The 144,179-nt window shown below is 37.0% G+C and overlaps 1 protein-coding gene and 1 non-coding gene across 3 annotated transcripts; both read right to left on the minus strand.

Annotated features, from left to right (window-relative positions):
• Positions 1-463: 463 nt before the first annotated feature.
• WASL (WASP like actin nucleation promoting factor) lies at positions 464-65,744 on the minus strand. Of its 2 annotated transcripts, XM_061198695.1 has the most exons (12): positions 65,223-65,744; positions 34,439-34,573; positions 31,965-32,051; positions 30,831-30,927; positions 27,373-27,396; positions 20,701-20,869; positions 19,623-19,665; positions 18,440-18,593; positions 12,846-13,366; positions 5,620-5,728; positions 2,988-3,076; positions 464-917 (listed from the first exon to the last, which is right to left on the minus strand). In XM_061198695.1, exons 1-11 carry the CDS (start codon positions 65,337-65,339, stop codon positions 3,015-3,017), a joined length of 1,518 nt encoding a protein of 505 aa, XP_061054678.1. In that variant the 5' UTR covers positions 65,340-65,744; the 3' UTR covers positions 464-917; positions 2,988-3,014. The 2 variants fall into 2 exon arrangements, with proteins under 2 accessions (XP_061054678.1, XP_061054677.1); XM_061198694.1 differs by having other exon boundaries at positions 464-3,076.
• A 55,059-nt stretch (positions 65,745-120,803) lies between these two features.
• Positions 120,804-121,014, minus strand: LOC133097071 (small nucleolar RNA U3). The gene has a single exon (XR_009701947.1). It is a non-coding gene; the product is annotated as a small nucleolar RNA U3 (small nucleolar RNA).
• Between the last annotated feature and the right edge of the window lie 23,165 nt (positions 121,015-144,179).

The following is a 144,179-nucleotide window of genomic DNA, read 5'->3' on the forward strand; positions in this document are numbered from 1 at the left end:
ATTTATCAAAAACTGAATTTCCTATTTAAAAGGAAGCACCATCTTTGATACCATTTATTAAAAGCTATTTAAGTCCCACATGAACTTCATATTTGGCTTCTACTGCAACTACCAGTAAACTCCACTATCACTCTGATTTAGGAAACTGCAACGTTTTCGGTGTGCGAGAGTTCTGGTTTGACCTTGCAGTGTGAATGCTCTGTGTACCACAGCAGTGGCTCCCAGGGGAACAGCTGAGCAGCCGTCACGTTTCCCAGAAGAGGGTGTAACATTCTTTTGCTCACCGTGTTTATTTAACGGCACACTCCAACTCTCAGGGCATGCAGTCGGCTAAAAATTTCAACCCTTATCGTTCACTGCTATGAACCCGTTACTATTACTCCACAGTTTAAGATATTTTACCCATTTTAATCTCTTGACAATACACAAATAAGAAACACACTATTTTATACTATTTGGGTCAAATTAATTTTATTATGCTCCATGATGAATTGCCACCAGTGCAACATCCTATTCACTATACATTTCAAAAAAATATTTCACATACTAAACAAAATTTCGGTTGATAAATGGAAGTGAATGATTGAGAGTCTTTATGAATCTCATACATACAGCATGTGGCTAGCTGAAACTGTCTATCACGTAGCATTCAGATATAAAAAGCCTCATGCTAGTCTGTTAAAGGCGAAGGCTGTCAGACAATCATTTGGCTGGAGCACACGTGGGAGGCTCTCAGGCGGTGCACAGGTGTAGTGCTGTCCACGACGCAAGGCGGTGGGGGACTGAAACATGCAACCTTTACGTCTAAAGAGGATTTAGTCTTCGTGGCTGGACGGAGCTCCAAAGCTGCTGTGTTTCAACCAATAACGACTCAGACTTTGTGCAACAACAACAAACAACAACAACAAAGTCTTTTCCTTTAAGAAGAAAGAATAAACTTGATTATCACTGGCAAATTTTATACCCACCTGACGTGTTTCAAATTGTGTTTCCAATTCAAAGAATCGATATCCTCTGCTCAGAGCAGCTCCTGATAAATCTTTATCATAACAAAGTCAGCGGGGAAACCCTGAATTCCTTGCCCCAAAGTTAACAGAGATCTTAAATTGGCATTACTTTAAAGATATTTCTAAGATATTTTAAAAATTCTGTATAACGTCTAAAACAAAAGAAAGGAACACGTTTATTATTTTTTAAAATAATTACAACGTTCTATTTACCGTTTGCACAAATTTCTAATTTTACTGGTTAGTAGTTGTCCAGCCTCATCCACACCAGACCCACAGAGCTCAAGCCACAATAAAAATGAGAGTAAGCAGAAAAAGGTTTCCAGCAGCAGAGGGCACTGTTTTTGCAAGAAACAAAAAGTCTAGAATCTTTCCCACGTTCTTAAATTATTCCTGCAAGGTAGGTAACATTCTTTGAATAACTTAACTGTTTTACTGCACCACTTACTGCTTTCAGCAACAAAACCTTTTAAATTATTTCTCATGATAACTAGATGCATGATCACTAGAGATTATGTGATAACGGGTTAAAATTCAAGCCACATCTTGCAGGTCCAGCCTGTCAAGATCATGCCAACACTAGATTTTGGTCGGTACAATTATAGACAGCTTAATTTTTAGTTGGATATTGTGACTATAGTAATGAAATACATTTGGAACTACATTCTGCGTATGACTCAATGTGAGAAAAATAGGTGTCTGTATGTAAATCAGATAATTTTTCTACCTAAAATTTAAAGTAGGTAGGTATGATAATTAATGCTATAAATATGAAACAACCACCTTTAGGCAGACTAGTGTATTGTAGAGAGGCATTGTATCATTTAGCATACATAACAAATGTGCAGGTTGTAAAGTTTGTTTTTTTTTTTTTAAATCTGTCATTCAGTTTTGTATTTCAAGTAATTTGACATTGGGACCACCAATCTTTTAAGAAAAATGTAACCCTTCACCTGACATTTGACAAAAATCTTGAGAAATTATCAAACTTTAAAAAAACAGCATAATAGTTTCATCATTACAGTGTATACCTTTGCCAAATAGGTAAGATTTTTATATTTGGTATTTCTGAATACCTCAATCCATACAGACTGCAAAATAAAAATACTTAATTCCACACCACTTTTATGATGTTCTGATTTTTACAGTATATTTAACCAAATATTGAGGTAACCACAATGTATAGCCTCCTTCAGTTCATGTAGAACGAAATTATCTCTAAGATCCCCAAACCTCAACAACTTTTGTTTCAGAATAGTACCAAAAATATTTTTAAAATTTTTGCCTAAAAGAGCCTGCCACATTTGCTATAGCACAAAAATAACCTCAGTCAAGCATAGGTATGCAAGGGCTCCTTATGATTCCAGCCTCCAAATACCACATCTGTACAGTAACAGGCAATACTGCTGTAAGAGGTGTGTTACTCATTTTCCCAACTAGCATCTCTGTAGTGATTTTACATAGCGCATATTGCTAAAATTTGAGAAACTGCATCAGTGTAGTGATGTCTAGAGAACTGTGCAATGTATCAGCTTCAACATTCATGTGGCATGTGTTCAAAATGAAGGGGCTAAATAAACTAAAGTTTGCATCACTTAAAAAAGAATGTAGTGCTACACTAGATTTTAATAAGAAAATTTAGGTACAGAAAAAGTAGGGTATGAAAATAGTGTTTTCCTTCTGGCATTATAACTAAATTACATTAAGGTTTTTGTCAGTCTCACATATAATATTTAAACTCCCTTGTTGATGGAATGGGAAATATTCACAAATTAAGTGAGCATCCTGGTGTAAACGTGCACACAGTAACAGGGAGTAGCTTTGCAGAGGATTATGACAAACCCTTACAGATTAAATGAGGTATTGCACAGATTAATAAAAAAAGCAAAAAAGGCAACAAAAATATACAGCAAATTGGTAGAACATTTACATGATAATTTTACAGAATCCATAGACAGAAAGCAGTGTTTAGTATTTCACCTTAAAAATATATATATAATATATAGATCAGTCTTCCCATTCATCATCATCCTCAAAATCTTCTTCATCATCTTCATCCTCATCTTCATCTAGAAGAGAATCATTAATACAAACAGTTAAAACATATGTATAAATAAAATGACGTTTCATAATTCTTAGGGGACTTCGCTAATTATTCAGCTTCTAAGACACAAACCTGGAGGAATCTAGTTACTAAAATGGTTTAAAATGAATCAATAAAATACATCTAAAGAGTATTTGATAGTGAGCTGAAGATTAGAACGTGACTAAGACGACTTGGGTTCTAGTCCCTAAGTATCTATGTAACCAGTTTCAACCTGTGTTTCTTTATGTGTAAAATCACATTTGAGTTGATCTCTCTGAATTTTAGGGTCACATATTGCAAATCCAACAAAGGCCCCTTCAATGACTGTCTTTAAAGAAAAGTTGTAAAAAATATAACCAGCAAGCACATTGTTTGTCTACCAATTTCAATTATAATTCCAGTGACAGGCGGGAACCGCATCAGCACTAAGCCATAAAGGAAACGGAGTAGGCAGTCCCAATACCTAACCTCCTTTTCTACCCCCTATTCTCCCTTGAACCCACTGACACTGCTTTTTCCGGGTCACCAAGGACCTACCGTTGCTAAAGCTAAAGCTCAATTCTCTGTTCTCATTCTCCTGACCCATCATACCCACCTGACCCAGATGATCACTCCATCCTCCTTCAAACATTTCTTCACCTGACTTCTAAGATACCACACCCTCCAGTGCTCCAAACTCATTAGACTTTCTCTTCTCCATTTATACCCACTTTGATGATCTCATCCAGTTCCATAACTTTAAATACCATGTATATCTTAATGACATGCAAATTTATATTAACCGTTCACATCTCTCCTCTGAATTCCAGACTCATAACCAAATGTCTACTCAATATCTACTTTTAATTTTTTAATAAGTATCTCAAATTTAATATGTACAGAACCAAATTCCTAATCTTGCCTTTCAAACTTGTCACTCCTAAATCTTTCCCACTCTGTTAATGAAAATTTCACTCTTTCAGCTGCTCAGTTCAAAAACCTCAGAGTTATCCATCACTCCTTTTTTTCCCAAACCTCACTTCCAATCCATCAGCAAACCCAATGACTTCCACATTCAAAGTATAACTGGTATCCAGCCACTTCTCAGGTGCTACCAACCTGATTGAAACCTGCATCACCTCTAGCTTGGATCACTGCCACTCCTCTGGTAAGAACCTTCCAGTGGCTTCCCATCACATTCATGGCTTCCAAAGCCTTACTCCTGGCCCCCTGCCACCTCTCATACTACATTCCTTATTCCTCTTTCTCTTGCTCTCTTGTTCCAGCCCTACCGACCCTGGTTGGCGTTGTTCCTCAACCTCAGGAACTTTGTACTGGCTGTACACACTTCCCTGTTTTCTACATGGTTTACTCCCTGAACTCCGTCTGGTCTTTTCTCAAATGACATCTTAGGTAGGCCTCATTATCCTCTTTCAAAATGAACTTCCCTCTCACGGCCTGTTAGTCCTTATATCTCCCTTTTCTGCTTAATTTCTGTCCTTAGTACGTATCACCATTTAATATACATATTTTCTAATTTGTTTTATTTATTGTCTCTCTCTTTCTCACTAGAATGCACGCTCCATGAAGGCAGGAATTTTTGTTGTTTTTTTATTTTATTATTATTCCACAATAAATATTTGTGGCCTGAATTAACCTATCCTATCTTTGTAACACGGTATGGAAATAAAAATGCCTATTTAAGAAAAACAAATCTTGCTAAAAGATCTTAGATACCCACATCCTTAAGGAGAAAGAAAGAGAAGGAAAATAACATTTATTGAACACCTACTATGTGCTAGGCAATCTGCTCGTTAGTTGCATATTAGTTTACTTACTGTTCATATCAATCATCTGATTTATGAATTCTCTCCATGTAACAAATTGGAGAATTGAGGTCCACCACAGGGAGTAAGTAATAGATTTAATAAGAACAAAGATCTGCTTCTAGTACATCATGCTCTCCAGTAAACCTCAACCATCACATCAGCAAAACCCATATTCTTTCTCTCTTTTAAAAGTGATATTCATTTACGTGGTGGTGTGCATATGTTTAATAACCTCAAATAAGTACTAGTTTATTCTAGGAAAAAACAAAAAAGAGGAAACAAAAAACTTTAGGATTCTTTACTAAACCCTAGAAACAGTATAAATTATCTCATTTCTCAGCCCCAACTCTTGCAAATCAGGGAAACCTAAATTTCTTATGTCACAAGAATGTCACAGGAATGAGATTCAGGACTCCAGCCTTGTTTACAAGTTGTTTGCCAGGCATTCTATTAGTATTTCTGGTTTAGGAAACAAAATTGTCATTTTGCTAAAGTTGTTCTTCCAATTTATGGTTATGACAGTGGTGTCTTGACATCCATTAAGCTTCAAATAGACTAGTCACAGTTGCAACAACTTAAAATATATCCTAGAACCTACATCAATAAGTTACTCAATAGCAGGGAAAAATCTAGCAAAGACTGTGTCACAGAATAAAAAGAGAAACAGAACTTCAAATATTCAAATTTATTAAATATACATATACACATGCAAATATACCTGAAGAATGAATGGCTTTGCTCCTTTTCTGCATCACTTCCATTAATGCACCTACAATTCCTGAAGTGGGTGCAGGTGTTGGTGGTGTAGACTCTTGGCCATCAGATACCTTGGAAAGGAAAATCAGCAAAATTTAGTAACACATCCTTAGCAAAAAAATCTCTGTCTCCAGAAAATCTTTCTCTCTTAGAATCACTTTATTATTTTAAAACAAAACAAAACAAAAAAAGCAAACAATCAAGCCTAGAATAGGATTAACAAAATTAAGAAGAAAAAAAACTGCTGCCTTAAAAGAATTCTCCAAGATACATTTCCCCTCCTTAATGTATAAGCCATTAATACATTTCCAAATTTAATACAACAGTCAAACTTTTTCCTAAATAATACTTGCCCTTACAGCTGGGTTATTTCTATTCATTCTAGTACACAAAGCCTTGGCTGATGAGAAACTTTAAAACGATTATCAAAGGACATCATTTTACAAAACTAAGGTAGTATTTAGATTCCTAGAGTTATTAGAGGAGAAGAACATTTTAGGATATCTAAGAGCAATTAAAGAGACTTACGGTTTCCTAGAAAAACTCAGCTTTACAACTTTAAATATTATACTTAATATGAAGTTATAATATAAATATGTATAATATATAATATATATACTAGAATTCAAAATGAACCTTCCTTCTCATATCATGTAACTTCTCGTTAAGGAGATCAGATGCGTAGCTTTCAAAATGTACCTCACAAGGCAACTAACTATCCCTAACTAAAGTACTTTACCTAATATAAACTACATTTGGGGGAAAAAAATCAATATCAAAGGGTCTCATTAAAATCTAATTTCTATATAAAATAATCCCTGATTCCAACACTCATTAAAAAAGGGACTACAGGAAGTTTGTAGAGATTCAGGAAAAAAAAATACAATTTAGAAACTATTGCTGTATGTGCACTTTGACTAAAATGAGCAGTGGTTTATACAAAACAGTCATTTTGTTAATTTTGTCCCTGGACTTATATTATCCACAGAATGGTATGATATTGGTATAATTAAAAGTGAAATAGCACAGCTATACTAAATAATTACATACACACACACAGTTGACCCTTGAACAACACGAGTTTGAACTGCATGGGTCCACTTACATGCAGATTATTTTCAACAAATATATTGGAAAACTTTTTAAAGATTTGCTACATTTGAAAAAACTTACATATGAATCACACTGCCTAGAAATATGGAAAAAATTAAGAAAAAGTTAGATATGTCATGAATGCATAAAACATATATAGATACACATCTATTTTATCACTTACTACCATAAAATATACACAAATCTATTATAAAAAGATAGAATTTATTAAAGCTTATACACAGACTGTACACGGCACCATTCCCTGTTGAGAAAAATGTAAACAAACATAAAGATGCAGTTTTAAATCATAACTGCATAAGATTAACTGTAGTGCACATTGTACTACTGTAATAACTTTGTACCCACCTCCTATTGCTATTTCAGTATGCTCAAGTGTTGTGAGTATACGCTTAAAACTCCCTGTGATGTTATTAGTGTGAGCAGTTTGTCCCTCCAATAAATTGCGTATCACAGTAAAAAGTGATCTCTCGCAGTTCTCATGTATTTTTCATCGTATTTAGTGCAATACTGCAAACCTTGACCAAAACCATGGGACCCATACGAAGTACCACTAGTAACGCTGGAAGTGCTCCCAAGAAGCAGAGAAAAGTCATGACATTACAAGAAAAAGTTGAACTGTGTGATATATATTGTAGATTGAGGTCTGCAGTTGCAGCTGCCCACCGTTTCAAGATAAATGAATCCAGCATTAAGGACCATAATAAAAAAAAGAACAAGAAATTCATGAAACCATCGCTGCAGCTACACCATCAGGTGCAAAAACCTTGCACTTTTTGTGAAATAACTTTATATCTCGTATTGAAAATGCAGCTTCCATGTGGATGCAGGATTGCTATAAGAAAGGTGTACCTATAGACTCTAATGATTTGAGAAAAAGTGAAGTCATTATATGACAACTTAAATGAAAAGGAAGGTGAAGGACCTAAAGCTGGAAAATTTAATGCCAGCAAAGGACGGTTTGATAATTTTAGAAAGACGGTTTGATAATTTTGGCTTTAAAAATGTGAAGATAACAGGAAAAGCAGCTTCTGCCGACCAAAAGGCAGCAGAGGAGTTCCCAGATGCCATTAAGAAAATAATAGAGGAGAAAGGATATCTGCCTGAATAGGTTTTAAATGTAGATGAAAGTGTCCTATAAGTGCCCTGGAAGAAAAATGCCACAAAGGACATTTATAAGTAAGGAAGAGAAGCAAGCCCCGGGATTGAGGAGCAATAGGTTAACTCTGCTGTTCTGTGCAAATGCAGTCAGGTTTATGATCAGGACTGCCCTTATCTATAAATTTGCTAACTCTTGTTGAAGGGAAAAGATAAACACCAGCTGCCAGTCTTTTGGTTAGATGACAAAAAGGCCTGGACAAGGAGAACCCTTTTTCTGAATTGGTTTCATCAATGCTTTGTCCCTGAAATTAGGAGCTGCCTTGCCAGTAAGGGGCCACCTTATAAAGTTCTTTTGATATTGGAGAGTGCCCAGGCCACCCAGAACCCCATGACTTCAACACCACAGTGGTCTACTTGCCCCCAACACAACATCTCTAATTCAGCCTCTAGATCAGGGGGTCATAAAGACCTTTAAGGCTCATTACACATGGTACTCTATGTAAAGAACTGTCAACTACAGAAGAGAACTCCGAGAGAGAGAACATCATGAAAGTCTGGAAGGCATCAATGAAGATGCCATTGTTCTTACAGAAAAAGCGGTTAAAGCCATCAAGCCCGAAACAGTAAATTCCTGCTGGAGAAACTGTGTCCAGATGTTCTATATGACTTCATAGGATTTACAACAGAGCCAAGCAAGGAAATCATGAAAGAGATCATTGATATGGCAAAAAAGGTGGCGGGGCGTGGTGGTAGTGGTGGTGAAGAGTTTCAAGATATGGATCTTGGAGAAATAAAAGAGCTAACAGACACCACACACCAGAAAAATTAACAGAAGATGACTTGATGAAGATGAGTGTTTCCAAACCAGTGCCAGACGATGATGAAGAAAATGTAGAAGAAGCAGTGCCAGGAAAACAAATTGACATTAGACAATCTGGCAGAAAGAAGGGTTCTCGGATTATTCAAGACTGCATTTGACTTCTTTTACAACATGGACCCTTCTATGATATGGGTACTAAAACTAAAACAAAGGAAATTATTGGGTTGGCCAAAAAGTTCCTTTGGTTTTCAAGTAAAAATAAAAGACACATTTTTCATTTTCACCAATCACTTTAGTGAACAATGTAGTCACCCTTTTGTTCCACTATCTTCTGCCACTTTTCAGGCAACATCATAATTCCATCTTCTAAAAACTTTTTATCTTTTTGAGCAAAGAACTGTCCCAGGTGCCTTTTATAGTCTTCCAGGGAATTGAAATTTTTTTCATTAAAAAAATTCTGTAAAGACCGAAATAAATGGAAATCCGAAGGTGCAATGTCTGGTGAATATGGAGGATGAATCAGAACTTCCCAGCCAAGCTGTAACAGTTTTTGCCTGGTCATCAAAGAAACATGCAGTCTTGCATTATCCTGATGGAAGATGATGCATTTTCTGTTGACTTAATTCCAGATGCTTTTCGTCAAGTGCTGATTTCAGTTGGTCTAATTGGGAGCAGTACTTGTTGGAATTAATTGTTTGGTTTTCCGGAAGGAGCTCATAATAGAGGACTCCCTTCCAATCCCACCATATATACAACATCACCTTCTTTGGACGGAGACTGGCCTTTGGTGTGGTTGGTGGTGGTTCACTTCGCTTGCCCCACGATCTCTTCCACTCCACATTATTGTACAGTATCCACTTTTCATTGCCCATCACAATTTGTTTTAAAAACGGAATGTCTTCGTTATGTTTCAGTAGAGAATTGCATGTGGAAATACGGTCAAGAAGGTTTTTTTTTGCTTATGTTGAACCCAAACATCAAAGCGATGAACATAAACCAAGCTGGTACAAATGATTTTCAACGCTTGATTTGGATATTTTGAGTATGTTGGCTATCTCAAGCATGGTATAACAGTGATTGTCCTCAATTAATGTCTTGATTTGATCGCTATCAACTTCAATTGGTCTCCCTGACCGTGGAGCATCATCCAGCGTGAAATCTCCAGCACGAAACTTCGCAAACCACTTTTGACACGTTCGATCAGTCACAGCACCTTCTCCATATGCTGCACAAATCCTTTTTTACGTCTCGGCTGCGTTTTTACCTTTCTTGAAATAATAAAGCATAATATGCTGAAAATGTTGTTTTTCTTCCATTTTCAATATTAAAATGGCTACACAAAAATTCACCAATTTTTGGTAAGTTTTTTTTTTTAATGCACGCTGATATGACAGCTGTCACAATACAATCTAATAAAATTGTTTCGAATGAAGTTAAAGACAACTAAAGCACGACTAGAGCCACCTTACGGGAAAAACCGAACAAACTCTTTGGCCAACCCAATATGATATAGTTCTATAAAATTAGTGTGCCTGCCTCTCCTGCCTCCCCTTACCCCTCCCTCCACCTCTTCCATTGAGGCCACTCCTGAGACAGCAAGAAGGACCAACACCTCCTTTTCCTCCTCCTCCTCTTCAGCCTATTCAACGTGACAGCAAGGATTAAGCCCTTTATGATGATCTACTTCCACTTAATGAATAGTAATCATCATGCTGTACAGTTAATAAATTTATCTGTTGTGTATGTGTGTCTCTGTGTGAAAATCTAATAACTATACAGCAAGAACTGTATGAAATATTTTTGTGTCATCATCATCATCACCTAAGTATTCATCATGTAGGACACTGTGTGCAAGAGTTGAAGTGGATAGCCACTCCTTACATAGGCATAAGGTGAGGGATATTTAATATAAAATTAATACTGTGTTAGTTTTCTTACTGTTTTACAACTTTGCTTTCGAAGAATTACATTACCATACAGTATGCCCCTCTCTCTCATAACTGGAGAAACTGCATATCTGCCTACCTTCACAGGCAAGTGGTTTTTGAAAAAAAATATAACAATGTTCCCAATACAGTATTATGAATATGACTGTACTAACGTATGCCATAAAAATTTTATAACGATTCATTCACTAGTATATAGGCTAGCTACTGTGAAGCAATCATATTGAATATGCTAGGCTACCATAAAGCAATCATATGGCTGTCTCTCCATTATCGCTGCATGAATTGTTATACCTGTAAATAAATTTCTCACATTCTTTTCATTTTTGATGTCTACTGTTAGTATTACATGTAACATCTACAGTGTTTGTATTATATTAATGAGACAATATTGACCAAATTGATGTAGGTACTAACAGATAGATCATTCATCTTGTAAACAGATGATGTAAACTTACAGTATCGATACATACAGTTCAGTACTGTAAATGTATTTTCTCTTCCTTATGATTTTCTTAATAACATTTCCCTTCTCTAGCTTACTTTGTTGTAAGAATACAGTATATATAATACATATACAAAATATGTGTTAAATTAACTGTTTATGTTATTGCTAAGGCTTCCAGTCAACAGTAGGCCATTAGTAATTAAGTTCCGGGGAGTCAAAAGTTATACACAGATTTGACTGCTGAGGGGGCTGGCACCCCTAACTCCCATTGCTGTCCAAGGGTCAACTTACGTATTTGAAGTTCTAAAGTATATGACCCCATTAAAATCTGCTATTCACCTGGGCTGTGGTCATTTTGACAATAATTCTCCCCACCAACAACTATTCAAAGTTCTTCAACTGCTCCTGAGAAACCTGTAGTCTGAACTAAATGGGGGGAGGGAGCAGAGGTGATTGTTCACAGGCTGATCTAAGTATCATCCTGAATACATATTAAGAAAAGATGTAGACACATTTTAAAGAAGTTTCTTAAATCTTCGCTAGGTTAACGTTTAAATGCTTTCATTCGATTAGTTGTGTTCCCTAGCCATCATTCTCTTCCTAGCTAAAGCTTCTGAGATTTAGAAAGTTATCATAATTCTCTACACATTGCAAAATAATTTTCAATTAAAATCTCCTTTCAGCTCCATTTACTGCATAGAAAAATCTACCATCCATAACCTGCCTGAAGCCCTGCAGAGCAAATGTTCCTCCTGGAACTGAGAGACCACACATAAAGTCCCAGAGGAAGCATGTGAATGTTAGGCAGGTTAGGCTCTAGGTCAGGGGTCAGGAAACTACTGCCATGGACCAAATCTAGCCTGTCCCCTGTTTTTGTATAACTTTCTTAAAGCTAAGAATGATTTTTACACATTTTTAAATGGCTGAAAGAAAACAAAAGAAGAATATCTGTGGTTTGTGCAAATTATATGAAATTCAAATTTCAGTGTCCATAAATAAAGCTTTCTAGAACACAATCATGCGCATTCACTCATGTGCTGTCTACGGCTGCTGCTTTTGTGGTATAATAGCAGAGCTGAGCAGCTGTAACAGATACCATATGGCCTGCAAGCCTAAAATGTTTACTATCTGGTCCTTTAAAGAAAAAAGTTTGCCAACCTCTGCTCTAGAGATTAAACGATGACCTCAACCAATTCAGAGAATCCAAAATTATCTGTCACTATACAAATTCTAATTAGAACTCTTTGAATTTTCTGTGGAGTCTGATTCTCTACTAATCTAAATTTCAGACACAGAAACTTTAAAATATGGTTTAGTTTTCATAAAGTTAATGGTTTGACTTTGCCAAAATGATTACAGTTGGTTTCAACAGGGCTATGTTTACTTCTGTATAGTTTAATAAAGATTTTTCTTTAAATTAAAATTTATTTAAAAGTCTAGAACGACGGATTGCAAACATAGTGCAATATTCTTTATATGAAGTTCTAGAATAGGCAAACTAAACCTATGGTGATAGAAATCAAGTCAGTGATTCTTTTTGAGAAGGGAGAGGCATGAGGGAACTTTCTGGGGTGATATTTTGATACAGAAGTATGGATCACACAGGTAAAGGCATAAGCATGCATTTTAGGGTATGTAAGGGTTAAAAAAACACACACCAAGAGAAAAAGTAAAAACAAAATTTTTTTCAAAGATGTCTTATAATTGCTTTAAAATTTCATTAAGACAGGCAGTCTAACCGAAACGAACAGATTACTTACAGATTTCAGCTGAATGCCCTGCCGTATCTGGTCTAAAAGCGCATCCCTTCCAGAGCAGGACACCGGTCGACTGTTCTGTTCCACTTTTTTTAGCTGAGCACCCTCTCTGATTTGATCTAAAAGAGCTGCTTTGCTTCCTGCAGAAGTTGGAACCTGATGGTCACCATCGGAAGGGAGGCCCGGGGGAGGTGGCGGCCCCGGTGGCGGGGGAGGTGGAGGCGGTGGGGGCGGTGCCACCGACCCCGCCACTGACAGAGGTGGAGGAGGTGGCGGTGGCCCTGAAGGTGCCGAGGAGGGAAGGGCTGGAGGAGGAGGAGGGTACATCCTGTTTGGCGGTGGTGGAGGGACTCCGACACCTGGCCTGGACGGAGGCGGCGGTGGCGGCGCAGCCGTGGGAGCTCTTGAAGGGGGCGGAGGAGGAGCCCCTCTTCCCCGGGCAGGAGGGGGAGGAGGGCCTGAGCTATGTGGAGGCGGCGGGGGAGGAGGCGGCCCTCCCCGTGACGGTGGTGGAGGTGGTGGTGCTGAAATGAAAACAGAAAAAAAGAAAAACATGCTTTTTCCCCCACAAACATTATACTGAAAAAGCGGCTCATTTCAACAAGTATTAAAAAAAACCAACATGAGGGGAAAAAAAGAGGCCTCATCTTCGTATTTTACTTTACAAAGATATCTGAGCACAGATGATATCCTACAACTCTGTTTGGGACTACTCGGCCCTGGTCTATCTTGAAAAAATATTAGCTAAAATAGTAGAATTTAGTTTTTAGGAATCAGCACCACTTCTCAAGGTAAGGGAATAAACACATTTTTATGTAATAATAATAAAACTATAACAATGATATTAAACATTTTGGGCAATAAGCAACATTTTACATTTTAATAAAAATTAATGGATACCTTCCCTCTTTAAAGAATCAAGTATATTTAGTTGTTTTATAAAATTAATTTACATTCAGAATTAAACAGCTAATGTAGTGTAATCTATTAGAATTTATTCAAGTTAATCTGAGCTAAACTCAAATACTTTTTCTTTGACAATGTAAATCTTTGTCACCTAACTTACATTTGTAATTTATAATGTCCTACATTTTTACATGTATAGAACATATAATAATATATAATATAAGTTATGTAATAAATATATATTATAGTGATATATAATACAATATATCATGTATATATTGTATATATTGTACTATATTAATAAAAGATGGTCAGCAATTCTAGTGATGGCATTAAGGGAGGCTGGTTGTTCAGCTGAAATGTTCAACTACTTATTCAGGAGACATTAACAAATTAACTGAGAATTTCTAAACACTGTAAAATTAAAGTTATTAATAAAATATTAACATGATCCTGGTACTAATGACATATACATTCTTATTTTACTTAAGGGAAAATGTAAGCTAAAACAGAGAAACAAATTCAAAGTATAAAATTTATTACATTTCTAGAGACATGATTTTACCAACAGCATACACAAACTTACATAATAATGAACTTCATTATTTCTCCATTCATTTAAAGAGTGACTAGAAAAAATAACTATTTTTAGGAATAAAGAAATCCTAAAATCCATAACAGCTATTTGTATTTACTGGTACAAACTAATATATTATTGATGGATATTTCTACAATCCATATAATAAAAATACCTACCTTAATTTCAAATAATAATAGGCTCAGATGCTCAATAATGCAATGATACCAGAGAAGAAAAAGCCCCCCTCAGTTCAAAGGAAATCAAACATTATCTTCTGATTTTATTTGGGACAATCATGGGAAATACACTCTAAAATATGCTATCAAATATAGTCATAAACATTAGATGAAATATACGGAAAGGCCAAAACTCACGAGGGTACTGTCTCCTGGCACAGAAACTTTTAAAACTGTAAATAATATATAGCTGCAAACAGGAGAGTCATCCTACTTGGATACAGGCCATCACTGAGGGAAGTTCCTATGATTTACACTCAAGGCATACTGGAGATCTGGGTGTTGCAGCTAAGGTTCACCCAATTTTCTCACCAGATCCAAGGCAAGGAGATTTAAACTTGCTAAAACCAAATTCTTTTCCGAACATAATTCGTAGTAACAGGGTAAAACCAAGAGGATATGGCATATGTATATTACGTACACTCCCTGAATAAGATAGTAACATCAAATCCTTCAAGCAGATACAAAGATTTCATTTTAATCAGTTAAGGTTTACATTTCAAAAAACAATGTTGTCTGAACTAGCATTTTTATGATTTAGTTGTTTGTTAATCAAGAGGAAAAGGACCCACTCTGTTCTACTACAAAAGGTATTATTAGTCCATCATTTCCTGTGGTTTCACCAAGGACTCTGGAACCATAATCTTTTCTACGTACAATGATGTATCTCTTCAATAGAGAGATTTAAAGTTCTTCTGAACTGGGAATAAGCACATTTATTGGAATAATTTGGGATTCAGCTAATACCCATTCAAAGAGACAGTAAATTATTGTTCAGGCAAAGGGAGAGCCTTAATTGATAGTGAATAAATTATCAGCTGCACCAAGTTTGGGTACAGCACAAGTTCAGCATTTCTATTATCTGAAAAGTGAGTGGAAACATCTCTATATTTTCATGAGGAAAACATCTATTACCAAGTTTTCTGTTTTTACAATCTGTACTATGCCTACATAAAAAAAGGAAAGTATGCAAAAGATATGCCATATCCCAAGGTAAAAATGTGAAAGAATTAAGACAGGAGGAGAGGAGAGATGGCATGTTAGTTAGGTTCATATGCACAAAAATGTCTGCTGAGCAGATCACACCCCACTGTGAGAAAGTCTGGCGGCCTACAGATTTTCAAAACTGAGTCACACAAACACCAGAATCAGAATGACAATGATAGTTCTTAGATATTTAATAAATACATAAAGTAAAAAGCATGACACAAAAGTTACAACAAATAAAACTGTTCTTACTATCAAAGCTTAGAAAAGAAGACAGACTGAGGCTTATGGAAAAAACCTCGTCTTGATGCTGCATGATAAAGAAAAGTTGATATACTTAACTTTAAGATATTATTTCAGATCAAATTAATATTAAGAGTAATTGGTAGATAACTCTAGATATTTATTTAAGGGAATTATAAGCAGAAATTGTAAAATAATATAAATATAACTAATATTGAAAAGAAATGTAGTTTTATAGAATTCAGGAAACTGCTCTCATGCACTCTCATCAAGATTAAAGCAAACCAGGCAAGTATTATTCAACACAAATTTAAATTTATGGGAATACTAACAACTCTCTGAGTAGTCATTTATAACTGTGTGTTTGCTTATGTTTAGTCCTCCCCACTGCCCCAAATTAATGTAAAAATGTAAGTATATTTTATATAGGTTATTGAAATAATGCCAAGTGTGAAAAGCAATCACTAAAAATAAGTATATTAAGTAATAATAAAAACAGTGGTGCTGTTAAGAGGTAATCCACAGAATTTCAAAAAAATTATCTAAATTACAGATGAAATATGAGCTCTGACTCATATAGAAATAAACTTCCTTTTTTACTTTAGCATCTATGTAACATTAGTTACATAGCCCCAAACATTAGTTTGAAGAGAAGGCAGAAAACCTTACTGGATGTTAGATTTGGAGGCAGGATAAATGAGTTCTAGCTTCTTTGAAAATAAACACATGCATAATTTAGTACACTGGGCCAAATAACATCCCCCATACATACCACTCCATTGTGGTGGACCTAAGAACAGATTATTAGAAATTAATGGACTTCAAACAATTGCAAAGACAGACACACAAAAAGATACATTGGAAATCACAAGGTCTCCTACTTTTTACAAATTTGATTACATGATTTTACAAAATAAGTTTCAAGAGATTTGATTCAAGTTTTACAAAATATAGTTTTATGACAACTTCATAAACTTCTCCATCTCTAATTTTTTTTCATACTTCTGAACACACTATATGTTTTGCCTAGAAAACATTTCCTTAATAAAAATCATTAATCTGTCTTTTTATTCTTCCTCTAAAAAAATGTATCTTCTATAAAATCAATCTTGGTTGTCTAAAAGGTTCCACACTGGGAGTTAGATTCTTGAGTATATGAATCTTGAGTATAAGTTCCCAAAGCATGTTTTTTGTAATGCCTGTGAATTTTTTTTGTTTTAGGTAATTTAATTGAGGAAAGACCTTGCCTAATTTGATGTTTTAAAAGCAATTAGAATAAAAAGCAGTAATAATAAAGTTTAAAAAACAAACTCAATCAAGTTAATACAGACAACTCTCAGTTACAGATATTCAGGTGAGAGGGCAGCAGTATGGACTAACAAATGTCAAGAGTATTTATAAACTTATAAATTCAGAGAACTCAGAGAGACCCTGAGAATATTTTGGTATGAGGTGAAGGTGAGTGGTAACAGTGGAGAAAAAGAGAGTCAAGGAACAAACTAGGGGTCCTCAAGACCTTCCATCATCTGTATACTAACTGTAACTACAACTCATTCTGGCAGCATTAAAAAACGACAATGTTGCTGTGCCCCAGATGTTTTTATTAAAAATCCATAGAATTTGGAAATGTAATCTTTTCATGAAATAAGATAAATCAGCATCATACTAGTTTCAGTGGAACTAGCATTGTGTTTCCACAACAGTAATTATGACTGTATACTTGTTTACATACCTGTTGTCACACCAGACTGTAAGATTTCTGAGGGCAGAAACCATACCTTTATATCTAAATATCCTGAGCAGAGACCAGTGCTGACATAACAATGTTTACTGAATATATGAATGAGTGAATGAATGAACATCAGCAGTGAAAAAGATACAGGTAAGTCAAATACCTAATTGAAAATGAGTTAAATTCTTCAGAAGAATGCTACGATTAACTGGGGCTTTTGTTTTGCTACACTATCATGAGTATGCAAAAACTAGGAAGAAGAAAAGTAACCCCAAATGAATAAGGTGGCAAAGAGATAACTGTCATATTAGAAAACTCAGAATTAACTGTATTTGCATTTTATTGTGATAATTATTAAGATATGACCAAAAAACAAGGTGATTTAAATAAAATATCAGATCTTAAAACGTTGCAAGTCGTTTGTGCTCTCAGGTACCGAATGACAAATTTTATACTTTAGCCAAGAAAGAAAATGTATTTCAAAATAAATAGATTTTTCATTATGTATATTCTGAAAATGCTTATTATACATTACAGAATTCATGATTATATTTAAATTACTACTTCTGAATTGTAATAAAAACAACATTGATAGTGGTCTCTAAGATTCAGTAAGTGAAATATTATGCAACTATTATTTTTTATTCTAAAACAAATAGCCAGAAGATTTTGTATGAATTTTCATTAATTTAATATAAGACTTTTTAATAATAAGAAAAGCCTTGACAAGTTTTTCAATTATACTGAAATAATGTAAAACACAGTACACTGGGCCAAACTAGTTCTCCATAAATTTGAACATTCTGCTTAAGGAAGGTTCACATGAATGTATGTAGTTGTCGTCCATGAAACTGACCTCAAAAGATTCAAAAGAAAAAATAGATCACAATGCCTGAATAGAAATAAAAGTTACCTTGCCTTCGTAGTTCATTTTTAACAGCTTCAACACCTCCTGTTTTTTCAATGAAGTCATATATAACTTTTGATGTTTCTCTGTCTTTAAGTTGTGCCTCTGAGATTCCACACAGATCAAAAAGATTCTTCAATTCTGGATCCAAATTATTCAGCTACAACAGACAAAATAACTGCTAACTATAAAACCTATGTCAAATTTTTTACAATAGCAAGTTGAAATATTATTCTCATATCTATGCCCTTTATGAAATTATTTTTTGTTTATAAATTTTTAATATAGTTAGATTATTTATATGCTAACTAAACTGTCTTACAAAAAACAGAAAAGATAAGAACAAAGAATACGTTTTATATTTTATCTCATCTCTTTGTTCCCTACCTTTAAAAGGAAGGCATCGCATTTAAATTTTTACTAATCCTTTCATGACTCAGACATCTCTAATGCTCACCTACTATTCCACCTTGTCCGAAATAAGATTTAGATATAATCACAAATAACCACAAAAAAAGTAAATCATTTGAAAATTTGAGGTCAAGGACCTCTTTATGACCCAAGCACCCTGGTACAGTGCCCAACACAAAAAGGCACTCAAAAACATTGTGGTGTTAACATTGTAGTTCTAACAAAAATAACCAAAATAATTTTTGACCCCAATCACAAATAATATTTCTTTTCAAAATAATTTTTCCAAACCCTGATTATCTGCCAAATGTTCAATATGTAACTTAGGTAACCAAGTTTCGACTATTTTGCTCACAATGCTATAAATTAATGAATGATGAAATTGCCAAAAAGAATAGTAGAATAAAAAGATCTAGATAATTTTAACAACTGGATATTCAGAATTTGATTATAGTACTTTCCAGTAATTTGGCATATATTCCCCTCGAATGATCATTTTGCAGAAATAATTTTCTTCTCTTGGCTTTCAAAACATAGAGTTTTTACATTATAGTAGATAAAGCCAAGGAGTTAAAAAAAACTTTCTCTTTAGAGACTTAGCCATCAATGATAGAACAATCTATGATTTAAAACCTCAGTGGAATATGAACATAAATACAAGCACATTCCAATAAACACTAGAGTTACCAAAAATGAATAAGAATAAAAGTCTAAAGATAGGCCATGACATTCCCACATATTTAGAATAATAATGTTTATGGCTTGAAAAGACACTTACATCAAAGCCAGTATTCGGATCCCAACCAACATGTCCAATGTGCCTAAAGCAGTAGATAGAAAAATATAGAAAAATAAAATGCATAAATGGCATTAAAAATCTAATATATATGAAATCCAATCCACTCAGTGAATTTTTGGCCTGAACTAATAGTTCTCATAGACATAACCATATTGAGGGAAAAACTGTACAAGCAGTCAAGGAACCAGGATTCTAGCCCAGGCTCTGCTACTAATTGAGCCTTAACATTTTTGCACAATCTTTCTGAGTATCCATTTCCTTAACTGACAAACTAGCATAAGAACACAAGCATTATATGTATGAGAGTACAGGAGTTTTGTAATGAAGTAATGAAATAATGGATAAGAGAATGCTTGAAATATGTCAAATAAATACCAAAGGTTTGATGCCTACTATAGACTGAGTGTGTCTTCCGAAAATTCCTATCTTGAGACCTAATCCCCAATGTGATAGTTCTTGGAGATGAGGATTTGGGGAGGTCTTGAGAGTGGATTCCTCAGGAATGGGATTGGTGCCCTTAAGAAAGAGGCCCTGGAGAGCTCTCTCGCCCTCTTCCAACATGTGAGGACACAGTGAGAAGATGGCTGTCTATGAACCAAGAAGTGGAACCTCACAAGACACCGAATCTTGCCTGCCTCTTCCTTTCCCACAGCCTCCAGAACTGTGAGAAATAAATTTCTGTTGTTTATAAGCTACCCAGTCTATAGTATTCTGTTAGCAGCCCAAACAGATTAGGACAATGCTTTTAGGCAATTTCCAAATATAATTTATAGGGAAAAGTGAGATTTCATTTTCATGTCCAACAATTAGTTGAAAAAACAACTCTAATTTTTCTTTTCTCATGGGTGGAAAAGTAAATAAACTAAGATTAATAAAACGTCTATTGAGCAATAGCCTTTAAAAAACTCCAACAAAATTTATAGCTAAAAAGGTATGCAAGTGATAAATATAAGGGTTCTCCCAAAAAGCAAACCAAACTTTCTAACAATTTAAAAAATCAAGAGCAGAAATGAGCAAATCAAAAGTAAAGATAAGAATAATAAAAGAACTGTCTTACTGGAAATTGCTTGGTGTTCCAATATCTGCCTTAGTTAATCTCTTCTTTTTAGCTTTTCCTTTTTTCTTTTCTTTGGTATGGGAGATGTTGTTGACTTGTGGCCCATAAAATCTATTTGTTGTAATTTCTGGATTTTTTATGTCAACTGTTGCCATGGGTAGATTAGGACCTGCAAATAAAGTCAAAATAATATAAAAGGGATATAATTTAAGATAACAATTATTACAATCATAATTTATAATTTAAATATTTTTTTTCTGCAGTAGGACCACTTCATTACTATAAATTATTTAAATTTTAAACGTGCATGTTAATTTTTTATAAATAATTTCAAAAATTCCTAAATTTCCAAAGTCTATAATAAATTCTTAAACAAATTAGCATAGATACATTATTTCAAAGCAAACTCTTTTTATAACATTAAATCTCATGAAGAATATAAATTTTCAACAAGAATTTAAATTTAATTGATCTGATCCATCAAATTTTGACTATAACAGCCTCACATCCAACACATTACTCATTGGTAAAGTGGCATATATTACATAGGAAGAGTAAAAGAAGCATCTACTTTGTTTTAAATCTAGTAAAGAAGTCTAGTCTTCTTTATTCCAACTTTATTAGTCTATGACGAAAAAAAACTTATACAAATATTACTACCATTTTTTTCCAAAACTGTCATACTTAAGTCTAGAAGTATTCTCCCCATTATTATACATACACTTTGGCTATCAGAAGTACAGAGCTCAAAAATTTTAAATAGAAAAATTCTCAAAACATTCCATCTTCCACAAGGATCAACAGTAAAAAGATCTCAGGCATCTTCAGGTATTATTAATAGCATCTTCAGGAATGACACTAAACGTAGCACACAAAAATTTGTTTTATAATTCACAAAAGTATTTTGGTCTTAAAAGTATGAGAGTCTGAACGAAATATATTCATCTTAAAAATTCCTTAAAAAATTTAACCAAAGGGCAACACACGTTCCTTAGAGATCCCATTTTAACATATGATTCTCTGACATAACTTCCTATTAGACCAAATTCCTCTGAGATGATTATATTAATGACGACTTTTAAAATACTGTATAAAATATAATCACTACTGTGCAGAGAAACAGTCAGCATAGCAGGCCTGAGACTGCTATCTTTAGAAAGGCCTGCTTTGCAAGGTTGGCCCTTAGCTGGCATCTAGGATCTAGGATTTCAAGAGGGTTCCCATTATCCCGATAAGATGGGCTCATTGTGTCTCAACTATTTGTGCTAACAGTGTGGTTTATGCTGAATACTTGCTTTCCCTCTGGGAGTCTAGAATCTTGGTATGTCCTAGACAGAAGATGCCCACGTGACTAGCCCTCAATAAACCCTAGGCACTGAGCTTCTCCTTTAGACAACATTTCATGTGTGTTGCAACAATTCATTGCTGGAGACATTAAGCATATCCCCTGTGACCAATGAGAGAATACTCTTGGAAGCTTGTGTGTAGTTTCCCCCAGACTTAACCCCATGTGTCTTTCCCTTTTGTTAATTTTTGTTTTATATCCTTTCACTGTAATAAATCTTTGCCATGAGTACCACTATGTGCTCAGTCCTGTGAGCCCTAATGAATCACCAGCTGGAGGGGTGGTCTGTGGAATCCCCAACACAAGCATAGAATGGCAGACAGAAATCCCAAGACATTACAGGCTAATGTATATTGAGTGATCACTAAATGCCAACTTGACTATAATTCTTCAATTATGCTGAAAACCTCAAATGCATCCTATTCATAAAAGTTGTCTGAAATAAAATATTTACCTATATGGGAAATTATATATAACTAATTTTCTCTCCCTCAACTCTACTATTAAAGACGAAATAGAGTTAAAATAAAATTATAAATGCCATCTGCCACTTTATCAGACAAACAATTTTGAAAGAGGTGCAAAATTCAGCTATTTTCCCTTAATATTCAAAGTCTAATTACATAAGTATAATATGTAAATGTCTAAAGTTCTATTTATAATTTCACACAAAATTCCATGGGAAGTTGCTCATATTGGCAAGAAATAAAAATTCTTCTTGGAAAAAATGGAAGCTAGTGAACAATACGGATAAAACCTTTAAAAGTTGATTCAGTGTCAAGGAATAATCTGAAAATAACTGGATCAAAAGTTAAAGGTTAGTTAAGCAATATAGAAGGCTTATTAAATAGTAGATAAAGAACTGGATTTTCAAATTGGTTCAGATTCAAGATTTCAGAATTCACTGTAGTTTCACAAAATAAGGGACTTATTAAAAATATCCAGAATTTGAGCGTTAGAGGGTTGAATTGGGGTGATACTAATATCTTCATAGACTTAATCTAGTGTTATGTTTTCACTTCTCATTCTTCCCTTTCTGCTTTCTCTCTTCTTATAGTTCACCATTACCAATCATCACCAGCAACACCGTCCAAATTAAGATGCTGCAAATTATTACTCTCTTATCTTTACACTTAATAACATTTAAGAACTTCCTTAAGAGAGATTTAGGTAAGTCAGAGTTAGGCACTCTCTTTATACATGTCATCCTTCCTGAAATAGGTGTCCAAATAGTAATAATGAAGGAACAACCAGATTCACCAATAAAAAATAACAAAAAATTTGGGAATTCCCTGGCGGTGCAGTGGTTAGGACTCTACGCTTCCACTGCAGGGGGCCCGGGTTCGATCCCTGGTCAGGGAACTAAGATCCCTCGAGCCATGTGGAATGCCAAAAAAATGAAAACAAAAATTTAAAAATTATAATTAGTTTTTAGGAAAAAAACAAAAATAAAAACCTTTTGATGCTACTTTAGTTTACATAAAAGTAACCAATTATACTATGGATATCCTAAATGGTATAGAGTTGGTAAGGTTAATAGTTTAATAGTTTAAATTATCCAAACCAGTAAATTCTTTTCTGGGAAACAATAAAGTTAAGGTTCTTATAAGCCTGATTTATAACTCACTAGAGAAAATAACTCAGCCATCTCTGAAGAAAGCTCAAGGATGAAGAGGACAGGAATAAAATATAAGTGATACACAGAATGAATACCAAAGCTTCCCCTCCTCTCTCTACCCAAAAATCAGGTGTGGATATATTGTTATGCATCCACCAAGCAGTTCATAAAGCTGTGGCATTAGCTCCTTAGTGTCATTACACATGAACTTCATTAGTACTGGTTAAAACATTATTTAATTAAGTCTACATAGAAAAATCCAGATTATAGAGATGTACAGAAAATTGATATTAGCTGGGAAATTAGAGAGCTTTTCTAAATCTTTCATTTTACAGATAAAAACTAAGGACAAGAAGAGTCAGGTGACCTGTCTGAAGTCACACAACTAGTGACAAAGGGAAAGGTGGACTCTGATATCTCGGTTCCTACTCCACTACTCTTTCTATTAACTATTATAACTTTGTTCACAAAAGTTAAACGACACGGTGATTGATAATGCTAACTTTACAAATGTTATATTTTATTTCTTTACCAATTTATCAGTTCTCTTAGTTTGCAGTCCAACAGTTCATCATTCAAGAAATACTTATGAATAACTTTCAAAATTTAGAAAAAAGGCTTTTTACACACTTAAGAGATTAGGTATTTGGATATTTCTGTTGACAAGAGTCATTTACTTTACAGTTTGAAGATGTTAGGAAATAACTTTAAAATAATGTTCTAAAGCCCAATTAAATATTTGTTTCAAAAGTGACAGACCAAAAAAGTGATAAGTTGTATAAGGCACAGAGTCATTTTTTAATAAAGTTTATGAAAGATATGGTAACGGAAATACTCAAATCATTTCTAGTAAAGTTTAATTATTCCATTTCTGAAATTACGCTCATCCTAAGAACATGTACTAAGTAAATAGATAATAAAGGGGACTGTTTCTCTTCTTTTTCAAAAAGCAGTCAAATGACAAATTACCTTCTTCTTAAGGACAACTGTCAGAGAAAAGATTTTTTAATATTCTCACTGAACAGCATTTCTAGTTAATTTTAAAACTAAAAGAACAAACTGAAGTCTTCCCCTTAATTACATAAAAAGCAGAGAGCTCTCACCAAGGTAAAATAGTTGAGAAATAGCGGGCCTAGAGGCCTCTAATGTCAAGCAGTCATGAAGCTGAGAACAAATCACTGGAAAGCATCTAAGCTAAAAGGTAAGACTGACCAATAAAGAAAAAAAAGAAAAATATATGGATTAGGAGTTAATGAGGAAGACACTGAATTGTATTTCAGGAATATATGTTACTTCTACATAAAGTGTCTTTTTAATAGTTACAATTTGAAAAGGTTTGCTAAACTGATCTTCTAAATGAGGATCTGGGACAAAGCTCCTGCATGGACACTGCTAGGCAGTTAAGGTGTCCACTGCCACCTAGTGGCAGTGCAGCAAACGCAAAAAAGTAACATGGCACCTGCAAAATAGTGGTCTCCACACCATGAGGAGAGCAAGGCAACCGACTGCACAGCAGGAGAAAATATTAAAACTTCTATTAATAATTATTTTATGTATATTTTAAAAATAAATAAGTATGCAAATATTGTCAAGACATGCTGTATAATTTCGCATTTTAACAACGCCATTTTTTTAAACTCTCCTTTTATTTAACGAAAAAAAGTTTGGGACCACTGTATCAAAGGGTTAAAACTTTAGATCTAAAGATTTGAAACCAAGAACAAACTCAGAGAAAGAAACTGCATTTAATTATGAGTATCTCTCTTACTATGGTAATAAAATCGTAAGACACCATTGTCACAAAAAGAATATCCAAATTCTATCTATTATGGATTAGGTGCCTTTTCAAAAATATATGTTATATGTATTGAAAAGATTAAATTTAAAAAAAATCATGAAGTATTTACATCCTTAACTTTAATTATATTATTTGTACAACATCTACACTTTAAAATCTCAGGTTACTTTCCCCAAAGATGCTACCGCTAGGAAGCCTTCTGCACTGGTATTTAATATATGCTCACAGAATGCCAAATAGTTTAACAAATTGAAAAAGACATTAAAATATTGAGCACACAACAAGGGGAAAAAATTCTAACGCCACGTTAAAGGTTCACAGATGAAGGACTTCTGGCTCAGCTGCTTCTGCTTTCTTTGTTTCTGTGACATACTAGCTGCACACCTCAAGGCATGTTACTTACTCTCTCCAGGTCTCAGTTTTTCCTTCAAAAGCATCTTGACACACCACAGTGGTTAAGGGGGCGGGCTCTTGAGTTAGAACACTGGAGACTGAATCTTGCTCCACTTTCCTAGTTTTGTGACCCTGAGCAAGTTACCTATTTGTGCCTGTTTACTCATCTGAAGTAGGGATAATAGCAGCTACTTCATATGGTTTCTGGACAGTGCCTGGCAGGTAGTAAATGATCATTAAACACTAGCTGCTATTGTTATCACTGTCACTGTCTTCATCATGATAACTGTACTGATTAAGCACCATGCTAAACACTTGGATTACTTCATTTATCTCCAAGCAGCCTTATAACGTAAGTATTAAAAATTTCCATTTAAAAGAGAAAGTCAAAGTATACAACACTTGGCACATGGTAAGCACTACTGAAGGTAGAGTCAGATTTTTTTAAATTATACTAAAGTAAATAAACCAAAATTTAATACAGCAATATTTGGTTCATGTTTTTGTATCAGGAAAACAAATTTAAGGACAAAATCAGAAGGCAATATATTGGTTTAAAAGAAAAAATACCCAACAACCACTAACAGTTGTCATATATTAAGGACTCTGTACTATATTAAGTGTTTCCCTGAATAATCATTCTAAATTCTGATGAGAGAATTTGAGATGCCTTTAAAAAGCAGCAGCTATATTCCCGATTATAACAATGGCTCCTGAGCAATAGATAATAGATAATAGCAATAGATAATAACTAATAACTTTACCATCATAGGGTCAGGGGTCCCATTTCAATCTGATGAAATCCACAGATCCTCTCTCCCCAGAGAAAAGAACATATATACTTATAATATTGGGCACAAAGTTTCAGCGAGGGTTTATGGGGCCCAGGATGAGACTCTATGCCCTAGAGATCTGGGACCTTGGTATTCTGCTTTTATTCTCTGGTATAAATATTTATATTTTAAATAAATGAATCCACATTACTTCAAGTATTCATTAGCAAATTAAGGAGAATTATGTACAGCTACTATGTGTTCTAAACACACCAGCACAGTAAGCACAGCTACTATTTGTTTAAACACACCAGAATAGTTAAGTGTTCATTCTGAAAGGGGCTAGTTTTATATTCCCCGTGTGAAATAATCTTTTGAAATAAGAAAAAAAAAGACTAACATGAAAGTAGGAAATGAACAAATATGTTAAATAAAATTTACCACTTTTAAGGAAGACATTAAGACCAGGTTGTACAATTTCTAAACTTAAACAACTGTGAATAAGGAATTAAGATATAAGTAATAGTGATATTCACCCTATATAGTCCTCCCTCATCCTAGAAAAAAGCCAAAGAATAGTACATTTCTAAGTCCCATCTGTTATTTATTTTAAAATAAGAACACAATAAACTACAGTATTTAATCATAGATATTAAATACTAGGTATTAATGTATGATACATGTTTCCACAAGGATTAAATTATAATCTAAAATCTTTTTGATCAATAATTATCGAAGAGCTTACCGTTTGGGGGGTCTCGTCTTTTCTCTGTTAGGAAATAAATTAAAGGAATATTATTAGACATATGCAATACAAAAATCAACATAAAAAAAATCAACTCATCTAAACTGTCTTATTCCTACGTCCATATATAGGTGGTTAACAAGTTTCTCTGAAGAACTGACATCTGAGCAGACATTTGAATAAAGCAAGAAAGGGAACAACATATTGAAAGGCCCTCAGGAGGGAATAGCATGAAGGAACACCATAATACCGGACTGCAGTGAGCCAAAAGAAGAGTGGAAGGAGAGAAGTCAGAAGGAGAACCAGGGAACTGGAGTGCATAGGGTCCCACAGGTCATGGGTTAAGGAATATAGATTGTGTTCTATATATGATAGGAAGCTCTTATAGGTTTTTGAATAGGGGAAGTGACATGATCCAATCTATGTTTTTAAAAGTTTTGCCTGGTTACTATGCGGAAAAGAGCTACTAGGGGGCATACAGTGACAGCAGGGAGACGAGTGAGAGTTAGGATAGTCCAGATGACAGACAATGGTAGCTTGGATTAGGGTGGTAGCAACAGAGGTAGTGAGAAACAGATCCAGGACTTGTTTTTGAAGATAGAGAAAATGGGACTCACTGATAGGGTTTATGAAGAACCACTGTGAGCCAGACTGACAAGGCGGAGCCAATGCCTTTTACTGGGATGGGGAAGGCTAGAAGAGGAGTAGGAGCAGGTCTAACTGGGGCTTGGGGAACATGGATCAAGTGTTCTGCTCACACATACTAGGTTTGAAGGCTATTCTGACACCCAACTGGAGCACACAAGTCTGAAAGTCAGGGGCGAGGTCAACAGGATAGATAAAACTTTGGGAGTCAGCAGTATATAGACAGTGTTCAAAGCTATGGGACTGAATGAAAGCATAAAGATAATGAAAATACCTAGAGATGCCTGAGCTATGGGGCAGACCAAAATAATACTTAGAAGCTGTAGCCAATTAAGTAGGAGTAATACCAGGAGAACTTCTATTAACCCTTTGCATTCATGCTCTTACATACCAGGTTTGACACAATTTTGGTTTCAAGAAAGCTCAGAACTGGTTGAAGAATTTTCAACAAATATAATTTCCACAGATTTTTCTAATACAAAATTTTCCAAAATTATAAGACAAATACCCATAAATAATAATATAATAAAATATTTAGTTTCTAAACAGCCACAATCCTAAAATTAATAGGATTTAATTGAGGGACAAGTTGAAAATCCTGGCAATGGGAAATATAAATGTATTACTCCATCTGGTGGTCTGATGAAGTAATTTTCTGAAACATTTGATGTAAGCACGCCCTATCTAATGTCAATGAATGTCAAATCTCCAATTTCCAAGGTGATGTTACCTCTGCATCCACAGAGGAAATACTTCTTAAATTGGCAGTGAAACAAATATGGAAATATGTAAAGTTCAGAGTATAAGTTCTAAAAAGCAATTACTTAGAAACATGACACTATCCTGGCTTGAGAGCCATTCTTATGAAAAAAAGAGAAGGTTTGGTTGAACTAAGAAGAATGGGAGTTAATGGTGTGATGTATTTGCTAGAAACATTAGCAGAACAGTGTTTAATCATATTAGGGGACGTTTTTAGTATCACAGTACTAGTCATACTACTGTTGGATTACTGTGTTCAAATCTGGACATCATATTTGGGCTGGACCATTTTCTCAAATCTGGATCATTTGAAGAAGACATAAAAATGTACAGGGCATTCAGAGCACAGTATATAGTGCTCTGCGTACAGTATGATGAGTCTGTAAGTTATACGGTATGATGAGTCTATAAATCATATCATGTGAGGAATAAGAAACTGGAACTGGTTAAGCTAAAGAAGTGTAGGCCTAAGGAGGGCACGGTAGATGGCTTCCAACATTAAATGGCTAATGGAAGGAAAAGAAAACACTAATTCTTTGTTGCTCCAAAAGTTGGACCCCATGCATCTAAGTTAAAGAGAGGCAAGGTTGCAGGTTGACTAGCATGAAGGGGCTACCCAACAATGAATCAGCTGTCTCCCGTATGTTGTGATCTTTCTGCTTCTGAAAACACTATGCCTAAAAGCTTAGGAACTGTATAAAACAGAATTCCCATACCAGTTAAAAGACACCTTCAAGTGACCTACCTATTTCAAAAGTCAATTATTCTATATTTTAAGAAGTATTTTTTACTCTTTTTTTTTTATTGAAAACGTCACACAGTTTGACTAAAAGAAGTCCCAGGGAGCCCCTGGCCTGGCACCACAACATGTCATTGAAATAAGAACTGAACCGTGAATTATTCCACAGAATTAAATTCTTCCACAGCATGGAATCAAGTGGTAAACACCCTTGGCCCCAAAAAGAAGTAACAAAAAACAATAGGCTCCTAATAATTCTCCTATTCACTCATTACAAGGGGGATATATAAGATGGCAGTAAATGAGGCAACAACTTAGTTCATTTTATTTTCATTTTTACATTACCTTCCTCTCGGAAACCCATTAAAATAACAATAAACATATATAATATGTAACACATATGTTTACATTTCTGTTTTCAGGATCCAGTGCCTTCCTTTTTCATGACTTATTCCCTCCTATTGGTAAAGCACATCCTTGAATACAGTCATTTTCAGACTGGGGTAACATGTATACCTGGATGTACAGACTTTTCAAGCAATATATGGGCATGGTTAGTTTTAAGGGGATTTATTTGCTTATCTCAACTCCCATATGTTATTTCTCCTAAAAGTGATCTGCTTAAGAAGAAGATTTTGGAGAGGTTCACCTTTCCTAATCACCCTTCTCCCACGTTACAACAGAAAGGCCTGGTATGTGACAGCTGTCAAATAGTTCTACATCAATGAATTTAAAGCTTTACACTATCCTGCATCATTCTCTAATTGTCTTATATGTATTAAAGTCTCATGCATTAAACTAAGTTCCTTATGATTTTACAATATACAACATTAGGGACAAAATAGAGACAAGGCAATGTTTACAGATCTTGTTTGCAACTTCGCTTATTTGCTTGTAGGCTTGCCTAAAGTATTTGTTCACAAACTATAAAATATTTTTGTAAATGTAAGTTACAAATAATGTCATAAAAATGCAAATTTAAGAGTCAGTATATGTAAAATGTTATCAACAGAAAAGGTTATTGGAATGAGTTCTTTAACAAATCTGAAAAAAATCAGCTCTCAATAAATAGTACTTCTTGTAAGGTAAGGATGAGCAACCTGTTTTTTGTAAAGGGCCAGATATGCGTCACATAGTCTTTGTCATAACTAGACAACTGTGTTGTAGAAAAAAAGCAGCCAAAGACAATATGTAAACCAACAAGCATAGCTGTTTTTCAATAAAACTTTATTTACAAAAACGGATGGCAGGCCAGATCTGCCCCATGAGCCATAGCCAGCTCCTGTTTAAAGGAATTATTTTTTAAAAAGTTTACCAGATTTCCTTTGTCGCCGACCCAACAAGTCCGTAACTGCTTTTCGAAATTTTTTTGCTTCTTCTTCATTGGCAAAATTAAGGGCAACTTGACAGGTCTGAAAGGCAAAAAGCATAGAGAAGGTAGAGTAAAAGAGTACTATTAGAGAGGTTACCTATCACAGTAGATACTCAAATGTTAAACTGAATACTTCATCTTCAATTAAAAAAAACGAAATAGTAAATAGAATTTGATCCTTCAAAAGAGCTCTATAAACATTTGGATTTGAAAAGGCAAACATTGGAAACACTGACCAAACGCAGATCAACTCTTATCTATGTTTTTCAGGTATTATTTAAATTATAACCTTAATTCATGTAAATTATTAAAAGTGTGGAAACACACTGACATTATTATGGCATTTAGTCCACACTTTTATATATGTACATATATTCATATACAATCCAGAAAAATGTGAAAAATAACAAATAAGGAAGAAAATGCTTTTTGAAAAGATGGACATATCATCTAATCCAACCTTTTATTGCAGAAAATTTAGGAAATACAAATATGAAAACAAAAAAAATTAAAGTCACCCATAATCCAGTCACTCAGACAAGTCCTGTGAGTATATGGTATAAAAATCCTTCTAACATTGTCCCTAAGTATAGGCAATCAATTTTTAAAATTCTGTTTTTTCCCCTACTTATTGTATTTTAGTACTCTTCTAGATCATAAACTATTCTTTCACAAAATAGTGTGAACAGCAATATAATCTTCAATTTTTAAAAGTTACCATGGATTAGTGGTTTCACTTTTATAGATAAGAAAACTAAAACTCAAGAGGGGTTAAACTATTTGTCCAAAGTCACACAGAGGTAAAACTATCTGACTAAAGACAGAGAAGATGAAAAAACAAACCTCTTTTCTACATACCAAATTACATTTACAGTACTCTTTGAAACCTTTTTTTTTTTCCCTTAAAATCTTAGCCATTGGTTCCTACTAAGCCATAATATCTGTGAAGAGGCTTTTAAAAGTAAAATAATTCTTTATATTTTATACAGTGTTTACACAAAAAGCTCATAAATACTTTCCATAGACAAATGTAACAGTAATTACATTAAACAGGGCAATAAAGAAAATATGACTTACATCTCCAGCAAAGGTATGAAAATATCCTCTAGGACTATTATATACAAAGTTATTGTATAGCTCTTGTTCCCACAATAGTTTCCCATCCTAGAAAAAAGTAAAAGTTAAAGTAAGAACTACCAATAAGAAAACCTCTAGGAAAAAAATAAAAGCCACAAATAAAAACAAAGCAGATGGGACTTCCCTGGTGCCACAGTGGTTAACAATCCACCTGCCAATGCAGGGAACGTGGGTTCAGTCCCTGGTCCGGGAAGATCCCACATACCATGGAACAACTAAGCCCGTGCACCACAACTACTGAGCCTGCGCTCTAGCGCCCGCGAGCCACAACTACTGAGCCCACGCGCCACAACTACTGAAGGCCGTGCGCTCTAAGGCCTGCGTGCTGCAACCACTGAACCTGCATGCTGCAACTACTGAAGCCCGCGTGCCTAGAGCCCGTGCTCCGCAACAAGAGAAGCCAGGGCAATGAGAAGCCCACGGCCACAATGAAGAGTAGCCCCCACTCGCCACAACTAGAGAAAGCCCGCGTGCAGCAACGAAGACCCAATGCAGCCAAAAAAAAAAAAAAAAAAAAAAAGCAGATGACTCATGTTAAAGAAACTGTTTATATTAATACTAGCTTTTACATACACACAGACCACATATATGTATAATACATAAGTAATATATCACATAATTTAGTTAGTAACAGTAAATACTAGATGTTTCTTTCATAAAAATTACATATCAAGTGAGTTGAATTCAGTATGCTAAGATATAATCTCACTAGCCAAGCATTTCCAAATATAGTTACTTGGTCAAATACACAACCAAACACTTACTAGATCATCAACGTTAGACAGAAGGGGTAGGATACTTTTATACATGCACTGATTATCAATGCATAGTTCCATCAGCAGTACTTAGACTGTATGCTATCAAATATTACAGAAGGACTTCATTCTTTTCCTCAATTTTGTAGACGCTGGGAGGGTCAAATAAGCCTTCTCTGTACTGCTCATTAACAATCTTTGAATTCCTAAGTTTTGCAGAGTGGTCTCCTAATTAAACATTGGTATAAACAGTATCAATCAGGTGCAGAAGGAGACTGAGGATTAAAGTGCACCAAGGTTAAACTATGGTGAAGGGATCCATGGTGATTGTCGTATTGATAGCTGTAGTACAAGAAATATAATTAACCTTAATACCAAAGGTGGCTAATTGCAAGTATTTAGCAATGGCTATCTATAATTGGAGATGAATGGTTAGAGAAATATAATCATTGCCTTATTCTGAAATGCAAGGTTCTACATAGACCACAATTTTAAAATATTTTTAAATGTTGTACACACATTATGACCATTATAATGGAATCCCTTTCTTCTCAGTGGAGTTATATGTACATTTGATTTCTAAACAGTGCTTTTCCTTGGTGGTGAGAAATAAATATATCAAAGGACTTAGGAGTGTCTTTCAAACTATGTATGCGTTCCCCATCCCCCAGAATCACTGCCATAGTAAGTAAGCTACTGTTAGTAACAGGAGTATGCCACATCTCTCAGCTGTCTTGGGGTATGGAGAAGGGGATGTTACAAATTTCTAATGTACAAAGTGCAGTAACTTCAATCTCATTTAATCTCAGGGAAATACTCTGCAACAGATCCAGATGGTTATCCCATTTTACAAATAAGTAAGCCGGAGCCCAGAGAAGTAAAACAGTTTGAATACAATCTATCTAACCATAAGTATCGTCCAGGAGTTCAAACTCAGTTTTATTTTTCTGTAACTACAATCCCATTATACTTAGAGCCACATATGAATATTAAGCAAGGAGGCTTACCCACGGAAAAGATTTTAAAAGATAAAGGGAGACTTCATCTCAGCAAAAAAATTATTTTTACGGTGACTATCAGAGATGAATTCCTGACAAAGGGCATCCAATCTAAGACAAGGTGGATTTATGTTTAAGAGTGAGGGATACAAAGCTGTGAAAATCGGAACACACTTATGTTGAGAAACAAGATAAAATGGGTAGCAAATACATTATTATAGATATTGTATAATGCTTTAAACCCAGGCCAAAGTAAGTAAGTAAGTACACACCAGGCTAAATATACTTTTGTAGTTCTCTGAAAGAACTATATACACTAGTCTGTAATGGAGAGGATGGGATAAAAAGAGTATCATTAGAAAAGGAGAGAATGTGGGAAAAGCCCAAGACCCAAAGGAATAAAAACAGACAAACCAACAAGACCTTTAATGTGCAGACAGATAACATGGGGAACGATTCATGTTCTCGTTTAGGATGTATTCCCAATTTGGTCACAGTGCCCACGGTTCAATATCTAAAACCAAGCTTCACTCTTCTAGTATTAATTTAAGTAGAATATAAATATTATAAACAGGATAAACAAATCTATACTATTATAAATTACAATTGAGGTAGAAAACCCAATCACCTACAGTTTAAGTGGAAGCAAAATAAAACTCACCTTGATATCAAATATTCTTAAAAAATAAGATCTCTGTGGATTGTCCTTAACAAGACAAGCAACACCACTGCACTTCTTTGACCACATACAGTTCCGATCTGCTGCATATAACTGTACCACTGCTGAAGACATAGTCTGCAAAATAGAAAATTTATAGCCATTAGGTTCAAAATAACACTAGGATAACCATAGCTTCTGCTAACACCTTGACTGCAATCTCGTGAGAGACACTGAACCAGGACCCCCTGCCAACCTGTTCCTAAATTCTGGACCTGAAGAAATAAACATTTATTGTTATTTTAAACTACTTTTTGAAGTAATTTCTTATGTAGTAATAACTAATATAATAACTATACTAAAAATAATTATTGAAAGCTAACATTCGTTGAGGCTTAAAATGTGTAAGGGATGTGCTAATAAGCACTTTTAAATATTGGGCTGGCCAAAAAGTGCCTTCAGTTTTTAAGTAAAAATAAAAGACACATTTTTCATTTTCACCAAGAACTTTATTGAACAACGTATTCACCCTTTTATTCCATCTTCCCAAAACTTATCATCCTTTTAAGCAGAGAACTGTTCCAGGTGCCTTTTACAGTCTTCCAGGGAAGTGAAATTTTTTCCATTAAAAGAATTTTGTAAAGACAAAAATAAATGGAAATCTGAAGATGCAATGTCTGGTGAATATGGTGGATGAATCAGAACTTCCCAGCCAAGCTGTAACAGTTTTTGCCTGGTCATCAAAGAAACATGCGGTCTTGTGTTATGCTGATGAAAAGATTATGCATTTTCTGTTGACTAATTTTGGACGCTTTTCGTCTAGTGCTGCTTTCAGTTGGTCTAACTGGGGGCAGTACTTGTTGGAATTAATTGTTTGGTTTTCCGGAAGGAGCTCATGATAGAGGACTCCCTTCCAATCCCACCATATACACATCACCTTCCTCGGATGAAGACTGGCCTTTGGTGTGGCTGGTGGTGGTTCATTTCGCTTGCCCCACGATCTCTTCCGTTCCATGTTATTGTACAGTATCCACTTTTCATCACCCATCACAATTTGTTTTAAAAACGGAATGTTTTCATTACGTTTAAATAGAGAATCACATGTGGAAATATGGTCAAGTAGGTTTTTTTCCGCTTAACTTACGTGGAACCCAAACATCAAAGCGATGAACATAAACCAAGCTGGTGCAAATGATTTTCAATGCTTGATTTGGATATTTTGAGTATGTCGGCTATCTCCCGCGTGGTATAACATTCATTGTTCTCAATTAATGTCTCGATTTGATCGCTATCAACTTCAACTGGTCTACCTGACCATGGAGCATCATCCTGTGTGAAATCTAGAGCACGAAACTTTGCAAACCACTTTTGACACGTTCGATCAGTCACAGCACCTTCTCCATATGCTGCACAAATTTTTTTTGCATTTCGGTTGCGTTTTTACCTTTCTTGAAATAATAAAGCATAATATGGTGAAAATGTTGCTTTTTTTCTTCCATCTTCAACATTAAAATGGCTACACAAAAATTCACCAATTTTGATGTCTTTTTTTAAATGCACACTGATATGACAGCTGTCACATACAATCTAACAAAATTGTTTGCAATGAAGTTAAAGACAACTAAGTGCTACTAGAGCCATCTTATGGAAAAAACCAAACGAACCTTTTGGCCAACCCAATATAACTCAATTGTTATTACTATTATAACCTCACTTTATGCTTGAGAAACCCAAGGTTAAAGAGGATAAATAATTTGCCCAATATCACACAGCTGAGTGGCAGAGTTGAAATTCTAATCCACGCAATTTGTGACTTTAGATCCTGTATTCTTACTCCCTGTACTATATACTGTTTTCCAATAAAATGAACATTTGATCAACAAAGTAGTAGTATCAGTAAAGTCTGACTTCCATAAAGCAGTTAACCTCTTAAGTAAAGGTACTAAGTCAAACCTGAAAGCAAGATTTATGTTTACTAATTACAGCGCTGGACACTTTTAACATATTATCATATTGGAAGATAAATTCTAACATCTCCTTTTTTAAAAGAAATTAATTAATTAATTAATTTTTGGCTGTGCTGCGTCTTCGTTGCTGCACGCAGGCTTTCTCTAGTTGCAGTGAGCGGGGGCTACTCTTCGTTGTGGTGCACTGGCTTCTCACTGCGGTGGCTTCTCTTGCTGCGGAGCACAGGCTCTGGGCGCGCGGCCTTCAGTAGTTGTGGCTCGTGGGCTCTAGAGCGCGGGCTCAGTAGTTCTGTTTCGTGGGCTCTAGAGCGCAGGCTCAGTAGTTGTGGCGCACGGGCTTAGCTGCTCCGTGGCATGTGGGATCTTTCCGGACCAGGGCTCGAACCTGTGTCCCCTGCATTGGCAGGTGGATTCTTAACCACTGCGCCACCAGGGAAGCCCAAACATCTCCTTTTTTAAAGATGATAAAACTGAGGGGAAAAAAAGATTTAAAGTGAACTGCACCTGGCCATACAGCTTGCAAGCTATACTGAAGATATGGAAAGTGATTTGAGTGACGACTGTCCCAATTTTCCCAAGGATATACCTAACTAGTACTCTTTTAGATGCACAGTAAAGAAGCTAATTCATTACATACAACGGACACCTTAGAACGTGCATTAGGGTTTTCCAGTACACCACATTGCCACCTCCCTCATGATTACATCACGAACCAGTGGAAACTTTCATTTAACTCTAATTTAAGTTTCCCGTATATTATAATCTAGAATGTTAACTATTCAATCCCAGTTTCTGTAAGAGTAATACACCCATTACTGGTACAGCACTTACAAATCTTCTAAAAATGATACTTTTTTCTGATTCAGCAATCTCACTCCTAAATTAGAAATCATGGAAATAATTTAAAATAAAACCAAAAATTGTATTTTTAATATAAATATAAAAACCAAAATAGTTATATGAATATATATTAATTATGGTTTTTTTAAATAACCAGAAATAGGAGACAAGTGATTTGGTACATCAGTTCAATGAATACTGGGCACTGTAATAAAAAACAGACTACATTAAGATTTGGAGATGACACTGCTTTGGGTTACTTAACTATGCCTGCGGAATGCCCTCCTTTGACAAGAGAATTGCAAAGACCTATTCTACATGCGAGTCTTTTCTAATAATAATAAAGTCAGAAATGTAAGATCAGTGTACTGCTGGAGATCAGAATTTCAGAAGAACTTTCTTTCCCAGATAACAGTGATCGATGCTGTTTTTAACTTTGGCAGACCAAACTCATCTTTGAATTTCATAGACGGTCATGAACGGGACACAAAGCAGCAGGAAAAGTTCCACAAGAGCCATTTTAAAAATTATGAAGATAGCTTAGAAACTAGGATATTGGGTTTTAAAAAAGTCGATTGAAGAATGTGGGTGTGCCTCTGGCCTGCTCAGAACATACCAGTGTGCTGCAAGTGCACAGTCTCAGCATGACACCTCCACAGGCTCCCTGACCCTAAACCCCTAGCACTGAAACCATCAGAAAAATGGATTTTACATACATTATACAAAGATGTTAAAGACCAAGCTGAAACATTAAAAAATCAGATGAGAAAATTTGTTTTCCAAGGAAAATTCATATAAATTACAGCCCTTTTTAGTATGGTGCTGTCAAACTGCAGTCATTTCTTAAAAAAGCAATTGTAAACTAGATACCAAGAAAAAGTTCTAAGAATCTTACTTTACTTTTTAACTAGAAAATAAGAAGTTACAGCTTGCAAAAGAAAAAAATGTGCTATTAAATAGAGTGTGAAATTCCATTATGGAAATCCCCTTGCCAAAAGAACCAAATATTAACAATGTAAAACTGTCTGGATGTATACGTGAACTTAATAACAACAACAACAAAACCCCCCAATTCCCATTTAAACATTTACCTAAATTTAAAACAAAATCTAAAACATCTGCTTTTAAGAAATAAAGACCCTGGAAACAATGTTATAATTTTCCACACAAACGTGTTTGGCATTATAAACAATTCATAAACTTTTAATAATAAAGAACTCAACTAACCGGCAATTTTCAGTAATGGGATTTTCAAAATTTTGCTACAATGTTATTGTCAGTCTAAGTGTGCCTATTTCATTCCTTCTTATCTTGTCAAAGTCTGAAAATTATATACTATAACACCTTATAAAAGCCTTTTCTGACTAATTCAGAATAATTATAGTAAATGCAAGAATAGCATAACATTTAATATACAAATGCCAGAAATAATAACAACAGTGACTATCCCTAAAACTCTAGATTGACAGTGGCTTAATTAAGTTTTTAAAAACATTCCTTCCATTCCTTTAAAGTAATTACAGCTAATCAACTCTATTACTTTTTGTCTTTCATAATCAAGAAGGTATTCTTGAAAAACAACCTAAGGACAAGTGCTTAGGAAAGGAAATCTATTTCTTATTAGCTCAATAATGTTAGGGTTAAAATTTGTTAATTAAAAGGGGAAAAAAGTACTCTATCAACTTTTGTAGAAACAGAACCTGCCCTATCTCACACATTCCTGATATTTCAGTACTGAGTTACTGCAATAAATAGCACATCCGTCCTCAGAACTTTCATTGTCAAGGGCAGAAACAAAATGGAGGATGAATTCTGGGATGTGAATCCCTCCCACTGTCCTTCAGCAGGGCATGTCCACCTCTCTGGGGCTGACTGCACCAGTCAAGAAGTATTTGGCTGATTCTCCAGGTTGAAATGACTGCTTTTTCTTCGTGTTTCTAGGGTACCTTTTTGTGTTTCTTGTATAAAATCTTGTCACGTGACAGATCTTATTCTAAAATAGAATAATTTTCTGTATTGATTTACTATCCGTTAAGTAGACTGTAATTCCCTTAAGCACCTAAAATAGTTTTGTAAGCCTATATTTCTACGTCACCTATACTTTGCCCCAAGTAAGCAGACACGTGTTAAATTAAATTAAAAATTGCATACTATGATTTTGATAATGATACTATGATAATGAAAAAGAGATTGACCTTTATTTTAGGGTACACACTCTGAAGTATATGGGGCATCATATCAGCAACTTATTCTCAAGTGATTCAGAAAATAATAATATGAACGTATATATACACATAGAGAGTAAAATGTTATAAATGGTAAAATGGTAACCCATGGTAAAATGTTATAAATGTTTGACAAATATGTTCGAAGGATATACAGGAATTCTTTGTACTGTATTTGCAACTTTTCTGTAAGTTATGAAATTATTTTGAAATAGAAAAATTTTTAAAGCACAAATGATTCAAAACAATGCAAGACTCTTAACCCCCTTCCACGGTCGTGACAGGCTTGTGAAGGTGGCTCTCTTCTCAGAGTCAATGCTACCTCTACACATGTTAGCCACTGCCACTCTGACCCAAAACTAAGAAAACTGCCACTTCTTCCAAGTCCCTCTATACTAATACTAACTTTGTTAAAAGGAGTTTCATCTTGAATAAGACTCAAATCATATTATCAGAACAACCACACTATATAACAGGTCAGAATAAGAATTTTAGGTCAAGAAAATAGATGTTTATTATAGAATCAGCTAATGACAGGGAAAAAACCGAAAAACACCAGGAGTTATAGATCCCTCCTTGACAACCAACTGTCTACAACAAGTACTATGACTTAATACTGAATAATTGTCTACAATGATTATTGTTTTAATAATCAAAAAATATACAATGGTGTTAAAGAAAAAAATTTTAATATATTTTCAATGAATATTAAAAATAAACTGAGTGTGGAAAAGGAAATCATATGATTGAATAAATAAAAGTCTTTTCTGCAATCACAATGGCCTAGATTAATAGTCAAAACATTTCAGCTTTTTTTACGTGCATGTGTGGCCCCAAGTTCCTAAAAACGAATCTGGGAAAATCCATCCTAAGTTTTCGTAATACATAAAAACTAAGCTTTAAGTATGTTCCTAGATACTCTGATGACACATTCACATGAAATGTCCCATTATTATCCTGAACATGAAATTTTAATATGAAACATAAATGAAATTTTAAAAGTAAAGAAAGATAAGGAGTTTGGTTATTCCTCAATTAAAAAAAAATTTAACTATAAAAAATTTGAATTCTTATAATTACTTAATTATACAGTGATCTCAAAGAGCAATTCCCTAAATAATTAAATTATAACACCACCTCAGTTACATGGCAACCTAAAAACCCAATACAGAAACCACCCATTTAAAAAACAGAAACAAGATTCATTAAGTGGTGAGTACCAGTAAAAATTATCCAGAAAAAGAAAACAAATAATTCACTTTGGAAAGAAGAGATTTTTATTACCTGGTAATTTCCACAATGAGAAATAACCAGAAAAAGAAAGAAAAAAAAAAACAATAGAAAAGGTAGAGACTGAAAAAGAATACATCAAAGACAGAAGGCTCCACAAGGAGTAGTAATTTTAAAAAAGCAAAGCTGGGGGACTGGAAGAGGAGGAGCACAAAAGCACTAAGTAAAAAGCAGAATCCCAACAGTGAGGAAAAATGGAGCCATATAAAAGCAGCTACTGCCTTAGGACCAAGCACAAGTAGTCTCTCAGGTCTTATTAGCTATTTAAGAAAACTGGTGCTGGATGTATTCATTCATCAAATGTTTACTGAGCACCTACTATGAACACAGGACTGATCAATGGGGGTGGGGAGGAAGAAAAGTGGGGTCAAACACAAAAATGAATTAGACAGACACGGTCCTCGTGAAACATGAGTTCTAATGGGCAGACAGACATTAATAACTACTACAAATGCTATAAAGGAAAAATCCAGTATGCAAGGAGTGTGTACAGCCTACCGAGCATGGAAAGGCTTCCCTAAAGTGACACTATACCTGAAGGATGAAAAGGGATGAGTCAGGTGAGCAAAGAGTTGGGGGGAAGTGGAGAGGAAACAGCATTCTAGGTAGACACATCAACAAAGACCCTACCATGGGAAAGTGCTAGGGGAGTTTTAGAAGCTGTTTGGGGTGGGAGATAAGAAAGAAAAGAGTGGTATGGAATGAAGTTACAGCCAATATTAAAGCAACATCAAACAGTTCAACTCCGGTTGAACAGCCAATATTAAAGCAACATCAAACAGTTCAACTCCGGTTGAGAGAGATAAACAGAGATATACAGTTTGGAGATGTGGTACAGCGGGTTAATCGTTCCTGTATTGGCCCTTGATTCCTCTCAGAATCCAAGTTCTTTTATAAACTCTCCTCCCCCACTGACCCTGGGTATGTCTATATGACTTGCTTTAACCAATAAGATTTCAGCAAAGTAGAGCTTGAAAAGTACTTGCACATTGTGGCTTGCCTTCTTAGAACTGCTGCCCTAACACCTGGGGTAAAAGACCACATGGAGAACATGGGCCCAATCACGTTACCTGCCCTTGCTGAGCCCAGTTCCCATCAGACCTGCCAGGAGAACGCCACTGCATGAGTGAGCCCAGATGACAGGAGCAGACTAAACACCCAGCCAGTCCACAGAATTGTGAAAAATAAATTGATACTGCTTTAAATCACAAAAATTTTAGACGCTTTGTTTGCGGCAATACATAACAGATGTTGGGGATTGTTTTAAGATACTAAAAAGCACAGTAACTTATAATAGGTAACTGTAGCTCCTTCCTCCATTCCATTTATACTGGACCTGTGTTTAAAATTACCAGTAAAATTATCAAAAAGTATTATCTACAAATCATAAAAATTCTAGAGCTCACTCTCATTACCAGTACACTCCCTTTTTTGAAACCATTTTAAAAATCACTTTATAAATGAAAGCCTTACTAAAAGATATACGCTGTGCAACAGACGAAGCTCACTCACTAAACTACTCACAGCCACACATCATCTCATATGGTGCCTGTGATTTAAATTCATACATCTAGAACACTGTAAATTATATGGCACAGATCTTCAGCATTACCTGCAAATGCTGGTATTTACAGATGCTAAAACTACAAATGGCAAGGCTTACTGTATTCTTAATTTTCTACTTCAAAGATAATCACATACAGATTAAGGCTCTGAGAGGGGTACTGATCTCATTACAGACTGGGTCATGTTTGCAAGCAGGTGAGGACACTGCTAAAAGTGTGAGCACACAGGTACGGCTTGCTCTCTTCTGCTTCTCCCTTCCCTGCAGCTTAAGTGGACCTGCTTAAAAGGAGTTTTTCTTCTCTTCTGTCGCCTCTTCCCTTTGTCTGCTTCTCTCTTGCAAGGTCAGTTGGCTTATGGTAAAACCTGAAGTTTAGGATTGGGTTTTCAGGGAACGAAGGTGGGAAGGGGTCCCCTAGGATGCTCACCTCAGCTAACCAAAGTTTAACGTTACCAGCTGAGACCCAAGCTCTCTGATGACAAACAATCCCCTCATTTTATAGATGAGGTCACTTTATTTGCCAAAGGTCACGTATTGGTCAGCTCTGGATGCATTTTCCAATTAGCTGCTCATTTTCTATTCACTGTACACCATACTCATTGATTCGTCTAGTTCCTATATTGTCATATTTTTGCCCTATCCCATCTAAATGATTCTCTAAGAAAAATATACCCTTAATATAATTTTACTTCTCTACTGATCCCATTTGGTTTAAGATTCTTACCTTATTTTGGGGGAGGGAAGGGAGAGGCTGGCGGTGGTGAAGGTGGTGGGAAATAGAAGACTGCTAGTGCCTGAGAGAAAAGGATCTTTGTGAAAAGAAAAACTTCAAACAGATATACATTCTATGCCCTGAGGACATAGGTAGATTTACCATGAAGTAAGTTAAGTTTAAGTTATAGGTAGATTTACCATGAAGTCAGTTAAGTTTAAGTTTCAGGTCCTTTACTTGGAAAAGTCCCTTATAAGGCTTGGCTTATTCTCCTTTGAGGACACATGAAGTAGCAGCAACCCCACTCTCATTCCCAGGGGATCCTCTCCAGCTATCCCTGGGGGTGATCTTGGTATTTCCACCAAGGATGCCTTATCCCAACATTTGCCCAACCCCAGAAATAACCTGTCCCTCTTGGACCACATGATCCACGCAGACCCAACCTTTAACCCTAAGCAGAAGGATCTGAATAAGTGCTGTCCAGCTCCCTGCTGGGGGTGGAATACTATGACCAAACTTCATGGACATTTCTGGGGGAGGGGGCAGCGGTCCAGCCAACTGAGATCAAAGAGGTGGAGTTTTCCCAAGGCAAGAAGCACCCTCTAAGCAAAGTGAAGGAAATTAGAGATGTGCCATTACCTGTAACTGCTTTCAAAAAATTTCTTTCAGCTTTACAACTATCAATAAATAATAACAAACAATAAATTCTGATCAAACGTACTAAGCAGGAATCTTTTTCTGCAAAGTGCCAGACAGTTAATATTTTAGGCTTTGTGGGCCATTTGGTCTCTTTCCACTCTACACTGTAGTGTGCAAACCCAGCCACAGATAATTTGGAGATGCTTGTATTCCAATAAAATTTTATTTACAAACTCAAGCAGGCTGGATTTGATATAGAGGCCATAGTTTGCCAAGCCTTGCAAAAGAGGAAAGATTCTCTCTATAGAAAATATAAGATTGTTGTCATGTAAAGAGGTGATTGATAAATATGTGGCCAAAAACAGTAGATAAAAATTATTACGGAGGAGTATCAGTCAGTAGTAGCAGAAATAAGTTATAATAGTAAGAAGCTATTTTTCTGAATTTTGTAATGTTTATGGTATTTTTTATTTGTTGTGATCCTTTCTCATACTAAATAACCATTCATTTTTGTATTTAGTTTTTGGATTCTTTTTCTTAAAGACAGCCTCTCCAAATTGAATAAGCTTCAGACCACAAAACCTGGATCAGCCTTACCTGGAGTGAGAAAATGATGCATCAATTAGAGCAAAAAAATTCTGAATCTAAAGAAAATGAACTATCTAAGCCAATATATTCCTTTTGACAAACCAAATTTAACATAGTTATTTTTTAACATACAATGACCTTACCCACTAAGAAAATGGGCTGAGCAACTTCATAAAAACCACTGAATAAAACAGGCTGGAAAGGCCAATGGTTATGTGTTTTGGCAGGGGCAGGAGGGCGGGGATGCTTTTATAGTCAAATCCTTCATATAACATTCTTAATAGATGATTAAACAGCATTTGCTTGAACGCCTGCTGTAATGAGGAGCTTACAACTTGAGGGAAAAAACTATCTCATCATTGAGCAGCTCAGTTAGAAAATTATTAACACGTAACCTAAACCTGTTTTCCTAGCAATTACCACTCATAGGTATTTTAATCTTTAATTATCCATTTAAACACCTGTTGAGCGTTTGCTATGTGATAGGCACAGCGCTAGGTACTGTAGCTACAGCAATATAAAAGTGGAGGTGTGTACTGTCCTCACTAATTACAGCGTACTGACTCCTGTGTAGCGGCAAGAACATTCACTTCCCTAGAGATGTGTCCCCACAACCCTATTTCTCAGGTCATCTCCTTTCCAGCTAAAATTTATTTTGATCATTCATCATCTGACCTGATTTATGGATTCCTTATCAGTCTGGTAAAATGAAGTAGATGATATTTGGATGTGGTCTCATCAATGCAGGATATTAGCTAAATGATGGGGGTAATAATTTATTCCCAATCACAAAAAGGAATGCATGTACAGCCTCATTCTCATCTATCACACTGCATATTGGAGACACACGGGTTTGTCTTTGTCTAACTCATTATCCTTTCTCATATCCTGATCTTCCATTTCAATTCCATGCTCCCAAAGGCAAAACACCCTGTATCTCACCCTCCTTTTACCTGGCTAACTCTATTCATCTTTCAAATCTCAGTTCAGAGGTCATCTATGGGACGCCTTAAGTGTTAACACTTAACCTACTATTATAGCCTACTACTTATGAGGATACGCAACGTGAGCTTGCCTAACAAAATACTTTGGTCAGCTTCAGCCATCAAAAATTAGAGGGAGAAAGCAGTGCCTCTTTTCACTAGGCCTTAACAAAGAAGACTTTTCAAAAATGTCAATGGACTGGTTAGGTAATTAGGTCCTTTCAAACTACACAAATGAGTGGGTTAAATATTTTTTAGTGGGCTGGAAATACTAAAGAATAAAATGAAATACAGAATTAAAAAGTCAACAAGAAGCAAACATGCTGAGAAACTTAAAGTTCATTTGGAAAAAAAAAAAAAAGTCTGGAACAGGAAAAATTACAGTCTCTGATGTAGCTAGTACAGGGGTTTCCCCATTAGTACTCACAGATACTAAGAACAACTCTCCTAGAAGGAAGCCTAATGGAATGTTTCCTTGACAGCAGAGTTGCCATAAATCCTCTGCAGTTTAGCCCATGTACTCAAAAAATATAGGCAAGCATTACTCAAACAATCTTGCTTATGTGGAACAGTAATAAATTTATAAAACACTGAGAGAAAAGTTTTTAGTAATTAAGAGTGATGAGAAATATTACATAATCAAAGATAATATAACATACAGTATAAAAGAAGAGCTATAACTGATTGGCAATAACCCTAAAAAGTATTACCATGGTCAAGATGAATAAATGCATAAGATGATTAGATAATTTGCATCCTACAGTAACAACAGACTTTGGGGCAAGGAAATACAACACAGTAAAATATATGGTACCCAAAATGTTCACATAGATGACCTACCTTATCATATAGGCGTTAAAATAAATTCAGTTTGGTCTATTTAAACCAGGGTAAAGGAGTAACTCATTTTAGAAAGACTTCCAACAAAACTATTAAAATAATTCAAATCTTACATTTATTAATTCAAACCTTCAGAACCTTAAAATTATCCAAAATTACTCAGGCAACTGGAATTTTCTAGATCAAGAAAAATACCCACTCAATTTATTAAATAAGCCACAATTCAGCTATACAATGGGATACTATACAGCTGCTTAAAAAAAAAAAAGGGGTTTCCCTGGTGGTACAGTGGTTAGGAATCCGCCTGCCAGTGCAGGGGACACGGGTTCGAGCCCTCGTCTGCGAAGATCCCACATGTCGCCAAGCAACTAAGCCCATGCACCACAGCTGCTGAGCCTGTGCTCTAGAGCCCGCAAGCCACAACTACTGAGCCCGCATGCCAGAACTACTGAAGCCCATGAGCCTAGAGCCCGTGCTCTGCAACAAGAGAAGCCACCGCAATGAGAAGCACACGCACCGCAACGCGGAGTGGCCCCCGCTCACTGCAACTAGAGAAAGCCCGCGTGCAGCAACAAAGACCCAATGCAGCTAAAAATAAGTAAATTAAATAAATAAATTAAAAAAAAAAAAGAGGCTCTTTAACTCATGATAAAGAAAGACCTTCAAGTTACATTGTTATGTGAGAAAAAAGCAAGATATAAAATGAAGGGTATAGTATGCTAACATTTGTGTGCAATAGCAGAAGCAAGAATAAATAATTTGCATTGCCTAAATATGCATAAAACCATCTGGAAAAAGACACAGAAAGCTAGTAACAGTTGCCAGCTGTTTAGGGGTTTTCAGTGTGTACATGGGTTTTGTCAGGCAAATAAATGTAGGATAGGATGAAAGAGAAACTTTTCACTTACTTTTCATACATTTAATTTTAAACCATGTAAATATTTTAGCTTTTCAAAAAATTAAATATTGATTTGAAAAATACACACACAAAAGAAAAACAAAAGACCTATTCATGTCATATCGTGGTATTAGTCTTGAGAAAAATAAAAACACCATCTTTCTGATTTAGAAAACTATAACCGAGGAAGCATCTCTAGTAGCTTTGAAAAGCCTTCCCCTTAAAAAAAATTAGAAGTGAACACTGCTGAAAATAACATACTACAGTGTCTAAAGCTATAAAGTAAGAGAAAAGCAAACTTTGGCTAGTACGGGGAGATAGCCTATGTCTGTAATGAAGGTCAAAGTCTATGATTTCTTTCACAAACTTTCCCTTTGAGTCTTTTGAACTCTTAAACATGACTAATCAAGATAAGCAAGTTTAAAATACAATTGGCTCTACCTCCATATTTGTTATTATATATGCAGCAATTCATAATTATCCAAGCTTTTAAAGACAATCACAGGAATGTGCATACATGTTATATATATAAGCACATTTAATTTGCTTGACTTTCATATGTACAATCAAGCTGGGGAAGGACATGCAAAGAGAAGGTTAATCTAAGAGTAAGTAACAGTTTAAATTCAACTGAAATTCAAATTCAAGTCCTAACTTAAGGACTTTAAGTACAACATCTGAGACTCTCCCATACATTATGCATAAGAATTAGATAGGCAAAAAGGGGGGTGGGGATTGCAGATAAGCAAGAATGGTTCTGAAGTTGTTTTTAAGATTTACACTTTATAGGGCTTCCCTGGTGGCGCAGTGGTTAAGAACCCGCCTGCCAATGCAGGGGACACGGGAAGATCCCACATGTCGTGGAGCAACTAAACCCATGAGCCACAACTACTGAGCCTGCACTCTAGAGCCCGTGAGCCACAACTACTCAAGCCTGCATGCCTAGAGCCTGTACTCCACAACAAGAGAAGCCACCACAATGAGAAGCCCGCGCACCGCAACAAAGAGTAGCCCCCGCTTGCCACAACTAGAGAAAGCCCGTGCAGAAACAAAGACCCAACACAGCCAAAAATAAATAAATAAATAAAAATTTAAAAAAGATATGTACAAGCTTCCATGCACCTACTAAAAAAAAAAAAAAAGATTTACACTTTATTACTATTTCAGAGACTTAAAATTGTAGTGTAAAACATTAATAATAATCTAGTCAGTAATTTGAAAAATAAATTTACTCAGTAAAACAAGCTTTATATACTTCCTCAGAAAGCTCAATGTTGCTAGTTTCAAAAGGCAATTTTTATTCTAAATGCATGAGCCAACATTTCCTAACTCTGATTATTACTGAAATCGAATGACCATGCATAACTAGATGTTGGACTGCAACCCCTACAAAGGAGTAGGAAACTGACTGTATTTAAAAGGTATACCATATTAGTTTTTCTTTTAAAAGAACTTTACCATTTAATAGATCAAGAACTTGTGGGTAGCAGGGGCAGGGGAGTGGGGAAGATGTGAGGATTTTATATAATAAGAACAACTCTACCACCAGCTTATAAAAACTAGTAACTGGAGTTCCAGCATTCCTTAGTTTTCAGCAAGTTGGTCAATGAAAATAAAGAGAACCAGGAAAAACCCCAAGCTTCCAAAAACATGAAAGACACTCTTACCCCTTTACTATCTGCAAATCTAGGATCAAAGTTGTGACTAAAAAAGTACGCCAGTATAGTAAAGAGTAAACATTTTTAATAATGGCACCTAAAGAAGGTTTAGGTCAGTGAGAGACCAAATAAATAATCATGTACTGTATCTGGGTAGGATTTTCACTAGCTTTTATATATATGATAAACTTACCTTGCAGGTCCTGCCTGTCCCCCACCCCCAATATACTTCTAATTGTTAGAGACCTGCTGCCTCTCCCCAGGGGCAAGCACAGGTGCTACAGCTCAGTCAGTTTAGATTCTCTCCCGGGAATTTAGAATTCCAAACTGAGTCATAGGACTGAGGGGTTCAGGGAAGAGATGAATGGAGTTGAGAGAAGTTCCACTGACTCCTGTCGTTCTCAGAGCTTCCCAGCCTCCTACTGTTCCGGAAACTTTATTGTTCAATTCTGTTTTGGATTCCATGGGATCCTCTGGTAGCCAATATATTCCTTTTTCCTTAAGCCATAACATTTCATTTACACATCCAATGAAGCACTTATCATTGAATGACTTGTTATAGATTCCTATGTGAGGTATGCTTCACCAATAAACTGTTCATCCTCTAAAGACAAGGGCCACGTATGTACCCTCAGCCCTAGCACAGTACTTAAAATGCAGTGTGAACTCATTCACTGGATGAAATAAAGTGAGAAGGGTGAAAAGTGAAAGGATTCTTTCTTAGAATCATATTAATTATTGCTACATTATCAAAATTATTTTAAATACTTTTTCAAAAAGGTAGAAATTGCTAATCTGTGCTATTTAAATCATTTTTAGATGACAACAGTTCTCTTCTTGGCACTTCATTGACCGAAAAAAAATCTACATGACATAGTGAAAAACTTCAGTCAATGCAACCCCATTCCTAATATTTTAAATGCCACAGAACACAGGAATTTGCTTCCACCACAACCTCCACCCACAGAAAAGGGGAGTGAGCAAGGGTTTGGGGACAAAAATAAGCATACGAAAGTCAAAACATATTTTTAAAAATAAGAATGTACTTTCCCCACTAATTTTCAAAGCATGTCAAGGCCAGTAAGATGAGCACAGAAGCAGGAAATAATTTCCAGTACATTCAGTTAAATAAACAAACAATGTTGTGGTTTTCAAGTGAACCTAAAAAATAGACAGTGCTCGTCTTTTAGAGAATACTCAATCCCATCCATCTGGATCTGGTTCACATTTATAGAATACTTCAACAGTAGAACACACATTCTTCTCAAACTTGCGTGGAATAATCACCAAGACAGACCACATTCTGGGCCATAAAACACAACAACAACAACAAGGAATTCATACATTGTTGTCTGTTCTCAGACAACAATGTAGGAAACAATATAAGAAAGACAGCTGGAAATTTTCAAAACATTTGGGGATTAAATATACTTCTAAATAACACATGGATCAGCGAAGTCTCCAGAGAAACTTTAAAACATTTTGAACTAAACGAAAATGAAAACATGGCTTACCAAATTCTGTGGGATGCAGCAAAAGCAGTGCTTAGAGGGAAATTTATAGCACTGAATGCATGTATGAGAAAAGAAAAAAAGATCTAAAATCGATAACCTAAGCATCTACCTTGGGAAACTAGAAAATGAAGAGCAAATTAAATCCAAAGTAAGCAAAAGAAAAGAAGAAAAATAAAATTTATAGCAGAAATCAATGCAATTGAAAACAGGAGGAAAGAAATCAAAAGATAAAAAAGAGATAAGACACAAATTAATAACATCAGAGCCCAGAAGTAGACCCACACAAACACATCCAACTGATCTTTGACGAAGGAGCAAAAACAATTCCGTGGAGAAAGGATAATCTTTCTGAAATATGGACATCCACTTACAAAAACAACAAAAAAACAATCTAGATAATGATCTTACACATTTCACAAAAATTAGTTCTAAGTTGTTCACAGATTTAATTGTCAAGTGTGAATCTAAATAACTTCTAAAAGATAACATAGGAGAAAATGTACATGACCTTGGGTTTCATGATGACTTTTTAGGAACAAGAGCAAAAGCACAACCTGTCAAAGAGAAAATTGATAAATTGGGCTTCATTAAAATTAAAACTTCTGCTCTGCAAAAGAAACTGATAAATGAATGAAAAGCCACAGACTAAGTAAAAATATATACAAAATGTATATATGATAAAGGATGTACATCCAAAATAGGCAAAGAACTCTTAAAACTCAATAATAAGAAATGAACAATCCAACTAAAACTTGGGCAAAAAGACTGAACAGACACCTCACCAAAGAAGATATAAGATGGCAAATAAGCATACAAAAAGATACTCAACATCATATGGCATTAGGACTTGCTAATTGAAACGATGAGCTATGATGATAAACCTATTAGAATAACTAAAATCCAAAATACTGCTAACACCAAATGCTGATGAGAATGTGTAACAACAGGAACTCTCATTTATCCCTGGTAGGAATACAAAATGCAACAGCCAGTTTGGAAGACAGTTTGTCAGTTTCTTACAAAGTTAAACACAGGTTTCCCATATGATGCAGCAATCATGCTCCTAGATATTTACCAAAATCAACTGTAAACTTACGTCCATGCACAAACAAACACATGAATGTTTATAGCAGCTTTATTCAAAACTGCCAAACACTGAAGCAACTGCGATTTCTTTTAATAGGTGAATGGATAAATAAACTGTGGTATATCCACACTAAAATGAAATATTTTTCATCAATAAAAAGTAACAAGATATCAAGCCACATAAAGGCATGGAAGAATCTTAAATGCATATTGCTGAGTGAAAGAAACCAGTCTGTTAATACCACCTACTGCATGGTTCCAACTATGACATTCTGGAAAAGGCAAAACTATAAAGAAGGTAAAATATCAACGGACCCTAGGGTTTCAGCAGGAGAGAGGAGGGATAAATAGGTGGAGCAGAGGGTATTTTTAGGGCAGTGAAACTATTCTGTGTGATACTGCAATGGTGGGTATATGACATGCATTTGTGAAAACCAAAACCTATAGATCTGTACAGACTTAAATCTAGTGTAAACTATGGACTTTAGCTAGTAACAATGTATCAATATTGGTTCATCAATTTTAACAAATGTATCATACTAACTCAAGGTATTCATAATAGGGGAAAGTGGGGGTGGGGAGAGGGAGACAGGGTAATGTAAACCCTCTATACTTTCCACACGATTTTTCTGTAAATCTAAACCAGCTGAAAAAATAAAGTCTACTAATAAAAAAAAAAAATACAAGCTAACTATCTATATTAGAAATCAGTCCTTCAAACATAAATTTGGACCACAGCCAAGAATAATCAGATAATTGAGGAAACGGGAGCAAAGAAGAGAGCAACTACATGAATATTAATTGAAAATTTTTTTCAATGATGAGAACTTAAAAAAAAATTAGTATCTTCAGATATATTTAATTAGTTATTATTGCAAAAGGAGGGGGGAGGTTGCTCTTAAAATACAGCAACTAGCAAATGCAGAATACTTTGATGGAAAATAAAAAATAACACCTTACCATTAAAAATTCAAAGATAAATGTCACAATATCTGGTATCCAATAAAAAAGTTACCAAGCATGTGAAAAAGCTCTTACCATGCTAGAGCAAAGATAGAACATGTCAAGTAGAAACACAGAATATACTTTTTAAAATCCAAATTAAACCCCAGAGATGAAAACTATAACATCTGAGATGAAAAAACTAACATCTAAATGGTATTAATGGCAGATTAGACATTGTAGACAAAAGATTAGTGACTTTAAAGACATAGCACTAGCTACTATCTAAAAGAAACAGCGAGAGAATAAGATGGAAAGAAAAAAAAAGAGCTGTACAGTAGTGAAGTCTAAGACAACTTCAAGCAGTCTATATGTGTCTAGCTTTTTAGAAGTCAAGCTTTTTTTTGGGGGGGGTGAATATTTGGGGAAAAAATAGACTGAACAATTTCCAAACTTGACATAAACTTACTATAAACTCACATATCCAAGAAGTTTAAGAAATCCCAACATAAGAAACAATAAGAAAACTAGAGCAAAGCACATCATAATCAGAGTCCTTAAAACCAGTAATAAAGAGAAAAATTTTAGAAGTAATCAGAGAAAAAAGACATGTTGTATACAGAAGATTAAAGAAAAGGACAACAGCAAATTTCCTGTCAGCAGTAACTGCAAACCAGAAGATACTGGAGCAACATCTTTACAGAAAGAAAAAAAAAAACAAAAAACAAAAAAACTATCAATCTAGAATTATATATCCAGAGAAAATATCTTTCAAGATTCAGGGTAAAATATAGACTTTTTCAGAGATACAAAGCTGAAAGAATTTACAAGCAGCAGACCTGTACTACAAGAGATATTTAAGGGGGGGGAAAAAAGAAAGAAAGAAAGAAAGAAAAGAAAGAAAAGAAAGAAAAGGAAGGAAGGAAGGGAGGGAGAGGAAAAAATACTCTGAAGAAAACTGACAGCAGAGAGAAGTCTGGATCTAGACAAAGGAATTAAAGGCAACAGAAATGATAACAAGTGGATAAATATAAGACTTTTTTTCCCTTACCATCAAATCTCCTTAAAAGATACTTGAATCATTATGGCAAAATAACAGTGTATCATGGAATTTAAAGGTAAAATGTATGGCAACAATACAGCATAATGGCTTGAAAGGAAGAAATGGAACTGTGCTATTGTAAAGTTCTTATACTAAATGTGAAGTGATATAATAGCCTTTGAAAGTAGACTGTAATAAGTTATATACTGTAAGCCCTAAAGCAACTACAGAAACAAAATAAAGAGTTACAACCAATAAACCAGAAAAGGAGGTTAAAAGAAAATTTAAAAATACTAATGCAATCTAAAGAAAGCCAGAAAGAGGAGGAGGAAAGGAACAAAGAAAATGTGAGACAAACAGAAAACAAGTAGCAAGATGGTAGATTTAAACCCAATCATATCAATAATCAGCTAATTAAATGTAAATGGTCTAAACATCCAAAGTAAATACTACCAGACTGGGCTTAAAAAGCAAGACCTAACTATGTGCCGCCTATATGAAACCCATTTTAAGTATAAAGACTCAAAGAGATTAAAAAAAAAAGAATGCAAAAAAACACTATAACACCAATCAAAAGAAAGCTTCAGTAGCTTTATTAATAACAAAGTTGATTTCAAAGCAAAGTATATCAGGGACTAAGGGGGTCATTTCATGATGGTCAACTCTTCAACAGGACATAACTGTTGTAAATGTTTATGCACATGATAAACAGGTTCAAAACAAGTGAAGAGAAACTGATAGAACTGCAAAGTGAAACAAATTCGTAATAACAGTGGAAGAATTCAATGCCTTTCTCTCAAAAAATTGATAGAGCAAGTAGACAGAAAATCAGTAAGGAGAGAGAAGACTTAAACTACACTACGGACCACCTTGATATAATTAACATTTGCTGAACACTCCACACAACAGTGGAGTACACATTATTTTCAAAGGCATGTGCAACGCCCATTTAGACCATATTCTTATCAATAAAAAGGATCCATGTATTTTCTAACATAATAGAATTAAGTTAGAAATCAGTTAACAGAAAGACATCTGGAAAATCCCTAAATCTTTGGACACTAAATTGCATACTTCTAGGAAACCTGTGGGTCAAAGAAATGAAAAGGAAAATTAGAAAGTAATTTAAATTAAATGAAAAATAAAATACAACATGCCCAATATGTGGGATGCCAATAAAGCAGTATTTACAAGAAAATGTATAGCACTAAATCTCTACATTAGAAAAAGAAAAAGGTCTCAAATCAATTACCTGAGTAGTTACCACCTTAAAAAAGAAAAGCAATTTAAACCCAATGTAAGCAAAAGGAAATAATAAATATCAGAACAGAAATCAATAAAATAGAAAACAAGAAAAACAACGGAAATCAGTTAAACTTAAGTCTGTTAAGAAAATCAATAAAATTAACAAACCTCTAGCCAGACTGATTAGGACCAAAAAAACCTTATATAATGCCTGCTATTTACTTCCAAATAATACAGGAAAGGCAAAAGTGGGTAGTGATATAAAGCAAACAAGACTGGCCATGAGTTGATACCCACTAAAGCTCAGTGATAGGTCCACGTAGATTCATTATCCTATTTTACTTTGTATATGTTTAAAAGTTTCCATAATAAAAATGTTAAAAAAAAAAAAAGCATGAGGTAAATCTATATGTACCTAATATAATCTGCCCAGAATATGACCCCTTTCAGGTAAAATGCAGAGATACGTATTCATATACATACATACAAATAAAAAGGAAGGGAAAGAGACACATCAAAACCTTAAGAGCTTTCTATGGAGCCTAATTGTATTAGGGGATGAGAGGTGTAAAGGGCTGTTTTACCTTTTAACTCCATATAGTGCAGACTGTGTGTGTGTGTGTGTGTGTGTGTGTGTGTGTGTGTCTAAACAATGAGTATAAATGGGTATCACTTTTGTACCTAAAAAAAAAAAAAATTTAATGGCTAGTATGGATGATATGAAAACTATATAACTACAGAAGGAAATAAGACAAGTGGCAAATAAAACAGACTTGCTTGCCAATGGAAATCCCCACTATGTCAATTTTTCTTAAATTAATCTACAAATCCAATGCTATTTTAAAGCAAATATTCTTTTGGTGGGAGATGGGGTGGGAGGTAAAGTCTTGAAAAAATACTAAGTATAGGCACATAAAAATAGCTAGAAAATATTGAAAAGGAGAGTAATGAGGGACTTTAATCAAACTATGTAATAATTATAAAGCTACACTAATTAAAAATTCGGTATACTGGCAAAGAAATAAACAAAAAAATAAGAGAATGTAGAAATGGATCTAAGTACATCTGGTAAGACAGCGTTTCAAATAGATGGGAGAAAATCAATTGCTCAATAAATGACGTCGTTTGTAAAAAGGTAGCACTGGCTTTCTACTACCCTTGTTTTCCAAAGTCACTTCCAGAAAGATCAAAGATAATGTACAAAATAAGACCATAGAAGTACTAGGAAAATGTGAGTAAATATTTTTGCAGTTCTCAACTAGGACAGTATTAAATAAGAACTTGATATACTAGAAAGATTATCATATTTAACTACACAAAATTTAAAACTTATGCAATGACCAAAAATACCTGTCAAAAAATAAAATGAACTGCCAAAAAATACTGTAAAATTACTATCCCTAAAGAGTTCTTTAAGTCACTAAGAAAAAACAACCCAATAGAAAAATGGTCTAAAGACAAGAATAGGCATTTCACAGAAGAAATATAAATGACCAACAGACATGAAAAAATATTTAACTTCACTAAAAACTACAAATCAAACAATGAGATTTTTTTGACCAGTGAAACTGTCAGAAGCAAAAAAAGATTTTTAAATTCTAGTGTTGATGTGACTATACAGAGTTTGGTAACACCTGTTCTGTAAGACAATTCAGCAGTATCTATTACTATTTTTTTAATACTCATGCTCTCTGACTTCACTGCTTTGAATTTACTCTATAGAAATACTGGGAAAGGATACATAGAAATAGGTATTTGAATGTTCATTACAGCACTGTTTCTAAAAATACACTGTTTATAAAAATATCCATTGTTATGGGTTGAATTGTGTCTCCCTAAAAAATACACTTAAGTCCTAACCCCTGTATCTGTGAATGTGACCATATATGGAAAAAGATTCTTTGCAGATGTAACCAAGTTAAGATGAGGTCATTAGGGTTGACACTAGTCCAATGACTGGTGTCCTTATACAAAAAGAAGACAGAGAAACAGACAAGTAGAGAACATCCTGTGATGATTACATAGGTAGAGACTGGAGTGATGAATCTATAAGCAGAAGAATATCAAGGATGGTCAGCAGATGCCAGAAGCTAGGAGATGCATGGGACAGATTCTCTTTCAGTGCTGCCAAAAGGAACCAACCCTACCAACACCTTGATTTTGGACTTCCAGCCTCTAGAAATGAGAGAGATTAAATTTGTTTTTTAAGCCACACAGTTTGTGGTACCTTGTTACACTAGCCCTAGGAAACTATTAGAGGTTAATAAGCTATAAGAAATACATAAAATATAGGATGTAGTAATGAAAAGGATGCAACAGATATAAATGAACATGGAAATGTTTGAAGGATATACAATATAAGTGAAAAAGTTAAGTTGCAGAATACCACTTTTCTGGTAATTTAAAGAGAACATCTTTCTCCCCCTTCAACTCCTCACTGAAATCCACCCTTTTCAAATGTTGGTCAAGTCAAATATGGACTAGACTGCCTCCCTCTGTAATCTTCACATGCACTGACACCTTCATGGATCTAACTCCACTCTGAAAGGCCTCGATAACCAACACTGTACAAAGGATTCCAACAGCTCTAATCCTACAATTTCTACTATTTAGCCATTTCCACAAGGAGGTTCTGTTGTCATCTTGAATTCACAGAGCCAACCAAATAGTGGCATTTTTTTCTTCACAATGTTTCTAGAATAGAGTCTTGGAATGGCAACTAGATTTCATCGACTGTGAACTTGGATTGGTAGTGGCTGTGTGTAGGACAAAGTAGGAAAAAATGCTGTGAGTGATAAATGGTGTCTGCCATGAGAGCAAAGGCCAAGGATTTACTATCCTTCATAATCCTTTTTCTGTACCAGATGCTGCTACAATTCAGGTTCCGTAGCCAGGCCAGGTCTGGTCTGCTAAGATAATGAATAAGAAACTGTTTAGTAAACTTTAAAGTGTTAATTATTCTTATTATGAATAGTAATTTCCAGTTTTCCCCATTCCTAGATCCTTCCTATCTTGACATTTTTTGAATCAAAATCTTTGTGACTTCTCCCTACTTAAGGACTAAAGCTCAATCCCTAGGTTTGACGTTCAAGGTCTTCTAAAATCTGGCCTCGATTTATCTTTCAAACTTATCATTCACTATCTCAAGCAAATACCATTCTCAATTCTAGCCAAGTCAGTCTATTCAGTATTTCCGAACACTCCATGAAAATTCTCTACTCCTAAGTTGCTCACACATTTCCCTACACTTGAACTGGGCTGCTTCCTTGTTCTGACATAAATTCTGTAGGCCATTTAAGGTTCTCATGCTCAAACCCCACAATGATGTATTAAAACCCACAGTGATACACCTATCTCTCCTCTCTATTATTCAGAACTTTATTATATGCTGGCTTGTAAAACTATCTTTACATGCATAATTTTTGTCTTCCCTGGCTACTTAGTGAACAACTGAGGGGTAAGGACTAAATCTTCCCTACCCTTTCCATGTAGTCCAAGATACCGGGAAGGTGTTATGTACTCAGCAAATCCTCAATTCTTGATCATGACTATATTTTATTAGTAAGAATAGAGGAAATCATTTGATTAGCTTCATGCACTGCATACAAATCAATAAGCTCCTTTACTACTATGAATATTTCTTAGGTATTTAGGTATCCTCTGATATTTTAATGGCAACAAAAGTATTCACCTTACTGGAGGGAGAATTTCACTTAAAATTGTTTATTTTGGAACCAAAAAAAATGATAAACAACTTCACCTCTATTTTAATACTTAAAAACACTCGATAGTTTTAGCTTCTCCAAGTTTAATATGAAAGTTTAACTTTAAAATCAAACTTTAAAATATTTCATTGTCCTAAAGTTACTGTGTATTTGTCTGATGATAATTTCGATCTCCTCATATTTTTAACAGCATTTTATATTCCCAGATGTCTTTCGCATTTCCCTTTTGTTTCAATTTATCTGGTCTTTAATGAGTTCTCCTTTTATAGAGACAGATTTCTATAGTAATCTTCAGGTCAAGTAAAAAATAAGTTAAAAAGCAAAATCATCATGGCAGAGGAACCGAGGAGCCAAGGACATAGAGAACAATTAAACTAACAGATAGTCACAGTAACTGAAATATGAAGTTAGTACAAATCTTTCATTTGATTTTATTTTCTAAAGGGAGTTTTTCTAGAGTCACCTCTTCAACATTACACCAGTTATTTGGTTTCTTTAAAAAAAAAAGGGTAATAGGGACTTCCCTGGTGGTCCAGTGGTTAAGACGCCATGCTCCGTAAAGGGGGCCCGGGTTCCATCCTGGTCAGGGAACTAGATTCCGCATGCCGCAACTAAAAATCCCGCATGCCACAACTGAGCCCCGGCGCAGCCAAATAAATAAATAAATAAATAATTTTTTTTTTTTAAAGATGCTTTTCTAAATAAATAAAGGGTCATAAAGTCCACATTAACTCCAAAGGGAAACTGATGTTTTCTAATAATTCCACTCTCTTATATTAACACTATAGTGATGTAATCCTCTATTTCCAAGAATACTGATAGATACAATAAAGAAAAACAGAATACATTTTTGTTACACTACATTTATGAATATAGTTAAATATGCCAAATGTCTTCTAATTAGTAAACAATACTTAAAAAAATACTAGATTGTTCAGTTATACACCAATAAGAATTTTATTTACAGTTAACAATCTATATTACATTGTTCTGGAGAGGAGTGTATAAACTTGTTTTGCTTCCAGAAGCTTTACAATGAACGTGAACTCTATTGATAATGCTGAGCTCTTATCTGTTGGATCAAGTCTGTGACTCTCAGACAGAATAATTTAGAATGAAGCTGAACTCCATCTGCTCTTCTAGGCCTCAACTTTTAATCATTCTAAAACAACCAAGTCAGTTCACTGTAGCTGTTGAGTCTAACACCTAAAACTAAAAACTTAAAAAAAAAACAACAACCTTATTTTTAACCTTAGATAATAAGCAGTAAAAGGTAACACCAAACTATCATATCACTAATAAAGTTTCACGTAAGAAATGAGGTTCTAGACGGAACTGGTTAACAAAAGAGGAACTCTTTAAAATAACTCCATCTTAATTAAAAGGCATACTTATAATAAGCCAAAAATTCCTTGTAATTAGAATAAATAATTAATAATAATAATTCAAAGTTAGTTGAGAGCTGATTATTCTATTACTAATGCTTTTTAATTCTGTTTACCCTGGTCTTTCTACGGTAAAATATCTATCAAATTATGATGCTAAGAAAAAGGTGAGTTAGAAATGGGAATCTGCAGTGAAATGAGTGTAGATTATCTACATTGCACTTAGATATATACTGTCTTTGTCTCCACTGAGCAAAACACACATATGCCAAGGTTAACAGAAGCTCTGTTGTTTCCCTGCTAGAGTCCCTGGCAACTAGAACATTCAGAGTGGTAGAACATTAAAGGTGGAAAGACTGTGGTGTTATCTGTCCAACCACTCCTTTTCAGACCAGGAAAGTGAGGTTCAGGAAGGTAGAGATACTTATTCACATTCACAATTAATTGGCGGCAGAGCATGCACTAAAACCCAGGAACTCCTAACTCTTATACCAGTATCCCTTTTTTCCTTTCCGGGCAGCAGCCAGAGGGGCTTAGGCTGCCCAGAAATTCCCCAAAGAGATTTGTTCCAGCTGCTGCTTAACTCTTAATTTACATACTCTATAATGTACTGACTTTAAGCCAAAATGTTAGAATAAATTTACCTAAATCAAAACAAATACAATATACAGTTCAAGATTTTACTTTAAAACCTCCCTGCCAGTAACAAGAAATCTAAACCAAGTAGTGAATAGTATTAACGACAACATTCTTTCACATGCTTCTCCAACTCCCAGAACACTTTGTAAGTGGCAGGCGTTCTAACTGCTTTACACACATTATTGCATTATTCTCTGAAATCCTTGACGAAGTCCATTTTACAAATCTAGACACTAAGGCTCATACTTGTTAAGAAATATGACTATACTATAGAGCTAAGAATAATAAAAAAAAGGATATATAAACCCAGATCTGCTGGATTCTTCTAAATCTCCTGCGCTTATAGTTCACCCGTATGACACTCACTTTTGTACTCACCTTTTTCCTCTTTACTAGCCTAGGTTGCCTTCATGTCTTTGTCTATTGCAAATCCTGTGAATTTTTACCTTTTTCTCTCCTTACATATCACTCAAGGTGAAATACATTCCCAGCAATAACTTCCCTCCGGGACTGCCTCAATTTAGGGCTTCATCACGACAATGATCCCTCTTAGGCACCTCTCTCCCTAAACCTATTTAAGAATTTAGAACAGAAACAAATGTTGGACAGCTACTGCTACCAACTACATTAGTTCAGCAGAAGAATTAAACCACTTCATTCTCCTAATAAACGAAGACTGAAGTCCAGATACCATCTGTATTAGAAACTGAAGGTTTTAACAACCTGATCAAGCAATGAGAAATGCTGAATGAACTCCTAAGGAGTAAACAAGTTAGCTATTATAATTATGCAATCAGTAAGTAGTCAGTGATCTGTATGCTGGTTATTATAAAAATTATAGAAGACTATGTAGGCATAAGGTCTAATCTCCCAGAATTATATATAGGGTGAGAAAACAAACAAAAAACTAAAGACTTTAAGCAAGTTAAAACAAGTGCTGAGGAACTAAAGAAAATAAAAATTAAACTTAGTTAATAAAAATGCCTTCTTAAATATCACTAAATCCTGAAACAAACCAAGTGAGTATGCAGGGAATGGTAATAGTCAACATTTCTAACCCCAATCCATCTGGACCAGAGGGACAGTATAAGGTTTTTTTTTTCTCCCAATCCTTAATTTCTTACTTATTCAGGAATGTATATATTTAACTTTTCTTGGCAAGATGGATATACTCTTTACAGAAAATAAGTTAAATCACACACATGAAAGGCAACAGAACTAACTACAAAACTAGACCTAGTAATCTTGTTTCTAACCCTTCTTAATTGTTCTAAGAAAATACCACCAGCTAATAAATTGAAACAGAACTATTAACTTTATGTAAAATTACATAACATATATTTATACATAACTTTAAATGAACCCTCAACTTTTTCAAAATCTATTTTTAAAAACTGTGGTAAAACTATAGCTTTACTGAAAATTCACCTCCTCCATGAAAACAATCAGCAACCTAGAGTTTCATTAACATCTATGCATATTTACATCTAGTGACACATGCATGTTTCTGCATACTTTTTCTGCTGGTGGTTTTATACCTGCCTTTTCCCCAGTTCCCTTCCTTCATGCCCTCTACCTAAGGGGGATGAAATCCTACTGGAGTCTTTTGCTCCTTTATCCCACTAGCACTGCTTTAATTCACACCCTCATCACATTTCATGCAGATGATTGTAAACACATATCTGATCTCCTTTGCCTCCAATCTCACAACCCTCAATCCACCTTCTATAATAGAGTGCCTCCACCTTTCTCCCCAAACTTTCTAAAAGTCAAATCTGATCTTGTGGTACCCCACTAACTAGTGCAATACTTCCTCAACTGCATCTCTCACACCTATGAAATACACACTGTTATCTGACGGGGTTAGAGAAATGCTGTCCTGAAACAGTTTACGGACCAAAGATTGAGGGAAAACCTATTAACATTTCCAACGTGCTTCAGGATTACCCTATCAGAAAACAGTGAATTTTAGCAGTGGTTCTCAAACTGTGATATAAGTTAGAGACTTCTATTAAGCTTGTTAAAAATAGAAATGTCCAAGTTCTGCCTCAGACCCAATGAATTTGAATATTATCTAGGAATTTGGCCTAGCCATATGCATTTGTAATAATCTCCCCAATAATTCCAATGCATACCTAAACTTGAGACCCCTTCTTGCTCCATAACATACTACTAGGAGGTCCCCTGACTTCCCAAGCTGTTTCATACCTCTCATCAACCTGGGGGGTAGTCGGCCCTCCAAATCTCTGGACATGGAGGGCTGACTGCAAGGGACTTGAGCACCCGATGACGACTATACCTACTAATCTTAAGTGTTCAGGTATTGACCATTCTAAAAAGCGTTTACTCATCCTCTCTGCTGATCTCCTAAACCTTTATAAAAATAATAGCATCCACACATATAGTCCTTCTAATCTACACAACCACCCCAAGAGATAGTATCCCTATTTCAGAAAAGAGAAAACCAATTCTAGGACAGGGGGCTTAAGAAACTTGTCCAAAGTGACCATATGAGTTTAAACCCTGGTCTGCTGATTACAAAGCCAGGATACAGGATTTTCCATTGTGACGTGCAGCCTCTCGCACATCGCTCTTAAGTACTGACGTACTCATCAGTTTACACATTTGTTTCTCTGTTTAGATATAGTAAGCTCTCTTAGCGTAAGCATCAACCCTGATTTTGACCTCAACATTTAGCTACTCAATACATATTTGTTGAGTGAAAGAAGGAATGAAACTCCTTGAGAGCTGGGACTACAACTACTCCCGCTTCAGTTCCTGAATTCTTAGACAGAGCTCTGAATACATCTTGCTAAACAAATCTGGTCTGACCTATAAATCTCATTGCTTCATTTTTTTTTTTTAATGAGACAATGTATTTCAGTATTGTACGAAAACTGCATAGTCAGCAAAGAAAAAAAAAGGATTGTTCCAGAAAATTAACATATCATTCTTTACTCTGTAATAATTGGAGACTTCAAATATTAAAGTTAATCTCCGCAACCATTTCACACCACAAGAGAAGGTAACTACAACAGTGTGGTTTTAAATGACAGAAATTCATTCTCTATCGCTGTATTCTTCCACATCAGTCATTTTTTTGAAACCAGTGAACATTACAGGTAAGCACAGAGCAATTAGTCAGTATACTTGGGTATAAATGTAATGTCCTTCCTGCTTGAAGTTAATGTGTCTGGTAGGTAACACACGGTACAACTACTTGCTTTCTGATACAGATTACACAACAAAAGTAGTAAACCCGCAAACTTTAAAATAATGTCACTTTTAAAGTACTGAAGATTTTCCTAAGTTGAAAATATTCAAAAATTAGTGCTGCTGTAAGAGTCTTACACTTTAATTATATCAGTTTCTGATGAAAAATAGAAGTTATTATTCCTTTCATACCACTTTTAAATAAGTCAATAACAAGTAAGAAAAAAACTCTTCTAAAACAACATGCTGTAGTGGAAAGTACAACAGAGTAGGCATCAGGAGTCCTAGTTTTCTAGTTCTGGTTACATTACTAAATTGCTGTGTGACTTCGGGCTCACTGGCTCAGTTTTCTCATTGGTTTAAAAAGTGTGTGTGGGAAGTAAAGGGCCTGACTGTCCTTACAGTTGTTTCCCCCAGTTCTCATTTTAAGCCACCCCCCTCATTTTATTCTTCTAATCAGGTCTAACTTCTGAAATCTGAAACACATCTGAACTGAATGTAATGATTCAATCTCCTACTGGATGGCACAGGATACAAAGGGTAAACTCCTAGAAAGTTAACAATTAATCTGGTAACTTCCCAGAACCTGTCTAATCCTAACTTCTCAAACAGACAGGTATAGTCTGGTTTGACACATTTAGCAGTACTAAGAAAAGCTGTAAAAGGTACAGCCCTGTTGGCATTTCCCTCGATGCTTCCCGGGTTCCAGTGGCACATACTCCGCAGGTGTTAAGCAGTAAAGGGGGGAGAAGGGGACCCAAACAGCGTTCCAACAAACTCAACCACAGTTCAACTCAGCCAGCGCAGTAAGATGCAGCCTAACGAGGCCTACCCCGCAGAGCAGAATCTCCCCACCCGCATAAGTGCCAGCAGCCAATGTAATGAACGCTTCCGTCAACAACACACATTCCCCTTCCCACAGCAGAGCAGCTCGCTCCCAACCGGCCATCGGGGCTTGGACCAGGCCGCGCTGCACCAACCTAAGAACCATTCTCAGACCCCCAAAGGCCAAGAACTGCTGGAGACTGCGGTTCCTCTGCGCTTGGTGTGGAAGAGTAACATCTCCCACCAATGGAAAGAAAGAAAGAAAGAAAAAACAACAAAAAAAACCCCAAAAAACAAAAAAACCAAGAAACAGTAGAGAGGAGAGAAAAACCAGGCCTGGGCGAGACTGCTGGAGAAATAAACCTCGCTTCTCTGCAATGGGAAGCAGTAGCATTTCCTGCCCTCGTTCTGAACAGACGCACTCGACTTCATTCCCTCCTGAGATCCTCAAAGGAGATTAAAAAAACACCTTATGGTCCGATTCATTCATATTTGGGCCTCGGTCCCCGACCGACCCACTCCTGAAACCTCTGGCATTGTGAAGGAAGGCGCCCCCAGATCGGCTGTAGGAGGAGAAGCGAGGGCCAGTCCAGGGGCCCAGTTACTAAGATCAAGCAGCTCGTGCAAGAAGAAAATCCCCGTGAGGCCTGACAGTAAAGTCTGAGTCAGCAGCAAGGGCACGGACCCGGGTCCGGCCGAGCAGGGCTCCAGGGCAGGCCTGCGGAGGTGACACTTCCCTGCTTGCTCCCCGAGCAGGTCCGGGAGGCGGCGTCCGGCCGCGCCGGCCCGCACCCAGGAAGCCGGGCCGGAGGGCCGACGCGGGGCCGGGGCCGGCGGGAGGCCTGGCCGGCAGCACCACCGCCCCCCCGCGCCGCTCCCGCCTCCTTCCCCACTCCCACTTCCCGGCCCTCCAGCCCGGGCCCGTGAGGTAAGGTCGGGGGCGGCGACGCGGGTCTCGGCCACTGACCACACATTTCTTGCCCAGGAAGGTGAAGAGGGACTCGTTCTCCTGCGGGGTGAGCAGCAGGGACCCCACGTTGGTGACCCTCCGCGGCGGCGGCGGCTGCTGCTGGCCGGAGCTCATGGTTTCGCCGGCGGGGTAGGGAGGCCAGGGCCGTCTCCTCCAGCGAGTGGGCGAGCGCTCGTCCCCTTTCTCGGTGACAGGGGCGGGAGGAGGGTAATCAGAGGCGCAGCATCTCGCAGCTCCGCCGGCGCGGGGAGGAGGCCACGGGAAGGAGGAGTCGACGGCGGGCCGCGCTGAGAAAGGGAAGCTCCCAGCTCCGGCCGGGCCAGTCTCTGGCCGGAGGCTCGTTGTCTTCGCACTCCGGCGACTGCGCTAAACTCCCAACTCCTCCTCCAATCCTCCTTCCGCGGCAGCGGCGGCGGCGGCGGCCGCACAATCCAACATGGCAGCGGGGACGGGCGAGACCACAGAACGCAAGACGCGGGGGAGCGCGCCGGAAACGCGCGTCTGCGGCCCCGGGAGGACCCCCCCCCCCACCAACGCCGCGCCGGACGGAGGCCACGCCCCCTTCCGGCAGAGGGGCGGCCGGATGCGGGGCTGCGGCTCAGGCGCGGGGTCTCGTGTCTAGGCTCTTTTCTTGGGTGTTTTCCGGCGGCAGAGGCCTGGACGGAGGAGGCGTCTGGTCTCCGTGGCCGAGCTGCCCGTCTCTCTTCTGCGGACGCACACCTTTGCGGAGCTTCAGTGCATACCCAGGTCATCCTCCACGGACGAGGTCGCATTTCTGGGGCGCGACAGCCGGACGTTCACACCGCTTGTCAGAAAGGTCTGGAATCTGGAGACGGAAAATGGGAGAAGGGACGCGCTCCCCCGTGCTCCTCGCTGGTTCCGTGAGAGCCGCAGGTGCCTACGGTTTCTCAGAGTTTGTCCAGACTTCAGCAGTGGGAGTGGGAGTGGAGGACCAGGTCTCTCCCAGGATTCTGAAACAGAGATCTTGCTGATGGATGTTCCGAGAAAGCACACGCACTTAGAAAAGATTTCTACTGCCCGCTGGTGTGTCTCGTAGGACAAATATATTTGTAACATTTCAGTTCAGCCTCTTTTCTCGAAGGGTCCTCCACACATTTTTTACCCCCTGTTTTGTGAATTGAAAAATATTTCTTTTCTCCCCCATCTCGTCTTTTTCTTTCTCTCAAACCCCAAAGACCTTGTGTTCTTTTTATCCAAAATGAATGTGCCCATTTTGGGGTGTCACCCAGGGAAATACATATTGTGATTTAATCCTTAGAACTAATAAATCTCAGGAGTTTTGTTTTTTTTTTTGTATACCTCAGAATACTGAAAGCCACCTAGGATAACCCCCTTTGTTCAGTAAATTAAATACTAGACAGCTGTATTAAAACGAAGTTTTGGAATATGTAAATGATAAATAATACCCACTGCTGTGAATTATAAATAAGCATCTCCACTTCAAACAAATTAGCATTTATTGCATAAACTTTACCATCATGTTTGCTTGCTATTCAGTTAAAATAAATGAGTTACCTATATTAAACTCAGGACATCTATCCTTTACCAAATGAAATTTGGTAAAACTATTTGATTTTAATATTTCTGAAAGCTCCCAGTACAAATCTTGGATGTACTAAACAGATTGCTAAACCATTATCAATGCACTTTAAAAATGTAAAAAATTTAAATGAAAGCTCCTTTAATGAAATTAGTTAAGTAGTAATAAATCTAAAAGGAAAATGAGATGATATAGTCCTAGGAGTCCTCACTTAAAATACGGACATTTCAAGGTTAACCTTGATTAACAATGTTAGGGAAAAAAGTGATTTTCAAAAAGGCAGACTTTTTGTAAAATAATTAGGTTTAGAAAGGCAGTAGTAAAAATATAAACCAGGAGTTGCCCCTGAATTTCAGAGCTAACAAAATAAACTTAGCAGCTGAATCAGTTTGTCTCTTGTATCAAAAGTGAGATTCCTATATATCAAAGCCACAGTGATAGTGGAAAGCATTACCAACTCTTGAGAAGTAGAGATTAGATCCGTAATATTTTCAAATCTGTGAACCAGGATAGTAACAGAAGTATAGGCTTCAGATAGGCCTAAGTTGGAGTTCTTGTTCTGTCATTCTAACCTTATGGACTTTGGCCAAGTTGCTATTCTGAGTTTGTTTCCTCATCCATAAAGTGAAAATAATTTCTGTTTAATAAAGGTGTAGCATAAACAGATAATTAAACATACTTCAAAGTTACAAAATTTACCAAGATAACGTGTAAAATACCTGATACAGAGTGGTTACTCAAATACTATTTGTCCTGTCATTGACCATCCTTGCCTGTGGTCTGCTCTGCCTTCCCTTAGCTAAGGGAACAAGCGTTGAGCTGAAATGTGTATTTTTACCTTGGTCGTATCTAAGCATGCTACTTTGAAAATTGTCCTTCGTAGTTGGGACTCTATGTAGTTCTTCAGATAGATAGTGGTGAATTTGGGGCATAATTTCTTTGTTAGCAGAATTTCTAGTTAGGCTATATGTGATGTCACATAGGTTTATGTGTCCCAGTATGCTGAAATTACAAAACTTTTTGAAACTATCAATCTAGAGACAGAATCATATTAATTTCTAATTAATAAAAACTGAAAGATAGCAATTTTTATGCCAGAATGCCAGCTTTTAAACGTTGCAGACTACCAAACTATTTTGAAGATGGGAGAGAGAGATGTGGAAAAGGACTGTGAAAAAAGAAGCTATAGGAAGACAGTTGAATGGACGGTAGCTATGAGTTGAAGAATCTGTCCCGTGCTGACAACTATTGGGTTCCAATCCTTTCACAACCTGTTGTTAGTCTAGACTATTTATGTTTTAATTGATTTTTTTTCTTTCAGGAGATTTTCAACAACTTATCTATTTCTAAATGCAATTTTCTGACTCTTTTGCCCTTGTTCTTTTTTCTTTAGAAATGAGGATGGAAAGTTATAATGACCATAGGCTTTTGTCTCAAGCCCAAAACATGTCTTTAACTTTTCCTCAAAAAAATTTTTTTTTAACTTTTCCTCAAAATTTTAAGTATGGTTTTGTCCACAAAATTGCAATTTAAGTTCTTATTTTCTACCCCTTCATTGTCGTTTTTGCTTTTCTCTAGGCATTTTCCAACTTTTTGTTCTTAAAATGTGGGAAATGTAAGCGTGGACATTGCATTGGCAATAGGACTTCCTTACTCTCATGAACATGTGAACAAGCAGTATTTGGATTTTCTGCCTTACCATGCATATAAGGATTCTATTTTTCCACGTTCATCCTGAGACCAAGCAGTACCAGCTGTATTTGTTTGAAAAGTTTTAGCAAGTCCCCTTCTTCCTTTGATTCTTGAGAGCATATCCTTTATTTGGCAGAACACAAGACATCTTTCTCTCTGTTTTCTTTGGCAAGTTATTTTCTTATCTCAAATTCTTTTTACCCAGTTTGAGAGACTGGATTTGATCCAGGAAATAAGAAGGATTCTGTTTCCCTTCAACTAAGTATCTTGAAGTGTGTAAGCTAGGTGAAGAAGACTGTAGGGATTCTATCTTGCTGTAGGTATAAAATGCATAAGCTGTCTTAAAATGTCTATGGATATCACTAAGAATAAGGCAATTCATGTTTAATTTTTCCAATTTGACTTTCCTTGACTCACTTAGAATCTATTTTAGGTCTTTTATTTTCTTCTTTCTTTGCTATAATCCTTTAAGGTAAAGTCCTCATTTTAACAGAAAACATTAGGGTAGCTTATTTATGGAAACGAAGGCATTTTTTTTCAGATGCGTTCCCTGCCATTATTGTTATACTTTGCCAATTTCTCCTGTCCTGGTGCTCTGTTAATCCAGTTTTCTCCTTTACAAATATCATTGTTTATGTACTGTTACAAGTCCTCTGAAACACCCTGTTCCCCTTGCTAATGTTAATCATTTAAAAATGGAATGGCACCCTTCCTTGTAGGGGAATGTAGAGGTAGCTGCACACAGGGATCTGTGACATTCAGCAGCCACTGTAGTCATAATTACCAATCCTGACGTGCTGGTTTCCCATGGCAGAGCTGAGTTGTAGAGACAGAACAACAGCAAACCTGGCTGCTGCAGGAGTGGTGAATGTCGCTTCCCGCACGCAACCTCCAAATGCCATGGGTTTAGAATATTCACCTTGTAAAATATTTCTGCACGTTTATGTGAATGTTGCATATAGAAGTGTTTAAGAGAATTTGTCCTTGTCCTCCCAAGTTAAATGTTTTATTTTTCATCAACTAAAATCTTGAAAAGTAAGCTAGCAAACGATATTCCACTCCCTCTCCCTTTTAAATTCATTTTGAGTACAAGCCTCTCTGGGGCTTACTTTTTTAGAAATAGACAACTTATTTACAACCCATTCTGATTTTTTATTGTTATTAGTGGAAAACTGAATTCTTAATTGTGCTAGTGAATTACCAGTGATAGTTACTACCACTATATGGCCACTACCACTAGTCTCCACATACCTAATACATACCTTTATTCAAGAAATTATTTGAAGTATGTATGTTATAGTTCCCAGGATGCTGCTTACTGGTTTTTTTTTTTCTTTTCCACTGCTCTTTAACTTTAATGAATACTCAATGGTTCTCAGTTGGATTATTCCAGATGAGAGAGGGAAAACGTTGGCTTCTTTATTATAGTGTGCTCAAGGTCAATCTACCTTATGGATGAGTAGGCAGTTTGGATACTTATGATGATCTGACGATGTCATGAGTCTCCATGGATTACCTCACTGAAAGTATTGAGGTGAAGGATGTGGACTCTTCTACCATATAACTTTTCTGTTGTAATTTTGATCAAGTTTGTTATTTCTATTTCAGTAATTTTTGTGTTCATTTTTATTACTCTTCTTCAGGTTTATTAGTAGTTCATTTTCCATTTCAGAGTTGAAATCTAGGCTTATGTATTTTTTTTTAATTGAGATATAATTAACATATAACATTATGTTAGTTTCAGGTGTACAACATAATTCAATATTTGTACATATTGCAAAATACATAGAAGTTTTTAAAAATCAATTTTTAGCTTTATTAAAAATGATGCAGTCACATGATTTAAAAAATAAAATGATACTACAAAGCTTATAACAACAGCATAACCCAGAAGCTCCATGCTTCCTTCTCTACCCCCATTTACTCCCCCCCCAGAGTCATCCTCCACTCTGAACTGTTTCTTTTGGTATTTACATTACAATATTTACATTCCTGTAGGGCTTTAACTTTGTTGGGTTTATTTTCCCCTCGATGATTTCTTCAAATTTTCTTTTGTTTAATTGGTTCATTTCTCCAGTATTCTTTAACTGTAAAATCCCTCCCCATACTCTTTTCCAGATAATCAAATGTATCAGGAATCTATTAGATGTACTTATGTTGTGTTTGTTTGTTTGTTTTAATCAGAGACCTGTCTCCCAGGGCCCTCCACTTAATCTAGACTGTTGCTCTCTTGACTGCATGACTGTTGTCTGGGATTTCCTTTCACCTCTTTTGTGTTGGGCTCTCTGATTCTTGGATCCTATGTTAACTCTCTTGGTTTTTCCCTTGTTTGGGTAGCATGTATTCATTAGTGACTTCCCTAGACAAATATATGTAAAAAGTAAAATTTTTGAGACCTGCACATCAGATGTCTTATTCTAATCTCACAAGTGGCTGATAGTTTAACAGGGTCTAGAATTTCAGATTGAAAATCACTATCCTTCAGAATTTGAAGGTGTTATTCCATTGATTTCTAATTTTAACATTGCTGTTCGAATATGATGTTATTCTGATGCTGGTCGTTTGTGTGTGGCTATTGTCTCTAGAAGTTTTTAGGATCTTCTGTTTGCTCATGGAATTTTGAAATTTGATGATATACCAACAGTGGGATCTTTTAACATTTATTGTATTAAATGGGTATTTCAAATGCCCTTTCTATCTAAAAACTCATGTCCTTCAGTACTGGAAAGTTTTCTTGTGTCACTGTCTCATCATTTTCTCCACTCAGTTTTTTTCTTCTCTTTCTGAAATACCTGTTGGTCATATGTTAGGCCTCCTGATTCATTCTCTATGCAACTAGGAACTACACCCAAGTTTCACTCTGGAACTGCTGCAGTGAACTGTGATCTGTTGTCCTCTCTGGAGAGACACCGTAAATCCAATGCCAAAGTTGAGAACTCGAAACTGGAACTCTTCTGGGTTTCTAAAAGCCGTATATTTCTGCTGCCACCTTTACCAGAATGGATTCCTTGTGCCACCTGCTTCTTTATGTGCTTTGAAGTCACAGTTGCCCATGAGTTGTCTGTTTAGAGAAAAGTCACAAAGCTGTGCCCTAGCTGGAAGAGAGCCTGAGATTTCAGGTTCAGCTTTAGGGATCTGCAGATTCATAAGGTCAGAAACTCCCTGAACATAGGAGGAGTATTTATAGGTACTCAGCAACTAGTTAATTTAGTTGGGGAGAAGTTAGCAAGAGACAGTAGGAACTTTAGGACACTGGATGACTGGAGAGGAGGTATTTTTAGACAAAGCAATAATATAAAATATCAAACATAAATAGGACTTGCTTTCCGATTTTATGAAAGTGATGCGATAGCATTTTGTGTACTGCATTACATGCATATAACATACATACCTGAAAGAATTATAAAACTTTGTCTCTTCGAAGTAAGCAGTCCTTTTTATTCCATTTTTTTGTCTTTAATATGAACTAAGAATTTTTTTTCCCTCCACATTAATTAGGTTATTTGCCCTTGGAAAGCTAGTAATGGTTGAATGGATTGGTACCATAAGATAATACATTTTGATGTCATTTATCTATGAATAGCTACCTAGCTAATCCATTAAAGAAAATCATAGTATATCATTTTAATATATCATATGTCAGAGCCAGTGATATACAGATTTTCCATTTGGAAATTATCATTACTTTTTAAATGTCTGTCTCCATTGTTAGTCTTAAGGCTGTCTGAGAGCTGGGAGCATGTCTTATTCATCTTGATATCTTCTTAATGTTGAACCTATACAATATTAAATGTATACTTATAAATCAAGTGATCACATCTGATCCAAGGCACGATATATGAATATTTTTCATGACGTACAAAGATAGCTATACATGGTCTGAAATCAAGTCAAGAAACTTAGAGTCTTGTCCAAACTCTGCCACACAGTACTAAGCATGTGATATTCTGCGAGCCCTGGGAGAGAAAATGCAGTCTGCAGAAATCGGCACACAACCTAAGGGGAGCAGGGAGAGGGGCCGTGGCTTACGGCAGTAGACAGGAATGGCCTCCACCTTGGATGACCAGCAAACTAATGCAAGTCCCGAGCATGAAATGATTTTTTTTTTTTTTCCTGAGCAGGCATAGATATCCAGGGTCCCAGTCTGAGAGGAGAAATATAGGGTATGTTTTATGGGTTTCTGGGAATAATAGTTTTTAGCTTGGTGCAATTGCCAGAACAGTAAATCAAGGTTGACTTGGTTTGGGAAAGCAACTCGAAGCAAATACTGGAGTAAGAACAGGAACCAGAACAAGATACAGTAGACTGGCCATCCCTAGGGTCTTGGGGGGATAGACCAGTAGTTCTGAAAATGTGGTTCCCCTGACCAGTAGCATCACTTGGGAACTCGTCAGCAATGCAAAATCTCAGGCACCACGTTGAATCAGAAACTGAATTAGAAATGTTGGGGGTAGGCCTCATCAGTTCATGTTTAAAAGAGCCTTCCGGGTGATTACGATGGCCGGGCCTCCATGAGGGCGTCCAGGGGATTCAAGTTACCTCCACCAACAAGCACCTTCCCTCTCCTCCCCCAACATATGACACTCAGTAGTGTATGTCAGGCTGTATCTGAATCCCATTGCTTTTTTGGGAGGGAACTATAAAACCCCCTGGGATATATTCTTGTCAGTTTGAGGCCTAGATAGTGTAGACGCTGTAGGGACAATGTCTTCATTGTTCACATCTGGCAAAACAGCTGCTAGGGCAAACAGGGATTAGCTGTTCTAATCTGAGTTCTGATATTAACTAGCCATGTAATCTTAGTAAAGTTACTCAGCTTCTGTATGCTTCCATTTACTGCTTTGTGAAATGAAAGGAATGAATTACTGATTGCTAAGGTCCTTTACAGCTTAAAATTATATAATCAATCCCATGGGAAAAGACATCCAGCTTTTTAAAAAGTAATGGATAAAAAAACAGTGCAAAAGAGAATATAAACAATATTATTTTTTTCATTATTACAAACAACCTTTTGGTGGTGTAAAAATTGAATATGTAAGCCTTATTATAAGCCTACCTCTAAGAGGGGGTGATAAGAATTACAATCCCGTGAGCATAAATATCCTACTTTTAATTACCTCAGTAGAAAGGAATGGGTGATTTGTGATGGTGGTTTCATGGAATTATCGCTCTAATATGTATCATTTATATTCAAAACTAGATTGCATAATACTTGATCATTGTTAAATCAGTCATGCCTCTCAATTCCCCATGGCTGGAAGTTAATATTATTGGGTTGTTTTTTTTTTTAAGTAGTTGAGGAAAAACACTGAACACTCAAATAATTTAGCCAAGTTCAGTGGTCATGTTAGAATAAGTTCCTTATTCCTTGTTTGGGAATCAAGGGACCTTAGCAATTATTAGTTCAAACTCCTCGTTCACCCATGTCTAAAAATGGAAAAGGCAGAAAAGTATAAGAGAATATGTGGATGTATATGGTTTGTTATTTAGCAACAGCTGTCAATTAAATGTGTCTAAAAATTTCACTGAGAGGCAGCATAATATAATGAAAATAATGCAGTCCTTATAGTCAGACAGACCTAGGGTGAAGACCAGCTCTACAGTGGTCAGATTACCTCACTGTAGCTCAGTTTTCTCATCTGTAAAATAGAGATAATACCTATCTCATGGTTGTAGGGAATAAAATTGGAATAATGTATATAACAGCACCTGCTACAAAACCTGGCACTTAATGGTTGCTCACTAAATGGTAGCTATTGCTACTAAATAGAACTAAAGTTAAAGGATCTCCCACAAAAAAAAAGATTTTCAAGAATCCTTTTTTTTACTCAGCCATAAACTTGTAACCTGAACACCCTATAGAGTGTAGAACAAGTTTTAAAACTTATTTCCCTCTGTTTTCTCAGTTCTTAAGTTTCCAATACCAAACAAAATATTTTGCCATCTCATCAATAATTACAACTTTGCATATTATTTAAGGATCAAATCCCTAAATCTTAGTATTAGAGTACCCATTTTATCTTATTGCTTAAATGATTCCTGTGTTTCTCCAGAATCTATTTGTCCTCTAGAGATTTTTTTAAAAAAATCATCATTAGTGCTTGTATTAGAGCAGGTTCCCTAGAAGCAAAGCCTGAGACAGGGGTTCAGGCACACATGCTTTATTGAAGGAACGTTCTTCAGGAAACACTTATAAGGGAATGAAGGAAGCTGCATAGGGAAGGGGAAATCACTGCACAATTGACATGTCAGATGAAGTCTAGCCTTAGCCTGATCCAAGACAATGAAGCACTGGATCATAAATGAAATTTCACTTAACAGAAATGTCACTTTGAGGCAAGAGGATCAGCCTTTTGTGTGTCACTTATTACACACTCAGCCATTGGCTTTGGGAAGAGGGAGCTTTGGGATTTGGGTGCTGACTCCCATTAGCCAAAAGCAATGCCAAATCTCTGGAGAAGGGAGCAACTGTGAGCTGTTAGCAGGCGACACTCCCAGCAGCTGGGAGCTGGGTGCATGGACTGGTCAAGGGAAACTGTCAACAGTGTAGTTCCTTTAAGTGGAAGGTTTCTAAATCCATGATTTTCCATTGCACTCGCAGGATGCCAAACGATAATTTCTCTATCTGTATGAGCTGAAATCTGGCTCACACTCTGTTAGCCAAGTCGTGTGCCCTGGCACCCAGAGGAGACATCTTTTGCTAATTCCTACAAAAGCATTGAATAGACTAGTGACAACTCCAAAGCATAAGCTGCAAGTGAAGGGCCTCAATAAGTAGTCCTAAGCAGGGCAAGGAAAGCAATACTGACAAATGTTTAAAGTAAAATAGTACTTGGATATAAGTTATCTTTTCATCAAAGTCCAATAATTGTTTTTCTCTGCTTGGTCAGCACTCTCACTGAGTGAACCCAGCTGGAAATCAGCTGATTTGGAAGCTGGGAATTGTATCTTGTAAGGGTGACCCCCCTACAATACAGAACCGAGCAGAGAAAGGGTGGGAAATTGGTTCGATAGCAATTTCTCAAGGACAAGTACAGTTATTTGCTAAAATAACCTTAGAAGGTTGTATTTGGCCGTCTAAGTTCCCAGTCCCTGAATCTCCTTTGGGCATAGCAGCATATATATATATGTTTTCAGATCATTTCCTTTTGGCTGTACTTTTCCCATTCAGTTTCTTCTCATTGCTAGCTTTCAAATCACTTACTGATCACCGGAATCCATATGTCATCTTTACTCTTCTGTATTTTCCTGTAATAGATACCTATTCTTTTTCAAAAGCTGATGTTCATGATCCTGAGTAATGGTAGCCAAATTTATATTTTGTGACCTTGCCCTTAGAAGGTCACATCTAAGGTTTAAGGCCCTTCTGGCCATAGAAGATTGGACCAGGGCTAAATAATCTCTGGGCCAACAAATTTGTTTCCTGAGATCTGGGGATCATGTATTCCAGATGTTAGTATATGCTAATTGCATAAACTAAGGACATATAAATTAAAGGAATGTGGGGTGGCCATTTTCTGCTGTGTTCATGAAAGAAGAACAAAGCAATTTACAGAGAGAAATTGGAATGAAGCAGACTTAAAGAAAGAAGCAAAGATGTGAGATCACGTGATCTCTAGAGAGGGAGATAAAAGGAAGAGAAGTCTCCAGCCCTGCTAGCTTTCCATTTCCTAGTTGAGACCCAGTATCAATTCTTGTTCCTGGATTCTCCATTGTCCTATGTAAGTTCCTCTTTTTTGGTTTATTCCAGAGCTCTCTGAAAGTGCACCTCAGATGGAACTTGAACCCACAATCTTCCAACTGAAAACCACAACTCATCTCAGGACTTAATGAAGCTCAGGTTCTTTATGTCTCAGCACAGAAGGAATTCAGTGAGAGGCAAAGTGATAGGTAAGAAGTAGATTTATTAGAATAGGACGCTTGTGAAGGATTCAAGTGGGCAGGCAAGAGGGCTCTCCCCCAAGAACTAAGTGGGCTACATTTTTATAATCAAAGGAAAAGTGGGGAGGGGGAGAAGACCACCTTCCTCAAAAGATGTTGCAAGAAAATGGGGCACGAGAGGATGGTCATATCCCAGGTCTCAGCTGAGTCCCTGGGACAGGCCGCCAAATGAGGGTCCTTGGCTTCGTGCAGGAAAGAATTCAAGAATGAGCCAGAATAAAGTGAAAGCAGGTTTACTTAGATACTCATTCCATAGGCAGAATGGGGTCCGTCTCAGAAAGTGAGACGGCCCTGGGAGATACACACTCCATAGATAAGAGTGTGGACCATCCCAGAAGGTGAGAGAGCCCCCAGGCTGCAGGAGTGGTTAGTTTTTATGGGCTGGGTAATTTCATAGGCTAAGGAGTAGGAAGATAATTCCAACTCTTTTGAGGGTGTGGGTGGGGATTCCCAGGAACTGGGCTACTGTCCACGTTTTGGCCTTTGATGGTTGGCCTCGGAACTGTCATAACATCTGTGAGTGTGTCATTTAGCATGGTAGTGTATTACAATGAGTGTATAATGAGGCTCAAGGTCTACTGGAAGTCTAATCTTCCACCATCTTGGGCTTAGTTGGTTCCAACCAGTTTATGTCTTATCCTCAATGGCTATGTCATTCTTTTAATGGTTGTGCCCTGCCCCCTTCTCTCCTGTCTCATTTCTATTACCTGCACCTAAAAGATCCTTGACCAAGATAACATTTTAAACTAATTTGAACAAGTTGTTTAAAAATTAAGTTTCGTATTTTCTTTCTCACATTTCCATTTTCCTCCTTTAAGATTTGTAGGAAGATAAAGACAGTGGAATACTGGTACTTCTTTTTTACCTGGATACTCTTCATACTGAAATTCTTGTATGTTTGCGTTATGTTCAGTTAGACTAGGACTCTGAATTGATGAAAGAGGGAAGTTCTAATAGGCATCAAAACTGACTTGGTATGATGACTCAGCTCCTACATAATGATGGTGTCTATGTGCATGCACATTATAGTGTTCTGACACACGTAAGGAGAATGTGTCATCCTGTCACAATTTCCTGTTTTCATGCAGGTTCATACAAATCCCAATCTTATCTTCCTCAGGCTCTCCAAGCACCATTGGATTTAATCTAGATCTATAGCTCCAACTGATAAGCTCCTTAAAGTCATGGTGCACAAATTCGAACTCAGTGATCTGTGTTGCAAATCTTTCTTCTTCACGTGTTTTCTTGTCTTAGTAAATAACACAGCTGTGTACCCTTACACAGTCAGACACCTCAGAATCATCCTGTCCTCCTGTCCCTCCCACTGTCCCTGTCCTCCCATCTCCAGTCGCCATAGCCTGTCAGTTTTACCTCCTGTTCACTCTCTATCATCACCTCTTTTTCATCTCTTCTGCCCATGCCCCAAGTCAGACCATCATTGACTGCCTTCTCGGTCTCCCTGTTTTAAGTCTCACTGCTGTGCCCCCAGTTCATCCTGTACATTTTTGCCAGCAAGCAAGTGAGAAGCCGATCATGTTAGCCTCCCTAAAAAATTCTTCAGAGATTCCTCATTACTTAACAGGGTAAGATTTAAGCTCCTCACTCAGATATGTAAGGCCCTTCAATATCTATCCCTCCCAGCTTATTCAGCCTCATGCTCTGGTAACTCTTCCCCCTGCGCCCAACCCCTCACGCTTCACACTCCGTCTGTGCTTGGAGTTGCTTCAACAGGCCACGTTTCTCACACCTTATTCCCTCTGCTTGGAGTGTCCTGTCTCCTGTTTCCCTAAGGTTGTCTGTGTGGCAAGCCCTCCTTCAACAACCAGGTCAAGTATTTACCACTTTTGTGAAGGCTTTTCTGAATTTCCCAGGTAAGGTGCCCTTTTCTCCTTGGTTCCCACATCGAAACTTGCATGCAATTCCGCTACAGCTTAAAATGAATTAAACTGATGTGTGTTTATTTGTTTCCTCATTTGACTCTAAGGTGATGGATCCTGTATTTTTATGTGCATACGACCCCATGTATGTGTATTTTTCAGTTACATGATCCCCCACTGCCTAGCACAGATTCTCAATAAATATTTGTTAACTAAGAATTAGAGAAACATGAAAGGGAAGGGAGGAAAGAAAGGAAGGGAGGGAAAAACTAAAGGAAGACTGTGCAGAGTTCTAAGAAACTACTTCAGATCCGTGTGGTTCTCAATATCCTTTTCTTCTAAATAATCCTGGCTCTCCCAATGCAAAATTTTTGAATCACGGCCGAGACTTCTGTTCTCACCCATCAGGATATAAATGCTGAAGCTACCCTCTGCAGCCAGGTAAGCCTTCAAAATTCTCCGATTTTCACTGGGAGATCTTTTGCCAGGTACCAGCTTCCTCTCTAATCTTACTTGCTTTTCTTTGACACTCTTGATACATAACACTCTCATAAGCAAAGAAAACAAAAATTTATTTTGAAGGTGACAATGACTCTGAATAATAGAAATACATTCAATAGTAGTACTGGATTGCCCAGGAATTATATATTATATTTAAATAATCTGTCTAAATATATTTCTACTGCAAAAATGCAACATTAAAGACTTAGAAGCTAATCATTGTGGACATTTTGTTCACCATTCAAAGTATATGTTAATCAAAAAACTTGTCAATTCTCATGGAAAACTGAACATACTTTTTTCTGGAAGCTCTTGCCTTGTATTTCTTTTGAAGTAACAAAGCTACAAGTGATAAATAAAGAAAATGAATTGTCACACTGATATTGCCTGTATAGAACAATCTTCTGGTTTTCTAAGAAAGTTGGGCAGGAGTAGGAAAGAGGGATCATGTCAGTATAAGTAAAGAGAAATTGACAGTATATGATTGTTGGGGATACAGTATGTTAGGGATTTTTGCAAGTCAGGGGTTCAAAATGTAATCATTAGGTGGAGAAATCACTGCTCTTAAGACACTACTGGGTATCTGTTAATTCTATGGGAAATATGGTAAGAAAGGGACTTATGGTCTCTTATTCTAATATTTTGCCTTTAATTCCCTTCTTAGTTTCCATAAATTTCTGAGAAGTAATATATGCTAATGAAGTAGTTTTCCCTGCAAATATTTATGCAAGTAAAAGAAAAAATAACTTACATGTTTAAATTACCAGAATCGAAGACTTAAAGGAATAACTGCTTTTGTAGTCCATCTTTCTAGAGTCATCATTTCTTCAACTAATTCACTACAAAAACAGTTCAGGTCTTTATCCTAGTCTTCATATTTATTTAAACTAAGGCTATGATTAAAACTATTTTCATACCTAAAAATAGAAAGCAATATACTCTTCCTGCTTCCTTAGTATAGCAAAACATTGTCCCAAGGAGCTTTATTCTGTCGATATGTTCTCTCACTCTCTTCTGTTAGGTCAGGTTTCATTTGTTATCGCTTTACTCTTCCTAAAGCTGTTTTAATTTCCTTCTGAAGATAAGCTTTCCAAGGCCAATTCCTGATGTTTCTCTCATTTGCCTGTTGATGTTTTTCCATTATAATACTTATTCTTTCTTCAACAAATGGATTGTTAGGTTTCCCACTCTCCAACTTCTATTCCTATAGTTCCTAACTGAAGAGGCCTACTAAATTTGGATTTCTAATAGCTTATTTTCTCTTCTGAGGGACATTATGTTGATATCTTACCAATTATGACAAGGTTCCTAATTGTAGTTGCTACAGAACTCTTTGAATTACAAAAAGCCTTTTCTTTTGGTCATCAATAATAGTTGCCTTTTGTTTCCTTGATTTTGAAAACGTCAGAGTCTGTCCTCAAGTAGAAATGTAGAACACCAGTCCTTCAGAACCACCTCAGACAGCATAAACCATAATTTTTTGCTATTCAGCTACTCTCAAAACCCAGTGATAAATGTGGGATTTTGAAAAGTTTTCAATGGAAATGCTCTCCATCGAAACCCCTAGGTAACCTAACTTTTATTTTTGCGTTAAATTCGATCCCTGGGAGGACGCATGGTTGTACTGCATTAACTTAAGCCACTTATAGAATCAAGTGCACTAAGTTATAGTGTAAAAACTCTTGATTTTAATAGAAGATTGTTGTAAGAAAAAGTACTATGAATTCACTTTTATATTGATGATAAAACTATTGTTCAGGATATTTTTCTTAAGTAATGTAAGTTAATAGTCTCTCTATAAGAGTGCTAAGTGAGAAGTTTCTTTCAGAATTTATTTACAGAGAAGAAGCTCTCCAGAAGCACTGGTACAATTTCTCTGTTCCGATGATAGTTGTAAAATAATGTATTTCTTTCCACACACCCCCTCCCAACCCCACCTGCCCCACCTCAGGCTGCTCAGATACTCAGAGCACAATTTAATGCTATTATATCAACTATGTCAATGCTTTCAAAATTTCAGACATTTGCATGATACCTTCATGACGTTTGCCATATCCTCATACCTCCAGAAGAATTTATATTCTAATTTTAATCAAAGCAGTTTTTTACTTTAACAAATGTATTTTAAAAGAAAACTTGGGTTTGATATGCTAGCTATATTTTTAATCCACATCAAAATATTATTAAACTGTCAAAATAAATGATTTGTATAATGCTTAAAATCATCTCACATACCATCAGTAGTACCTATATCATGCACTGGAAAACATTGAACTGTGTTAACTTAGGATTAGCTTATTTTGCCCTCCTATACCTGGTTCTGATTTTCTCTTAAATAATTTTATTGTGTATGCCTTTTGTTGCCTCAAAATATCTTTGATAAAAGGGACTCTTGACTGCAGGTGTCAGAATCTAAGTGCAACTAGCATATGTAAAGAAAAGAAGGAGAAGAAGGAGAAAGGAGACGGAGAGAGAGAACTGGGTCTGTTAACTGACAAGTTCAAGATAGACCTCTTAAGGCTTAGCTGGATCTGTCATTCATTGATGTCAGTAGGTCTCAGCCCTTCATTCTCTACCTTTCAGCTTTGTTCTATGTGGCCATGATTCTTGGTCAGACTCTCAATGTACTGGCTCCCTGCAGCTCCAGGACTTATCACCTACCAGTTTAGCAATAATTCCAGGGGAAAACACACAAGCAGATTCCTCTTTTCGCACAACTAGAGCAAAAGTCTTAGGTCTGATTCTCATTACTCTGACAAGCATCATGTTACTTAACTAATCACTGTAGCACGGAGTTTTGCAGTGTCTGACTAATAAATTTGCATCATGCACCTGGGGAAGATGGGTCAGTTCCACCCACACCAGATATAAGAATACTAGGGTAGATAGTTTCTAAAGTAAAAGAGGGTATGGTTACCAGCTGTAATGGACTCAATGTTTATGTCTCCTCTCCCCCAAATTCATATGTTGAAATCCTAACCCCCCAACATGATGGTATCAGGAGGTGGTGTCTTTGGGAGGTAATTTGGTCATGAGGCTGAAACCTTCAAGAGTGGGATTTCAGCAACTATATATTAGGGTTGCTGGGCCTCGGCACTATTGATATTTTGGACTGGCTAATTCTTCGCTTTGGAAGGTTTTTAAACTAAAAGTTAGGTTGAGATATCAGAATCAAGGACAACTGTTTACTTTTTTGTTGTTTTTGTTGTTTTTTTTATTTTTAAAAATTTTTATTGGAGTATAGTTGATTTACTATGTTGTTTAGCTTCCGCTGCGCAGCAAAGTGAGTCAGTTATACATATACATGTATCCACTCGTTTTTAGATTCTTTTCCCATATAGGTCATTACAGAGTATTGAGTAGAGTTCCCTGTGCTATACAATAGGTCCTTATTGTTATGTATTTTAGTGGTCCCCAACGTTTTTGGCACCAGGGACCACTTTCGTGGAAGACAGTTTTTTCATGGAAGCGGTGGGGGTTTCAGGTGGTAATGCGAGCGATGGGGAGCTAGCTGCACGTGAAGCTTCGCTCACTCACCTGCCGCTCACCTTCTGCTGTGGCCCGGTTCCTAACAGTATGCGAACCGGGGGTTGGGGACCCCTGATCTATTTTATATATAGTCGTGTGTATATGCCAATCCCAATCTCCCAGTTTTCCCTCCCCCTCCCCCAAGGACAACTGTTTAAATAAGTGCAGGCATGTTTATATAATAAATGCTGCTTAATGCAGCATCTGTGCAGCATTAAGATGTTTAACAACATCTCTGGCCTCTACCCACTAGATGCCAGTAGCATCCTCCATTGTAACAGCCAAAAATGTTCCCAGACATTGCCAAATCCCCCTGGGAGGAAAAGTTGCCCCAGTTGAGAACCACTGCAATATATGTAGATATAGATGTACAAATATAATGACATTTATAGTTAGAAATGAGCCTCATTGCTGATCCAGGTTTGTGATGAATGGTAAAATGCTATTGATGGTATTATAACTACTCCATGACCAACATTTCCTTCCTTATTACATCTACATAAAGACTATCCTTAGTTGTATGGTCACTGATAAAATTTATTGAATTTATTGCTTGTGCTTCTGTATCTTTACCTCATGGATTCATAATTATTTTGCATGACAGGAGAGAATACAACTTTACTGTACATCAGGGGAATCTGTCAGTTGCTGCTCTCACACATAATCCTATAGCCATTACTTATGTTTGAAATTGTATTTGATTTCAATCCATATCAATTGTTGTTCTTCTCTTCAGCTCATCATTCGCATATGTTTGTAATTCTATAATTTTCCTCCGTATATATTCTTATAGTTGAGCTATGCTATAGCATTTCACCTTCCTGCTAGTATATTGGTTGCAATTTAGAACCTTTTGGTTGTTATAATATTTTGGCATTTTTGTTACGGGTAGTTTGTACATGATTCCAATTACTTGGATTTGGAGAGAGGTCACTAAGACTGGAAGCCGAGTGGTTAGTGGATAGAATCCATGGATAACTGCACTATCCAGTCACAATTCAAGTAAAGTGGGCACCAAAATTTACAGTGGGGGGAAAGAGCATCATCAGACATGTGATACTCTGACATCTAGATGCAGTTGTCATCTGTGAGGGTGGTGCACAAATAATAGCATTTCCGACCATTAAAATGATGTTTCTAGTACAAAATTTCAAACCCAAAGACTGAAGTTTAGAAAAATAAATGGCCCATAATCTAAGTGGTGGGAATGAGCAACTAGGCAAAAAACTGGAATTGAAACTGAGAATTCTGGACAGCACAGAGGTCCCATTAGTTGAACTATGTGGTATAGAAATTGTGCCTTACGGAATAGTAAGGGAAACCAATGGTAAGTGAGGTATCTTTGGAACAGAATTATAGAAAATTGGCTTAAAACTAAGCTTTGCCTGATGAAAGCTTCTTGGGCACTTTCTGCCTCAAGTCAAAAGTGGAAGTGCCATGGGGTGAGCAGATCAAAGAACCCAGAGGGCTATCTGCCAACTGATGAGCAATGGAAGCTGATAGCCGATGTTCCCGTTAAAAAACTGGATTTGATGGCAGGCTATACAACACCTCTGAAAAAAGATTCATAGTACCAGCTATTGATGACACAACATGATGTCTCCTAAGATTCATTGGTTGTCTTGATTTGATTTTCTTTTTTCTATGTCACTGGAACCTGTATTGCCTCAGTAGAATATTTTTATAATGGTTTAAGTCTATTCTTGTCTATGGAAGCTACTGGCAGTCTTTAATCTTTTTCCTGGTTCTTGCTCAGACTTATTATTTGCTTCTTTAGATTTGGCAGTCAATTCAGAATTTTGGCTGTTAATACAATGGTCCATGTTCTGCTTGTATGAGCTCCTGTTTGTGCACTTGTATGGGAAAGAATTGCACAAGCTGTAGTTTATCAGGCTTGAGCCTAGTTTTACATTTTTTTTTAATAAATTTATTTTATTATTTGTTTATTTTTGGCTGCGTTGGGTCTTCATTGCTACGTGTGGGCTTTCTCTAGTTGCGGCGAGCGGGGGCTACTCTTCATTGTGGTGCGTGGGCTTCTCATTGCAGTGGCTTCTCTTGTTGCAGAGCACGGGCTCTAGGCGCACAGGCTTCAGTAGTTGTGACACGTGGGCTCAGTAGTTGTGGCTCGCGGGCTCTAGAGCACAGGCTCAGTAGTTGTGGCGCACAGGCTTAGTTGCTCCGTGGCATGTGGCATCTTCCCAGACCAGGGATCGAACCCGTGTTCCCTGCATTGGCAGGCGGATTCTTAACCACTGCACCACCAGGGAAGTCCCTAGTTTTACACTTTTAAAAAATTAGACATTTACTATTTCAGTTGTTTAATAATTATAATTATGAATAATATATAAAGGAATAATGTAAAGTTTGCTCTGTTATTCTTTTTAATTTCTTTCCCTCTTTTCTATGGAAAATAAGATAAGTATAAAGTATCACTACCTGAGATTACATTATTGGTTTTTAAGTTTTATATTAAATTGTACTAGCTCAATTTTATACTAGTTTGGAAAAGGATAACTACAGTGTATTTATATGCTCATCACATAAAATGTTTTTACTTAGCATGCATTTCTCACATGGTATTAGCTTTCTCAGTTTTATCTTAGTGTATGTATGTGTGTGTGTGTGTTCTCTTTACATCAACCAATGCATTGTTTGAGTCAAATCTTTACTATTTGCTTTATTTAAATCCCTTAAGCTTATGATTCAGATCTCACAAGATATCACAGAAATCTCAACCTAGATGGGAATTTCGAGTTGTTCAAATTGAGCTTTCTTCTTCTTTAGCAATGTTCATTCTTTGTTTTAATCTCTCCCCTCAGGTTCTGTGCTTTTTTAATTAATAAATTCATGTAGTCAGTCAATCAGTGAATCCATATTCACCCATCCGTTCATAAAATATTTGCTTCACACTGTGTCCTGCATGGCAGTTGGCTACGCAGTGGAGAATCAAAGGTGAATGGACACTACCTCAGAAGCCAGATTCTTGCCTCTATGCTTTGCTCACCAGTGAGGTATGCTCCCCTGCCCTGCCCTTCAGTTAGTGAGCAAATCCTGTCAGTTCCGCCTCCTTTTCCTGCTAAATCTGTCCTTTGCTGCTCCTACGTGTCTCTGTTACCGCAATCCTAGATCAAGTGTCTATCTTTTGTCATGGGGATACCTACGACTGATGAATCTCTCTTCCTCTGATTCTTATTCAACTCTGCAGTCATAGGATCTTCCTGAAATGCAAACCAGCTACTCATAACCCCTTGGAAACCTTCCATTCTCCTACAGTGAAGTCAATATCATTAACATTCTTCGAGGCTTCTCCTGATCTGAGTCAAGTGTATCTCACCTGCCTCATCTCTTGGTACTTCCTCCCTGAAACTCTTCTTGAACATGTGCTCTCTCACCTGTGGGTCTTCTAATGAGCTTTCCCTTCTGACTCTTCACCTCCACAGTCTTTATCTCCCCACCTCCTTCACCACCCTTTTCCCAGATAATTCCAACTCATACTTAATGTTTCAACTTTGATATCGCTACTTCTAGTGTAAAAGGAAAATAAAAATAGAGCTGGTATTGCTCAGAGAACTCTCTACAGTGGAGCCGGGAGGCCTTTAAGGAAGTGTGGCTTAATGCACATCTCAACTTGGATGGAATCTGACTTTTTGACCTGATGAAATCATCCAGAACGCCTGCCAGAAATTCAAGATACTTATCGGACCCTTACCCTAAAACAACTTGTAATTCCTTAAAGACAAATGTTTTCTGACTCGTGTTAGAGTCAGTCACAATTCTCACCAGGCAACTTGTAACAACCTTGTGGCTTTTTGTCTTTATAAGCCTCTGATTCTTTCCCTTCCTTGGAATACTCTTTTAGGGTTACCTGAATCTGTGTCTCCGAATTGTAATTCTTAAGATCCCAAATTAATTCTTTTCTTCTTTGCAGCGTCCTGCAATTTTTTTGTGGGGGGAGCGGGGCGGGGGGGGGGCGGGTGGGCGGGTGGGTTGGCACCAGTGCTTTCTCTGGGTTAGGTATCTCTTCTATGTGTACCTTTACCATTGACAGTATTGAAATTGCTTCTCTTCTTGTCCTTCTATCCTTTATATCCTTGTCTTCTTGTACATCTTACTCTCCTATCCCTATATTGTCCCTCTCCTTTTCCCTCCTCCAGCTGGTAACCACTAGTTTGTTCTGTATATCTGTGAGTCTGATTCTTTTTGTTATATTCACTAGTTTGTTGTATTTCTTAGATTCCACATATAAATGATATCACACAGTATTTGTCTTTCTCTGACTTATTTCACTTAGCGTAATGTCCTCCAAGTCCAACCTTGTTGCTCCAAATGGCAAAATTTCATTCTTTTTTATGGCTGAGTAGTATTCTATGTGTGTGTATATATACATATATGTGTGTGTGTGTGTGTGTGTGTGTGTGTGTGTATACATATATACACAGCAGTTTCTTTATCCATTCATCTGTTAATAAACATTTAGGTTGTTCCCATATCTTGGCTGCTATGAACATTGGGGTACATGAATCTTTTTGAATTAGTGTGTTTGCTTTTTTTTAGATATATAACCGGGAATGAAATTGCTGGCTCATATGGTAGTTCTATTTTTAGTTTTTGAGAAACCTCTGAACTGTTTTCCACAGTGGCTATACCAATTTACTTTCCCGTCAACTGTGTAAGAGGGTTCCCTTTTCTCCATATTCTCACCAACATTTGTTATTTGTGTTCTTTTTGATGACAGCCATTCTGCCAGGTGTGAGGTGATATCTCATTGTGGTTTTGATTTGCATTTCCCTGATGATTAGCGATGTTGAGCATCTTTTCATGTAAATGTTGGCCATCTGCATTTCCTCTTTGGAAAAATATCTATTCAGTTCTTCTACCCATTTTTAATTGGGCTGTTTATTTTCATGTTGAGATGTATGAGCTGTTTGTATATGTTGGATGTTAATCCCTTATTGGTCATATCATTTGCAAATATTTTCTCCCATTGAGTAGGTTGTCTTTTTGTTTAGTCCATGGTTTCCTTTGCTGTTCAAAAGCTTTTAAGTTTAATTAGGTCTCATTTGTTTATTTTTGCTTTTATTTCCTTTACTTTAGGAGAGGGATCCCAAAAAATATTGCTTCGATTTATGTCAGAGTGTTCTGCCTATGTTTTCCTCTAGGAGTTTTATAGTATCTTGTCTTACATTTAGGTCTTTAATCTATTTTGAGTTTATTTTTGGATATGGTGTTAGAGAATGTTCTAATTTCATTCTTTTACATGTAGCTGTCCAGTTTTCCCAGCACCACTTACTGAAGAGACTGTCTTTTCTCCATTGTATATTCTTGCTCCTTTGTCATAGATTAATTGACCTTAAGTGCATGGGTTTATTTCTGGGCGCTCTATCCTGTTCCATTGATCTGTTCCACATATCCTGTTCCATATGTGTCAGCTTTTTTTGTTTGTTTTTTGCTTTTTTTTTTTTTTATGGAAGAAACTCTCCCATCATGACCTATACTTGCTCTGTGCAAAATTGTAGCCACTGGCCATATTGGTCTGTTGAGTACTTGAATTGTGGCTGATCTGAATTGAAATGTGCTGTAAATATAAAATACTGATTTCTGAGACTTAGTATTAAAAAAAGAATGTAAAATATCTCAATAATTTTTATATTGATTGTATGTGGAAGTAATATTTTGGATATATTGGGTTAAATAAAACATATTACCAAAATTAACTTCATCTGTTTCTTTTTACTTTTTTAAATGTGGCTCTAGAAAATTAAAAACTATATAAGTGGCTTGCATTGTATTTCCATTGGACAAGGCTAACCGATAATTAACATTTGGCCAATCAATCATATGCCATTTATTTTACTTTTTAAGTTATGCATACAAAAATTTTTAGGTTGATAAAATTATAAACTCCTTAAGGATAAGTTCTCTGTTTCTATTTTTCATTTTTCCAGGTACTTATATCACTGATAGTATGTGATAAGTTTTACTGCATGCATGTTCATTTGAATTGATTTAAAAAGACTATTTGTTTATTTCCATAAAACTGTGACGTACTTTTAGATTGTGTCCTAGATAAGTGTATTTTGATTATAAACAGAACTTGGTATTGTTATAAAAAAATTCAGTTCAGAAAATGTGTTAATAAATAACAATTACTTTAATTCCATCATGAGCTCATTTATCCATTTTCTTGCTTTATATTTTTTAAAATGAAAGTTAAGAAAGGCATTAGGGCAATTTTCTTCATTAATGTGTTTATTTCTATAAGGCTTTTGATAACTTAGTCTAATTGGGAGAAATTTTAGCTGAATTTCTAAAATTCCAGATTAGTATTTTTATTTTTAACTACTTATTTTGAAATAATTTTCCTACAGAAGGCATAAGAAGAGCACAAGAAACTCCTGTGTACCCTTCAATCAGATTCATCAATTATTTACATTTTGCCACATTTGCTTTATTACTCTGTATTTTATCCTTTATCTGTCTATCCACATTATTAATTTTTTCGTGAACCATTTGAGAGAGAGACACAGACATACTTTTTTACCCCAAAATACTTAAGTTAGTATTTACTGAGAACAAGGATACTCTCATAAAATCATAGTACAATGATCAAACTCATGAAATTTAACACTAATGCAATTATCTATTAATCGATACATATTTAAATGTTGGCAATTGTCTTTATGTTATACCTCCATCCCCACCCCCTACTTCCCCACCACCCCACCCCTGCCAATCCAGGGTCCAATTCAAGAGCATGCATTGCATTTAATTGCAATGTCTTTTTCAGTTGCTTTTAATCTAGAACAAGTTCCCCAGCCTTTTGTTTGTTTGTTTTGGTATGGTCTTTCATGACAGTGATATTTTTAAGAGTCTGGGACAGTTGTTTTGTATGGTGTTCTTTGATAGGAGTTTCCCAGCGATTAGAAGGCAGATTATGAATCTTTTGACACAAGTATAACAAAGGTGATGCTGTGATCTTCTCAGGAACCACATCAGGGGAACATGATGTCGGCTTCCCATTTTGATGATGTCAGCTCCATAAAGGTGGTGTCCACTAGGCTTCTCCACTGTTAAGTTACAATTGCAATTCCCAATCTTTAATTTTTATGAATTTGTACTTCATAAATAATTAGGAGGGAGATACTTTAACTATCTAAATGTCCTATTCCTCTTCAAACTTTCACCCTTATTTTTATCCTATATTGATGATTCTTACCTGAATTAGCTATACTTTATATTCTTCAACCAGCAGTATATTGCATCAGATTAAATACAGAAATAGATATGAGAATCCAGATGAATTCTATCAAGCAGACAATAAGAGATCTGCAAAAATGTGCAACAATGCCACTCTTCTACTAGTTTATTTATGTTTTGGAAAATAAAGCTATTTCCATAAAAATATGCTACTCATATTAATGTATTATTGGGTTTATGATTCCACATTTCAACTAAACTTCATTGTTATTTTTAAATGAATGAATTTTTAAGAAATTTCTCAGTAATAATTTCTAATATAGTAAGCATCAATAGGAAGAACTCACAAAAACCAAAGCTCTGTGAGATCCTCAATAAGTTTGAGGGTGTAAAGGGGCCTTGAGAACAAAAAGTTTGAGAACTATTGTCCAGAACCACGTGAAATGCTGATATCACTGCTATAATCTGGAAATTTCTTGGGAAAGTGGCAATGAGGGGAAATTGTAACTGAGATTCTCAAATGAAGTCTATCTTTTGGACAGTAGTATCTTCAGTATAAGCCTGAGATTGTCCACAGAAGAGTCTTATCTTTTAGAAGTATAGCTGATTCACTTTATTATAAAGCAGAAACTAACACACCATTGTAAACCAATTACACTCCAATAAAGATGTTAAAAAAAAAAGTATATAATGTAATGAGAGGTGGAATAATGTGATGTCTGACATTTGCTTTAAAATAATACAATGGCAATAATGGTGGTGTGGTGGTGGTAGGGGTATAGATGAAATGAGATTGTGCTTTAACTGTTGAAGCTGCGTGGTTGGTACATATGGGTTCATTATAAAATTCTATTTTGAGTATGTTTGAAGATTTTCAAATTTATTTTACATGTTTCATCTCTAGATAAACTTTTTAATGTTATGGACTTAGGAGAGAATCAAGCTTGATTGCCTGATATGTCATAATAATTTAAAACATGTTAATTACACTTTCTTGGATTTATGTAAATATCTTTCTTCTAAAAAGTTCAAACTGATTGACCTTGACTGGTTTTTACAACATGAATACTCATCTATTTCTTTGACCTTTTGAACATCTTAGGGAAGTTTGCAAAATAAAAACAAACACATTGAGTACACATCAAAAACTCATACAATGACAAGTAATATTATTGTATTTTTGGAATTAGCTGTCATGAAGTATATGTTACCATAAAATCAGATAGACCTGAGTTTGATTCCTGGCTCTGCTACTTCATAACATTTATAATAACATAACAATAACAGAAATAATGTACTAACAAGGCCAACATTAATTGAGCTTAATATGTGATAGGTTTTGTGCTAAATCTTTACAGTGGTGTATTCACTGAATCCTTACCACAGAACCAGAAGTTACTCTGCTTAGGAAATGACCTGCCAAATGATCACATTTGATAAGGGATTGAGCAGAAATTCGAAGCTGGGGCACTGGATCAGCTGCATCCGCATCCTTGCTTTATCCACTGCACTACATTGCCCTATCTTGTCAGCTAACTGCCTTGGACAAATTATTTCTTCTCTCTCAGCCTTAGTTTTCTCTTTCATAAAATAGGGATACAAATAGTAACGACCTCGCAGGCACAGGGATTACATCAGACAATGTATGTAAAACACTTGACACAAGTGGCTAGCATGTAGGAAAATAAGAAATGCCAACTACTATTATTCTCATTATCTAGTTTTCTTCAACAAGTATTTGTGTTGATGGTAACAATGACAGGAGGATCACAAGACTATTAAAAACAATGATATATTTTTATTTTTACCCAGAAGTCATCTGGATAGTAGAAGTTGCTCTCCAGTTTGGTAACCACTAGCCACATGTGGCTACTGAGCACTTGAAATGTGGCTGGTCAGAATTGAGTTGGGCTGTAAGTGTAAAATACACACCAGACTTCAAAGATTTAGTAAGAAAAAGAAAATAATAATATATTGATTGTATATTAAAATAATATTACTATGGATATGTTGAGTTAAAAATATTATTGAAGTGAATTCCACCTGTTATTTTATTTTATTATTTTTTTAACATCTTTATTGGAGTATAATTGCTTTACAATGGTGTGTTAGTTTCTGCTGTATAACAAAGTGAGTCAGCTATACATATACATATATCCCCATATCTCCTCCCTCTTGCATCTCCCTCCCACCCTCCCTATGCCACCCCTCTAGGTGGTCACAAAGCACGAAGCTGATCTCCCTGTGCTATGCAGCTGCTTCCCACTAGCTATCTATTTTACATTTGGTAGTGTATATATGTCCGTGCCACTCTCTCACTTTGTCCTAGCTTACCCTTCCCCCTCCCCGTGTCCTCAAATCCATTCTCTACGTCTGCGTCTTTATTCCTGTCCTGCCCCTAGGTTCTTCAGAACCTTTTTTTTTTTTAGATTCCATATATATGTGTTAGCATACTGTATTTGTTTTTCTCTTTCTGACTTACTTCACTCTGTATGACAGACTCTAGGTCCCACCTGTTATTTTAAAACATTCTGTAAGGTGACTATTGGAGCATTCAAAATTACATAGTGGCTCTCATTGTGTTTGTATGGACGGTGCTAGTCTAGAATTTGGGTTACTTCACAAGTGCTGACTTGCTTATGGAGCTTTTTTTAACCCTTGCACCAAAGCGTGAAATACTGCTACCTTTCTGTAGTTAAAATCATTTACAATATGGTCAATGCTCATAATGTAAAAGAAAGGAGAAAGCATTAGTCTCTGCAATCCTAGTATTTTGAGAGGCATGGGGATGACCTCATGGGCAGAAGCCAATATTTTTCAATCATCTTCCCAACTGCTAAGTGAGGAATTCCACTGTGTATTATTCTTCCCCAACAGCATAACTCTGTCATCACTTCCATCATTCAAATTATACAGTTTCAAAGGAAAAGTTGTAAAATTGGTGAGGATTCTTGTGCTGGAAAAATAAAAATATATCATTGTGTTTAATAGTTTTGTGATCTTCCTGTTGCTGTTTTCAACTCAAATACTAATATTGGATGTGTATTAACATACAAATAGTTTTGAACTTTGACCTGTTAGTTTAGTTTTATTTCAAAGTGCATTCCAAAAGAAAACTAATCCTGTAGAATTAGGATGACCATACATCCTGGTTTGCCAGGCATAATCCCAGTTTACACCTACTGTCCTGACATAATTATTAACAGCTCTCTCTTGCATTCAAGAGCAGTTGCTCACTTTCAGCAATAAATTCATGGTCATCCTTCATAAGATCCTCACTGATGAAAAGATTCCTTCGTCACATAAGTTTAGGAAATGAATCACACTCCATCCTTCTCTTAGAAGTTTACAACACATACCAGCATTTGAGAAGTCATACAATAAAGAAACTTGTTTAACTTCATTTAACTCAATGTTTCCTAAATTTACTTAACTGTGGAATTCCTTTTTTCCTGTAATACATATTAACGTCCCACAGAACACACTTAAAACTGGTTTAACCATACTTAGAATTTTTCAAAGCCAGATTTTTAACTAATAGTTGCAATTATTTTTTATCATTATGAAAATAAATATAAAATATTTATACCTTTATACCTCTTATACCTCTATAAAATATATAATATACCTCTGCCTTTTTCTAGAGTGTAGCAATGACATGAACAGATACATGTTTAAGGAAATGTTCCTCTTTTATTCATGATCAGGAAATCTGAGTTTCAGCTCTGAAATTCTGATTCAATTCAATAAATTTTCACTTTATGCCTTTTATACATCAAGTCCTGGCCTAGTACTGATAATTCAAAGATGAATCAGGTGTGATCACCATCCTCAAGTTGCACATAATTATATGGATTGATTTGCCTCCTCTATCAGGGACTTTTCCCCAAGTTTTGGTTGATTGGTTGTTTTTTCTAATTGTATTTCTAGTTCTTGTCACATTTCCAAAATTCTGTAAATGTTAGTGGAGTTTAGTGGTAGAGCACACATCATCCTGTTAAGTACTGTAACACAGGTATAAACAAAGTGTTAGTAAAACACAGAGAAGGTAACTGCTCAACACCACCCCACCAAGGTCATTGAAAAATACCTCACTGAGGAGGTGCTATGTGAGTAGAGAACGTTAGAATGCTGACAGACACAGAAGGAGTAGCAGTATTTCCAGGCAAAGAGAATTGTTTGTACAAAGAAGCAATGCCAGAAAAGTTTGTTTCATGCTGCTGGGGGTAGGTTAGGTGTGACAGGGGACAAATGTAAGTTTGGAAAGATAATTGTGAACCAAATATAAAGGTTCTTTAAATACCATTTAAGGATCTTGAAGAAATCTTGAGAAGTACCTATGCTTCTCACTACTCTGACTTTATGACCTGGATGGGTACACATCTGTATTCAGACAACTCTTTAAGAACCTGAAGAGGAACTTCCGTAGGCGTGTTAAAAACTCTACCAAAAAAATACAATGTGCTGAATCACCATCGTGCATAATAGCATTTAGTCACTCCCTTTCCATCAAATAATAGTCATAAACTGTGTTTATAAGCTAATCTTATTATCTTAGCAAGAACTTCCTGCAGACCCTGGCTGCCACCGCTGCTCTGCTGCTGGTGTGTGTGTGCATATAATAGCAGCAGAGTATCCTTGTAAAAGGGGGCTTAATTCTGTGGTTTGAATGTGATTTCCTTTAGTTTCCCATCTGTCTAATAATATTATCCTGGTATATTAAAGTATCTCTAGTTTTGATTTTTTTTCAAATTCTTTCATTTCAGTCTGTTGACTAAAATAAGACGGCAAGGAAAAACTAAACCTATTGTGTATTTACACAATACAAAAATAAGTTGTCAGACGAATGAGTTCAACATGTTGGAAATTTAGCACAGACTTTTCGTATACTCCATAATAGCAATATCATGGTAGGTTTTAGAAACTATTGGGATGTTTGTAATCAAGAATCTTCATTTTTCACCAGTTGAGAAGCTGCTTAACTCCACTAGAAAGTGTGACATAAGCTCCACACTGACCTCACTTAATGACTAGCCAAATAAAAACAGAAGTGTAGAGGTTTCACAGCTGCTGACAGAGAGTCCTTGGAAAGAATTATGTTGGAATATTCTTACTGTTGCTAAGGAAAGGAATTAAAAGGTTCAGAAATAAGAAACGAGGAAGAAAACAAGCCTGTCAGCATTCAAAACTGATTACTAGGGAATTACTTTGTGGTTAAAAATCCACAGTATTTCAGCAACTTATTTAGGAACGTTTATTCCAAAGGACTTTCATTGCGTATATTTTGCTACAAATCAATTTGCTTACCTTAACTCTATAAAGAGCTTTACCAACCACAACTGCTTGGATTTGCATTTGCCAGTTTTCACAACAGCTCCCAACTCCACTGAAAACCAGGAACCTTCCAGGATGTGGGAGGGGCCCTGGCAGTCACAGGGTCCAATTATGTGGTTGTCCCTTTTGTTATGGTTCACATTTTAGAAGAAGGCAGATAATGAGCTGTAGCTTCCACCATTAGCACCTGGGAGCCTGATAATTGTGTAGGGACCCCTTTACGTTGAGTGTCAAAAAGGGAGATGTGGTGTTTTTCTAATCTAAACCAGTTGAATGATTTACTTTCATTCTCTCATTTGCTTTAATACTTGTGGCATAAACAATTACTGAAAAATTAAGTATATTGATTTATTTGAACAAACAAAAGAATCTCTCACTTGGATTAGAGAATCACAGTGCCTGTTAAGGGGGCTAGTGGGCAGTGCATGAATTGAGATTCGGAGGACCTACACTCCATTTTCTACTTATTTATTGTTTGATTAGTCTCATCCTAAGGTGGGTTAATTTCCTTAGTTTCAGTTTCATCATCTGTAAAACGGAAGTGATGATACCTATAGCAGAATGATGTAGAGATCACGAGAGATGGTGTGTTGCCAAAGTATTTCATTAAAACAGTAATTTACTATACTGCCTCATTTGACATCCCTGCCATAAACACATTTTTGCTTCTTAAAGTTCCTTGAACTCAGAGCTAGATTAAGGCGTGGGCCACATGGACAACCCCAGCCAGGTGCCAACTTATAAAAGTGCTGCACAGCCCTGAATTACATTGAAAATATGTTGCAGATAATGCAGGCTTTGACCTGCCATCCTTGGCAAAATGTAAATTTTGGTCCCACTTCTGCCAAAAGAGGCAAGCCCTTGAGCAGAAATAAAAGTACAAAACAAAACTCTTCTTGCTAGAATTAGCTAGCTATACTGAGCTTTCTCGCAAACTAGCAGTAACAGTCAAAATGCCAAGGTCCAGGATACAGGTCACAATGCTGCTTAATGGGGACATGATTGATCTTTTCATTTAAATTTTCAATCTATGGATAAGCATCCCACTAAGTGGTAACATTTTTTTCAGAACATTGACTATGCTTTGACCAGTAGAAGTCAATCAGTAAAGGAATTTGTTTCTATGCAGAATTTTTTGTTGATATCATTTTCCACACTCCCTAAGTAAATCCTCAACAAGTAGTTTTTGTATATTGGTTAAAAGAGGTGCCAGGCCATTTGCCTGCCAATGATGTTCAGATTTTCGTGCATTCACGGTGCTTTTTCCATATATTTCCATCTACAAATATTTTGTATTTACTCTACTTTGTTCACTACTCATCTTTTGAGTCCGTTAAAAAAAATCAATTGCTCTATGATACCTTCCTGTCCCCCTTAGTTCCCTACAGGGAATTATATTGATAATATTTTCTTGATTCTAAAATAGCAGTGTTATTTGAAAATCGAAGCAAAACAAATAGAATGTTAAAGATATGCATCAGGTTTAAGACATGTTCCAATAGAGAAACACTAAAGTGATCAAACAAGTTTTAAAATCTGGCAAGTGGGGTAGTTCCTTTCTTCTAGGCACATTTCTAGCACAGTACATTCTCTGTTTTAGTACTTCTCTATCCATGTATCTGACTGTAAGGTATATGAACTTCCCCATGAGATTTGGGTGAAACAAAAATCATATTAACTTATTTTGAAAAATCAAAATAAATCTTGCTCTGAACTCTGTTGTCAACATGGTTAATACCAATTACTAGAGAGCTCCTCCTTGAGGTTGTTCATGATTCCCAGCGGACATTATATAGTTTATCCTATGTCATCATGGAGGAAAGGATTCTTTTTTTTTAAAATATTTATTTATTTCGCTGCACTGGGTCTTAGTTGCGGCACGAGGGATCTTCGTTGCAGCATGCGGGATCTTTGTTGCGGCATGCAAACTCTTAGTTGCGGCATGCAGGATCTAGTTCCCTGACCAGGGATCGAACCCAGACCCCCTGCATTGGGAGCGTGGAGTCTTAGCCACTGGACCACCAGGGAAGTCCCCAGGAAAGAATTCTTGACTTGAGTTCATTCTAGTTGCTTTAGTTGTCATGCCCGTTGCTCAAGCCCACGTGACATATTTTAAGGTAGGCTACTCTCTTGCTTGTGTAATACCCTTCCTCCATGGTCGTCTCAGCCCTGGAAGCCTTCTCCAAGGCTCAAAAGACCACAGCAATAGAGACTGAGCCACCAGCTTCCTACATACATTCCCTATCAGGGGTCCTTCCACCTAATGAAATTCTGAGTGGGAATAAGATCCAAGTCCCTACCCACCTCAGGAAATCACCTCCAGGTCTCAGTCACACCCCTTCTTCAATTCCAAATAATAACCTCTATCCACTCCCCTTCTGTGATAATCCAGTATAATCTTCCTGAGTAGGCCTGAATCCAGAACAGTTTAACTTTCTTTCTGAAGAGTTCTGTTTGTGTTTACTGAGCAGGGATGGGGCAATTGCAATATAAAGGGAGAAGAGATCTCACCTTTTCAGGTGCAAGATAGAAAAGGAGATAATTTATTTTACCACAGTGAACTGACAGCAGGGAAAACTAAAACTAACATTAAACAACAATCAAGATTTACCAGTTGGTTTTGTGTGTATGTCCACCCCCTCCCAATAGTCAGTGGTCTTCTTGAGGGTGGGAGCTATGTTTTCTTCATGGATGGATCCTCAGCACTCAGTATAGTACATATGTGCTAATAGTGCTTATTATATGTTATCAATCAATAAATACTGGATCAATGAATTGAGTGTATTATAGATTATTATTCTCATCTTTTAGAGTAATGCTGGTTTTAGAACTTTTAGGTGCATTAAAGTGTAAAACCAGTTGACTAGAACTCAAAAAAAAAATCCCTGCTCTCCAACCATACATTTCAATGAATTTTCCTTTAGAGATATAAGGAATATTGGTTGCCAAACGTGTAAATTGGAATTTTAAAATTCTGGGATCTAAAATAGATTTCAGCTCTGCTTTTTACCCCTGAGAAGTCATTCTATCTCTTTGTGACACTGTGTCTATTCACATAATGTGAAGTTAGTAAAGTGTTCCGAATTTAGATGGAAAGTACACACTGTTCATTGAGGGCAGAGCAATATCTTTGAAAGTGAAATATTTGCTGTGTACACAGATGCTTGTACTTTGCTTTTGTTACATATTTAGCAGTGGGTTTATATCACTGATAAATATCAAGAACATTTCATGGGAGAACAAGGAAGTACCTTGGTTACTATGCAGTCACCAGAGTACACTTCAAAGCCTGTGTGATTTCACTACCTCTGTTCATAAAATTCCCTCATTTAAAATGTCATTTTAAGCCAACTTTCAACCTCGCAGCTAAAGCCCCATGCTGCTGCTTTTCATTCCTTCACTACCTAATAAATGTTCACCACCAGACCACTACCACATATGAATGATTACAGTCACTCTGATAGAAACTACTTATAGGATTTGTTATAGCACAAATTAGAGAAAACAGCTTAAACTCGAGAGACCAAAATGACCCACGGAAGGTTTATTTATTCAGTACGTATTTATCAAGATACCTTAGGCAAGGAGCTATAGGAGGCTCTGATGAAAACTATGATTTATCAGTAACTACTGTCCTCAAGAAGATTGCTATTTCCAGAGGTGGGAACAAGACAAACACACAAATAACTAATTCAGGGCATAAAGTGATGAATACTATAAAGAGGAACAGAGTTCAAAAGAGGTAGTGACAACCTTCAGTTAGAGGAATTGGGCATTTCCCCTTAGAAGAGTCATTGAACTTGTGCCTTAGAAAATGGGCTACATACCATTTGGACAAAGGATGACTAGGAGGGAAAGTATTCCAAATGCAAGGAGTGCCTTGAGCAAAGACACATGCCACAACATGCAAATCAGCTCCCCCAAAGAAAAGCAAACATTCTTTTTTCATCATATTTCCTACTTGGGTATATTAAGTGTATGTATTTCTTTGGAATAATGAAATATTATCATGTAACATCCTATATATTTACTATTTCATATATATTCAAAAATGGACCAACAGAAAATATGTTAAGAATAAAATAGTACTTTCAGAGTTTTCTTTGATTGCTTTTCACATTTTTCCTGTCAAAGTAAGTTCTTCATTCAGAGCAGCTATTGTATTAGTCAGTGTTCTCCAGAGAAGCAGGACCAATAGGATGTGTGTGTGTGTGTGTGTGTGTGTGAATGTGCATGTGTACATATACATGTATGTGTATATACACATACGGTCAGGTCTCCATATCTGCAGATAAGGAGGGCCAACTCTATGCATTGTACTACACCATTTTATATACGTGAATTGAGTATCCATGGATTTTGGTGTCCGTGGGGGCTCCTGGAACCAATCCTCCATAGATACCAAGGGATGACTGTTTATGTATGTATACTCACACACACACACACACACACATATATATATACACATATACCTTTCATATTGGTTGGGGAGAGAGACATTTATTTTAAAGGATTGGCTCATAGGTGTGTAGGGGCTGGCAAGTCTGGTATTTGCAGGGCTGGCCAGTAGGCTGGATATTTTGGCAGGAGTTGGTGTTGTAGCCTTGAGTCTGAAGTCAGCCTGGAGGCTGAATTCCTTTTTCTTCAGAGAACTTTAGTTTTTTCTTGTAAGGTCTTCAACTGATTGGATGAAGCCCATCCACATTATGAAGGGTAATCTGCTTTACTCAAAGTCTACTGATTTAAATGACAATGTAAAAAAATATTTTCACAGCAACATCTAGACTGATATTTTATGAAACACCTGGGTACTATATAGCCTAGTCAAGTTGACACATGAAAATAATCATCATAGTTACCATGATTCATGAAAACATGGCACTAATGAAAAGAGGGAAACAGTATCTCTGTTTGTGTAGTTCATCATAGTTTTGTAAACATTTTTGCAAATGTTAAAAACCCTGTGAGGAAAGAAGGGAGCATATTGCTAGCAACAGTTTCTAAATGACAAATCTGAGGCAGAGGGAAATTCAGAATCTTGAAGGTTAAGGAGCTAGAAGTGGCACAGTTGGTGTCAGAATTGGAATTGATGTCTTCTGACGCGTTATCTAATGATCTTTCCATTGCACCATCTACTAGTGATCCAGTACAAATTCCTATAGCATTGATTATCTGTAACAGTCTCTTGACAGTTAAATGTACCTTAACTGATATATGTTCTACTCGCCAAATAAATTCTAAGACGTGCCTTATTATAGAAAACCCTGCTGTGTCCTATATATAATTGAATATCAGTAAGCGTTTTATAAGAGTGAATTCTGCTACAAATCCTATTTACACTAGGTAACGATTTGTTTATATAGCTTCTGGTGACAGACTCCTTGAATTAGTTTTCAAGGCATGTGGATGATGCTGTGTTTCAGTGCCTTTTATATGGCTGGCAAGTGTGAAAGGCCTAAATTCTCTGTATTAAGAAAGGCTTATGAGTTGTGTGAACATGGGCAAGTTGCTCAACTTCTCCAATGTCTAATTTCTTTATCTGTAAAATAGAAGATGATACTAGAACCTCAAGAATGTTTTATGTGAATCGAAAGTGTATAATAGGTATGAATGTCTCCATAACACTCAAGGTACAAGAGATGTCACGGTTCTTTATTTTCTAAATAAAGCCATCTCCAAATCAACAACTTATCAAGGTTAACTTATGAAGTCCAATATAAGTGATTAACTGAGGTTATCCTCATTGGCGCTTACAAAATCCCTGGGGCTTACATACTCCTAGGAAAATGGGGAAGGGCCTGGCTCTTGGTCAATAGGGATGACTCTTTTTCCCCTTGGCTCCATCTAGTTGCTATATCCTGGGACACAACCTTCACAGACACGGATGGTAGCTCAGCCTTCTGAATGCACAACAATAGTTGGGCACTACTTCTATGCCATATACTGGAGACGGCCTCCTTGGGGGGACTGACCAATATATACTCGAGATGTTCCTCTCTGCTGACTCCTTAGCCACAAACGACTTACTCGAGGTGCTCAAGCTGCAGCACTTAAGGCCAATTCTCACAGGTATTCAAACATCCATTCTCATACAAGGACTTGTTATCTCCAGAGTGCTGAGTCCAGGCACTTGAAGAAATCTACAGTTCTCCCCATGATTCAATCGGGGAACAACCTCCAGGGTTGGGCCACTTTCCTGAAGCCTCCATTTTCATCCCCTTTGGGATAGTTCAATTTAATCCCTATATTGGCTGAGGGCTTTGAAATGAGTCCTATTACTCTCACTCTGAGGATAAAAGGAATCTAGATTTCGAAGGCCTAGGGCGCTGGCATTATTCTTTGGTGAAAAGACAATAGAAAAAAAAAAATCAAAAAATTAATTTCTCAGAAAATCACACTGATGCATAGGCAAATCACTTAGCATAGAATAATTGTTCAACATGTGTTGCTTCTTACCACTGTTATTTGGAAGACTATAAGTGCATGCTGTTTATGCTCCATTGAATCTTCTGTATCTCCAGAAGCAAATTGTATAGGGGAAGGATCCTGGCTTTTGGAGTCACACAGCTCGGGAGTTGATTCTTGGCTCTACTGCTTATTACCTCTGTGCACTTAGGTGACTTACCTCACCCAGCCTCAGTTTTTCTTCTGTAAAATCAATTGTGTAGCTTAAATGCACATAACCCATATAGCCTTAGGCTTCACCTGGCAGGACATATAAGTATTTCACATTTATAATAATATCCCGAATCTCAAGGCTTTAAGTCCACAGCTGCTCGACTAGTAGAAAAATCAGTTTTTTGGTGGCAGCCCTTCCCATTCATTTAATTCTGTCTGGGAGACCCTGTGGGTGAGGTTTGCCTGCAGTCACTTTGTTCTCACGTCCTCTGCTCTTAGCCCCAGGCTGCTGCCCTCATGCTTCTCTCCATCTCTGGACAGTAGAAAAACTCCTTTCAAGTCTCACGATCAGAGATATTTCAAGTTAGGCCCCTAGAACCAGATCTGCAGGTCGGTCCCAGCCATAGCACACTCACGCTTGGTGAGGAGCAGTGTCAGGGAAGGTCATGTGCAGCCTCCTGCTGCCACATCCATGGCTCTCTTTGACATTCAGGCAAGCTACCAGCTTAGACCTGCTCTTCCATATCTTCTCATAGTTTCTAAGGTCCCTTTCTCCAGGCCAGCCTCCTTCAAGGAATCCTAGTCCCCTAGACTGGTTTGTGGATGCCTGAACACAATATGTAGACCAGGTTTAAGTTCTCACCTACAGATATCCTGCGCCCATGCAAAATAAGATGTGTGTCTGGGCATCTGTGTCAGTCCTTAGGGGCATTCTGTGATGGTCACAAAGCCCCTGGGACATTTTGTAACAAGAAGTTTTGCTATTAGGCACAAATAGAGGACTTCATGTCATGCTTCAGCCTTGAGCTGGTCCAAAATATTACTTAAAGCAGCTAGCATCTGCCACATAGTAAGCTATCAGTAAATAAAAGTCCCCTTCTGTCTTCTTTGCTTAAGAACAATTTGATGTATTTGCTAGATTGTTGACTTTAAGCATATTTTATCTTTATGCCAAGTGGACTGTTTTTACAGTGATAAGATCTGAGACCCAATGTCCTTTGAGTCATATTGTTAAATAGAACATCTCAGGACTTGAGTGCTTACTCTCAACGTAGTCTCCATGTCTGTAAGCATGACTGGCTTAATCAGAAATATGATTAGTGGAATGTATAATAGTTACCGGGGAGAGTCATGGTACTGCACCATGGTGGGAGCTAATTCAGCTTGGACCCCAACAAATAAGGAATTCTTACCAAAAATGGAGCAGAATAAAACTGGCTCCTTGAATGCTGTGGGACAGAGACATATAGGGTAAGACACTAGCGTTAGGAGTATTGGGCCAAGCAAATAATTAAAAATCTTCCCCACAGCTTACAAGTAAAGCAGGAAGGCAACTGTTTGCAAGCTATATTGCAGGGAAACGAAGCCTCTGTAAAGCTTATATTTAAGTGAACTTTGATCTTTTGCCAATGTAAAGAATAAGCACTATTTATTAACCCCTATAAGGCACTAAAGAAAAGAAGCCACAACTTAAACACAGAACAATGTGGGGTTAGACATTCTGGGAAAACAGAAAATGGTTAGTAGATTTGGGACAATACAGGAAGAATTGTCCAGATCTGACCAAACCTGAAACTATTCCTTTTGACATGAAAGGGACAGGGAAGAGGATATATATTAAAAAAAAAAAAAGAACAAAACACTTATGTGATGTTTATAGATATATTATGAGCCTTTAAAAAGAAAACATTTATTTATTTATTTTGGCTGCGCTGGGTCTTAGTTGCAGCATGTGGGATCTTCATTGTGGCATGTGGGGATCTTTTTTTTTATTTTAGTTGTGGCATGTGAGATCTAATTCCCTGACCAGGGATCGAACCTGGGCCCCCTGCATTGGGAGCACGGAGTCTCAGCCACTGGACCACCAGGGAGCTCCCTATGAGCCTTTTATATAGTAACTTCCTTTATCTTTAAAACAAGCATATGAAGTACTGTTGACTCCATTTTATAGATAAAGTAACTGAGGTATAACTTTCCTAAAAACACAGAGCTAGAAACACCAGAGCCAGGATTAAAAATCAGGTACTCTTTATTAAACATGGTTATCATATAACCTAACAATTCCATTTCTAGGATCTAGTCATTTCATTCCAAGAGAAATTAAAGCATATGCTCACATAAAAATGTGTACACTAATGTTCAAAGCAGTGTTATACATAATAGCCAAAAGGTGGAAAAATCCAAATGCCATTTGGAGGACGAATGAATAAACAAAATGTGGTACATACATACAACGGAATATTATTCAGCTACAAAAAGGAATGAAGTGCTGATTTATACTACAACATGGAGGAACCTTGAAAACATTATGCTAAGTGAAAGAAGCCAATAACAAAGAAGCCAATTCCATTCATGTGAAAGGTCCAAAATAGGCAAATCTGTAGAGAGAAAGTAGATTAGTGGTTGCTTAGGGTGAGAGGGATGGGAAATAGGGGTGGGGATGGGAGGGTAAAGCTAATGGATAACAAGATCTCAAAAGAGAAAAAAATCTGGTTCAAAATCTGGACTTTCAGCTCCTGGGCTAAGCCATCTTTCTTGACCCCCGAAGCCTGCTGACTAGAACTTCTTGCTCTATATACTTGAAGACTATAAAATACGTTTGGCTTTGATACGCACAGGGGGGGAAAAGTCAGGTGAAAACAGTCCCTTAAGGGAGCCTGGCTTAATGAGTCTCAATGATAAATTGATGGGTAACATGTATGAGGTTTCAACATCTGTTCGCTATGACTATTCTTTTACCTTCCCTTACTGTAGATCAGGTCTACCATTGTCCTGTTGCTGCTGAACATCTCAGAAAAAGCTGGGATTAAAGTGTTACAGTGGGGTATTCCAGAACAGGTTCATTACATTGTTGCTCTAAGTTCAGCTTTCAAAAATGGCTAAATAGAACCCCAAATTTAATTTCTCAAGGAAGCTATGAAAAATTAACAAACAGAAACCTCAATTAAATAGAGTTGGGAGACCAGAAAGAGGAGCTCTCATACCCTGTAGAAATAACAGAGCCCATTGGACAGAAAAAGACCCCTCTTCTTTCCGGGCAAGGACTCAGGCAATGAAAAGCCATGGACTCTTTGTTTACTAGAGTCCTCCTAACTTCCATTTCCCCTCTATAAAAGCTTGTTCCTTCCCTTGCCGTGCGGGGACTTGCACGTGGCTTGACATGGTTGCAGACCCTGAATTGCAATTCTTTACTGATCCCAAAATAACCTATCTTGGCTGGAGAACTATCTGGCAGAAATACTTGTTTCAGGTTAACAAAGCAATCTTCAAGCTGTGCGAAAATGTCAGCTAAATAAATGGGGCACAGATACTTGAAAGCTGAAAAGCTGAAAACTTTTGTTGTTCTTGCCTTTTTCAAAAAAAATCTCACCATTAAATTCTGATACTGACCAATAAACAGATATGAGGCAGGGCCCCCTGCTGACACTTTACTAATAAGTACTAAGTGAGTTGGAGGCCTGTGCTCAGTGCCTTGGCCTAGCACGTGTAAACTTTCTAAAATTACCAGGACTCTCGGCTCTTTGATGATAATAGTCTTGGCTTGGTTGTAAACCACCCTCTCATCATTACCACAGGCCACTTTCACTGACCTGGGTTTCCCCAGATCCTGGTGAACAGCCATCAATCAGAAATGATAAGGTGAAAAGTCATGCACCCTCTATTTGTCCCTGTTTTCTAAGAAGAGAATTTCATTCCTCAGCTCTCAGTTCCAAAGCTCTCAAAAGGCTTTTGTTTGGAAAACTGACTATATCTACAGCAATTGTAATAATTTTTAAAAGCGCCCACAACTACTCATTTCTTAATAAGCAAATCTCCAATTTCTCCTGTCATTCTTACCCACCAGGTGGTGCTACTTCCTTACATTTCCTAAAGACCTCCACTTCTGAAGTAACTTTTTATAGTAGGTTCAAGTTCCCTGTATTGACTCGCAAACTTCTGTTGTTCGAGACTCATAATGTAATAAGGAATTTTGTAAATGGAAACCAGTCAGTTGTAGTTGAAAAGCCAGTTGCAACACAATCAGATGTTTAACTTTGAAGTCACTCTTGTGTATTTAAACCAGAAGTAAGGCCAAGGTTATGGGCAAGCTGTGGTGATAGAAACCATGAAATCAGCAGACTCCACCCTTCTACTTGTGTGGTGCATTATTCCTAACAGGTGTAAGAGTAGATGAGTTCTCGTGCCATAAACACTGCTTCATTAAAACACACACACACACACACACACACACAAAACACACACACATATAAAATATTACCTACAATAATCTTAGAACTGTAATTTAGCCTTTAATAAAGCTTTGTAAAGATCTTGCAATATTTTTCCTTGATCACAATATGTAAAGCAGTTTCTAAAACAGGGATAATAATATTTATCCTGAATTTAAAGGCAACCTTGGAAATGAAAGGACTTAAGTTAGGAGGAGGCAGGTGGCTGGATATATGAATTATGTTCATGGGGCCGTGGCAGAGGCAGATCAAACCCATTTGCTCTCCTGCCATTTCCTGGTCACCTTGCAATTAGATGGGTTCAAAGGACTGGTTCTGACTAGTGAAATACTAGTGGATGTAAGTGTATTATTTGAAATGCCTTTGCAAGTGCCTCGTTTCCCTCTTTCCCTAACAGAACACCCGAGGAAGCTGCGTGCTCAGGCTGGTGCATCTACAACATGGAGGCAGCTCCACTGGCCTGGGTCTCTGAATGACCGTGTGGAGCAGAAAGTCTGCCAACTCATATGAGAGATGTAATGTGGACAAAAATATAAACTTATTGTGTTAAGCTACTCAGATTTTGGAGTTGATCGTAACCCTTGAGCACATGCCCAGAATAATGCCAGCTTTCTCTCTGCAAGGATGTTCTGCTCTCTTATGTCATTCCTAACCAATACATGACTTGATTCTGTTTCAGATTATTTACCTTTGGGGCCCTTGTTAGGGTGTAGACTTTAAGTCAGTCTACAGTCATCTGTATTACATATTGTGTTGGAATCCTCGACTTTCATTTTCTTCTCTTTGCAAGGATTAACCACAAAAATTTCAAGAAAAAGCATTTTAGCAGGAGCTTGGTAGATAGAATTGTTTGAAATCCCAATAATGTCGTCTTATAATTTGTGTTACATAACCTTTATGAACATCGATTATCTCTTTTCTAAAATAGAATTAATAAGCGCACCAATCTTAGAAGTTTGATGTGAGGATTGGTAATTTTTAACATAAATAATATAATTTTCTTTTTTGCTTTTCTGAACTCATGACTTTTACCTTGGTGTTAAGAAAGTTTCCATCTGTGCAGGATGAATCTAAAATTTGTTTATATGATGAATGCAAATAGAATAAATTAAAATTCTTCTTCTGACGTATACGTTTGGATTGTGCAGTAAGACTTCAGCCTTATAAGCTTGGAGGACTCAGCTTAGCAGTTAACCAGTGATGGAGAGATGTTTCCCCTTCTACCTATGGCGGCCAGCCAGGCCTTCTCTGGGGTAAAACACACTCCTTTCAAACTAAGGGTAATTATGGGAGGAAGAGGACAGTAAGAGAGTGAAGAGAGTGGATGTCTCTCTGCATTTTTCCTTCTCTAGGTTTTGGCTCTGGCCTAGACCCGGACATTCTTTAAGTGAGAGGAACACAGAGAATGGAGAGGTACTCTTTCACCCTTCTACTCACCATTTGAGATTCTGGGAGGAAGCAAACATGCGGGCTGCCATGTCCCAAGTTGCAGCACAGGCACATAAAAATGAACTATGTTCAGGTGGAGGAAGGCCTGGAGATTTAGGCTTCCTGCGTTGCCTTTGATCCTACGTGGGGTAGACTGACCCCAAGAGATTGAGCATCGGGCTGGAGAGCTTTCAGCAGCATCCTGGTGGATAAAGAATATTGCACTAGAAACCAGAAGAGGCAAAGGATATTACATTCAAGGCCCCTGACACTTCCCTGTTGCCACGCAGTTGTATAAGTTGTACCCCTGCATGAGAGGATACCATCCTTAGGGAGAGAGGCAGAAGAATGGAGAAGACCATATGAGACTTTTATTCTATAGAAAGAAACATTATACTTTTAAAGATGTTGGATTGGATTAAATTTAAATGGAATTGGACAGTTAATTTTTTTTCCTATTCAAATGTAGGGGATTCAAATTGAAAACCAAAGTAGTTGTAGACAAAATAAAGCAATTACATTTTATGTAATTTATTTAAGATAAGAAGTACATTCATAAATAAACATATATATGTATATGTAAAATGTATACATTACATAGTATGATCATAAAATCATAAATTTTGACCCTGCTATATATATTAAATTCTGAATACAGTGCTCATAATAAGTGCTTAATAAATGTTAAATTAATGTTAAAATTTCCAGAATGCATGGAATCTCTTCTTGGATATTTCAGAAGCACATAAAATTTAGTATGTTAAATAAAGAATTCTTGACTGCCCACAATTCCGATTTATTTCTTCTCTGCCTTTTCCATTTCAGTAAATGGCCTCACCATCCAGCCAATTTCCTCAGTCTTTGAGTTTTCCCTTTTCTTTCATCTCCACATCTAATCCAGCATGATATCTTTTTTTTTTATTAATGGCAGCACTTGGTCTTTTCTTTTTTTAATTGATTGATTGATTGATTTTTTAACATCTTTATTGGAGTATAATTGCTTTACAATGTTGTGTTAGTTTCTGCTGTATAACATAGTGAATCAGCTATATGTATACATATATCCCCATATCCCCTCCCTCTTGCGTCTCCCTCCCACCCTCCCTATCCCACCCCTCTAGTTGGTCACAAAGCACGGAGCTGATCTCCCAGTGCGATGCAGCTGCTTCCCACTAGCTATCTATTTTACATTTGCTACTGTATATATGTCAATGCCACTCTCTCACTTTGTCCCAGCCTTCCCTTCCCCCTCCCTGTGTCCTCAAGTCCATTCTGTACGTCTGCATCTTTATTCCTTTCCTGCCCCTAGGTTCATCAGAACCACTTTTTTCTTTTTTAGATTCCATATGTACCAGCATGAAATCTTGCTGGCTTTCTTATTAAATATGTGTTGAATCTTCCTTTCTCCCCATGTTCATTATCTAAACTTAATCAAAACCAACTGGATTTCTGCATTTAACTTCCTAATAGTGCCCCATCCATTCTGTATCTATCCCAGAAGCGAATGTAACCTTTTAGAGACATAAGAGGAATCTGGTCAATCCCTTGTTTACAAAGCCTTTGATGACTTTCCATTGCTCTTGGAATAAAATCAAACCTCGGCACTTTCATCAGCTAAGCCCTGCGTGGGTCGCTCTCTGCCTGCCTCTCTAACTTTCTCCCTCACCACTCTCCCGCTTCCTCCCACAGTTCAGACCACGCAGGACTCTGAAATTGCTCACTCATGTTCTTTGTGTCTGGAATTCTCTTCCTCTGGGTCTTTGCAGGACTAGCTCCCTCACAGCCTACACCTCTCATCTCCAGTATCACTTTAGACTTTCCTGACTATCCTGCTCATTCTTTATCAAATGTTTATCTCCTTTATAACATTTATCACAATCTATAACTACTTTCATTTGCAAACTCTGCTTACCTGTTTGTCGTCGGTAGACTATGAGCTCTGTGGGGGCAGGAATCTTGTCTATTCACTGTTGTATCTTCATCATCCAGTACTGTTAGCTGTACATAGAGGAGTTCAATACTTATTTGCTGAAGGGAGGAAGAGGGAAGGAAAAAAGGAAGAGAGGAAAGAAGGAAGGAAGGAAGGAAAGATGTGGGTAACAAATGAATGCTCCCAAGTCCAAATCACTAATAAAATTCATTATGATGACTGTAACATATCTTAACCTATTTTCTGCTATATAAGTCTTAATAAACCACTTATTATTTATAATAAAATTAGCATTATTTGTTTTTTACAATCATTGTATATTCTGAACTAATGTCACAGGAAATTTTATTAATCTTGGTTATTAAATTGTTTTACCAAATTTGAAACATAATTCACCACGTGGTAGTGCTAGTCATCAAATATTTCCAGCTTCTTGCCTTCAGGTAGATGGTGGGAGTGTACTTTCTGGTCCCTTTTTTGGTTGGGAGGGGCCACGTGGCTAGTACTTGCTAATGAGTAATGTGTTGTGATGGAAGTGGTGTGTTTCATTCGCAGACTGGAGCATGTAATTGCTGATACAAGGTCTTTCAAAGATTTCTTTCCTTGTGCCAACAGGTTCACCAGAGAAAGTAATAGTCTTTATGTTGCTTTTTATTATTATTTGTTCTTTAGATGCTTATAGACACTTAAGCATTTTCCCCATTTATTAAATTTTGATGAATGTATGTAACATTTACTTTGTTTTGTAAAGCTATTACTTCAACGTGTCTTGGAAATCTATTTCTATCAGCTCTTCATCATTCATTTATTCATTCAACAAACATCCACTGAGTATCAGGCCCTCTTCTATGCTCTTGGGATAGATCAGTGAACAAAACAGACCACGATGTTCACCCTTTCAAAGCTTGCGTTGTAGAGTTGTAGAGATAGACAATAAGTATAATATTTAAGTAAATTATGTAAATTAAGTAAAATATGTTGTAAGGTAATAAATGTCATGGGAAAGAGAAAATGTGAGTGAGACCCAGAAGTCTGAGATTTAGAGGAGGTGGTCAGGGTAGGGTCACTGGGAGAGTGAAGCACAGGCAAAGTCTTGAGGGAGGTGTGGGACTGAGCCAAGCAGATATGTGAGGGAAGAGCCCTCCAAGCTGCAGTGGATTAGCTAGGGCAGTGATTCTCAGTGTTTTGGTCTCGGGTCTCTTTTACACTCTTCAAATTTGTTGAGCTTTTGTTTTATAGTTGACATTTTAGATCCCATGAAAGGGTCCTGGGGACTTACAGGGATCCCTGGGGCATCCTTTGAGAACTACTGAGCTGGAGCAAAGGCTCTGAGGGAGGCACATGACTGGTCTGTTGTAGGAACTCCAAGGGTGCCTTTGTGACTAGAGAGTGATCCAGGGGAGAGTCAGGAGAGGAAGTCAGAGAGGTAGGTAACTGTGTCCCAATCATGCAGGGCCTTCCAGGATCATGTAAAACCTTAAGTTTTACTCTGAGGCACGTGGGGCATCATTGAAGAGCTTTGAGCACAGAAGGGGTATGATCTGACTTAAGGTTTTAAGAGGACACCGTGGTTGCCATGTTGCAACTAGACTGGAGGACACAGGAGTGTAAGTTGGGAGACTTGTAAGAGGCTCTTACAATCATTCAGGGGAGGCAACCACTTTATCAGTTAACTCTAAATACATCGGTAGGCTCATTACAAACTCCTTTTGTATTGTTACAGTGATGCCACTTCTCTCTAACTGAGTCACATTCAATGTATTCTCTTCTCTTCCCCTCATGGCCTTATGTAAAGATGTTATTTCTTAATTGCACATTTCCTGTAATTTTCTTGTTAAAAGGCAGTACCGAAAAAAAAAATCACTTACTTTCATAGCTCCTTTTTAACTAGTATTTTTAATTCTTACTCTTTTATCAGCAGACTCATTTTTCTAGATCTTTTAAAACATATACTACTTTGAAAGGCAATTATGAATTCTTTTGTTAACATTTTTGTTAGTCCTTTTTTTTTTCCCAAACCCATGTTTTTTTTATTGAGCAAAAATCACCATAGAGAAATCTTTGACATATAACAAATATGGCGTCCTGAAGTACAGAACCACATCTATTCAGAGTATTGCCTGGCCATTTAAGTTTGCCTTTAATAGTCCATTCCAACATTCAGTGAGGCTCGTGACTTCTGGAAGGTACAACCTTCTATAGTCATTCCCTGGGCTTCCTCTGGTTTTTGCAGAGATCAGACTGGTGAATTAAACAGAGATGTGATGGTGACCACCACCTCTGCATCCCACAATTTTAACGGTGACACTAATTTCCACTCTCGCACTTAAGATGTAATAATTGGTTTTCATTTACTACCTTGACTTGGGTGCAATTTCAGGGCTTCCTTACACTGATGGGTCTTACCCACAGGACTGGAAACCAAAATGAGGTTATTGCAACTGCTAAATATATCAGCCCCAAATATACATGTGGGTACTGGAGACATGATCACTGTGAGCCACATTTGAGTCAAGACGCCCCTGACCCCTTTCGACCCCACTTTAATGGGGTGACCATTTTGATCCTTTGGGTTTCTATGAGCCAGTCAATGTCAATGCTTTATTACTGGTCCAGGTTTCCTCATTTTCTCCTCAAGTAAATGATAGACTATTAAAAAAAAAAAAAAACTGTAGTATGTTTAAACTTATTTATTCTATCTCTAAAATTTGTATCACAGAGAAAATGTCACCTTCTCTTATGTCAAGATGGCTTATAATCCATGTCTCAATCTAATAGATCAACCCTATTTTAAAATTCTTTGACTGTTTTAAAGCAGTGGTGTACTCAAATTTGGTCGTGCCAGTAGCCATGGCAACCACAGACCTCAAAGGCTACCTTTGTGGAAAGTCACTGTTAGGACTTGGCAGCCCTCCACCATGGACCCTCAGCTCACACCCGCTGAGGTGGGAAAGAGGCATCAAACGTGGCCTCCAGTGGTGAGAAGATTGGAGGCGCTGGCTGGGTTCTTGCAGGTATGGAGACCCACAGAAGCCTAACACAGAGCAGATTATTTTAATTTTCTGGTCAATGAAAAGACCCAAACCTGAGTTATATAAAAGGAGAGGATAATGGAAATGGAAAATTTCTAAGAATAAAGAGAAGAAAGTTAGTGAAACAATTTGAAACACTTTTCCTAGCTCAAGAAAATGCATTTGATAATTTCCTGAATGTCTCTAAAAGTATGGTTATACATTTTGCAATAATGAAATTTTAAGTCAGTTTTGATGAAATTCGATTCACAAACAGTACAATTCACCCATCTTTAGTGTGAAGCTTGGTGAGCTGTGACAAATATAAAGGATAATCACCACCCCAACTGAGATAGAAAACCTTTCTATAACTTCAAAAATTAACTCCTTCAAAAAAAGAGTGGATATATGTATATGTATAACTGATTCACTTTGCTGTACAGCAGAAACTAACACAACATTATAAATCAACTACACTCCAATAGGAATTAATTAAAAAAAACAATTAACTCCTGCTCCTTTACAGTCAATCCCTCACCCCCAGGCTCTGGCAGCTACTGATCTCTGTATTTACAGTTTTGCCTTTTTAGAATGTTTTATAAACGACCTGGCTTTTTTCACATACCAAAACACTTCTGAATTTAATCCTGTTATTCATCAGTAGTTCACTCCATTTTATTGCTCAGCCCTTATTTCTTTAGATCAATATGTCCCAATTTATATATTTCTTTATAAATTGGTGGATAGTTGGGTTGTTTCCAGTATGTGGCTATAATGAATGAAGCTGTTATAAACATTCATGTTCAAATCTCTGTGTGGATATTTTTTACATTTCTGTTGGGTAAATATCTAAGACTATTCAAAGAGACTGTGCCATTGCACCCCATCAACAATGTAGAAGGGATCCAGCTCTGCACACTCAAGCATTTGGTGTTGCCAGTTTTTCTTGTTGTTGTTGCTTAATTTTAGCTCTCCTAGTAGCTGTGAAGTAGTATCTCATGGTGACTTTAATGTGAGTTTTTCTGATGAATACTGATGGAAAGCATCTTTCTATGTGTTTGCTCTCCAGATCATTTCTTTTTTTTTTTTTTTTTTAAAGGTTAACATTTTATTATTTATTTATTTATTTATTTATTTATTTATTTTTGGCTGTATTGGGTCCTCGTTTCTGTGCGAGGGCTTTCTCTAGTTGCGGCAAGCGGGGGCCACTCCTCATCGCGGTACGCGAGCCTCTCACTATCGCGGCCTCTCTTGTTGCAGAGCACAGGCTCCAGACGCGCAGCCTCAGTAGTTGTGGCTCACGGGCCCAGCTGCTCCGCGGCATGTGGGATTCTCCCAGACCAGGGCTCGAACCCGTGTCCCCTGCATTGGCAGGCAGATTCTCAACCACTGCGCCACCAGGGAAGCCCCAGATCATTTCTTTTTGATAATGCATCTGTTCAAATATTTTAATGAGTATGTTTAAGTTCTTTATGTATTATTGATACAGTCTCCCATCAGATATGTGTTTACAAATATTTTCTTTCTGGTCTGTGGTTTGTCTTTTTATTTTCTTTTCAGTGTCTTTCAAAGAGCAGGGAGTTAAATTCAATTACCCAGTTTTTAGGGGTTCTGCTTTTTATATATGTTCTATAAAATCTTTGCCTAACCTAAGATCTCAAAAATTTTCTCCTATGTTTTCTTTCTTTTTTTAAAATTTTTTAATTTAATTTTATTTATTTTTTAATACAGCAGGTTCTTATTAGTCATCAATTTTATACACATCAGTGTATACATGTCAAACCCAATCGCCCAATTCATCACACCACCATCCCCACCCCCCTGCGGCTTTCCCGCCTTGGTGTCCATACGTTTGTTCTCTACATCTGTGTCTCAACTTCTGCCCTGCAAACCGGTTCATCTGTACCATTTTTCTAGGTTCCACATACATGCATTAATATACGATGTTTGTTTTTCTCTTTCTGACTTACCTCACTCAGTATGACAGTCTCTAGATCCATCCACGTCTCAACAAATGACCCAATTTCGTTGCTTTTTATGGCTGAGTAATATTCCATTGTATATATATACCACATCTTCTTTATCCATTCGTCTGTTAATGGGCATTTAGGTTGCTTCCATGACCTGGCTATTGTAAATAGTGCTGCAATGAACATTGGAGTGTATGTGTCTTTTTGAATTATGGTTTTCTTTGGGTATATGCCCAGTAGTGGGATTGCTGGATCATATGGTAATTCTATTTTTAGTTTTTTAGGGAACCTCCCTACTGTTCTCCATAGTGGCTATATCAATTTACATTCCCACCAACAGTTCAAGAGGGTCCCCTTTTCTCCACACCCTCTCCAGCATTTGTTGTTTGTAGATTTTCTGATGATGCCCATTCTAACTGGTGTGAGGTGATACCTCATTGTAGTTTTGATTTGCATTTCTCTAATAATTAGTGATGTTGAGCAGCTTTTCATGTGCTTCTTGGCCATCTGTATGTCTTCTTTAGAGAAATGTCTATTTAAGTCTTCTGTCCATTTTTGGATTGGGTTGTTTGTTTCTTTAATATTGAGCTGCATGAGCTGTTTATATATTTTGGAGATTAATCCTTTGTCCGTTGATTCATTTGCAAATATTTTCTCCCATTCTGAGGGTTGTCTTTTGGTCTTGTTTATGGTTTCCTTTGCTGTGCAAAAGCTTTGAAGTTTCATTAGGTCCCATTTGTTTATTTTTGTTTTTATTTCCATTAGTCTAGGATGTGGATCAAAAAAGATCTTGCTGTGATTTATGTCAGAGCGTTCTTCCTATGTTTTCCTCTAAGAGTTTTATAGTGTCCGGTCTTACATTTAGGTCTCGAATCCATTTTGAGTTTATTTTTGTGTATGGTGTTAGGGAGTGTCCTAATTTCATTCTTTTACATGTAGCTGTCCAGTTTTCCCAGCACCACTTACTGAAGATACTGTCTTTTCTCCACTGTATATCCTTGCCTCCTTTGTCATAGATTAGTTGACCATAGGTGTGTGGGTTTATCTCTGGGCTTTCTATCTTGTTCCATTGACCTATGTTTCTGTTTTTGTGACAGTACCATATTGGCTTGATTACTGTAGCTTTGTAGTATAGTCTGAAGTCAGGGAGTCTGATTCCTCCAGCTCCGTATTTTTCCCTCAAGACTGCTTTGGCTATTCGGGGTCTGTTGTGTCTCCATACAAATTTTAAGATTTTTTGTTCTAGTTCTGTAAAAAATGCCATTGGTAATTTGATAGGGATTGCATTGAATCTGTAGATTGCTTTGGGTAGTATAGTCATTTTCACAATATTTATTCTTCCAATCCAAGAACATGGTATATCTCTCCATCTGTTGGTATCATCTTTAATTTCTTTCATCAGTGTCTTATAGTTTTCTGCATACAGGTCTTTTGTCTCCCTAGGTAGGTTTATTCCTAGCTATTTTATTCTTTTTGTTGCAGTGGTAAATGGGAGTGTTTTCGTTGTAATTTGTCTCTAGGTATTCTTTGATTTTCTCTTTGATTTCTTCAGTGGTCTCTTGGTTATTTAGTAACGTATTGTTCAGCCTCCATGTGTTTGTGTTTTTTACGTTTTTTCCCCTGTAATTCATTTCTAATCTCATAGCGTTGTGGTCAGAAAAGATGCTTGATATGATTGCAATTTTCTTAAATTTACTGAGGCTTGATTTGTGACCCAAGATGTGATCTATCCTGGAGAATGTTCCGTGCGCACTTGAGAAGAAAGTGTAATCTGCTGTTTTTGGATGGAATGTCCTATAAATATCAATTAAATCTATCTGGTCTATTGTGTCATTTAAAGCTTCTGTTTCCTTATTTATTTTCTGTTTGGATGATCTGTCCATTGGTGTAAATGAGTTGTTAAAGTCCCCCACTATTATTGTGTTACTGTCGATTTCCTCTTTTATAGCTGTTAGCAGTTGCCTTATGTATTGAGGTGCTCCTATGTTGGGTACATATATATTTATAATTGTTATATCTTCTTCTTGGATTGATCCCTTGATCATTACGTAGTGTCCTTCCTTGTCTCTTGTAACATTCTTTATTTTAAAGTCTAGTTTATGTGATATGAGTATTGCTACTCCAGCTTTCTTTTGATTTCCGTTTGCATGGAATATCTTTTTCCATCCCCTCACTTTCAGTCTGAATGTGTCCCTAGGTCTGAAGTGGGTCTCTTGTAGACAGCATATATATGGGTCTTGTTTTTGTATCCATTCAGCGAGCCTGTGTCTTTTGGTTGGAGCATTTAATCCATTCACATTTAAGGTAATTATATGTATGTTCCTATGACCATTTTCTTAATTGTTTTGGGTTTGTTTTTATAGGTTGTTTTCTCTCTTGTGTTTCCCACTTAGAGAAGTTCCTTTAGCATTTGTTGTAGAGCTGGTTTGGTGGTGCTGAATTCTCTTAGCTTTTGCTTGTCTGTAAAGCTTTTGATTTCTCCATCGAATCTGAATGAGATCCTTGCCGGGTAGAGTAATCTTGGTTGTAGGTTCTTCCCTTTCATCGCTTTAAGTATATCATGCCACTCCCTTCTGGCTTGTAGAGTTTCTGCTGAAAAATCAGCTGTTAACCTTATGGGAGTTCCCTTGTATGTTATTTGTCATTTTTCCCTTGCTGCTTTCAATAATTTTTCTCTGTCTTTAATTTTTGCCAATTTGATTACTATGTGTCTCGGCATGTTTCCCCTTGGATTTATCCTGTATTGGACTCGCTGCGCTTCCTGGACTTGGGTAGCTATTTCCTTTCCCATGTTAGGGAAGTTTTTGACTAGAATCTCTTCAAATATTTTCTCTGGTCCTTTCTCTCTCTCTTCTCCTTCTGGGACCCCTATAATGTGAATGTTGTTGCGTTTAATGTTGTCCCAGAGGTCTCTTAGGCTGTCTTCATTTCTTTTCATTCTTTTTTCTTTATTCTGTTCTGTGGCAGTGAATTCCACCATTCTGTCTTCCAGGTCACTTATCCGTTCTTCTGCCTCAGTTATTCTGCTATTGATTCCTTCTAGTGTATTTTTCATTTCAGTTATTGTATTGTTCATCTCTGTTTGTTTGTTTTTTAATTCTTCTAGGTCTTTGTTGAACATTTCTTGCATCTTCTCGATCTTTGCCTCCATTCTTTTTCCGAGGTCCTGGATCATCTTCACTATCATTATTCTGAAATCTTTTTCTGGAAGGTTGCCTATCTCCACTTCATTTAGTTGTTTTTCTGGGGTTTTATCTTGTTCCTTCATCTGGTACATAGCCCTCTGCCTTTTCATCTTGTCTATCTTTCTGTGAATGTGGTTTTTGTTCCACAGGCTGCAGGATTGTATTTCTTCTTGCTTCTGCTGTCTGCCCTCTGGTGGATGAGGCTATCTAAGAGGCTTGTGCAAGCTTCCTGATGGCAGGGACTGGTGATGGGTAGAGCTGGGTGTTGCTCTGGTGGGCAGAGCTCAGTGAAACTTTAATCCGCTTGACTGCTGATGGGTGGGGCTGAGTTCCCTCCCTGTTGGTGTTTTGGCCTGAGGCAACCCAACACTGGAGCCTACCTGGGCTCTTTAGTGGGGCTAATGACAGACTCTGGGAGGTCTCATGCCAAGGAGTACTTCCCAGAACTTCTGCTGCCAGTGTCCTTGTCCCCACGGTGAGCCACAGCCACCCCCCGCCTCTACAGGAGACCCTCCACCACTAGCAGGTAGGTCTGGTTCAGTCTCCCCTGGGGTCACTGCTCCTTCCCCTGGGTCCCGATGCGCACACTACTTTGTGTGTGCCCTCCAAGAGTGAAGTCTCTGTTTCCCCCAGTTCTGTCAAAGTCCTGCAATCAAATCCCAGTAGCCTTCAAAGTCTGATTCTCTAGGAATTCCTCCTCCCGTTGCCGGACCCCCAGGTTGGGAATCCTGACGTGGGGCTCAGAACCTTCACTCCAGTGGGTGGACTTCTGTGGTATAAGTGTTCTCCAGTCTGTGAGTCACCCACCCAGGAGTTATGGGATTTGATTTTACTGTGATTGCGCCCCTCCTACTGTCTCACTGTGGCTTCTCCTTTGTCTTTGGATGTGGGGTATCTTTTTTGGTGAGTTCCAGTGTCTTCCTGTCGATGATTGTCCAGCAGCTAGTTGTGATTCTGGTGTTCTCACAGGAGGGAGTGAGAGCACGTCCTTCTACTCCACCATCTTGGTTCCTCTCCTCTGTTAGTCATTTTTTATTTATTCATTTTGGCTCCATGTTTTTTGTTCTTTTTGCTCTTTTTATCAGACATATTTTTCTACAATGAATGTCTTACATTTTAAACTAGCTCTTTCTTTGACTTCAGTTCCAATAAGAATTTTTTTCTGAATACATTTTTTTGGTACATGAGTTCATTATAAAGTAAAAATAGAAGTTTCTTTTCTTTGGTACATAAAAAAATCAAATAAGTCTATCATCTGTTATGATTTAATTAGAATGCAGTCACTCTGTTTCTCTGCATTTTAAAGATTCTTTCTACTCATCCATTTCAAATCTCAATGTTATTTTGAAAGATAATTTATTATGCAACATTGGTTTCTATGTCTATTTCATCCTCTTGAAGAAGAAGCTTCACTAATCTTCCTTTACCCACCACTCATTTCCTGTCCCTTGTTGGCTCATGAGGATGTGATCAATTTAGGCATATATTTATGTTATTCCTCATTCACTTCTGGTTTCCATACTGAGGCCCTTGAAAAAATCTTACTGAACCAACTAAAACATTTAAAAACTTTTAAAAATTGAGGTGTAACTGACATACAACATTATATTCATCTCAGGTGTATAACATAATGATTAGATATTGAATATATTGCCAGATGGTGTCCACCATAAGTCTAGTTAACTATCCGTCGTCATACATAGTTACAAAGATTTTTTTCTTGTGATGAGATCTTTTAAGATTTATTCTCTTAGAAACTATCAAATATGCAATACAGTATTATTAACTATGGTCACTATGCTGTACATTACATCCCCATGGATTATTTATTTTATAACTGGAAGTTTGTACCTTCTGACTACCTTTATCCATTTATCCCACTTCCTCCCTCCCACCCCCCAATCTGGCAACCAGCTATCTGCTCTCTGTATCTATGAGCTTGGTTCTTTTTGGATTCCCCATACAAGTGAGCTCCTATTATATTTGTCTTTCTCTGTTTTTACATAGCATAATCCCCACAAGATCCATCCATGTTTTTGCAAATGGCAAGATTTCACTTTTTATGGCTAAATAATATTTCATTATGTATACATACGTGTGTGTGTGTGTATCACCTTTTCTTTATCCATTTATCCATTAATGGACCTATAGGTTGTTTCCATATCTTGGCTATTGTAAATAATGCTTCTGTGAACATAGGAATGCATATATCTTTTCGAGTTAGGTGTTTTTGTTTTCTTTAGATAAATACCCAGAAGTGGAATTGCTGTATCATGTGATAGTACTACTTTTAATTGTCGAGGAACCTCCATACGGTTTTCCATAGTGGCTACACCAATTTACATTCCCACCATTAGTGTACAAGGGTTACCTTTTCTCCACATCCCTCCTCACGAACACTTGCTATTTCTTGTCTTTTTCATAATAGTCATTCTAACAAGTGTCAGGTGATATTTCATTGTGATTTTGATTTGCATTTCCTAATGATTTGTGATATTGAGCATCTTTTCATGTATCTGTTGGCCTTCTCTATGTCTTCTTTGGAAAAATGTCTATTCAGATCTTCTGCCCATTTAAAATCAGATTGTTTATTTTTTTATCATTGAGTTGTGTGAGTTCTTTACATATTTTGGATATTAACCCTTGATCCAATATATGATTTGCAAATATTTTCTCCCATTCAGTAGGTTGCCTTTAATTTTGTTGATGGTTTCTTCTGCTGTGCAGAAGCTTTAGTCTGAGGTAGTCCCACTTGTTTATTTTCACTTTTGTTGCCTTTACTTTTAGTATCAAATCCAAAAATATCATTACCAAGATGGATGTCAGGAAACTTACTACTTATGTTCTCTTCTAGGAGTTCTATGGTTTCAGGTCTTACATTCAAGTCTTTAATCCATTTTTAGTTAATTTTTGTGTATGGTGTAAGATAATGGTCCAATTTCATTCTTTTGCATGTGGCTGTTCGGTTTTCCCAACACCATTTATTGAAGAGACTGTCCTTTCCCCATTGTATATTCTTGGCTCCTTTCTCATAAATTACTTGACTATATATGTGTGGGTTTATTGCTGGGCTCTATTCTTTCCATCAATCTATGAGTCCAAAACTATTGTTTCTTAAATTTAAGTGGAATTGAGTTGGTTTGGGGGTAGCACTGGTAGTTATTAATCCAGAAAAGGAATTTTGGTGTATTCTGTATAAATGGATCTTAACATGCTCTTAAATAGAGGTGAGATGTTTCAGTGTGCTCATTAACTTGAGCCAAAAATTACATGAAGCCTTTCCTCTCATGAGGAGAAAGAGTAAAAAAGTACAAATTGGTTTATTGAAGATGACTAATAATTCTATAGTTAAATTTTAAAATGTAAAAATAAAAAAACCAAACCTACCCTTATTTCTAAGCTGTTAAACTCTTATAAATAAAGAATAAAGATAATAAATAAAATTATCATATTGACTGATGTCACCAATTTTATTGTTTGTTTTGATTTTATAATTTTTTTTTGCAATTTCATATTCCTCCAGTTTGTAGGTTAATTAGAAAGTACTTTGAAACTTCTTTTTTTGTGGTTTGTTTTACTCAGGCAGTGTCCTCTTCCTCTTGCTCTCCCAAAGGAAGAGAAGAATGATCATCAGTGGCCAATGGCAGTTGCAGAACCAACACCAAGAACCAGCTTCACACTCAGGAGAGAACACTAAGCTTCTTCCTCAGAGTTTCGAGTGCTCTGCATATTCAGAGAAACTTCTCTCATAATGAACTGTAGAAATGATCCCTGAAAACATAGTCTTTGAAATTTCTATTTTCGATGCAGGCAGTTCCTGACTTATGGTGGTTCCACGATTTTTCAACTTTACAATGATGCAAAAGCAATATTCATCCAGTGGAAACCGTACTTCAAGTTTTGAATTTTGATCTTTTCCTGGGCTAGTGATTTGCCCTAAGATACTCTCTTGTGATGCTGGGCAGCGTCAGTGCTGCAGCTCCCAGTCAGCCACACAATCACGAGGATAAACAACTCGTACACTTACAACTATTCTGTGCCCATACAGCCATTCTATTTTTTTCTTTTCCTTACAGTATTCAATAAATTACATGTGACATTTCAACATTCTATTACAAAACAGTCTTTGTGTTAGATGATTTTGCCCAACAGTAGGCTAATGTACGTGTTCTGAGTACATTTAAGGGAGGCTGCACTAAGCTGTGATGTACAGTAGCTTGGGTAGATTAATGCGGTTTCAACTTAACAATATTTTCAACTTATACTGGGCTTATTGAGACTTAATCCACCATAAATTGAGAAAGATCTGTTATACTTCTCTTGAGTCTATATAGGGCAATTGCTACATATGTAGGGTGTACATATAATTTATTTTCTAAATTGGAGCAAAACTGAGAAATAAAAGGTGCACTAGGACCTAGGACAATGGGTGTAATTGTGACTGTCCCCAGCACACCAAAATATCTCATCACCCTATAGACATGTATTAGAGAAGCACATTTCTTTCCGTGGTTTTTGTGTCCTAAAGGGAAAGAAATTTCCAGAATAGTATGGTAGAAACACTTTTATCTTTTCTCTGCCTCTTCCCTTATCCCTCCCCAGAAGAGGAGGAGATTGATGAGTCTGGGAGAAAACTGAGCATGTAATCTCCAAGTATAACCACTGCCAAAGCAACCAATGTAATACTCGATACTTCCAAAAATAAAGATTTTCCCAGATGCTTGCTGCAGAAGTTTCTGATATTACATAAAATGATAAATGTTTGCTTGATAATTCTAATTTTCAATATCCATATGGAGTTTTGAAAAATTAAATTTAAAAATATCTCTCTCTTCACTACAACTCCCTCTACTGTAAATCTTTTCAAAGTCTTCAGGTAGAAACTTCTTTTTAAAGGAAAGCTTTCTTCTCATTTTTATGTATCATCAAAAGATGCCTTCTCTGTTTCTGAGAATCCTCTGTTTAATAAAATTTAAATTTAGCTTTTGCCTTTTTGCACTCGTTAAGGGTGCAAATCAAGTTCAACCTACTTTATTTTGTGTATTCTTGAGCTACATTTATTATTAATCTAAAATTTAAAATCTAACCCAAATTGTGGAGCCCAAGTTGGGAAGTTTTTGTTTTGTCTTTTCATCTTTTAAAGACTTCCCTACAAAAGAGTGCCGATGAGTATATGTCACTTTTGAGCAGCCTATAGATCTTTCCATGGTATTGAATCTTTAATTTTAAAGACAGAAACAAAAGATACTAAAAGCAAAGCTAAACATTAACAAATGCCTATTTTCAACTGCTTGAAAAAATAAGATGGCTTAATAAATAAAAAAGAAAGATGCAGTACTGTTCCAAATATAATATATCTTTCAGATTATGAAATATCTACAGTCGTATACTACTGTATCAGCTAGCATTACCCATATCTCTTAAATCCACTAGTATTTCAGGACTAAAAGACATCAAGCTCCACATACCTGATTATTTACTATGACTCTAAATATAGTGTCAGTTTGTTCTTTTACCTCTTCAGGAGTAAATTCAGTTGAGTATATCGGAGTCAAGAGGCCTGAACCATCCAGGCATCTTTTTTTGAGACGGAATCCTCTCTTTACTCTAGCTGAACGATCCCTAGGGAGAGACATCAAGAGAACACAGAGACTGCACTTGAGTCTGAGGAAGAATGCTGCCTTCACTAAGTGGATTCACTCATAAAACCCTTAACTGTCTTGAAACTGCTATACTGAAGGTCATTAGTCAGCACCTGATTGCCTCAGCAAGTTGTCTTTTCTTGGTTCTCATCTTGCACAGCTCATTACCTTCTTTAAATGCTTGTGGACCCTTATCCTTGGGTACACTGTCCTGTCTTCCCTATTCTCTTATGGCTTTTGTTTTTTCCTTCTGTTATTGGATATTTTCTCTCCTTCTTCAATTTTGAGGTGACCTTCAAAATCTTCCAGTCTCATCTTTTGTCTGTAGATATTTTCTTCCTTTGTGTCAACTGCCTCCTCAACAAAGAAGATTCCCAGTTCTACACTTCTAGAAAAATTCCTAACTTCCTGCTAGACTTCTCCATCTCGAGCTATCTACACCACACAAAGCAGTGTGTTACCATTTGTGCAGGCCCTTTGTCTCTCTTCCTCTGTAGTTTTCTTCCTGCTATTCCCTCCATCTGGAGTCCCTTTGCAAATTCAGCCTGTTCAAATCCTGCTTAACTTCAAGCCTCAAATACATTTCCAGCTCAAAGCTTATCAAGACTTTTTTTAACCACATTTGATATCTTCATGTTTTCAACTCAGGTGGCACTCTGGGTTGTCTAACTTACAGAAATGGTTCAACTTCGTATAATTTGTTGGTTATTTATATACCCTTATACTGTAATTCACAATTTACTCGTACTATACTATATACATGTTAAGAAAATGTAGCTTTCCCCCCCTATAGCCAGGCTGATTACCTTCACAAGCCACCACCCACCTGATGTGAATAAAGCACAGTAGTAAATGGCATATATGACATGACACTTTTTTCCTAAAGAAACATGTGATGAGTGTGGTTATTCACATATTTTTCCTGACTTTACCCACCATTGAGGATAAATGGTTCACATGTGTAACAATACACAAACTCCAGTGTCTGAGACCCCTCATGTGGCTATACAATACTTTACTCTGTCCCCTCCAATTTGTAACTTGAGGAGTCCTAGAGGAAGGGAGAAGAAAGATCCTGACTTAATCAGCACGTTGCATTCCTTCTGTTCAAATGTCCTTTGCTCTGACTTTATGACCCTTTGTCACAGTTTACTCAAGGGGTTTGTCCCAGCCCTTTTCTGTGTGGCTACCAATCTACTCCACTCCTCGAAATAGTGATCTTCTTATCTCTCCCCAGATATCTGAGAAGCTTGCTTGCTATTTTAATTCCACGGGGAAATTATAGGTCCCTGTGGCAGTAGGAATCACAATGCTTTCTTCTATATCATTGTTCTCTTTTATCCAGAGCAGGCAAGCTCTTGAAGGGAGGAGACAAAGAGGGGTCAGAAGATGGTCAAGCCCAGTCTCACACTGTACTTGTACCTGTTCCCTCTAGTCTTTGGATGCTGGACCTCAATCTACCTACCCTTCAAGAATACTATTCTCTTCTCGTACCCCCTCCAGCCGAATCTCTTTCAGGGAGCCTGAGTTCATCTGACAGATCTTACAAATTGGAAACCTATCTGCAGGGAAGATTCATGTTTTCTCCCACAGTCCTAGACTCCGTGAAGATCAGAAAATATGTCTGGACTCCTGTTCCAGTGTCCTTGAGGCCATCAGACTGAGGTGGCTCTAATGCCATGGCAATCTATGTAAGTAAGCAAACCAAAGTCTAAGTCTGTATTTTATAAGCTTTATAGAAAACTTTTTACTCCTTTGTTATTAATTTTTTGTAGGGGAATTTAAATAATTTGAATTTGACCTGACATCATTTTATTAGAAATTGGAAATATGGGTGAATTTGAACAAATGCTCTATGGAGTCAAATCTGCTTTAATCATTATTTCTTTTCTTTGTCTTTTTAGAAAACTACTATGACTCTCTCTGAGAAAATCAAAACTGTAAGTAACCTGCAGGTAAAAAAAAAATCTATTGATGCCGCCTGGCTTCTACAGGGCTCCAACTTTCATGCAAACAAGACATTCCTTGAGAGAAAATTTCACCTATGTCTGGAATGCCCCACAGCGCATTGTAAGAGGCTCTATGATGTTATTATAAACCTTTGTTGGTTTAAAGTTGTTGTAAACCGCAGTGTGATTTTTTACTGGATCCTAAGTTAATTAAGTGTTATCATAATGAACTTAGTGGTTGTTGATTTCATCATATGTAAAAAATATATCTATCTGGGAGACGTCACAAGGTTTACTGTCATTGAGTGGAAAGAATGAAATCCCCAATTACATATGAATTTGGAGATATATATAGACATATATATCTGTATATATGTCTCTATACACACACACACACACACACACACACACACACGTGTGTTTAGAACCATGTTAATTGGTTCACATTTTAGTTGAAGAACATGCATAACAAAAAGCTAAACCACATCTTTTTCACCTTTGACACTGTCCTGGGCAGAATTGAAAGTGAGGCCCACAGAACTCTGAATGCTATTGGCAAAATGATGTCCCTTTCCCAATACTTCTCACTACAAAATATCTAAGATACCAATGACAAGTAGGAGGCTGTAATTGGAACTGATGATTTACCTCCCTTTAGGACTCCCATCAGAATGCATTCCATCATGCCTTTAACACATAAAGCCCAAACTCCCAGGTTATTTTTATCACTTGTATTTTCCTCTATACCCTGTCATGGAGCCAAATTCACATCCCTCCCTGACCTGACAAACCTGTCCATTATATCCTCTGTAATTTAGAATCTATAGTCAAGAAAATTCCCGAGATCATACATCTCTTTTTCTGAATGGTCACTTCAACTTTCTTGATATAACAGAAAACTGGCTGTCTTCTGCTTCCCCTGCAGCATTCCTTTTAAGTTTATTTTTTAATTATGGTAAAGTAAACATACAATCAACTTACCATTTTAATGATTTTTCAAATGTACAGTTCAGTGATATTAAGTACATTCACATTGTTGTGCAATCATCTCCACTGTCTACCTCCTGGACTTTTTTCCCTGAAGCCCTCTTGATTGATGGTTATTTTCTCTCCCATTGGACAGGGAAGGAGCAGGTGTCTCCTCATTACTGTTTGGGACCATTGCCCTTCCATTCGCTACTTATTGGACAACCCCAACTTACTGAAGCATATGGCATCAGTTTAAACTGAACATCAGGCCAAACCTCTCAGAGTTGCATCATCCACAGATCCCTAGTTGCAATGACCAGATTTTAGCACTTTGGTCACTCTTTATAGAGTTAAATTCAAAGTTTAATAAAAAAAAGTTAATATTTTTCTTTTTTCTTTGGTTTAAATCCTTTGGGAACATATCTGTCATGAGAGAAGGGAGGTATGTTTTGCTTCTTCTCCATTGTCTTTCTTCCAAATACTAGGCTGCTGCTGGCTCCTTCAGGGTGGAAGAGGGGATGGAGTGGCTTCAGGGAGAAGCAGGAAATGTTTACTTGAGAAGTATCAATCTATAATTGAGTCTTTAAACCTGACTTTTGTCTTATGAGGGGTTTCATGGCAAAACGAGAAAAAGTTAAAAGACAATGAGAAACTGGGAAATACTTCATGCTATTTAATGGAACTACATAATATATTTCATAATATATTTAACAAACTCCTAATTGATCACATATGTATGTTGTTTCTAGCTTTTCTCTATTGCAAATATAGCTCCCATGAGCACAATTTTGTCAATAATGTTTTCCCATTTAAATCGATTTTATTTTTAAAAGAATTTTTAAGTTCACAGCAAAACTGAGCAGAAAGTACAGTTTTCCTACACCCCCCGTCTCCACACATGCACAGCCGCCCCCGCTGTCAGTATCCCGCATCAGAACGGTACATTACAGTCGATGAACATAGAATGATGCATCATCCTCACCCAAAGTCTACAGTCTACATTAGGGTTAACTCTTGATGTTGTACGTTCTACGGGTTTTGAAAAATGCATAATGACATGAATCCACGATTATCGTATCATATGGAATAGTTTCACTGCCCTAAAAGTCCTCTGTGCTCTTCCTGCTTACCCCTTCCTCCCTCCCAACGCCTGGAAGCCACTGATTTTTTTACTGTCTCCATTGCCTTTTCCAGAGTGTTATATACTGAGAATACTTTTCAGATTGGTTTCTTTCACTTAGTAATATGCACTTCAGTTTCCTCCATGTACTTTCATGGCTTGATAGCACACTTATTTTCAAGGCTGAATTATATGCCATTGTCTGAATGTACCACAGTTTACTCATCCATTCACCTATTGAAGGGCATCTTAGTGGCTTCCAACCTTTGGCAATTATGATTAAAGCTGCATCCTTGTGCAGATTTTTGTGTGGACATAAGTTTTTAAGTAATTTGGGTAAATACCAAGGAGCAAAATTTCTCTATCAAATTGTAAGAGTATATTTAGCGTTGTAAAAAACTGGCAAACTGTCTTCCAAATTAGCTGTTGCATTTTGCATATCTTCTTTAGGGAGGTGTCTATTCAGACTTTTTCCCTTTTAAAATCAGGTTGTTGAGTTTTAAGAGTTTTTGGTAGATTTTGGCTAATAATCTTTTATCAGATATGTTTTTTGCAAATATTTTCTCCCAGTCTTCAGCTTGTCTTTTCATTCTCTTGATATCATCTTTCACAGAGTAGAAGTCCTTAATTTTCCCAAAGCCCAGCTGATCAAATCTTTCATGAATTGTGTCTTTGTTGTTGTATCTAAAAAGTCATTGCCATGCTCAAGATCATATAGATATTCTCCTATGTTATCTTCTAGGGGTTTTACAGTTTTGCATCTTACATTTAGGTATCTGTAACTCTTTGCAATGTGTAGAATTATGTTGGTTTCACCACTGTATCCCTAGACCTGGCTCATTGCCTGAATCACATCAGATACTCAATAAAGATTTGTTGTATATATGTTATGACTCAGAAAATTTAAATCTAGTTTTATATTCTGAATAATAAAAATGACTAGAAAATGGAATAAATCTAAGCATCATGAGGAAAGAATTAATTATATTTAAAAATTCGTACAATTCACAAAGCATAATTTTTTACTGTGGTAGAAGTTTATAATAAAATTCATACTGGGGACCAAAATAAGTCAGTAATAAGTTTTCCATAGGCTAGTGTAAAAGATAGAGGGTATAACTTCTATACAAATAGAAAACATGATTAAAATCCTTTAGAAAAGGAAACGTTTAACTGGATTTTACTAAAGCACAATGTTTTGGATTTTTAGCAGCTTTGTCTCTGAAAAGTTTAATGTAATACCGTAATAGAGCGCTGCAGTGCGCAGCCCTTAGCCCTCGGCCATTGCTGTGCGCTGTTACCGCCCCCCGCCCGCACTCCGTTACCAGGCAACAGTTACCGGGAAACCATTAACGCGGGAAGATTAGAGCGGGTTAGAAGTCCTGCTCAGCCATTGGTCAGCACCGCAGTGGACCGCCCCCCCCCCCCCAACCCGCACCAAGCGATCAACTCTCAAGGAGCGACCGTTAGAGGGGCACAGAGCCAACAGTCTGCGGAGTGGTGGTTGTCAGGTGGAGAGTGAGGGATCCCGGGCTTCTCCCCGGGGCCCTCCAGCTCACCCGGCCTCGGGCTGGCGGGTGAGCGGGGGGGGCGGGGGGGGGGCCAGGGAACAGGCTGGGGGTGTGTCCCGCAGGGCTCCAGAGCCCTCGCCAGGACTGCCCACTGGCCGGGCCCAGGCCCTGAGGCGGCAGCGAACCTCCCCCCAATCCCTGCCTCTGCGACCTAATAGCAGCGGCAGTCTGCATGGGACACAGTCTGGGGGACCTGGCCCCCACCGTTTAGGCGGCCTGAAGAGCCTGAAGGCCAGTTGGGTCCTGGGTGCCTGGCTCCCTCAGCGGTGACAGCTGGGCAGGGTCTGGGGACCTGGCCCTGAGGGAGCCACCAACTGAGATCTGCCTCTTCAGCTGGGCCTGGGCACTGGCAGGAGGACCCAGACTGGGTGCTGGACGAACACGCTGGGTGCCTTGGGACCTTCCCCTTTCTTGTCAGAACAGAGAGTAACATTTGTTTGGTGGAGATTTACAGGAATAGCCTTACCTGACTTTGACCTGACCTCAAGAACAAAGGATCTGACACCAAGAAGTTTGCAACAACTAACCACGCCCCTCCCTCACCTTTCCGATAAAAGGGCTTTGCTGAAAGCTTTCAGGGAGTTTGGGGTTTTTTAAGGCATGAGCCATCCACCTCCTTCATGGCCCTGCAGTAAACCTTTCTCTGTTCCAGACTCTGACGTTTTGGTGTTGTTTGGCCTCACTGTGTGTCGGGCACACGGACTTGCATTTAGGTAACACTTTCATGATGAGATCTCACTGGCTGGAATGCATAATTATTAGTCCTTGTTGGGGAAGATTCTTTGGCAGTTTTTGGCTCAATTGTCTATTTAGAAGGGACTTAGTCAAGTTTCATTTCGGAATTGCTTGGTAAAAATACAGTCCAATTTCTTCATGGGAAAACCATGGAGTTAAACTATTAGTTGGTTTTTAGGTTTATTTATGTACCCAAGAGAAGATAGCACCAAAATCCATAATCAACAGCAGGTAAATGCCATTTCTACCTGTTTTCTATTTTAGCCTGTACTAATTCCAAAGGTAATTGCTGTGTTTTAAAAATCAAACAAACCAACAAATGAACAAATACACTTTTGAGCCCAGTGCATGTCAAATAGCAAGCCAGGTATTACTTACTGTTAGTACCATTTGATATTTCTTTTTGTTCTGTTTAATTTTTGATAAAATGCCAAATGGTGAATGTAGTCAGAATTATAGGAAATTAAAACCAGAACGGCCAGCAGAGAGAGTTTGCATAGCTCAAGATTTGGGTGAAAATTTTTACTTTGGTTTTTATTCACTGGATTTATTTTCACTTTTCCAGTTTAAAAAAAAAAACTCATTTTTTCTTCCCTGTTAAGATAAAAGTATCAATTCAGCTTAAACACTACCATGAGTTTACTTGATCTGCTATTCATTGTGTAACATAAAACTAAAGGAACATTTAACTCCATCACGTCTAATTTATCTTCCTCTTCTTATTTTTAAGGAGACTGCTGTGATCGTGAAAACTACGAGCCATGTGTAACCCATGGGTGGCATGGTTAGGAGTGCTGCTGCTCTAGATAGGGTTCACTCGTTCAGCCCTCAAGCCAGCAATGCCTCCAGTGATCAAGAAATGACCTTTCAGACTTCCCTGGTGGCGCAGTGGTTAAGAATACGCCTGCCAACGCAGGGGACACGGGTTCGAGCCCTGGTCTGGGAAGATCCCACATGCCGCGGAGCAGCTAGGCCCGTGCGCCACAACTACTGAGCCTGCACTCTAGAGCCCGCGAGCCACAACTACTGAGCCCGCGTGCCACAACTACTGAAGCCCGCACGCCTAGAGCCCGTGCTCTGCAACAAGAGAAGCCACAGCAATGAGAAGCCCACACACCGCAACGAAGAGTAGCCCCTGCTCGCCGCAAATAGAGAAAGCCCTCGTGCAGCAATGAAGACCGAACACAGACATAAATAAGTAAATAAATTTTAAAAAGTAAAAAGAAAAAAAGAAATGACCTTTCAACATTTTCTGGGCTGCCCCAACAATGCAGTGTCAGCATTTCTTCAATGTGGATCTGAATCCTCAATTATTTAATATTATATCAAACCCTTTAGAGACTCAGAGTGGATCAACAATTGCCATACTTTATCCAAATGAATTAGGGTATTATCCTTATTTCTCTCCAGAGGGAAAATCCTTTAATGGAGGGATACCACAGATTATGAGCCTTTCCAAACACCTTAGGAAGACCACTGATGACATTGCAAAAGTTGTCCCTTGATGGAGTTCAGAAGGTCTTGTTGTCATTGACTGGGAAAGCTGGAAGCCACAATGGGACAGAAACTGGGGCAATAAAATAATGTATAAACACTACTCCTTAGCCTTTACCAGAAACCACCATCCTGATTGGTCAGAAATGACAGGGAAAACAGTTGCCCAAGAGGAATTTGAAACTGCTGGAAGGAGTATTATGAATGCTACTCTCACACTGGCTTTAGAAATGAGACTAAAATGTGGATTATAGGATAAATCCACAGACCTACGTAGGTAAATGCCCAAGCGATGAAATTTTCTGCAATGACCAACTCCAGTGGCTATGGGAAAAAAGCAGAGCACTTTATAGTTCCATATATTTGGATAAAATATTGAAGTCAAGTTTAAAAGCTTTGAAATTTGTCCATTATCAAGTTAGAGAAGCTATGAGAATTGCTGAAATGGCTAGACATGACTATGTTTTACCAGTTTTTATTTTTTCCAGACCATTTTATTTGCATAATATTGAAGCTTTGTCACAGGTAAGAAGAAATAAGTCACACATAAAAAATGGAAATTTAGTAGAATAACTCTATAAAGTTTAGGGAAAAAATGTTTTAGGATGCTTATTTCCCCTTAATAATAGAACGCTATTCTATTATGAAAGCTATATATTCCTTCAACTGTCAAGCGAATTCTGAAACAGTGTCACTGACAGATGTTTACTTAGAGTTTTTAGATAATGATTCCTACCAGCTTAGCATTTACAAGGGTTTCCTGCAGAACAGTTGTTAAGCTTAAGTTAAATCATGTAACATAGATTAATTTTGACCAGGGAGAAATTTCATGTTAAAGAAGCTCTTAATATGAAAGAGTAGCAGCAATTTTCCAAATCAAAAATATACAAAGTAGAGCTTGGGTAAATTATTAACCAAGTATATTTTCAATATATTGCATTTTTAAGTTTTAGTTAGGTTACTTGAAAAATATAGATCCTGTTGATTTTATCTTTATGAGTCTACATTGTGATCTAGTGGTGAGTGTCAAGGCACTAAAAGTGGTTTATGTAAATAGATATTGTTCTTAGACTTAACACAAGGTAGGAAGGACAAAGATGTGGGAATGAGCTGTTTTGGAAGATAATGAGTTTGTAGACACTTGGAAGTGTTCAAGCTTTAGTTAGATTGTCACTTAGATAGGACATTATTATAAGGATTCAATCATTGGATGTGTGGCTAGATGAGAAAACCCTTAAATCTCCATCCATACCTGTAAACTCACAATTCTGTTATTCTAGTACCCAAAAGAGAAGCAGGGCTGTTGGATAGATAACACACAACTCACCTTCTTAAACCACTTACGTTTGAGATAAGGATATTTAAATGCAGTATCAATTCTTCCTCAAATATTTTACAATAAAATCTATTGACCCAAACACTGTTGATTAGACTTGACGTTTCCATCCTTTCAGGATTACTCAGTATTATTCAAAATGAAATGTTCATTCAATAAGTTTAGGAGGAAAAGAAACATAGCACCATGACAAAAAGTTGGAGGATCTCAGAGGTCTCTAACCCGCCTCTCACTCAGACATGGATCTTTTCTTACCTGCTTTAGCACTTTTTGATGGGGCTCTCCCTATTCCAGAAGGAAAACTGCCCTATGGGGACAGTATTAATCCCTGGAAAATTCTTGAGTATGTTGAGTTTACTCTGCCTCTGGATAACTTCATACCACTACTAGTTCTAATTCTAACTTCTCGTGCAACACAGAATAAATCAAATCCTTATTTCAAAAGTCAGTTCTCCAGGTATTTGAAGACATCAGTCATGCCTACCAAAGTCTTCTCAATAAGTTATTCCTCAAGTAACAGATCTCTCAAATCATGTCACTTTCTCAAATCCTTTTGGGAAAAAGACTAGGTTATATTTATTCATTCAAAAAATATTTATTGACTTCCTACAGTGTGTCAGATAAAATATGTTATTAATAATATTGAGTAGAAAATAATAATAATCCATGCAGATAGTTTGTCTTGATAGAAAATGAGAGAATGAGATGAGCCATATTTTAATGAAAGTCTTTTTCATAACTTTCCCATTTTTTGGTACTTTTTGATTTTGGAAGTAAATTATGGGCTAAATATCACCTCTGACCTCTACTTCAGAAAACTAAAACTCTAGAATCACCTGAGTAATAGTATATTGAAGTGTTTTAATGCTATCTTTTTGCTTTCCATGTTTCACATATCAACAAACAGTATGGATCTTTCTCATTTATTGTCTAAATAACATTTATTATGTTATCATAATATCATTATGTTCTTCATATTATAATTACGAAATCACTTAAAACCAACTCTGCTGAATATTTTCTTTCCAGTGTCTCAATTTAACTGAGAGACTTGATTTTCATTTAATGAACACAATACTAGTTAGTATAATGGAAGAATGATTTTCTTTCTTGTTTCATTACTTAGACAAATTGTGAAACACAAGTACTAGTGTTAGTAGAGACTTCTTCATACAATGCAGAGGAGCTTTGCTGTAGCATGGCCACTTTCTCATTCTGGCTTTTGAACACTTTGCCTTTCTACTGGATCTCTGATTCTCCACTCCTTGTAGGGAAGGAAAGAATGCAGATGGTCCGTCAATCATTCCCTCTGTCTTTCATCTCTCCCTACTTCCTGCTTCTTTGCTCTTGGTCTATAATCATGAATGTAACCTCCTCTGTTTCTCATCTTGGTGAATTATAATCTACTTAGTCACCCAACTTGAGAGTCACTTGGATGCCTCCCTTCTCTTTCCATTACCCAGTAGGTAACTAAAACTTATCCATCTTAATTTCCAAATAACTGTTCAGTCTGTCCCTTTTGCTTTACAAGGACTGACCTTGCCTTTGTTGAGGCCCTCATCATTTCTCACTGAACAGTTTCCATCATCTCCTATTTGGGGTCCCTGCCTGCCATCTTGACTTCCCCCTCCAATATGATTTTTTGTGACAGCCAAAAATACCTATCAAAGTTGCAAATGGGGACTTCCCGGGTGGCACAGTGGTTAAGAATCCGCCTGCCAATGCAGGGGACATGGGTTCCATCCCTGGTCCGGGAAGATCCCACATGCTGCGGAGCAACTAAGCCAATGCGCCACAACTACTGAGCCTGCGCTCCAGAGCCCACGAGCCACAACTACTGAACCCGTGTGCCACAACTACTGAAGCCCACGCACCTAGAGCCTGTGCTCCGCAACAAGAGAAGCCACCACAATGAGAAGCTCACGCATCACAATGAAGAGTAGCCCCCGCTCGCCACAACTAGAGAAAGCCCACGTGCAGCAACGAAGACCCAACACAGCCAAAAATAAATAAATAAAATAAATAAATTTATTTTTTAAAAAAAGTTGCAAATGTGTGGCCTTCCAGTACTAAAACTTACTTGCAGTTAAACCCTAGGACTTTAAAAAAGCATAATAAAATAGCATAAAAGACACCTGTATTTGGATCCTACTTATATACAATGATTCAGATGCCTTTACTTCTCCCCAAGTTCCCTGTGCTTTTTACCGTAAGAGTTACTGGCACTTCTCCGGATGGATCATGCTTTTTCGTACACGTGAGCCTCTGCCATTTTTCTTCCTTCTGGATATAAAACTCTGCTCTCTCTAGTCTATTTTATCAATTTATACTTATTTCCAAAGACCCTTCTAAAATTTCACCTCTTGAAGGAAGTCTTCCAAGAATCTTCCATGCAGCATTAAGCACTTCCTCTAATCTATATATGTCTTGTTGGTGCTAATATGTAATTTAATTTGTTACGCTGTAATTATATATGTCTGTCTCACTCATCACACTAAAGCACTCCCTCAAGAACAGGAACTGGAATCTATTTCATTTTTATATTCCTAGTGTCTAGAATATTGCCTGGAACATCATAAATATTTATCAGGTAAGTATCCCAGGCAGAATTACCCTTTCCAATTCTGCTCTATAGTCCTTTGTTTTAGACACAAAGATAACATTACCAATGCGCTCTTTACCACAGTTGATGGATTGAGACTTACTGAATTGTCAATGACTAAATATGGTTGGCACAAACCACTTGTGATCTTTCTCTTTTCTAGGAGGACTTAGTACATACAATTGGTGAGAGTGCAGCATTGGGGACAGCAGGAATAATATTGTGGGGAGGATATGAATATTCTGATTCAAAGGTAAGCAGTGATTACTCTGTCAGCATCTTGGAAGTCTTCTAGATATTGATTTTTTTTTTTAATTTTTCAGGTTGGAGACAAACGGTTGCATATTACCTACTCACTTGACTTTAATAAAGCGCAAAGAGGACAGGCACTCACATTGAGCACTTACTCTGTACCAGCCACTGTGGCTGGTAGTAGCGTGGAAAGGGCACAAGTTTTCCAATCAGACAACCCTAAGTGAGAATTCAAATTTTACATTCTAGAGGTGTAATCTTGGACAAGTTAATTAACCTCTCTGAGACTCCATTTCTCCATCTAAAAAAAAGGACTGAAATAAAACCTACTTTGCCAGAATTTTGGTAGATTAAATGATGTAATATATATGTGGCAAAGAAAAAGAATACTAAACTTTAAAAATAAATATTTTTTCATCCACATGGAGGATGGATTCTCCAAAAGTGATTCTTTATTTTCTGATTATCTATGATAGAAATGATCATGGGAGGAAAAATATATTTATATAAACTTTTATTAACAATCTACTCTTGATAGAAATGCTCACATGGAATAACTCTATTATTTTTCCACAACTGACTTTGGACATGTTCAGTTGGTGGCCTGTCACACTACCTAAGTGAAAATTCTGAAACCACAGTTTTTCCTCACTTCTAGGTATTAACAAATAGTTCAATTTTCAGGTATTAAAACATCCAGTCTCATAAAATATAAAAACAGCCATGTCTTTCTCGTTCGGCATTGCATGAGTCAGCGTGGTGGGGTTAGTAAGAGCAGGAGGCCTGCGGTTGAATTGCTTGGGTTCCAGTGTTCACCTTTTGTTACCTACTAGCCATTTGACCTTGAGCAAATCTCTACAATTTCTTTATCTGTAAAATGGGGCGAATAATAGTATCTATCTCATAGGGCTATTATGAGAATTACATTATTCATACATGTAAAGCACTTAAAACAGTACCTGGCACATGGTAAGTGCCATATGGGTGGTGGTTGTTATTATCCAGGTTAAAACTTCTTGCTTCTCCTCCCCACACCCCAAGCCTGGGTCTCAGTTATGGGAAAGAGGAGTACCATCAATTTCGTTGCTCATTTGCTTCAAGGATGGGTGAGGAGACTAGGGTGGAGAGGAGACAGCTGGGCAAGGTAATTTTTATTTATTTGGTGACATTTACAATTATTGTTGTCTCTTGAAGACCTTCGCACATGGCTGCCATGTAGGGTCTGGCTCCTTCTTGCATGAGGGGCCCTTGAGATTTGGTTAGGGACACTCCCAACACCCACACAACTTGCACCTCCAAGCTTTTGCTCCTGAGGCATTGGAAAGAGGGAGCTGGCATATGCTGAGATGGGGAAGGCTATCAGAGCTTCAGGTTGGGAAGAGGATCAGGAGATCAGATTGGAGTAGGTTAAGGTTGAACTGTTTGTGAGACATCCAGGTGGAGATGTCAAACAGGCAGGTGGGTGTACAGTCAGTTAGGGATAAAGTCTGGGAAATACACATTTGGGAGTTCTATTTAAGGTAGTGAGATGGGATGAGTTTATCCAGAGAGAGTATAATCTGGAGAAGAGAAAGGGTCCAAGAACTAAGCCTAGGGCACTGCAGGGTTAAGAGGTAGGGAAGTTGAGCAGGAACTAGTAAAGGAGAGTAAGAAGGAGCATTCAGTGAGATAGGAAAAAACCAGGAGAGTGTGACATCCTGGAAGATGAGTGAAGAAGGAATTTCAAGGAAGAGGGCTGGGACAGAACAGGGGATGCCCCAGTTGAACTTGATTGGGTTTACCTGTGTTCTATGCTCTCTTCGATTACAGTCTCCCCCCAATCTTTTCTTTTCTCCCTCCTCCCCCCCCTTTCCTTCTTTCTTTCTTTCTTTCTTTCTTTCTTTCTTTCTTTCTTTCTTTCTTTTTCTTTCTTTCTTTCTTTCTTTCTTTTTCTTCCTTCCTTCCTTCCTTCCTTCCTTCCTTCCTTCCTTCCTTCCTTTCTTTCTCTCTCTTTCCCTTCCTTCCTTCCTCCCCCCTTCCCTCCCCCTGCTTTCTTTCTTTTTCTTCCTTTCTTTTTTATTCTATGGTTTCCTGGTTTTATTTTTTTCCATCTGTCCTAGAAACCTCCTCAGATGCCTCAGATAAGGAGTCTTGCCCTGACTAAAAATGGCATTTGTTCCTAAATATAGTATGAGGCTGGCCTAGACTGAATGTGCCTTGAACAAAAATATTACACACAGGATTTTCAGAACTTGTAATTGCCCAAGTGATCCTTGTTCAACTGCCTGCCATTAGGTGCTTTATTCTGCCTTATGACTTTGCATTTGAACCCCTAAATCCTTATTAGATGGATTCACATTTCTGGGGCCTCTTCTCCCAGAGAAACTATCCCACTGTTTTAAATTAATTGGAGTTTTTTATGCAAAATAACTGACGCGCTAGTTGAAAACACACTTTATGTTTATTGAATCTACTAGGATTTTCCCATGGTCCTTCCTTTATGGATCAAGGCAGGCATTGATGAAGATTCTAGCCAGATTATTCTGGGTTAGCTGATGATGTCATTTCAATTAGGCTCGCCCATCCTAGCCGCACAGTGTGATCATCCATAGGTGGAAATGTGTCCTAGTGTTAAAGCCCAAAATTGTGGACACATCAATGGCACCCAACCGTAGACTTGTGGGAAGACAACCTTACTTTCTATATGCTATACAAGTGACTCAGGCATTTGGTTGTAAATGATGATCTTTTATAGACTCTCCTACAACCCAACTGATGAATAAATGATGGATGATATATTTATACTATGAAACTGAATCACAGCTAATTTTTTTTTAAAAAAGGGCTACATGTATGAACATGGGGGGAAAAATCTCAAGAATGTTGTTTGAAAAGCAAGTTGTATAAAATAAAATATCTCAAATAAAATAAATTTATATAAAAATTTAAAAACACACTGGGACTTCCCTGGTGGTGCAGTGGTTGGGAATCCGCCTGCCAATGCAGGGGACACAGGTTCGATCCTTGGTCTGGGAGGATCGCACATGCCGCGGAGCAACTAAGCCTGTGCGCCACAACTACTGAACCTGCGCTCTAGAGCCCGCGAGCCACAACTACTGGGCCCACGTGCCACAACTACTGAAGCCTGCGCGCCCTAGAGCCTGTGTTCCGCAGCGAGAGGCCACCGCAATGAGAGGCCCACGTACCGCAGCGAGCAGTGGCCTCCGCTCGTCACAGCGCGGGGGAGCCCGCGCGCGGTGGCGAAGACCCAACGCAGACAAAAATAAATAAATAAATAAATAATTAAAGAAAAAAGAAAAGTATAAAAAAATAAAAAACGCAAAATAATATTACATATTGTTCATAATTACATTTATGTGTAGTAAAGTTATAAAAACATGGATGCAAGGACTACGCCCCGCCCCCAACTTCAGGAGGACGGTTATCTCTGCAGAGGTAAGAAGAGGAATGGGATAACTTGGCAGTCTTAGAAAAATCTGACCTGATATTAACATAGATGAAGTATCAGTGTCAAAATAGTTTCACAACTAAATTTAAATTAAAAAAAAAAACCACGTTAATGATTTTCTTTGTAAAGTGTTACTACAAATTACTATCTCTTTAAGGATAGTCTCTAGTGGAAAAATGTGGAATCATCTTCCCCTGAAAATGGTATGAAATTGGTTCGTTGGTGTATTCCTAATCAAAGGCATGGATCATCACTTATGGCACTTTATAAGGGCTTAGTCTATCATTTAAATGATTAATCGCTGAAATGCTCTTTCTTCCCAGCCTTACCAGATATAAAATTCAGGTATTAATAAATACCACCTGGATAATGGAATCACATTTTGAAAGTGATCTAAATAGATCTCTGTTTTTCCTACAGGAGACCTGCTTGTCTGTGCAAAAATTTATTCAAGGGCCATTGGGCCATTATGCTGTTAACGTGACAACTGCAGCCAAACCCTGCAGTCAAAGTCTATGTCACAATACTGGAAGATGTGTTCGAAAAGCACCTGAATCCTCCTCCTATCTGCATATGCCTGAAAGTAGCAGTAAGAAATATGTCCTAAGTAAGAGCTTGAGAGTCATCATTTCTCCAGCCAATAAACTGAAGACAATAAAGGACATGAAGGATGGGTTTGTGTGTCACTGCTGTCATGGCTGGCATGGAGAGTCTTGCCAGCAACATTCTTCGGGTGTCTTGAGAGGGAAGGATAAGGCTCCTATGGCTAACTTTAAATTATCAGTTTTTCTCAGCATGACCTCCTCTGTGATTCTGTTGATTTTTTTTACCCCCTACGACAGCGTCAATTTTTCCTTGAAATACTGAAGGGTAGGAGATGCTGATTTTTTTTCTTTAATTTCAATCTACTTCTAAAATATCTGTTGGCTTTAAAGTAAAATAAATAAATAAATAAAAGGTATTCATTGGCTCCATAGAGCCATTAGATAGAGCAATTATTTATTGGGTGCTTACTTCATGCGAGGCACTAAGGATAAAGATGTGAATGTACCGAAGTCTCTGTCCTTGGGGAGCTTAAATTATTGTGGGAAAATGAACGATAATAAATAAACAAATACATTTATATCAAACGGTGCTAAGTGCAGTGGAGGTTAACAAAGCAGGGTAAAGGGATTAGGGAGTGTGGGAGAGCACTGGAAATTACATCTAAGGTCATGAAATGTGGCTCCCTAATGAGAGGACCTGAAGGCAGGAGGAACAGATCACAAATGTGTCTGAGAAGAGCATTCTTGGTTTAGGGAAGAGTAAATGCAAAAATCGTTAAGTGAGAGCAGGTTTGGAGGGTTTCAGGGCCTCAGGAAGGCCACTGTGGCTGATGCAGGATGAAGAGTGAGCCAGGTCATTAATTGACTCTATTTGAACTAAGAGTTTGAGTGAAGGTAACTTTAAAAAAATAATTTAAGAGAAATTTCTGGAAGAAAATGGGTCAAGTAAGATGCATCTACATTTTATTATTTTTTAAAAAATAAATATACACTTAAATTGGACAGCAACAAGAGCATCTATTATGATTAGATGTTGCTGCAATAGTTTTGAGACTCTGACTGCTAATAGCAAATTGAGAAATTTGTAATAAAGTCATGTGGGATATGGAACGTACAATAACATGGGAGCTACAGAAGGTGACCATTGTGTTATAGCTGTTTCTGCTCCAACGACTGGGAATTCCTACATGATACAAGTGACCCCAGGATACCAAGTCATGGGGCAAGAGGGAATCTATACGGAATGCTGTAGGGCTCAATTTTATCCAAAGTATCACTAGGGCTCTTAGAAATTCAGTTGGCAATCATCAATATCAGAAGGTAAGCCCTATTAGAGTCCCATAAGACGGAATTTATATAGGAAATTCTTTGATGTGATACTTGCTGGTTTATTAAAGTGTACTGTATCTAAGCAATTGCCTTTGAGTTTTGAATGCATGGCAAGTCATTTGAAAAATTCATATGATGACTTGATCTGACCTAGTTGTAATCCAGATCATTTTCTTTCATAAAGATTCAAAAGAGATTATACTATCTCAAATACCGTTTCCCTCCTTAGTTTAGGGAAGATGTTTTCCTGCCTGAAACTTTCCAAATATTAGACTTTTCTTGGTACTTTATCCAGGCATATAGAACGTTGATAGGTAGATCACACTCAGATTCAAACTTCATTTGTTTGTCTATTTACTAATTTTCAGGAGAAGTAACTTTAAAGAGGCAGTGAAATATAGTAAGCTAAATTGGGGGCTATTTGTAAGTTCCCCTATTTTGTTGATATCCTGCTGCACCAAGGCTGCAATTACAGTAATTCGATTCTTGTGCCCAAGCAAGAAATGTTTTTACAACTGTTAAAAAGTTGGTGCTAAGCCATGATAAGTGAAAAAGAATAGCTCCTTCTATCCTTACAGAGATAAGTTTTTCAACGATTATTATATGAGTTTCGACATGCAGTGAATTCCAGTAAGGCAGGCAAAGGCAAATATTAATACATATTATCACCATTTTGAAGATAAAGAAAATAAGATACAGAGATATTGAGAGGTATAGCCAATTTTACCCACTAATCAGTGAATATATAAAGGATGGCATACACATCACTGCTTTCCACTGTTTAAACTAACAGTGCCTCCAAAATAGTCAAGGCATAAGAAGAAGGATTAAGGTAGATGAAAGAAAAAGGGAAAACATATGGAAAAGACATAGAAGAAAATAGGACCCCCCCAATTCTATTCCCCACAAATAATCATTTAACTTTTTCTAAATAAAAAATGTTATATTTTATTTCACTTAAATTTAATAGCAAGCAAAAGAAACTAAAGCCAAAGGATGCCACATTTCTAACAACAGATACTTCAAAATTTTTGGCTTGTTAAAAAAAATCTGCTCAAGTTAAAAACAGATTATGAAAAACATTGAATTTTTGTTATTTATTTTGACTTGCATAACTTTGGGTTTCCAACCCATAGTGCTTAGTAAACTGTCTCATAAAAATTCATCCATTATGTCTAATCCAAAGACAAACACATACGTCTCTATTTTTCTTAAATAAAAGATTGAAATTTAAACTCCATTACTATGTTTATGATAATTCTCCAAGAGACATTAATAAAGGATACACTGTAATCAAAATATCTTATAAACACTACAAACCACTTTAGTAAATGAAACATACCTTGTAAGATGATAGGTAATACCTGTTAGAAACCCTGAGAGTGCCCATCTCACTCCCAATTACCTAACAATGATACTTTGTCTGTTGTCTAGGGCAGTGTTGTTTCTTACCTCCCATTAATTGTTAAAAAAATCACAGTACCCTTTATTGGACACAAACTTTTTGATGAGATACTTGTTTTTTTCCAGTCTTGTAATTGTTCCACACCATTAACTTTTAAATCAGAAAGAATGTATGTCTTCATCTCAGTAGCAGTATGTCATAATCATACTTTCTGGTCCTTAGTAAATTCATGTCATTGTGTTTATTTGTATATTGGAGATATTCTTTACAAAGCCTTCTAGCTTTCTCTCCTAATTTAAACTCTCATCTTCAGCTCAGGATAATTTTCTTTCATTATTTTTCATTCTCTCTGTTCATTTAAGAAATTACTATTAGATGGATCTTAGCACTTCTAGATCTATACTTAGTGTTGCTTTTCTTTCATGTATTCTAAGCCTTTGTCTTTTTTGTTTTGTATTATGGATTTGCCCACTTTTTCTTCTGGAATGCTAGTTTAGTCTTCACAATATTCTGACACTCATATTTTTAATTCCAAAGAATTCTTTTCTTGTGTGTGTATGTGATCCTTGGCTATCCATTTATATTTATGAGGGAACAGAGTGATTGCAAACCGTCATAGGGATCCCCCAACCCCTGCCAACCCCCTGCCTTTGTTTGGGTATATTTACTCAACAGGACCGTTATGTTGAGTGGGAGAATGGGCTGTAGACTGTGAAAGGGGCTGAGGCACGCTGACAAGTAAGATTCCATCTGGGGCATGTGAGCAGAAAACAGGCAGGTTGGTAGGAACCCTCACAATCATCAAAGTAAGGAGAAAATTACCTTGGAATAGGAGTGTAATTCCCTTGAGGACTGAGCAGCCTTTTTATGCCCTCTGTGCCCACTGGGGAGACCCAGCTATACCCAGTTCAGCACTGCTCTTGTATTGGGTCCCACAGACACTCTGAACCCTACCTGGGAAGGTCTTTCTCTATATTTCAATGTCCTGGGGTCACATGGCTCTCTTACCTGTCGTGCTCCATACTCTGGGAAGTTGAACGGTCTGACTGGTTCTGCTATACTGGAGTCAATATTTTAACTGATTGCTCAGATAATTGGTTCCCCACGCACTTGCGTTTTTTGGAGCTGTTGTCTCTGCACCTAAGGTTTTTTTCTCTAGTGGAAGGGACAGTTCATACCTCTAAAGTAAATTTCTACTGTTAAAAATTTCTGATTCAATTCAATCTATTTTCGATCTTTGAGTCATGTCACCTCTTCTTGTTTTCAGCTTTATACTGTACTTTTTCTAAGGACATGTACTGCAGATGACAGAGTAAATACATGATCTCAATTTATCATCTTGAACCAGTGATTCTAGTAGATTAGTGTATTTACTCAGGATGATAACTAAAACCCCACTAAGAGTTAATTATTCCATTATCATCAAGGATCGCACATCCTAGGAAATCTTTCCAATGTACGGTTATTTTTACCTCTATTTTCCAACTAAAGTCTCAATCAAAGTTTTCTTTCTTCCTTCTTAAGTCAGTGAATTTAAATTGGGTATTTTCAGAAACAATGGTCACTTATACCAATGTGCTTTTAAGAGAGTCTGACTTTGGTTATAAAGAGATGTAATGCCAGCCTCCAGTTTAACTTGGAGGACTGAGTCACCTCTGTAATGACATGTTTCTCTGAACAGCCATAGGGCATCCTTTTGCCACTGAACCTCTGCTGTGCATCAGGTGACTAAAGAACGGGCAGCAAACAAAAGCAAAGGTAAAATACACTTTTTGTTTTGTTTGAAAATTTTTTAAGGATTGTTTTTAGAAACATGCTTTCTCAGAGGAGTTAGAAGAAAACTAGTTTTGTTTCATTTCTTGGAATACCCTGATTTCTTTTCTGGCCTAACTTATTTTATTTAGTTTCCAAATTCAGTATCTTTCAAAATGTGACCTTGCTTTTATGAACCTAACATTGTAAAAAATACATTTGTCACTGACAGATATAACTTAAATTCCAGTTCATATTTTATTATAAATTTGTATTTGAGGATGATTCTCACATTAATATCTATTTGAGACTTGTTTCATTTCTCTTCTGTATGAACAATTTCTCTGAAAAGCAGCTTTTGGCAGTATGTTGGGTTATGATAACCTAATACTTAATCCTTAATACAATAGCATCAGAAGGTATTCCTTGAAGCAGGTTAGTAAACTAACTGTAGATAAGCCATAGAACATATGGCTTTATGAGAGAGCCACAATTTTAATATTTTTTATAACTGATAGCTGTGAAGAATCCCTCAAGCTAACTTTATATACCTAAATGGTTTTCTTTACATATAAGTGTATTTCTTTATTTGATAAAGATTTTATTTTTGCATGATCATTAATAAAGTGTATTTTAAAAGATACGTTACATAGTTATCATACCTACTGTATTGGATAGTATTAGAGGGCTGTTATTTGGAACAAGTATTGCAGTTTTTAAGAAACATATGACATTTAAAATGGTCCAGAAGATGGTTATTTTTTTGGTCATAAAATATGTTTTAAATTTTCTTTCCAAATACT

Source organism: Eubalaena glacialis, chromosome 8, assembly GCF_028564815.1.
Source record: "Eubalaena glacialis isolate mEubGla1 chromosome 8, mEubGla1.1.hap2.+ XY, whole genome shotgun sequence".
Taxonomy (NCBI): domain Eukaryota; kingdom Metazoa; phylum Chordata; class Mammalia; order Artiodactyla; family Balaenidae; genus Eubalaena; species Eubalaena glacialis.

Coding starts and splice junctions, on each gene's coding strand:
- WASL (XM_061198695.1), bottom strand. CDS start 65,339: ATGAGCTCCGGCCAGCAGCAGCCGCCGCCGCCGCGGAGGGTCACCAAC. Junction 20,870..27,372: donor AAGACGAGACCCCCCAAACG/GTAAGCTCTTCG, acceptor CTTTATTTGCAG/GTCCTAATCTACCCATGGCA. Junction 5,729..12,845: donor AGGGCATTCAGCTGAAATCT/GTAAGTAATCTG, acceptor TTCCTTTCCAAG/GTATCTGATGGCCAAGAGTC.